The sequence below is a fragment of the Chenopodium album genome, chromosome 21, assembly GCF_948465745.1.
Source record: "Chenopodium album chromosome 21, dcCheAlbu1.1, whole genome shotgun sequence".
Classification (NCBI taxonomy): domain Eukaryota; kingdom Viridiplantae; phylum Streptophyta; class Magnoliopsida; order Caryophyllales; family Amaranthaceae; genus Chenopodium; species Chenopodium album.
In genome coordinates, this window is record NC_137854.1 from 3,509,067 (window position 1) to 3,619,405 (window position 110,339).

General features: G+C 35.7%; 11 protein-coding genes and 1 pseudogene across 12 annotated transcripts; 3 read left to right on the forward strand and 9 right to left on the reverse strand.

Moving 5' to 3' along the window:
- Positions 1 to 9,381: 9,381 nt before the first annotated feature.
- On the reverse strand, positions 9,382 to 13,312 carry LOC145600070 (inositol-3-phosphate synthase-like). Its single transcript, XM_081655922.1, has 9 exons — positions 12,905 to 13,312; positions 12,744 to 12,812; positions 12,426 to 12,561; positions 11,470 to 11,717; positions 10,820 to 11,162; positions 10,564 to 10,740; positions 10,278 to 10,466; positions 10,117 to 10,179; positions 9,382 to 9,864 (listed from the first exon to the last, which is right to left on the reverse strand). Exons 1-9 carry the CDS (start codon positions 13,093 to 13,095, stop codon positions 9,745 to 9,747), a joined length of 1,536 nt encoding a protein of 511 aa, XP_081512048.1. The 5' UTR covers positions 13,096 to 13,312; the 3' UTR covers positions 9,382 to 9,744.
- Positions 13,313 to 19,560: 6,248 nt separating this feature from the next.
- Positions 19,561 to 23,268, reverse strand: LOC145600872 (protein NEN4-like). The gene is made up of 5 exons (XM_081656729.1): positions 20,917 to 23,268; positions 20,723 to 20,769; positions 20,405 to 20,468; positions 20,078 to 20,284; positions 19,561 to 19,942 (listed from the first exon to the last, which is right to left on the reverse strand). Exons 1-5 carry the CDS (start codon positions 21,376 to 21,378, stop codon positions 19,850 to 19,852), a joined length of 873 nt encoding a protein of 290 aa, XP_081512855.1. The 5' UTR covers positions 21,379 to 23,268; the 3' UTR covers positions 19,561 to 19,849.
- Positions 23,269 to 27,757: 4,489 nt separating this feature from the next.
- Positions 27,758 to 28,994, reverse strand: LOC145600871 (uncharacterized). The gene has a single exon (XM_081656728.1). It carries the CDS (start codon positions 28,977 to 28,979, stop codon positions 27,906 to 27,908), a length of 1,074 nt encoding a protein of 357 aa, XP_081512854.1. The 5' UTR covers positions 28,980 to 28,994; the 3' UTR covers positions 27,758 to 27,905.
- Positions 28,995 to 35,038: 6,044 nt separating this feature from the next.
- Positions 35,039 to 37,343, forward strand: LOC145602623 (L-ascorbate oxidase-like). The gene is made up of 5 exons (XM_081658797.1): positions 35,039 to 35,326; positions 35,433 to 35,525; positions 35,636 to 35,848; positions 36,010 to 36,195; positions 36,319 to 37,343. Exons 1-5 carry the CDS (start codon positions 35,039 to 35,041, stop codon positions 37,288 to 37,290), a joined length of 1,752 nt encoding a protein of 583 aa, XP_081514923.1. The 3' UTR covers positions 37,291 to 37,343.
- Positions 37,344 to 39,201: 1,858 nt separating this feature from the next.
- Positions 39,202 to 41,805, reverse strand: LOC145602683 (agamous-like MADS-box protein AGL104). Its single transcript, XM_081658848.1, has 12 exons — positions 41,621 to 41,805; positions 41,466 to 41,519; positions 41,322 to 41,340; positions 41,010 to 41,071; positions 40,814 to 40,841; positions 40,666 to 40,727; positions 40,315 to 40,414; positions 40,154 to 40,204; positions 39,938 to 40,062; positions 39,714 to 39,829; positions 39,493 to 39,596; positions 39,202 to 39,405 (listed from the first exon to the last, which is right to left on the reverse strand). Exons 1-12 carry the CDS (start codon positions 41,803 to 41,805, stop codon positions 39,202 to 39,204), a joined length of 1,110 nt encoding a protein of 369 aa, XP_081514974.1.
- Positions 41,806 to 42,455: 650 nt separating this feature from the next.
- Positions 42,456 to 44,294, forward strand: LOC145601518 (photosynthetic NDH subunit of lumenal location 4, chloroplastic-like). Its single transcript, XM_081657550.1, has 5 exons — positions 42,456 to 42,942; positions 43,034 to 43,126; positions 43,486 to 43,546; positions 43,643 to 43,711; positions 43,868 to 44,294. The coding sequence occupies exons 1-5, from the start codon at positions 42,529 to 42,531 to the stop codon at positions 43,948 to 43,950; spliced, it is 720 nt and encodes a 239-aa protein (XP_081513676.1). The 5' UTR covers positions 42,456 to 42,528; the 3' UTR covers positions 43,951 to 44,294.
- Positions 44,295 to 44,788: 494 nt separating this feature from the next.
- Positions 44,789 to 45,584, reverse strand: LOC145602795 (heavy metal-associated isoprenylated plant protein 23-like; annotated as a pseudogene). Its single transcript, XR_014104619.1, has 2 exons — positions 45,363 to 45,584; positions 44,789 to 45,216 (listed from the first exon to the last, which is right to left on the reverse strand). The product of XR_014104619.1 is annotated as a heavy metal-associated isoprenylated plant protein 23-like (transcript).
- A 2,821-nt stretch (positions 45,585 to 48,405) lies between these two features.
- On the reverse strand, positions 48,406 to 55,043 carry LOC145601336 (aspartic proteinase-like protein 1). The gene is made up of 10 exons (XM_081657336.1): positions 54,242 to 55,043; positions 52,851 to 52,989; positions 51,905 to 52,140; positions 51,584 to 51,814; positions 51,325 to 51,466; positions 51,174 to 51,244; positions 50,987 to 51,083; positions 49,549 to 49,609; positions 49,377 to 49,448; positions 48,406 to 48,921 (listed from the first exon to the last, which is right to left on the reverse strand). The coding sequence occupies exons 1-10, from the start codon at positions 54,520 to 54,522 to the stop codon at positions 48,647 to 48,649; spliced, it is 1,605 nt and encodes a 534-aa protein (XP_081513462.1). The 5' UTR covers positions 54,523 to 55,043; the 3' UTR covers positions 48,406 to 48,646.
- Positions 55,044 to 55,469: 426 nt separating this feature from the next.
- Positions 55,470 to 65,526, reverse strand: LOC145600164 (protein CELLULOSE SYNTHASE INTERACTIVE 1-like). The gene is made up of 8 exons (XM_081656064.1): positions 65,322 to 65,526; positions 64,721 to 64,879; positions 63,790 to 63,863; positions 60,089 to 63,137; positions 57,369 to 59,913; positions 56,511 to 56,965; positions 56,055 to 56,171; positions 55,470 to 55,966 (listed from the first exon to the last, which is right to left on the reverse strand). Exons 3-8 carry the CDS (start codon positions 63,852 to 63,854, stop codon positions 55,826 to 55,828), a joined length of 6,372 nt encoding a protein of 2,123 aa, XP_081512190.1. The 5' UTR covers positions 63,855 to 63,863; positions 64,721 to 64,879; positions 65,322 to 65,526; the 3' UTR covers positions 55,470 to 55,825.
- A 1,543-nt stretch (positions 65,527 to 67,069) lies between these two features.
- LOC145601438 (MICOS complex subunit MIC60, mitochondrial-like) lies at positions 67,070 to 76,949 on the reverse strand. Its single transcript, XM_081657459.1, has 12 exons — positions 76,753 to 76,949; positions 76,412 to 76,481; positions 74,739 to 75,452; positions 70,885 to 71,001; positions 70,613 to 70,765; positions 70,363 to 70,440; positions 69,786 to 69,878; positions 69,581 to 69,700; positions 68,574 to 68,651; positions 68,230 to 68,409; positions 67,739 to 67,840; positions 67,070 to 67,575 (listed from the first exon to the last, which is right to left on the reverse strand). The coding sequence occupies exons 1-12, from the start codon at positions 76,761 to 76,763 to the stop codon at positions 67,342 to 67,344; spliced, it is 1,950 nt and encodes a 649-aa protein (XP_081513585.1). The 5' UTR covers positions 76,764 to 76,949; the 3' UTR covers positions 67,070 to 67,341.
- Positions 76,950 to 80,023: 3,074 nt separating this feature from the next.
- LOC145601176 (uncharacterized) lies at positions 80,024 to 85,212 on the forward strand. Its single transcript, XM_081657128.1, has 5 exons — positions 80,024 to 80,275; positions 80,788 to 82,065; positions 83,787 to 83,990; positions 84,087 to 84,238; positions 84,336 to 85,212. Exons 2-5 carry the CDS (start codon positions 80,817 to 80,819, stop codon positions 84,795 to 84,797), a joined length of 2,067 nt encoding a protein of 688 aa, XP_081513254.1. The 5' UTR covers positions 80,024 to 80,275; positions 80,788 to 80,816; the 3' UTR covers positions 84,798 to 85,212.
- Positions 85,213 to 97,956: 12,744 nt separating this feature from the next.
- Positions 97,957 to 100,908, reverse strand: LOC145602685 (uncharacterized). Its single transcript, XM_081658849.1, has 4 exons — positions 100,522 to 100,908; positions 99,952 to 100,082; positions 99,600 to 99,862; positions 97,957 to 99,398 (listed from the first exon to the last, which is right to left on the reverse strand). Exons 1-4 carry the CDS (start codon positions 100,906 to 100,908, stop codon positions 97,957 to 97,959), a joined length of 2,223 nt encoding a protein of 740 aa, XP_081514975.1.
- Between the last annotated feature and the right edge of the window lie 9,431 nt (positions 100,909 to 110,339).

Here is a 110,339-nt window from a genome sequence, read left to right on the forward strand (position 1 = left end):
GTTATTATCCAAAAATAAGAGATAAAGCCCAAAGGACCGGCATGCTGCTGAACATTTCAATTTTTTTTTCTCCCCCAATAGTTGGGCTGGCCCAAAGCATACAATTCAATTTTTTTTGTATTCCTTTTTTGCTCAACACAATACACATACAGAATGGAAAGTGTTCCTTTGCTAGTATAGCTGTCAAAAACTGACCCGACCCAAGAACTCGATCTGAATCGGCAATGATTTGAACCTAACCTATACCCGGACAATGGGGGGAAACTAGTGACTTGTAACCCGACCTGAAATTAACCATATAATAACTGACAATCGATTTGATCCAATACTTTTTGACTTGAACCCGAACCTGCTCCCGACCTGAAAGTAACCATCAACCGATTTAATCCGACCCAACAACAATCTGTACCCGAACTAGTACCTAACCCAATTAGAACTTGTACCCGAGTCATGAAAGATTTAATAAAATTTATATGCCGTTTGTTCAACTTATATACTAGTACAAATTTGTAAACTCACAATGCGATTCAGCTTGTATACCTTTTGTTCTTTATTACTCATATATAAGTTTAATAAAATCTTGATAAAGCTGATCAAATTATGGAAGGCGTAATTATATAGGTTCAACTTGAGTACATCGATATTTATTGGAATTGATCTTGAACCAACACTAACTCGAACCCGAATGTACCATCTATTAACCCACTCAAACCTGACTCGCATACAACCCGAACCTGAAATTGAATCCGATCTGAATTTGGCTAGAATTGAACCCGACATATATTCGAAAAGGTGAACGACCTAGAATAAACTCAACTGAAATTGACCCGACTCGAACTTGAACCTGATATGAGGCTAGATTGACCCGGCATAACCAGATCCTAATTTAACCCGAGATATGATTTGACCCAACCCAAATCTAACTTGAATACCCGATTCGACAACTCTACTATAATGCACGAAATCGGAGTGATTTAGGAGGTGTTGGGAGCTGGTGTTGGAATTTAATGGAACACTACGGGATGAATCCTGGGATCATATAATATTGTGTGGACCCATATATGACTATTATCCGGCAATGTAAACGCCCCGTGATAGCTTATAGCCAATACAAAAGACATGTACGAAAACGGGTAAAATGGCCATTTAAAGGCAAATTGGATGGTTCCACCCACCCAATTAAACTCTCGGAGGGTATTAGGACCATGGTAAACATCTCGGCAATTTTTATTTCCGGGCGAAAAAGGACAAAAAAATTACAAAATTGAAGGCTATATTAATCCACAGTTTTTGAGGAATTTTTAAAGTCTCGGGCCCCGGTGGCGAAAAAAATTGTGACTCTAAAGGTGTCAAAAACTGACTCGACCCGAGTACCCGACCTTAACCGACAACGATGTTAACCCAGCCTGTACACGAACAATGGGGTAGATTATAGCCTTCAATTTTGCCACTTTTTGCTACCGGGCCCCAAAATCTATAAATTTCCTTAAAAAGCGTGGATTATAGCCTTCAATTTTGTAATTTTTTTACCTTTTCTCGCCCGCAAATAAAAATTACCGAGATATTTACCATGGTCCCTAATACCCTCCAAGAGTCCAATTGGGTCGGTGGAACCATCTAATAGGCCCTTAAACGATCATTTTACCCGTTCACAACTTGAATTGATTTCGTAAAATCAAGCCTACCACAGACGTTTATGACAACATATAATGTTCATATGTGATTTCAAAAGGAATTATATGACCCCGAGATGTATCTCTTAGGGTTTCAAGGCTTTTCGCCACCGGCCCCAAAACCTCAAAATTTCCTCAAAAAGTGTGAATTATAGCCTTCAATTTAGTAATTTTTTGACCATCTTTCGCCCGGAACTAAAAATTGCCAAGATGTTTACAATGGTCCCTAATATCCTCCGGGAGTACAATTGGGTCAATGGAACCATCCAATATGCCCTTAAACGGTCAATTACCCGATCACAACTTGTAGTAATTTCGTAAACTCAAGCCTACCACGGACGTTTATGACAACATATAATGATCATATATGGTTTCAAACGGCATTATATGACCCCAAGATGTATCCCTTAGGGTTTCAAGGCTTTTCGCCACCGGACCCCGAAACCTGAAATTTTTCTCAAAAACTGTGGATTATAGCCTTTAATTTTGTAATTTTTTAACCTTTTTTCGCTTGGAAATCAAAATTGCCGTGATGTTTACCATGGTCCATTATTTCCTCCAGGAGTCAAATTGGGTCAGTGGAACCGTCCAATATGCCCTTAAACGGCCATTTTACCCGCTCACAACTTGTAGTGATTTCGTAAACTCAAGACTACCACGGACGTTTATGACATCAAACAATGATCATATATGGTTTCAAACGGCATTATATGACCTCGAGATGTATCCTTTAGGGTTTCAAGGCTTTTCGGCATCGGGGCCCTGATACCTCAAATTTTCCTCAAAAACCGTGGATTATTGCCTTCAATTTTTTAATTTTTTGACCTTTTTTCGCCCGAAAATAAAAATTGCCGAGATGTTTACCATGGTCCTTTATATCCTCCAGAAGTCAAATTGGATCGGTAAAACCGTCCAATATGCCCTTAAACGGTCATTTTACCCGTTCACAACTTGTAGTGATTTCGTAAATTAGGGAGTAGTATTAGAGTCATTTTCGTGTTTATTTTCCCTTATTTTTCCTTTTATTCTCTTGTTTTCTCTTTAATAAAGTTTCTAGTTTATTTTGGTAATTTTGGTGTGTTTTAGTTTATTTTCTTTATTTTATTAGTTTTAGTCTATTTTCCTTTTTTATTTTATTTTATTTGCTTGTAGTTTTAATTATTTTTAGTTTAGTTTTATATCTCTTATTTTCTATTTTATTTTATTTATTTTTATTTTATTTATTTCTATTTTATTTGTCTTGGTTTTGTTTTATTTCGTCCTTTATTTATTTTCATTTTATTTTATTCTTTTTCTTTGTCCCATTCCTTTCTCGGTTTTGTGTGTAGGAGTTCGGGTTTCGTGTCAAGTGAGTTCGCGTTTCGATTTGAGTCAAACGCCCAAGCCCATTTCATGAGCACGCTGCCAGCCCCACTGCCGCAACACACCAACCTGCTGCCCCTTATCCTTCACCACACCCTTCACTATCCTACACCACCCCAAGCAACATCACAATCTCCCCTGCTGCCTCCTTCCACCACAATCAGCCACGCACTTCTCAGCTCACCAACTTCAGCCACTCCGCAATTAAACACCAGCCATCACAACCACCAACAACACCAGCACCTCACCTCCCCTGCCCTCACACAACCTGCCAAACCCCAACATCGCAAACCACCAGCGCACCTCCATCAGCACCAACAGCAGCAACATTGCGCAACCAACCTACGCCATTCACCCACAGCACCACCTCGCAACACTAAACTCATCTAGCAGCCTTGACCCACCTTCAACTACCACCGCAATCAACCTCCCTCAACCAATTACAGCAGCCGCACACCTAGCAACCACCAAACAACACCAACACCTAGCAGCCCACCAAACAACCTCACACCTTACCACCACCGCGCAACAGAGCAGCCACCACCAGCATCAATTACAGCAGCAATTGCGCCACATCGTCACCAATTCGCACAGCAACAACCCCAAATCAGAGAGAAATGCAAGTTCATTTGGGTTCGAGCAAACCCATTGAGAATTTCGGTCGAATTAAAAGGGCGAAAACAAGCAGAATCATTCGATGTTTTCTGATTTTTAGAGGAGTGGTCGAACACACCCATGGTTCGATCGAGCCAACCCATAGTTCGGCCGCACCTACTTTCGGTTCGATCGAACCATTTCACGAGCTTCGCACGCGATTGTTAATGAAGACCAACGGCCTTGATTGATGCTCATAATAGGCGTTGATGATGCGATTGGTGGTGATAGCCGTTCATTTGGTGCTTGAGTGAAATCGGAGGGTGGTGATGCAATGAAGATAATTGATGGTGGAGCTTGGTGAAGTATGGTGCAGGGGATTATTTCCCCATTAGAGAGCTGGCATCGAATAGAAGAATAAATGGAGGGTCTGATGTTTTGGGGATTTTGGTTTTATTTTTCTTTTTCTTTTATTTTTTTTCTTTTCCTTTTCTTATTTCTTTCCTCTTTTGTTTCTTTTCTCTTTTATTTTCTTTTTATTTCCTTTTCTTACTTTATTTATTTCCTTCTTTTATTTTTCTATTTTTCCTAGTTTTATTAAGTTAGTATTAATACCCATTTTTGGGGCAATTAAAGAGAACTTTTTTTTAGTTTTAGGAGAGCTTCTCTCTCTAGGTTTAGCTTAGGATTAGGGTAGTTTAGAGAGAGAAAGTGAGGGTTTCACCATTGTTGAACTTGGATTTTGGAGAAGAAATTGATCATCTTTTCTATAAATTTATGTAGGGAATATTTCAAGCATTATGATCCCAAACTTGAACCCCACTGTGATCATACACTAAAGTATGGTGGCGTTCCAAAGGGAAAGAAAAGAGAGCAAAAGAGTCGCCAACAAGTTTTAGGAACTTGTAAACCCAAAAGACAATCCAAAAGACCATCAACTCCATAAGGTCTTGAACCAAACAGGGTTCGGGGATGAGGGTACGAATCCAATCTACAAAAGAAAGGACCCGCCCTATAAAATAGGCCTCTACTTTGTTCTGCTCGTATTCATGTGCGCTTTTCGAATAACATGCAAACATTATATTAAACCTACTCTGTTTATCTATGTTGGTTGAATATTAATGCACAAATAAAACTATTATTGGCGATCACTTGAATTAAAATCACATTAGCCTAAACCAAATTATTAATTATCTTATTAAGCGTGATTTCAAGTACAAATTCCCTTTAACAAGCATAAAATGTGTGATCAAGCAATAACAATAAATATAAATAATATCAAGCAACATAATAATAAACAATATTAAATAATAATAATCATAATAACAATAATTATAATCATGATAAGGCATAATAAAGCTTAATAATAATAGCAAGATCCTAGGCATGATACTAACAAGATTAATAACAAATCCTAGCATGTCACTAAGCATTAAAGATCAAAGCTTTAAACCTAACATGGCACTAACATGATATTAGAAATAATAAAAGGCAACCTAAACATGACACTAGAAAGCACTAAAAACATCCTAACATGATACTAGGAATTAAACAATAATAAACATGATTTCTACATTGAAAGAGAGTAATAAGATTACATACTTTGAAGCCTCGTACCTCTTTCTAATAACAAAATACACAAGTTAGTAAACTTCAATGAAAATAATAAATCAAATAATTAAATTAAATAATTGAAAGAAAGAGAGTTAAAAAGTTTAGACTGGATTTGGGACCAAACCCTCAGAAAATATTAAACCTTGCACGTCTAGGGCGAAGACAACTTCGAACTTGGCTAAGAGACTCTAAGTCTTGTGAATGCGGAATATCGTGTTTTGTAAAAAGGTAGTTTAGAAAGAGAGAGAGAGAAAATAAGCTATATTGCTTAGAGAGAGAATAGAGAGAATTGATAGTAAGAATTGATGATGAGAGTTGATGATTAAAAACAGAGGTTTGAGACCCTATTTATAAGGAAATAGTCCGGAAAAATCACAGAATTTGATAAGGAATAAAACTACACGCTGTCGCCAGGAATTGACTCTGTCGCGACGCGACAGGGTCTGTCGCGAGGCGACAGACTTGTCGTTTGGCGACAACCTGTATTAGCGCGTTTTTTCCACGCGGAATCCGATCTTTAATCAACTTGATCTACGGAATCCGTACAGAAGATAAAATACGTATTTTTAAGATAATAATAATAATAAAATAATGTTTTATTCCAAATAAAAGTCCGTTTTAAAATAAATAATTATTAAATCTAATAATATTAGAACTAAAAAGAACCTTCTAAAAACTTCTAGAAAAATTATAATTAATCCTAATAATTTTAGGAATAATAATTAACATTGGGCCCTCCTCTAGATCATTGGGCCGTATGTAAATAACTAACCGGGCCCAGTTTAGTATTTTGGCCATAACTTCCTCAATATTCATCGGAATTGGGCTTATAATATATCGTTGGAAAGGTCTTTTCGAGCCCCATCCAACTACACTATTATTGGACCTTAATTATGGACCAAATTAAACTGGTTTGGCTATTTTCAAATAAATAGAGTTATTTTCAAAAACAGAGAGAATAGAATTTTTTAAAACTAAACCGCAACACTTGACTTTCAACCACTTTCACCTCATTCGATTATGGTTCGACGTGACAGGTATTCATCACTGGGTTTGGTTTTAGGGAGACACAAATGGGTGTCTACAATTTACATCTTCAATCAATGAGAATCTCTAACTCTCTCTCCTCTATTTTTATTGTTTTATTTTGATTATTATTTTTGTTGTTGGTATTGCTTGTTGATCATGTTGATTCTTGATTATTTGTTGATTAATCTTGTTATTATCATGATTAGTGAGTAATTTCTCCATTGAGGGGATGGTTGTGGTGTAGTTGGATCTTGAGCATGTTCTAGGTTTAGAGTTGATTTATTTGTGATTAAAGTCTTTATATGCTTGATATTCTTTAATCTCCTTGCAAGTGCACATTGTTGGTTGATTGAAGGTGAATCTTTGCTAACAAGGAACGGAAGTTGACTTAGTTAAGGTTCATTAGTATCGATTGTTATTTAATAGTACCTCCTAGTATATGGTTCTAATGTGGAAACATAGAGGCTATGTTAGGAGAAGCCAATTGACCCGGAAGGCGGCTAGATTGGATCCTTTATTTCGATATTTGAGCATGTTTAGTTCATAATTAATTCAATTTCTATGCCTTTGTTTATGTTCAAGTGAATGTTATACCTAAACCATTTCCCTTAATGTTTTATTTTTTGTTTTAGCATTTTTAGACTTTAGTTTATTTATCTCCTATTCCGGACTAGCTTAATTGTCGATAACATTTGGTGGTGTTTATCCGTTCTCTGTGGTTCGACCCCTATGCTTGCCTTATACTCGTATTAGGTTTGTTTAGGTTGTATCAATTGTATTTGATCTAGGTGTAGTCGTTTGACGACACGATTATTACCTTGTCAAGCCTACCACGGACGTTTATGAAAACAAATAATGATCATATATGGTTTCAAACGACATTATATGACCCCGAGATGTATCCCTTAGGGTTTCAAGACTTTTCGCCACCGGTAACCGAAACCTCAAATTTTCCTCAAAAACCGTGGATTATAGCCTTCAATTTTGTAATTTTTTGACCTTTTTTTGTCCGGAAATAAAAATTTTCGAGGTATTTATCATGGTCCCATATATCCTTCGGGATTCAAATTGCGTCGGTGAAACCGTTCAATATGCCCTTAAACGGCCATTTTACTCGTTCACAACTTGTACTGATTTCGTAAACTCAAACCTACCACGGAAATAAAAATTTCCGAGATGTTTACTATCGTCCCTAATACCCTTCGAAAATCCAATTGGGTCTGTGGAACCATCTAATATGTCCTGAAACGGTCATTTTACCCGTTCGCAACTTGCACCAATTTCGTAACCCCAAGCCTACCATGGACGTTTATGACAACATATAATGATCATATATGGTTTCAAACGGCATTATATGGCCCTGAGATGATCCCGTAGGGTCTCAAAGCTTTTTGCTACCGGGTCCGTAAACTTCTAAATTTCCTCAAAAAGCTTGGATTGTAGCCTTCAATTTTGTATTTTTTTAAACTTTTTTTCTCCTAGACATAAAAATTGCCTACATGTTTACCATGGTCCCTAATACCTTCCGGGTGTCTAATTGGGTCGGTGGAACCATCCAATATGTCCTTAAACGGTCATTTTACCCGCTCACAACTTGCATTGATTTCGTAAACTCAAGCCTACCACGTACGTTTATGACAACATATAATGATCATATATGGTTTCAAACGGCATTATATGACCCCGATTTATATCCCCCAGGGTATCAACACTTTTTGCCATCGGACCCCGAAACCTTAAAATTTCCTCAAAAAGTGTGGATTATAGCTAGAGCTGTCAAAAACTGACCCGACCCGAGAACCCGACCTTAACGGACAAAGATCTGAACCTAGCCTGTACTCAAATAATGGGCTGAAACTAGTGACCTGTAACCTGACTTGATCTTAACCAAAAACCCATTTGATCCAATACTTTATGACCTGAACTCGAACCTGCCCCTGACTTGATAGTAACCGTCAACCGATTTAATCCGACCCAAAAACAATCTGAACCTGAACTAGTGTCCGACCCAATTAAAACATGAACCCGAGTTTTGGAAGGTTTAATAAAAGTTTATATACCTTTTATTCAGCTTATATACTTGTATAATTCTGTAAACCCTCAATTCGATTTAATAAAATCTTTTGTTCAGCTTATATAACTTTTGTTCTCTATTACTCATATATAGGTTTAATAAAATCTTGATGATGCTTGATCAAATTATGGAAGGCATAATTATATAGTTCAACTTGACCACATCGATAATTATTAGAATCGAACTTGAACCAAAAACCGATTCAACACTAACCCGAACCCAAATGTACCATCTTGTTAACCCATCCAAATCCGATTCAATACAACCCGAACCTGAAATTGAACCCGATCTGATATTAACTCAAATTGAACCCGACCTATAGTCCATAGTCCATACCAATGAACCACCCCCACCACTGGTCCACCACCAAAAAGTAAAGAAAGTACTCGTAGTAGAGGACCACAAGCTAGCGGGACCAAAAGGAAATACGTGGTAGGCTAATGGGTAAGCCATACTTAATCAGAGTGGTGTAGTGTAGCATCCATCAACTCTGGAAGTCTCATTCAATACTATGCTGCACATGTTGCTTACTCCTTTCCAATGGGCCTGCTTACCACTTTCTAGCTACTTCAGAGTCCAGACTTGTTCCGAAATTACCACTGTTTCAAATGTCCGGAAAAAAACTATTGTCACAATTTTATAGTAACATCACTCTTCCCTTAATTTCAAACATACCTTCACAAATATGAAAATTTATTTGGAACTGATTTATATTTTCACTCTTTTGTTTGGAAGGACCTTATATGTTCAAAGTGCTCTAAAAAGACCTTATAAGTATATTTTGTTGTCCAGAGGGACCTTAACGCCGGATTCCGATGTTTGACTTTTTTACTCCGGCGTTGACCAGTCACGTGACTTTAAAAAATCACCCTCCCTCTTATTTTTATACCTTTTTTACTCCGGCGTTGACCAGTCACGTGACTTTAATAGCGACCATACGAAAATATTAGAGCTGAGCACTTGAGGTTTACACAAGAGATCATACGAAAATATTAGAGTTGATCAGAGTGAGCACTTAAGGTTTACACAAGGCGCTTCAAATTCAGACAATTAATTACATAGATTAAAGCTAAGCAGGAAAAAACTGCTTGCCTTTGAATGTTGCTTACACCAGAAAATATACATTACAAAGACAGAAAGTGGTACCACTAATTAAAAAAAGAAAAAAAAGGTTATTGAACCTGAGAAACATTAAGAAACATAAATAATTTTTAAAAAGAAGGGGCTAACCACCACAAAAGCTAAAATTTGATTAATGGGTGCTGCCTTTCCAGACACTAATACAAAAACACAGCAGCATTACACAAAATAACTAATTTCATATCATCTTTTTTATTGGCATTGCCTTAAAAAGGTGGTGGCGGCGGCTGCTGCTGTGCTGCTTGTGCACATGCTATTCTACTTGTATTCAAGGATCATGTTGTTCTCCGGAGCCAAACCTACACACGCCCTCATTATGTTCTCGAGCATTGCCCTCTGCTTTGAGAGTGCGTTCACTACTGGAGTGCCTGGTGGAACCTGTCATATTGATTCAAATATACTAAGACGCGAAAATGACTACAAACTTATTGGTGGGACATGTTATATACAATGTGTAACATCAAAGACAAGCATAGTAGCACTAGAGACATCCCTATGTTTCATGTAATATGTACTAGTGTACATGTGGGCTTTTTCTAGCGCACCACGTCCAAATTTGCAATTAAACTGGTAACTGTCAACAGAAACTAACAACCAAAAGCAATTGGTAAGAAAGTAAATTGAACTTACAAGAGGTGCTTTAGTGAGGTAACTGAGTATGGTAGCAACTGGATGGAAGGAGTGAAACTTGTCCTGCAAAATCCATAAACCATCAATTAATATGACATATATACAATGGACAAATAAGATTATGATTGACACATCCGTCCATTATTAATATGACTAGTTACCTCTGCTTCACTCTTGAACTGGATACGAGTGCTAAGCTCAGCAAGGAGGACCAAGTCGAGGATGATTGGAGCAGCCAATAGCGAGTCCTCACAGGTGTTGTGCAAGACAATGGTGTTCTTGCCACCCATGAATATCTCGGATGTGTACTCATCCATGGCTCTCTTGCTGTCTCCCACATATGGAACATACTTCATTTACACAGGGCAAATGCCAAAAATGTTAGTCCAATTACCAATAGCAAAACACAGTGACACAAAAATCACATTCCTTGAGTAATATATATACCTTGATGACGACAACGTGATCAGGGTGTTCACCAGGCTCATACAGGATACCATTGCTAGCAACCATGTCGTCGACCACATTACTCTTTGATATCTCTTTAGACCTGAAGGTCTGAGGTGCCGACAAGTTCATCCCATCATTGTTTCCCAAGTGGTTGTAACTCACAATTGATGTTGGCTGTCATTCCAAATACTTAAATCAATACATGTTCACAACACTCATATTTTCAATTAAGGAATTACTATCAAAGATATACCTTAATACCAGCCCCAACAAGGAAGTCAACAAGCACGGATTTCATCTTAGTCTGACCACTCTTAAAGTCATCTCCTCCAATCAAAGAGTTGTTCTTAATGGCCAGATCAATGAGTCCAGGGACAAAGGTGTTCTGAGGACTACCATTGATGAAAGGCACATTTTCAAGGACACAGGCGATTGCATACAAAGTCGATGGTGAGATCTCGGACTCATTCCTATCAATAGCTGCCATCAAGTTCTCTGTGGTGTCATTGAGCCCCACCACGACATTGCTATACCTCTCTGTGTTTGCTGTCCAAAGCACCACAACCTTGTCCACTTTGTTCTTCTCCTTAAACTCCCTTCAGTTTCAGATGCAAATTGTCAATATAAAATTTTAACCCCGCATTATATTTGCTAATTCTACATTCCTACCGCCATTTTACTAAAAATAACTCGTGTTATTGCCTAAATTTAAACGCCCAAGTGATCATACCCGTGTTTTACGGGTACAAGTTGATATCGAATAAAGAGTCCATGTGTACATTCACAACAAACAACAAATATAACAATAAAAAGGCTAATGATCTGAAGTAATTAAAAAAAGAAAGTCATAGCAATACTTGTTTAACATAAGAAATATCGGCAATTAATTAAACAAGCATATACCTAATGTCCTTAATGACTTGCTCAAGTTGCTCCTTCTTAGTGCCCTTAATGATGTTGTTAGCACGAGAATCTTGGTTGGCAGCAATAAAATCCGGGTCGTAAATACCAGGAAGGGGAATCATGTGCTCCATGTAGGGCCTCAATTGCTTTTGCAAATCAATGTCCAAGACCTTAGCCCTGGTCATTGCATCTGCTAAGTTCATGTCACTAATGTCCCAGCCCCCAAACACAATGTCATCTGGGTTCACCTGTTTCATTCCACATATATATATTCACTTCATTAACATTTCCAAGATAAAAACACATCTTAATTAACCATACTAGTTCGATATATATCACATCAACACGACTATTAATTCTGAACAGACAAGATTACATTGATACAATCGCGACATAAGCTTTTTTAACCCTTTATAGTAATTTACACATATAAGATTAATGGATTACTTATTTTGTTAAGAGTTTGTACATAGTCATAATCAATTGACCCACAAATTACATACCCCATTTGAAACATTACCAAGGTGAGAATCAATTGTTCTAATAAGGCAATCCAATTTAAGTAGCAAATTTGTACCACAAGATCAAAGTTTTGACTAGTTGCACAAGTTGATGGAAAATAGAATAAAAATCCAATCATCGATGTTGACCCTCCTTTCACTTACGCCCCATTCAATTTCTCAAAAGTTTCTTTTTGGGAATAAAAATGAAGCACGCACAAAATGGCCACCACTCACTCACCAAGTGACCACATAAATTAATTATATTTTCCATTCCATATTATTTGAGCACTCAACTCGCTTTAATCAACTATAAAATATCAATGCATTATTACTCGAACAATTTAACATGATACAAAATGAGTAAATGACATCTTCTAAAAACTTGTGCATAACATTAAACGACACGAAAATTAAATGACATGCTCGATCGCACGAAGTCGAAAAAATACGCACCATAGGGAGGAGACTCTTAAAAGGAGCATAAATTTCTTCGCCATTGAAAGAGCCAACACGAATAGAGGATGCCTGAGTAAGGGATCCAAAGTAGTTGGCTTGTTGAACCTTGTCCTTTGTTGCCCATGAAATTCCCCTGTAAATCCAATCATCAATTACACATTCAATCATACAATTAGTTTTTTATTTTTATTATTTTTTAATTTTGATTCTCCAAATAAATAAATCGAAACAAACATGCAATATTGAATTAAATATTAGGAAGTACTTTTTAAATTAAATAAAAAGGGCGACAAAAGCAAGAAAGTCGAATCTTACTCGCGATTAGCGATGACACCACCGGTGAGGGTGCAGCCATTGTTGCCACCCCAACCCACCAACATCACCCTGAATTAAATCAACCATATGATATAAATTAAAATACGCATAAAAACATTATATTATATCAAAAAATGAAGAGATTAATTAAGAAAAAATACCCAAGTTTAGGGACATGGGTGTCAGTTTTAAATTCGTATTTGACAGATTTGGGTTTAACAATCCATTGATAACCAGAACCTTTGCGATTTTCATGAACCAACTCAGTAGTTTCATAGTTATAAGTCGAATGAATTTCGTTGTCACTGTATGTGACATTTGGGCTTTCAACCTTAAAATTTTCGATAAACATTTTTGTTATTTTAAAAATTTAGGATCTCTGTTTTCTTTTTTCTTAATCTGGGAAAATTAAAGGTTAAAAAAAGAGGAGAGAGAAAGAGATAAAGACTGAAATGAGGAAGAAGAAAATGAACAGCTGTGAAGAAAGACGAGAAGTATGTATTCGCTTTTTACTCTTTCTTTCTCTTTCTTTCTCTTTCTTTCTCTTTCTCTTCGTGTGAGTTTGAGAAGTTGGGAGTGAGTCGAATGCTCACCTCCTTCTTCCTATTTATAGACCACACGAGTTCATTTTCTGGCTTGTCCACTTGGCTACCTTTTACTGGCTCTCTTCATTTCCTTTTCACACTTACTTTCTCCCTCTATTCCGCGTAGACCTGGCAAACGGGCCATGGGGTTGGGTTCAAGTCGGGTCACTTTTGAATCAGCAAATGTTCGGGTCGAGTTGGATTAATTCGGGTTTTGGGTTGGATCAATTCGGGTCGAGTTAGTTCGGGAAGGATTCATTTTTAGGACCAAATTTTGGATAAATTCACTTAAAAAAAAAGTTGAAAATATAAATTAAAAAAATTAAAAAAAATTGTGAAAAGTACCTAATACTAAGGAACGAAAGAAATAAGCCATGAACTAACTAATTCACCATTTTCTCATATTCACTACAGGAATCGAGTCACTCCGGGTTAAAATCAGGTCAGGTCACTTCGGGTCGGGTCAAGTTCGGGTTTCGGGTCAATTTCGGGTCATCGGGTCGTATTCGGGTCAACTCCATTACGGGTCGCGTTTAGGTCGGATTAGTTCGAGTTCTGGTCATTTTTGGGTCAATGATTTCGGGTCGCAGGTCGGATCCTTCGAGTCGGGTCAGGATTGCCAGGTCATACCATCTAATCCCATGTGTCAATACACTAGTTTGACCTTAAATTTACTATGAAGTCTGGTTAAATATTATTTTTAGTTCATTACTACTGGTGACAATAAACTAAGGTCAAATTTAATATCTGAATTATGAAATAAAAGCTCAACGAGTTAATTATTTTGAAATAGATAGAGTATATTGTAATGTCTTTGTTCATTCAGCTTTACTTGCAACACGGTGGAGTATATAAACTAATGCTCATGGTTGAAATCAAAGATTGGTTTTTATACTAAGCTCATAGTAGAGAACCATGATTGGTTATATCTCTATCACAACATATTATACTCAAATTTCTATTTAACCCATACATAATAAATTCGCCCTTTGTATAATAATATAAAACTAAGTTAAAATAAATATGTTAAGAGTGTAAAGTCAAATGGATACACTTAGTTGGATACTTAGTCTTTCATATACTCTTTACATTTCTTTTAATTATGGCCGGAACTTTTCAACTTTGTATACCAATTGGCAAATTGCTCTCCATGTACATGTTGACATGGTATACATAAGGTAATCAACTTATGCCATTAGTGATTAGATGATTTCAAATAAATAAATGTAGATAGCTTATAAAAATGACTATAAATACTATATAAAAAATGCATAAGTTAGTCATTAGTAACACGATGGTCTAATGCCAAAGACCAAAGTAAGAGGAAGATCTAATGCCTCAATTTGCTAACCAACTTGAAAAAGATAATTCTTATATTTTAAGGAATCAGGAATGATTTACAACTATTTAACAAAGGAACATCTTTTGCATTCTCAAACATTTGAAGGAGGGTCTTACACTCTTACCTAATCTACCTCTACAATCAAGGTCTCAATTTTGATCCGTCAATATAACATTCTTTTCCAATAGAATTGAAACGAGGGTAGTATAAAAAAGTTACTCCATATAAGAAAATAGAAAGACAAATTCGATTGATTGATAATTAAGTGGTCCAAACTCCAAAGACACGAGAGGAAAGAAATTGATCCTACAAAGAAATGAAAATGAGTGGAAATAAAAGACATTGACATTGCCATTCGAAACATTGGAGGTTTATTTTATTTATTTTTTTTTTTTCTGAAAGAAATGGAGGTTTAATGTTTAACAATAGGGTCCCATGCATAATGTTAACATTAAGGATGTTAACCGCAGGCTGCTCTCTCCTCAGTGAGCAGTGACACCACTCAGTATAAAAACCATATGGGTTGCAACGTGGCAATACTTGGTGATCCATATTCACTTTTTCGAAAATTGGGTCCCTTGCCTTAGTCCAAGACAGAAGCTCCTCGAATTACTTGTCCGGTTGTCCCCACCTCCTTCCTCTTTTCTCTTTGACATTTACACTGTATTTGGAACTTAAGAGTCTGTTCACATTTACTGAACTGAACTAAATTAAACTGAACTGATTGAAGTCGAACTGAATTGAACTAAACTGAATAGAGCTGAAATGAATATTTTATGAGAGTAGGAAATTAGGAGCTGAACTGAACTAAACTAATTGGAGCTGAACTGAACTGATCTGAACTAATTGGAGCTGAACTGAAATTAAGCTAAAGTGAACAGGCCCTTACTCTCTCTGTTTCAAAATAAATTACTGTAAAATGATTTATATACTCTTTTCAGATTTTTTTTTTTTTTTGGTGTTTAAAGAATCATAAGGGTGAGTAATAAGAATCGATCTAAGGATCACTTTTTATTGGAAAAAAAGCTTTAACCACTTGAATTATCCTTCACTCTCACTCTCTTCAAATTTCTAAATATGGAATATTGGAGTATTACACTTTAAGTAAAAATTTATGGTAAATATTTGTTATATAAATTTACCCTAAAAATTAAATAATGACCCATTAACTTTTGTCACTCTCATATATCTCCTTTCATTATAATACTTCATATAAAATATATTCAGTAACTCATTTTACTATTCCCACTCTTCACTAAACACTATCTTAATCATACACAACATGTCAAGTAATCTAAAACAAAAGGAGCAAATCTCAGTACTACCATATATGAACTTATCCGAAATTATTATATTAATCTATATTTAAACATCTTAGCTTTTTTTTCCAAATTAAGAGTAGCAACAATGCATATCACGTTGAGGACACGTACTAGCATTATGAAGTATACGAAGCAAGCATTTGACAAGTAACACCAAAAACAAAAAAGGTAACGAGTCTAGTGATGACCGTCTCTTTACAACACTTCGTTCTCGTTCCTCCCTCGGAAGTAACGTTTGATTTAACTTTTTTTTGTTCAATTTTGTTTCTCAAGGCCATTCCCGATTTTGGAAGGTTGAAAGAACTACTCAAATCAAAACAATTGTATAGAAATTAAATTACTTCCCTTGTTACAAATTACATCATATATTCATTTTATTGCCATACTTGTTAATATGCAAGCAAGTTTGACTGGTTATGTATATTATGTTGAAAATACAAGTAAGTATACATTAAGATGAATTCAAAAACCTACTTTGTATGTTAAGTCCATTAAGATGAACTCAAAGAGCAAAGGGCGAACTGGAACAAAAAAGTTTAGAATCGTACTTAACTTATGGAATATACAAGAGAATGAAGGATAGTCAAGTGGTTAGAGTTTTTCTCCTAGTCTCAAGAGATCTTGAGATCGAATTTCATCATCTGTTCTTTTGTCTTTTTAAACAAAAAACTAGTAGAGGGAGTATACAAGTTATATATTATAGGCAACATTAGTAAAGTAGTGAAAAAAAAAAACAAAAAATAACAAGTGATAAATATGGAAGTCACGAAAGAACCAACACTCCAATATCAGCCAAGTGATAAAAAAATTAAACAATAAGTAAAGAGAAAGCTAGAAAATAATTAAGCTAAAAAATTGTCGTCAATTATGAGGAAGACCATGAAATGAAGTGTGTGGTGCATAGTATAGGGGGTCCATATTGGCTAGCAGTTGGTTAATGTACATCTCCCATTGATCCTAAACCATATACATTCACTTCATTTTTGTTCTAGTAACACCTTAGCTTCAATAATAACAGTTAAAAGTACTTATGTAGGTCCTCGAAGTTCTTACGTCGGGAGCTAAAGTATTCATTAACTTTTTCTATATCCATATTGAGTTGATGTCAAGTTTCACGTTTAAGTCATTAACCTCGAACTATCTCATGATCATGAACATTGTCTAATCTAAAACAGGCTCTTATAAATGAAATATGACATTTTAGTAATTTACTATACTGTTTACTTTTAAGAGTTTTATGTAATCAAAGTATGAATGATACTCAAATATGAGGTGAGATCTCGTTTACATCACCACATGATTGAGTTAGTGATTAAGAACAAGTGGAACTATTACATACATCATCACATACTTTAATTTGATACTCTGTAAGATTAACTTTGAAATTTAAGAGGGAAGAAAATCAATCTTCTGGCTAAAATTAAACAATTTATTGGTTTCCTATTGCATTAATTTGAAAAGAGTTACGGAGTATTAAACTAGTATCAATTTAATAAACAAGAAAAGTTGATCATGATTTTTATATGCTAAATATTGCTACTTTGAAAGGTACACATACTACTTTTCAATGATTTCATTAGTTTTTTTTTAATTGATGCTACAAAAAGAAACTCAACCTAAAGATCGAGATTCTCGAATGTGCCAATGCTATTGCAATTTTTGTAATTAAATAATTAATCAATAGTTACTTCAATGATTTACTTTATTATTAGTCGTAAATTAAGTTTGTGTATCATGATTAAGAGGAATTATATCGGAGTGGGGTCCATAATTTGAGACATAATTACAATTAGGTGACGAGAAGGATCCAGAATGATCGTTCACATGCATGCAATTTGTGTTTACTATATTCATTTTCACCTTTCTACGTACATGTGCCCACTGCCCACTCCTCTTTCCAAATTGCATTTATCAGTTATTTATTTATTTATAGTAATATGTATATTTCAATAAACCTAAAATGAAATACAGACACTATATTCAGAAACACCAAATTAAAATGTATACATTTAATTAATTTGAAACAAATAGAGCATTACATGCATTATCACGCATCGAGTATACATTACGGAGTAAGTACTCATAACTACGAGTAACTAATACTTCGTATGAAGTAACTTAAAAAAAAATTAAAAAAAAAAAAAAAAAACTAATACGAAGTAACTTGGAGTGATACATTACTACATACAGTACTACATTATATAAATTTTAAAGTACTTGGGTTTCAAAAAAAAAAAAAAAAAAAATTAAAGTACTTGTATTGGTGAAGTCAAGAAAGTTTTTTAATCACTTAAGTTTAATAATGGTATTTGAATCTATAGATAATGACGTTCCTTAATTTATGTATGCCCATTTGAATGTCAGATCAGAAATAAAAATGTCTGACAATATTTGCTATGTTCACATAATATAATTCGTGCAATATATACGCTGAAAACATCAATAATTGAAAAGTATGTACATAATTTTGTACTCGTACCTCTTTTCTATGACATAGATAGGTCCCCTCTCCACATCTTGTTTAATAATACTTGTATATACTACGTTCTTCTAGCATCTTCTACCTAGCTTAAATTTTGAGTTTGTTCCCTTCACCGAGTTGAGAGCCTGAGAGATCTATTAGATCTACATCCAAAGCTATGTGTTATATCGATCATGGATTCATGGTAGACCAAAGACCATGGTCTTGTTTAGTAATTAGTGGTCAGTTGATTGGTAAGAGTTAGTTGTATTAGCTGGTTTAACTAGCTGATTGGTAAGAGCTTTTTATGTACGTAAAAAGTAAAATTAACCTCTAACTTGGTCAAATAAACTCATTTTTGGTCAAAACTAAATCACCAAACATGGCCCATAAGCCCCATATGATCACCATCTTTAAGGAAGGGTGGGTGCTATTGTGGCTACATATCCCGATTCGTCGGGTTTAAGGAAGGGTATGTATGAATATTACAACGTGTTCCTCACTTCAATAGTATGTAATCCGTATTATTATGAAATTTTAGGCAAAATTTTTATGTAAAAAATTACAAACTTTCATTTGGTATACATTAAAAATGCTTCATTGTGAAAATTTACATTAATAACTCATCATATTAATGTAAAAAGTAAAATTAACCTTTAACTAGCTGATTGATTAGCTGTTTTGACTAGCTGATTGATAAGAGTTTTTTATGTACGTAGAAAGTAAAATTAACCTTTAACTTGGTCAAATAAACTCATTTTTGGTCAAAACTAAATTACCAAACATGGCCCATATGATCACCATTTTTCAGAGTTAATATTACTTTAATAGTATTGTAATATTATTTATCAAGTCTAAAATGACAAAATTTGATGAAATACACATTCTTTTTGTAAGGAAATCTCAAAAGTCTTACATAGGTTGTAGATCATCCTGCTCAATTGGGCCACATTGTGGGCCTATGGTATTGTTAACATTTGGGTTTTATTCTTTTAGTCATACAGGCTTGAAAAGCCCATTATTTATGTACTGTGCAATGTATTTTATTGTGATCTTTATAATTTAAGAGAATTTATGTACCAAGAGAAGAGTATTTATATATTTACAATTGAATATAAAGAATCAATATTTACAAATTAAGTAAAAAAGAAGTTCTAGTGCAATTGCTATGATTCTGTTGCAATTATGCACTTCAATTGCAGCTGCCTCTAAAATCAGGTGATCAATCATACATCCATTTCACCAAATTGTGCAGCCTTCATCTTAAAATTTTAACCGAATCCATTGAAATTTCAAAAGTAGCCTCAAATATGAAGAATAGCTTCGTGTTATAAAAATCCACGAACATACAAGGTCAGCCTTGATCGATCTTTCTTAGCAAAGTGTTGCTAATAAAACTATCGAAGAATTGATTGAGAATGCTTGATCAAGTTGTTGATAGATTGGCTGCTCGGGGCTTTGCACCATATACTCTTCACTCTTTCAGTCATCTGTATTTTATCAAAACAATATGTTAGTTCAGTTTGCAAAAATACAGAGTTTTTAATAACACAAAATGTAACAAAGAATAGTAAAAAAAAAAAAAAAAAAAAAAAAAAAAAAAAAAAAAAAAAAAAAAAAAAAACCTTTCTTAAACTCGCTCTTGTTGGATATGGTACAGATCTTATATACCCAATTGAAGCTGGAGGAGGAGATTTTCTGCTACTTGATTCTTCTTTATTATAGCTTGATATTGTTCTCTTGTTATCGACGTTGTTTTTACTTCGTGTTATAATCGTGGAAGAGCCATTATGCAACTTGTTATTACTCAACATATTTGGTAGGCTTGACTCCTGAAAAATGTAGTATAATTTCAAAAAGTAAGATCTCTGATCGAAGTACACAGAAATCATCCAACAATTCTGCATTGTATTAGATGAAAACAATACGGATTAGTTTTCTTTTAAGCTTACCAGGAAGAGGACTGTTGCACAATTCTTAAGGACCTCCAAGTTCATACGAACATCATCAAGGCTCCTACTTGCATAAAACAGTAAGAAAATAGATCAAATTAGCCCTTGTGGATTGCAGTTAGTTTACGAAAGTTGACTATAAACCTATGTTGCACGGAAATGGAACAATCTTCAAGAAACGGGGAAACACAAACTAAAACATTTAAAAAAAAAAAAAACAAAGTTAAAACTAAACGTGATCTCCATGAGAGTTTCCGTGCATCATAGATTAAAACGAACAAGCAAAGCAAAAGAAATACATACAATACACATACATACCTGTGCTTTTGCTGACCAAGTCCAAAGTAATTGGCCAATGATGCCATCTGAAACGATTAAAATGAAGAAACTCATCAATAAGTGTAACATACTAGAATCCTAATGCGCGATTATTGTTAATTAAAAATATTTGAATCATGTAATTGTATGTAATGCTCTTAAAGATAAGACATGATTGTTGAATGTAAAAATACCTTCATATCACCAGCTCTTCTTCCAAATTTATCAGAAAGAACACCCAAAGAATCAATCATGCCAATGGGTTGAGGAGCAGGACGACCAATCTCAGCGAAAGCTTCCTTAATCCGAAGGCAATCAAATCTCTGAATATTATGACCAGCCCATATTCTTCCATCTAACACTTCAAATATCTTGTCAGCAACTTCCTCAAAGGTTGGTGCTTTTATCACTGCCTCTCTTGTGATGCCATCACTTCGTGTAGACTTTAGCGCGACAACTGAGAGATCTCCCGGTTTAATGAGGGTGCAGTAGCTCTCAATCTCCACAAGCTTTGAAGGGCATATTACCATTGCACCAAATTCTAATATCCAGAATCTTCTTTCATGGCCTGGTCCTGCTCTATTTGGGACTGATGTTTCTATATCGAAGAAAACTATCTCTGGAACGCGTTCTTCATCTCTATAAGAAGCTGCCATGACCTCTGAATTTTCTAATGATCTGATGTTTGCTCTTTTAATATGTATGAACAATGCAAGTTGGTTCTGGTTTAGGTACTAGTTCTGGTTTATGTACGGTTTTAAAGCTTATTCTTTCAAAGGATGTATATATAGAATGATGGTATAAAATGATAACTGATAATCCATTGTATGTTCTGTATATATATAGGCATAAGAAGAGAATATTTCTTCCTAGGCAAGGCTAACTGTCTAAGGAGTATAAGTCAAGTCATCTTGAGATAAGGGGAATTGAAGAAGGTGGTTTATTAGGAAAAGACTGTTTGTCCAACAAGTTAGGCAACTAATAACGGACAATAAACCTATGATGATGTCTTTAATGAATCAAAATAGAGTTAGCTTTTGGTATAGAAAGGAGAGGGAACAGATAAAAGCGTAATATGCTTTACACCTTTATTAGTTGCAGAACTGTTAGACAATCTACCTAAGTAGTGCTCCAAATATAATATAATAATGTTGTTTGGGGCCGGGATGTGCTATGAAAGATGCAGTTAGCTGTTTTAGGAAGGCTTTTGGGTATGACAGCAGAGGAGAGAATATTTGTCCTTCTGGGTGAAGGTGAGATCTTTATGCAAGTAAAACACATGAACAAGGAAGACTTTTCTAAAGGGAAGAAAACAGAAGCAAAAGAAAGTCCAAAACATAAAACATTAGTTATGGTATGAAAGCAAGCTACTACTTGTATGCCGGAAGATTGGAAGCCAAGTTTACATAATCAAATGATCTGATGCACGAAATCTGAGTATTTGGATATACCAAAAACAGGCATATTTAAGAGGAAATACTATGTGACAAAGAAGACCTTTATCTACTTTGGAAGCTTTATATCAACATTTTTAATACGTCAGGCTATTGAGAATATACCAACAGGAAATCCACTGCAATTAAGGCACCTTTATTTGCACGTTTTTGAGACGTCATTTTGAGTTTTTGATTATTACGTTGATGAATTGATCCTTAATTTTTGAAATGTGACACCACCACAATTTACTACTCGTAATATGCGATGATTACTTTTTAGTTTTTACCCCTTCCTAATTGCCTAATTAACCCGATTTTTTTCATTAATTAAAATAATACAAAGTACTATGTAAATATAGCCTGATTCTTTATCTTAGAACTTTCTTATCAAATGATGTGCTTTACAATCAGTATTTCCTCCATTATATATTAGTTGCAACTTTAGGGTATTATTTGTGAGACATTATAAATTTCAAAATTGCAACCAATATGTAACGGAGGAACAAAGTAGTACGAGAAGTTCAAAAAAGATGGCACACCATGACTAGAACAAAGGGCAAAGACTGTATTAAAAACTCAAGATTTTTCCTTCCTACAGTTACATAATTCTTACATAATTCTTCATTTCTAATTTGATGTCTCTTCTTATTTATTTATTTATTTATTTATTTATTTATTTTTAACAGATTAAAACTTATTTTTAATAAATAATCATCAAAGTGAGCGGAATTGGGTCAATGTGGAAAAGATCAAAAGATGTGCCATAAAATGGGTACTGTAAAAGATTACAAAATCTGAAATGATGGGTGAAGATGGTGCTCATATGATATGGGAACTAGGGGAGTACAAAATTTCAGTTGAAGAGCACAAAAAAATTTAGTTACATTGTAAACTATAAATCAGAAGTACATACGAAGTACCTGGTATACAACGACAAAAGCTCTCTGATGTTCTCTGCGTAGTCTATAACAAATAGTTGAGCAAATAATAATTTTTCAAAAACAGTAAAAAGAAGAGAGTAAATTAAAACCATCAAACACCCTTACAGATTGTGACGCGATGACTTTCTCGAACATTCTAATAAAATACGATTCCTAACAATCCTAACAATCCTAACATTAGAATGTTCAATATTTCATTAGAATGTTCAATGTTAGATTGTTAGGATTGTTAGATTAAACTATTTAAGTAATTAAAAGATTAATTATTGAATGAAATAATGAATTTTAGCATGCTTTAAAAAAAATTAAAAAAATTCGATGTTGAGTCAATTAGTAGTACTGCAGTAGGTAGTAGCAATTAGCTTGCCTTGGACAGCCTTGGTTCACTACTTATACTCTTGTAATTTTTTGTTCACAGGGTTATTTTAGATGGCCAGATCGAAGGGTGACATAGTTCGAGAAAGTCATCGCGTTTTAAAAGCCTACAAAGAATCATATTTAGAGTCACATCCCAAGGCAAGTAAGGCAAAGTCGCCTAACATCAATTGTGACGTTCATGGATTTGGGGTGACGGTTGCCACATTGTTGGATTCAACAGTAAAGAGGAACTTTATAAGTGACATGGGAATGGAGTCCCTACTATATTTTGTAGGGAAGTTACTTGATCGGCAGTTTGCATACTACGTCCTTTCGAGGACGAAACATGCAGATATGTCTATCACTATCACTGACAATTATGGAAGAAAAGTTTTCGTTACTGCTGAAAAAATCAATTGGGTGCTGGGCATCCCAATATCAAAGAAAGAAGTAAAGAGACCAAAAATATGCCTCAAAAAGCTGCAAAAATCCAGACACTTGTATAAGAAATTTGAAACAACAAGAGGTACTAAAGAGGAAACTGCTGGTGTGTTTAAGGAAACACTGAAAACTGCTGTGTAGAATTCAAGTGATGAAAATGAATTCAAAGAAGCAAATTTGTTGTATGCAATCTGTACGGTGCTACGTATGATAGGGTACAGAGCAAGTACCTTCCTTTGATTTCTTTGGCACATGATGCCAAGTCTTATGATTGGTGTGAACTTGTGTTCGCTGACTTGAAAGCAAACGTTGGCAAGTTTGAAAAGGCTTTTGATGAAGATGGTGTTATTAAGGGTCTCAAAGGAGCTGTGTATGTGTTAATGGTGAGTTCACTGTTGCTTTTTTTCTTTTGCCTTTTGTTTTTGTGTTCAAAATTGAAAAGAAAAAAAACTGACCATATACAAAACTTGCAGATAATATACTTAGATCATTTAGACCAACAACCATTGAATTGGGATGTTTTTCCTAGAATTAATGCATGGACGGAAGGTGACATCCGTGATGTTAAGAAAGCCGATAAACACCCAAAGGGGGATTTTGGGAAAATCGGGGTAATTTTTTTATATTCCTTTCTTGACTCTTGTCTGCAAAAATCTCATAATTTTCCTGCTATTTGATTCAGTGTAGTTACCACACAAACTATTTTTTGACTTATAAATTTTTCTTTCAGTTTGTAGCTGATGTTTGGTATGGGCGAGCCCACCCAAAACAGACGTTCGACATCTTGCCTGGTGAGGAACATGCAGCCTCAAATTTTGAATTGCACCAGGTATGATAATTTAGAATATTTAGATATCTTAAATGATTTCAAATTATTCAAAGATAAAGGTAAACAATAACTTACCCTGAACTCTTTTTTTTTTTTTAGGCTTTGGCAAAGCCTGCCAGGAGGAAAAGAGATGGTCCGTGTCCAAATTTCTATTTGGAGCAAGCTAAGCGTAGAAGAAAGAGGCAAGGTAAGAGGGTGTTTGGCTGGGGTGCTTGAAAAAACAAATATCTACTAATTTTTTGAATGCCAAAGCAAAAAAGAGAACTATTTTTTTTGGTTTTACATATTTTGTTTTGGTTTATATGCCACCTTCGCTCGTTACTCCATATTATTTTAATCTGTTCCTCTCTTCGTCAGATGTTTCAGCATCAAGTCCATCTGCATCATCGGAGTCTTCCTCTTTATCTTGCTCTCGATAGCAGAGGTGCATTACCATCAGCATCACGAGTATGACAGCTTTTACGATCTGAGGCCACCTCAACCTCCATTTCCAAATCTCAAGAAGGTTTTCCCGGAGATTCCATTATCCCCCAAACCTCAAATCCTCAAGTAGGTTTTTTCAAAGATTCCATTATCTCCCCAACCTCAAATCCACCCTCAGCTTCCAGTAAACCCCCTATAACAAAAAAATTTAAACGTCGGCGTTGGAAAAACCTTCACCCAAATGCCAATCCACTCCCTCCCCAAAATTCAGTCCCTGTTGAAATTGGTAGCCGAATCCGAAGAGTTGCCAAACAACCTAAAGGGCCACACAGATGTGTCCGGCGATGCTTTGATGTATTGGAGGGCTCGGGATTGGGTAAAGAGGAAGAAAGTGTGCAGTTTTGTGCTTAACTGTTTGGATAGGTGATAATTCCTCTACTCTCCTCCTCTTCTGTTTTGAGACATGCGAGCCGAAAGTTGACTTATATACTGTTTTTTTTTGCTCATTTACAGGGAGCTCACATTCATAGACTGTGGTGATCATTATGCGACTCTTATTGATAGCGGTGTTCTTGTAAAAAATGGGGAAGTTTCAGTAAATGTAAGTGTAATTCTGTACAATTTTTGTATTAAAATTATTTTATTTCATTTAATCTTTGTCTTACTTTGGATTTGCTTTGCCTAGTATGTTCGTGTAGCATCGGTCTTATACACAAAGGTTTGGGAAAAGAGGTTTATGAAGCGCAATAAGTTTATGTTAGATCCAACTGTTGCGGTAATTTGTTGTTTTTTAGATATTGAATTTATTAATTTGTGGTAATTTTAGATATTGAACTTATAGTATTTGTGGTTTTGCTCAGATGTCGGTTCTAGAAGAAAAAGATCCTGAAGTGGAAAAATATATTCACCTAATTAATGTCACTAGTGTCAACGACATTAATACGGTATTTTTTTCCAGTCATGGAAAAGGAGCATTGGTGGTGTGCCGCCTTTTCCAATAATAGGAAGGAGGTCCTAGTGATTGACTCAATGAGGGGGAAAGATGCTCATATAGTACATGCTGATTCGTTGACAAAGCTCGTACGTGTTTCTATAATTGTTTTGGTTTTTGATATAAAACTTCAGGTCCTCTAATTATGTTAGCTAATCTTTTGTTTTTTTGGGTAATCATCAGTGCTCTACCATGAACCGTATTTGCAAATTAATTGACAAAAATTGCAACGTGGATACGTCTGACTGGGACAGAATGGGTCTTGAGATGCCCAAACAAAAAGATGGGTAATATTTCTATGACACCCGTCTTTATTTCTTGATATTTATTTTTTTAGAACTAATCATTTTTAAGACACCACATCAGGGTTAGTTGTGGTGTGCACATGCTAGCTGCCATGAAGCTAATTGCATTTCAGTTTGTGGGTTCTATCATTGTGGTAAGATACTTGTCTCATTAATATATGTGTTGTAAAGAACCCGCTTATTCAGAAGCTCTGATCATTTCGTGTCATTGCTCGCCGCCCTGCTTCTATTTGTCTAGACGTGATCCAAGCGGGTTCAATTACAGCAGTTTCATAGTCTTTTCCCCTTATTCTTTAAGGTAGAAAGAAGCCCATAGGAGAGAGAGGGGGAAGGAAGTTCCCAATTTACCTTAGTTCATTGTTCACTTTACTACTACCACGACAGCCATCTACAGCCTTAACTATCCAGATTCTTCTGTATAATTCAAAAATGTAACAAATAACCTGATAGAAGCAGAAATTCACCATATTATTCTCCCTAATGACCCATTAATCACCAATGCTACCAGCTCATCTTTGACTTCACCCACTTTGGGGTTAACTTCTACAAATGGTCTTCTCAGTTGACCCATTCACCAATGCTACCAGTTTTCTTTCACTTCACCCACTATTAACAAAAGTCACACTATAAAGTCTCCTCAGGGTACAGGACACGTCAGGAAGGACAAGCATTGCCAAACATTCAAAAAAAGGGAAAAAAATCTTGGTGCTAATGCGTGCATAACTCAGGCATAGACCAATCATGGCAGTAAACGTGTGGCACCAAGCAGTCTCCTAATCCATGTAAAAAAAAAGGCCAAAAGACCAAAGCGACTCATCTACAAGTATATAGAGCTTGTCCAAAAATTGTGAATAAGCAAGCCAGTCCACCCTATTAGGCAGTTAACATTGCAATACCACAACTCCACGAACACATAAGTTTCATCCCACCATGTCAAAGACGCTTTTGTCTTGCCACAAAGATCCCAATTCACACAGCTATGACTACAAAACTTTCTCTATAAGTTAACGTACTAGGCATTAACATTATGGTATAAGGAGATTACCAGTAAATACTTGGTCTTGATCACCCTTCTAATTAGGTTTGTTATAGAAAAATTTACAGCATAAGGAGTTCATAGTCACAGAACAATAACTTCGAGCAGTAAACAAATGAACTTCACAGTTCACACAGCATGGTTTCAAGAGCCAACATCATATCATCATCTAAAACATACAGCTTATAGAGTAACACAACATCAGCAGCTAAAATTCAAAAGAGACCCAGCTAATTTCATCTGCATTGACCTCATACATAAACATTGAAATCATGGATACCATCTCAAACTTAAAACCACAACCAGAACAACATTCAAAATCCACATCAAAAAAATCTAAATCAAACATCATAATTCAGAGCAACCCAATATCAAATGCAGCTTAATTCAACTAAATTAGAAGCAATGAGAATGATTCATTACCTCAAATTCGGGTACAAGAAGGATCAAAATCATCAGGAGCGAGCCGAGCAATCCAATTACTAAGAGTCTTCTTAATATCAGTGTGATTAACATAAGCCAATTCATACATAGAACAAAGATTAACAATCAAAGTTTCATTAAGCGCCACAGTAGGAACCCTCTCAAGCGAATTCTCCAAAACCTTAATCGAATCCGATAAATCCCTCAAATACATCAAACACAAAGCCTTATTATTAATCGCAACAACATCGGAACCATCTCTTTCAATACATTCATCATACTCCCTAACTGCCGAAACATAATCTTTCCCAACCATATAAATCAACGCCTTATTTCTCCCCACCAAATTCCGAACTTCAACACTCAAATTCTCTTCTTTCTCCTTCATCAAACCCTCAACTTTCTGAAACGACAATTTCGCACCTTCCAAATCCCCAAATTGCAACTGCACATAACCCAATTTCGAAATCAACGATAAATTACCCATATCTTTCTTCAACATCTCTTTAATCAAAGAAAAACAAACCCCAAATTCCTTTTGATTCGAATGTTGACTAATAATCGTCGACAAAACGAAACTCTCTCTCCTCCGCCAAACCTCCCCATTACAACCCTCATCAATGCGAGCTCGAACAAATTGCAGAAGAAGATACAAACGGTCCAGAGAATCGGACCGGCGGCCCAGAAAAGACGGGAGAAGAGCTTGAAGCCATCGAAGAGAAAAGGGTATCATCGACCCGGTTCGATTGGGGTAAACACTCGGGTATGATTCGTAACGGTAAGAAGAATTGTCGAGATTTTCGAGGGAAGATTCAATGTCATCTAAGGCGTCGGAATAGCGACGGATTTTGGAAAGTGCGACGGCGTTGAAGGCGAGGTAGACGAGGTGTTCGTGAGGGTAACGGAGTTGAGAGAATGATCTTGCTGCTGATACTTTTTCGAGGATTGTTTTCCATGATCCTCGAAGTGCGAGTTCGTGGAGTGAGTTGATTTCGTCGGTGAATAGATTGTCGGAGGTTTTAGTGTCGGCGCCGCCGTCGACGGCGGTGGTGGTTTGTGTGTCGGAGGTTTCCATTGTGAGGAGGTTATGGATGGTGTGATCTGAGTTGAATAATAGGGTGTTGGTTTTTTTTTTGTGTTTGGTGAAATGGGCTGTGTGTTGGCCCAATAATATTATTTTAGAATTATGTTGGCCCAATAATTGAATTTAGTGAGCTATGTTGGCATTCTTGGCAAGGCATGGCCAACAGGCTAAGGTTGAGAATTATGGAATGAAAGCATTAAAAAGTTATGGGACAATATATGAATTGGATAGTTCATCTAGCCGACAAATACGTATGGGAAGTAGCTCACTATGTTGAGAAGTAGCTCATGTTAGTAGATAAGCAAAATTAAACGAAAGTACTTATCTCAATATTGTGTAGACCAATTGACAATTGCCGCGTCGTGGTAAACCACTGACCTAAAAGACGATTCCGCGCTACCCCGGTGCAGTAGATATCAAGCGGTCGCCCTCCAGGATAAGTACGGCGCCGAAATTTGTGTGCACTCACAAACCCGACTGGAATTCAGAATACTTGCCCAAAAACCGAAGGGATGTATTTTAAGATAAGGTAAGAAGTTAAAGATGGATGGTTTTGTTGTCATGTTTTTCGGAGGTGAATAATGTTGATTTATAAGGCAATGGAGGGAGTAAAAACAACCAGCAATTAAGGGGAAATGGTCATCAATCAAGTGGTGTAACATCCACCCATTAATCCCCAATAAGAGCTAGCTTTAATCAACATTAAAAGGGTAACGACTAGTCTTTAAGTAACAGCATTAATCAGCATTAATGCCCATTAAATTAGCAATAAGAGGAAGCTAAAATTAAGGGATTCCAATAGCCATTAAATCCCAACAGTAAAAAAAATAAACACCGTAACTTTCTTGGTTTTACTTCAAGAACTTCCAACAACTCAATGTCTAACCTTGTCCAATTCAAAAGTGTTTTTTCTGAAGATTGTATTGAAGGCTATATACTTAAAATTGGACTATTGGAGGTTTTTGTAATTTGATGTTAAAAGCTCGAGTGATTGTAAGGGATGCCTTTTGGGGCCATGAAAGATTGGTTTGGTTTACATATGACTACAGCCTACTAGATGGTCACATAAAATATTAAGATGGTTTTGAGTTAATACGGGAAATGTGTCTGCAGACTACATTTGCTAGCTAATTGCAAGTTATGCGCCAAAATAAATGGTTCAACCAACAGGTGATCTCCTAAGAACTTACAGAGTCCACGGGAAGCACCTTGTTTTCTATCATTTTGAATTCGGTTGGAAAAGTCAAATATCTCTAAGTTTATTTGAAGGTTATAATACATGTTTTCGCATTCATCCTTTTTACACCCCTTTCTCTCCATTTCTTAATTTTCAAACTCGACCCTCTTGTTCAAACACATCAGAATAGTTACATTGATCACATAATCGCTGATGAAATAGTTACAAGTCTTATGACTAATAATAATAAAGAGGTCATTGCCATTTGTCATACTAGTATAATATTGATCATTGTAGTAGTTATCCACCAAATTTTATAAGTCTTTCTTTATAAACGAACTTTCTTTTATTATTCCAAAATTTTGGCTTTACTTGTTTAAATTCTCCCAATATTAAACTATTACTCTAAGTAAACAACACCAAACAATTAATGGAGGAATATTAATTATTATTATCATCATATTAACAAATCCATGCAATAGCTTAATAGCTTATATAGTCACATACTCACATCAATTCGTATTTATTATAGTTAGAGGTTGTTATCCCCAAGTTTATACACAATAAAAATACAATTATCTTATTATCTTATACTTCGTATGATCTCATTGATTATTTGTTTGACTAAAGAACAAATAGATTTATGCATGTTTCAAGCAACTATATTTTTATAGCAAGTAGCCAAGTAGCAACGAATCCAACTATTCCGTAGTTAATACTCCCTCCGTCCCTTTATTACATGTCTATTTCTCCTTTTGCACGGGAATTAAGAAAGCTAAAGATTCCTTAAAACTAAAAATTGGGAGTACAAATATGCATGTGGGGTTAGAGAGAGATAGAGAGAAAGAAAAAAGTTGTTGAGAATTAGGAGAGAAAAAGTATTGGGAATTGATGTAAAGTACAAAAAAGAAAAAGAAAAATGATGATAAATCATCAAAACAAAAATAATATTGGCAAAAGATACAACCTATAAATAGAAATAGACACTTAATTTTGGTCACCCCAAAAAAAAATACAGGCATGTAATTAAGCGACGGAGGGAGTTCAAAATACGCCATATACTTTATAATACGAATATTTGCTTACATATACTTACTGGCGATTATGATTGAAGGAGACAGATTTATATCTTAATCTTATGGCCCGTTTGGGCTTTCATGTGTTTGCATTCAATTATGTAGATCAATGTGTTTCGCCATCCATTTTTTTAAGTTTAAAATATGATGATAGTTGAAGAATTGCATGAAATCAACAAATTAAAGACCAAGCAAGAAGAATTGAGTAGACTTTAAAAGATATTGTAAGATAATGTTGATTTGAACATGATAGAATTAATTTTTTGCATAATAATGAAGCATATTCGATCGATAAAATTAATGTAAAGACTTTGACTATATTACAAAGTTAACTAAATTGTTGTAACTGTTTGATGTTACATACATCTACAAAAGTAACATTATTGAAATTAATTACTCAACTCGTATCCAATCAAAGATTAATATGACACAAGCTAAGTTAAGTGAAGTATCCACCATAGTGTATATAACTCAAACTATACCTAATATATAAGATCCATTTTCATTTTACCTTTATCATAAGTACGAAAAGTGAAAACTCTATTACCTTAGTTGCCACTTAATCATCAAGTAATTTAATAAGCAACTTATGCAATAATTTTCAAATATTTTAACGGTATATATATCACTTATCTACTACTCGTACTTTATAAGAGCGTACCCTTAATACAAAAAATGTCTATGTAAGAAAAGATGCCTGTTATGTATACCTTATTTTCACTTATTTTAGATGTAATAAGTTTAAATAAGTTAAGTTCAGTTTAGGAAATTAAGTTCTAATAAGAGTTACCCATGTACGAATTACAACTAAAATAAAATAAGTTTTCATAAGCTCTAACAAGGTCATATAAGTTTAGATAAGGAAAAATATGCCTATAAAGTGAAAATCAAGTGAATAAAACACATCCCAATCATTTATAAAATAAAAAAATATTCCATACAAAAGTTTGTAGGCAACTAGATCAAAGAGTAAACCCCCTAGTACCCATAAGTCTATAACAATAATGTGATACACATACACTTATACTTTGTATATTTAATTGTTAATTTAACGTATGAAATTACTTGTGACTATACATTTGGGATTGAATATCCATAAATGGCATAAATTAAATTGAAATAGAAGCAGATAAGATCAGAATACGCCCCATAAACCATAACCCCATTAGGAAAGATGTAGGAGACAAAATACAGAACTGTAGTAAAAACGAGTAACACCACAACATGTAACATGACTAACATCTATGTATCACGTTGTATAAATAAATTATAATTTTTATATGTTAGATGAATTATTGAATAACGCGTAAATCAGATCATCTTGTCTTGTATTTTAGTGTCAACTACCATGAGAGTGTGAGTAGCATGACAATATAAAAATAGAAAGTAGTAACTTATTTTATCGCCAATATAAAAGAATATACTAGTATAATGAGAAAGCTGATAAAAGTTTGTGAATTATTCGTCGGAACGAACATGTCAATTATTGAACCTTTTATTAAAAGAAATAATACACGCATGTTATTAATTGACCGAATAGAATAAATTGCGATTCAAAAAGATCTTACTTTAGTGGTTGAATCTGAAAACTTGTACACTGGTAATCTGGTACACATAGATTTTCTCCAACTGCGTTTTCAGTTTTTAAGAGTTGGTTCAAAGAAAGTAGGTGAGCAGAGCTTGTGTATCTGTTCTTTCCCTATCTTCTACTCTCTCTCTTTTCTCCACAGCCAAAATAGAAAACGGAACAAAGCTAGTGAGACGTAGAGATAACATTATTGAGTCGATTGGTCTATGGCACGATTCGATCTAACATGAAAAAAGTATGATATGACACGACACGTTATTTTATGATCAGCAAGACATGTATCATATTGCTTAGGAAAAACGCAATACAACACATAAGCGTATATGAATATACTCCATATTAAATACTAACTATATAGACACGTCATAGTGGTCTGATACGTGGACTTAAAAAATACTACGTGCATGAACCATTTTTGAAAAATTTCAACTTGACATGGCGACATGCATATACTACCTCCGTTTCGCATTATCTGCAACAAACTTGGGTTGCTAATGCTTGTTTAAGAAAAGAAAGACATGTAATTAAGGTCAGGAGAGAGAAAGTGAAGACAGCTAATAAAAACGGAGCTCCACCGAAGTAACCACCAGTTCACCACCAACATCCACCCTTTTCACGACACCACCCTAATACCACCAACATCCACCGCATGCAACCACCACCAATATCCACCCTCTGCCGGCGCCCTGAACTTAACGACGCTACCCTCGACACCACCTCCACCCTTACTGACCCCCGCCTCAACAATGTGAACCACCGTGAAACAACATTCAACCATCTAAAATCATATCAACCCTCCCCGAAAACCTCACCCACACTCTCAAAACTACTGTACATGCCCAGCCCAAAACCATCTCCCATCAAATCAGAAAAATCCACCACTATGAATCACACCCCTAATCCGACAAACAAACAACCAACAACCCCAAAAATATAAGCAAAAAACTAAAAACGACTGTATATAACCTTTTATACACCGTCTAAGGCTTTATTTGGCCAAATTTGACCATGAACACTCTAGATCTAGAGTTTTCATGGTCAAATTTGACCATAAAATCCTCAACCTTTAATGGTGGTCATACTTGCGGAGTTGCGGGTCGTCATATTATCACTCGATTGTGAAAGAAGAGAAAGAGAGGAGTTTGGTGGTGATGGTCGGGGGAATTCGGTAGTGATGGTCGGAGGTTAGAGGTGAGTGTTGGTGGTGGTGGTTGGTAAAGTTTGAGGGAGGAGTGAGAAATATGAACAAGGAGTCACGGTGGAAGTTTTAATTCTGGAAAAAGTTGGGTTGAATTGGTAATTGATTGGTGGTAGTGGTTGGGATTTGGAAGCTAAGGTTGATTTAATTTGATTTAGTTTAAGGCTAATTAATTTGTGTTAGTAACTTAACAAGTCTGATTTTAGTCTTTAATTTTGATTAGGAAATTTTTAGTAAGGGTAATATAGTAATTTGATACAAAAAATTTACTTTAAAAGGAAAGTTATAGTTTGTTGCACATAATGTGTAGCATCCGTTTTTGGAAATTGTTGCAGATAATGCGAAACGGAGGTAGTATATGAAGTTAATGAGTTTAGTCATGACTCATGAGCTAGGCTCGACCAGACCCACAATCATATTTAGTAAAACGGGGAGAATTTAAATGTATAGCTGTATGTATTTTTCAAATCCAACTTTCCTAGTCCCCGTCCGGTAGTCAAACATACGTATACAAAGTACAGACATACATCCAATTATAGGAGTATTATTCGGTAGTATGGGCACACAGTAGTTGCTTTTTGCTTCAAACTAACGGAGTACTATTACATTACCGTCCATCTTAAAAACCATAAAAAAATGGAAACACGGTTCAAGAATATAATAATAGTACGTAATCATCTTTTTGGATAAAAAAGTGCAAAGTGATAGTCAAGATATTTGACTATCAAGAAGGGCAGACATTAAGAAGTAACCCAGAAATATCAATATGTATTAACTACTACTGCGGACAGCTAGCTACAAGTGTATTGATATTTAATTACAAACTATATGTATATAAAAAGCTACACAAACTCTAGCATATCAAAAATATATGCACCCCTTTCTTTTAAAACCAAACCACCCTTAGAGTTTCCTTCTACTCCTTGTGCTAGCTCCCCTGCCTAGCCGGCCACCACGACCGCGCAACAATTACCGTGACTAACCAAAAAAAAAAAAACTAGTTTGTCAAAGATGGCGACCGATGCATGTAGGAGGACGGGTTTAAAGTGTCCTCTATATTATGTGTTATTTATGATAATATTGAGTACTTGTACCGTAGAAGCTAAAACAAGATATTACAAATGGGATGTAAAGTATGAGCTCAAGTCACCAGATTGTTACAAGAAATTAGTCATTACTATAAATGGCATGTTCCCTGGACCTACCATTACTGCTGAACAAGGTGATACTATTGTTGTTGAAGTTACCAATAACTTGGTTACTGAAAACACTGCCATTCATTGGCATGGTATTCGACAGGTTAGTTTAATTACTTAATAACTTGCTCATTTATTAGCTTGGTACTTTATCTTTAGTTAATATTTTACCTTAATATGCTCATTTTTTTTATGTACGTGCTCTATAGATTGGAACACCATGGGCTGATGGTACCGAAGGCGTTACTCAATGTCCAATTATCCCGGGAGATACTTTTGTATACAAATTTGTTGTCGACAGGGTAATTTTTTTTACGTACTACAACAAATTTGTTGCCCAATTTTAAGATTAGTATACATTATTTATCGTTATACTTATCAAATATACGTGTTTGTGTACAAATTTGAACAGGCGGGCACATACTTGTACCATGCTCATTACGGGATGCAAAGAGAAGAAGGATTGAACGGCATGATTGTTGTTTCGGTTCCTAAATGGCAACCCGAGCCATTCACTTACGACTTTGATCGTAGCATCTTGCTAACAGATTGGTACCACAAGAGTGCTCTTGATCATACCGTAGGCTTGAATTCCAATCCATTTGTTTGGGTTGGTGAACCTCAGGTATTAGTCAAACATGTTAATTAGTACTTTAATTTTATTATTAGTTCTCTTAATCAATAATTTATACATACTTTTATATCAAAATTCTACGTATTACTTTATTTAGCTAAATAATTCAATTGACTAATTCAATTCGTTACATGTTTGTTTAAATGGTATAGTCACTCCTAATACAAGGAAGAGGTCGTTTCAATTGCTCAGCCGTCAGCATTGCTTCCGAGCCAGATGTTTGTAACGCTACACGTCCCGAATGCTCCCCGTTTGCCTTGACTGTCGTCCCTGGAAAAACTTATCGCCTTCGTATTGCTAGCTTAACTTCTTTGTCTGCACTCAACTTTGAGATTGAGGTAACAATTTATACTACATATGAATTTACCTTATTTATTAATCATTTTGTAACATTTTTTAAAAAAATTGTACTACGTATTATTGATTATTATACTGATGTGCACACTTGTATATGTTACCAGGGGCATAACATGACGGTAGTCGAGGCAGATGGACATTTTGTTGAGCCATTTGTAGTTAAAAACTTGTTCATCTACTCAGGAGAAACCTATTCAGTTCTAGTAAAGGCTAACCAAGACCCATCCAGGAACTATTGGGCTACAACTAATGTTGTGAGCCGAAAGCCCGGAACCCCAACAGGTCTAGCCATCTTCAACTATTACTCAAATCGAATAGAACAAAACCCACCAACTACCCCTACCACGGGCCCCATGTGGAATGACTCCGAACCAAGAAGAGCCCAGAGTCTAGCAATTAAGGCGCGGAAGGGGTTTATTCAAACCCCACCAGCCACCTCAGACAAAGTGATCATTCTCCTTAATACTCAGAATAAGGTTAATGGGTACACAAAATGGGCCATCAATAACGTATCCTTCACCTTACCCACCACCCCGTACTTGGTGGCTCTCAAGGAGAACAGGTTGAGGAACAAACTCCACCACGTGTTTGACCAAACACCGCCTCCAACCGGCTACGATTGGCTAAACTATGACATCAATGTTAACCAATCCAATGTCAATGCGACCTCTAGTAACGGTATCTACCGTAACAAGTTTAACACGACTATTGACATTGTGTTACAAAATGCAAACATGATCAACCCTAACAACAGTGAAACTCACCCGTGGCATTTGCATGGGCATGATTTTTGGGTGTTAGGATACGGAAATGGCAAGTTTGACCCCTTCAACGACCCGAAAAAGTACAACTTGGTAAACCCGATTATGAAGAATACGGTTCCCCTTCATCCATACGGGTGGACTGCCATACGTTTTCGGGCCGATAACCCGGGTGTTTGGTTGTTCCATTGTCATATAGATGCCCATTTTGCCATGGGTATGGGCATTGTTTTTGAGGAAGGAATTGAAAGAGTTGGTCAATTGCCTAACAACATTATGGGTTGTGGACTTACCAAACGCCTAATCACTCCATAGTTCTTTAATTATTAGCCTAACTTCAGTGTTTCAGAATTCTTTTATTCTTACTTTAATTTATCCCTCTAAATTTAAGAGATAAATCATCTTTGTAAATATTTTAAATGAAAAAATGTCTTTCCTTATTTGTACGTACGTGTATTAGGGGTGCAAGTTATTTGGATAAAGACTATAAAGCATGGTTTAATTCGAAATATTTTGTATTTGATAATGGATCGGCAAATTATAATTGTACACACTATTTATTAAATGCCATTAATAAACGCGTATTTGTGCAATTAAATATTTTGAGTTTAGTCATAAGTTTTAGTTTGCTAAATCCCTTCACTCAATGAACAACAATTCCATCTCCAAATCATACATGTACAAATCACTATATTTGGTACAACCATGGGTGGTTTGTTTGTTTTTAGTTATGATATATCTATACAACCCTTAGGAATTAGGACTGTATTTGAAAATTTATGAAAAAATCATGCACCGATAAGTGTTATTTGTGTTTAATACGTAATCTTTTCTTTCGTGCTTAATACTTAATCTATTTAAATTACTCGTAATTTAAGTAAATAGTCCCATGGACATACAAAGATGGGGCAATTATGGGTGTTTGAATAACGTCGTGGTATTTCAAATAAACCAGCTTCCTCTCTTCCCAATTTTATTCCCATGTTCTAACCCTATAGTTGACATAATGCATTAATGTACATCGCTATATTGGTCAAATTGGACAATGACATATCTTTGGGCTGATTTAATTAAGATTGCAGATAATGACCGCAATTGAAATTGTGTACTCCGTATTAAGCTAAACAAACGTAGTAATCTATACAGGTGCTTTTTTTTTTTTCTTTCTTTCTTTTTTCTTTTTTTTTCACCTGAATTAATTTAAACTTGGGATTTTTTGAGAAAAAAAATACCTTATATACATCAAATTTTGTTTGAAACTACCTTATAAAAAATTGTTGTAAGAAACTACCTTATAAAAACTAAATGTTATAAGTTGTTACCATGTACTTAATTTAACGATATAAAGAAAGAGAAGGGGAATTAGGGGTTATAAGGGCGCTATGGAGAAATTGGGTGGGAAACGGAGAAAAAATGACTGAAAGTGGGTTATTAAACGTCCCTTATTCAATGCAATACTTGGGCAAAAGGTAGTTTCTTACAACATTTTTTTAATAAGGTAGCTATTTACAAAAACTAAGACCCTATAAGGTAGTTCTTCACAAAAAGTCCTTAAACTTAATTTATTAGACCTGATTAGCCCTAATTTTCATGTTATATTTTATACACTTGATCTGATCGGAGTTGATCTTATCTACTTCATCAAAATGAACAAATTTTCCAACACAATGCTTATCATTGTTGCAACCACAACTAACACGATGATCTAATTAATGCCCGTGATGATAAGGGTTGATTTGGGTTAGATTGATCATTATAGATGATTAGGACTAGTTACCTGTACTTTCAAACACTCAAACATTCGCGTGACATACCCACCAAGTAACAACGAACCGTGGTGTATGATCATACACAAGTACAACTCCTTTGAAATTAAAGTTCTGATAGGTACTTAGGTAACGTTCATAACTTCAAAAATGTAATATTATTTACGGTGTATATAATATAAGTTGCAAAATGCTAAATTCTGTATGTATATATCTATTAGTCCAGCACCATGCACATGTTGTTTAGAGATGCTACTGGTTGTGGTATGGGAGATGGAGGAGGGACCTTTAAATTTGTCTCGGATTTACAATTTGGAACGATATAGAGTAAACTAATGTAAAGAATCAGGAGCACATGTATGGCTGCAACGCCTTCAGACAGCCAGGAGCCAATAAGTTACAACATTAGTAATACATGGATAGGATCATGGGATTACAGAGACTTTTAGGAGTATTAGCTTCATTGCATATTGAGTTGTGGAATTTTATGGTCAAAATTTGATGCAGAGGTAGCAGAAGCATCTTCACTGCATTGGATATGTCCTCCTACTCCGATTTCTACTATACCGCATCCCATGGTTGCAGGAATCGCCTCTACTTGCTGTCCTGTAACCATCGCGGATGATGCTCCCCCTACACCAGCAGCCCCCCCTGCCAATTCTTGCTGCCAATGACCAATCAATTCAGTTTAGTACTTATTTGACCTTATGAAGAGTAAAAAAAAAAAAGATACTAAAGGATATCATTAAACCTTGATAAGGGAAGAATATGATGTGGTGTTAGACTGCATCAATGCATTGAGAAGCTCAGTTGAAGTGTAACCCTGATGCCATGTTTGAAGTCCTCCGATCCCACCTGTTTGATCATGAGGATGATGTTGCTGATGTTGATGTTGATGTTGATGTTGATGTTGCTGCTGCTGTTGCTGTTGTTGTTGCTGCTGTTGTTGATGATGATGAGCAGGTGTTGAGCCTCCCATCTGAGTGTTATGTTGATTCATGGCAGCATTTATGGCATTCCCCCCCTGCCCATGATTCAATGTTTCGTATATAGTTGTTGTTCCCGGTGCTGCTGAAGAATGGTTTGGCCTTCATTTTGTACCAATACAACATTGAGCCAGAGGATACTCATTCATTACAGGCTTCCACACACACAAAAACATAAGATTTTTAAAAAAACAGCAAAAAGTAATTTACCTCATGGCAATGGTATTAGAAGGGTCAGAGCTAGTGAAAATTTGGCCTTGATTATGACCATTTTCTGGCAACCAGCCTATGTCTTCAAACAATGTTGGCATCCCTTCACTCGTGTCCAAGAAAATCTTTCGATTTTACAATGATCAGCATATTAGCCAAGGAGTTATAAACACTTCAATGTTCAAAGACAAGGCAATATCAATAGCTAGTATTTACCTGGACACCTGAAGGGTCATAGCTTGACATATGATTACTCAACAAGTATTTCTGCAAAGGAAAACACAATATAATCAAGCAACTACAAAAACAGATTCCTTAATTTTAATAAAGATTTGATACTAACTCGATTTATAAGTCTGTCCATACGCAGTACATACCTTTCGTTGTGAGACGTGTGATAAAGCATCAATGAGATTCTTCTCACACGATTCTAGTTCTCCCATTGATGTGAAGGTCATTGGATCAGGCTCATAAATCCTACTCATCAAGTTTGAACAAAAAAATAAGTCAGGACATGTATTCATCAGCTCATAAAAATTATGCAGGGGGCTAATTCTTAGGAGAATAGTTACACACATACAATTTAATCATGCATTATTATCACAACTCTTACTCTAATCAACCGCGATATGGAGTAAAACAATGCAACATTGAGCAAATCAAGATTTAAAATTGACAATAACAGAATGTTAGACATTGTGTGTCATTAAACAAAGTTTAATTATAACCTTAATTGATCCTCAGCCATCTGAAGTTGGTGTTGCAAGTTATTCACTTCTTGTTGAAGATCCTGCTAAAAAACACAAACCCAAGCCAAATTAATATCTAAAGTAGTCCATTTACATTTATTTAGGAAGGAAGATAATAAATATATACCTCCAAGTTTGAGTTACATCCTCCAGGGCTGCAGTAAAATCAACTTAGATGTCAGGAAACATAAAATAAGATTAAAAAAAACAGAACGCAACATGTGAAAAACCTTTTTATTTATTGTTACATGATGAATTGTATGTACGCGTTTGTGTGTGCTTCTAAACGAGTTTAAATAAGAGAAAGGATGAGGAATACGAACTTGGCAAGTTGAAGAGCAATGTCATTCTCCGTCTTGAGCTTTTTAAGGGTGCCTATCAAGTACTGCAAGAACATAGAGATTGATACATGACCCTTTGCCAATTGCTAGCTTAGACATTAAATTGAATGGGATTCTTTCCAATAACTAGACGAGTCACTTATTGTAAAAATTAGGCAGGGGTTTGAGAATACAATGTTTCTCATTCGTTAAAAATTTCCCCATTTTCATTTCGTAAAGATGGTCTAGTAATCGGAGAGAATCCTCTTAATAATAAAAATATACGAGTATAACAAAAGATTTATAATATCGTACCTCTCGATTATGAACGAAGCTGTTCAATGGAATTGAAAGAAAGGAAAATCCACTAAAATGTCAGTAAATATTGCATATTAATCCATGCAAGGTAAAATCAAAAAATGAAGAACAAAACGAATAAAAATTGAAAAAAAATCTTACTTTCCCCTATCATGGTCGGGAAGATTAATGTAACGCGTTAATACATCTTCAATTCTACACAAAATCAAATAAAATTAATAACAAAAATCGTAAACAAATTAGCCAAAGTTACGCAAATATCACACATGGAAAAAGTTTCCTAGGAAAAAATTAACCTTTTACGGCCAGAAAAATGGCTAAGACGACCAGAAGGCGAAAACATAATAAGTGCAATATCAATGTCACATAAGATAGAGAGCTCGTACGCCTTCTTAATGAGTCCATTTCGTCGTTTCGAAAACGTAACTTGACGATTGGTGTTGTTCTCAATCCTTTTGATCTGAAGCTTAACCCGACCCATGATAAAATTATTGTACTTAGGTTATTTTATGTTCTGTACACAAAAAAAAGATAAAATAAAATTAAAATAAAATAAAAAGGAAAATGATGTAGGCGAAATAAAGATGATGAAAAGGAAAAAAGAAATGAAGGGACAAGAGAAAAGAGAGATGCGATGAAAAAGGAGAGGAGCATGGATTTACGCTGAGGAATTGAAGAGTTTGAGTCAAATTTTCATGATTTTCTTTGATTTGTTGTTAAATTAACTGTCATGGCGGGTGATGTGGAAACCATTTTTTAGGCTTGTATTTTTTTTTTTCAATGATTTTGGAACGAAACAATTTACGGAGTGTTTTTTTCAACTAAACACGCATATTAACATACAGACTAATGGTTAACATATTGAACATATCAATCACCTCCGATTTATAAAATAATCGCAATATTTGACTTTTGCCTTATTCATAAATTTACTTTGACTATTTTTTAAGCAATTTTTAAAAAAAAAAACATACGTAGTATATTGCTATGTACAATAGTACAAGTTTTACACTTCATATTCGTAACATTACTTTTTGGGAAGCCCTCAATGAAATACAGAATATGTCTATTTCAGAGAACATATAATTTTTATCTAAATATTACATGTATTTGTCATTTTGTGTATTACCATGTATTTGGGATAAGAAGAGTGTGTGAGTGAGCACATCTCCTCCAACCAGAAGAAGCACAAAAAAAATTAAAAATGGCGGTATGTGCAACTGCAGCAACAACAGCAGCACTGACAGCCATTGCCAATGCCAATTCAAGTACATCAAAAAAACTTTCAAAACTCCAATTCCGAACTCTGAATAGTCTGAAACCAACCTTGAACAAATCTAACACAATTAGTCCTACCAATTGGTTGGATGATGCTGATAAGAAAATTTCAGGAAGTGTTGCAGGAGCGCGAAAAGTACTAGAAATGGGACTTATTGGAGTTATGGCAGCTTCTACTATGGCTTTTGGGTTTCCATCAGAAGCAGATGCTTTAAGAGTAGAATACTATGCCACTACTGCAGAGCCTTCTTGTGAACTCAATGTAGTTCGTTCTGGCTTAGCTTACTGTGACCTTGTTGTTGGTTCCGGTCCTGCAGCTCCTTATAACACCCTTATCAATGTACCACATCTCATTGACAATCTTTTTCCATCCTACTTTTAATTCTTCCTACCTTAACTTGTTTAAATTTTGATTGGTTTATGGAATTTAGGTGCATTACACTGCAAGATTTGGTGATGAGACTGTCTTTGATAGCAGCTATAAACGCGGTAGGCCTCTCACTATGCGCATTGGTGTAGGAAAAGTATGTTCTGCTCTGCTCTTTCCCTTCCACTCTTAAGGAAATCAATCTTTCTTTCTTTTGGTGATTTTATTATGTGTTTCTTATACTTAGAGGAATAGTTGAAAATTAGGATACTTTTAAGCTAACTACCCAAGTAAGACTAGCCTAATTTATTGTTCATGTACTGTAAGCTTTTTCTTTTGCATATCACAGGTATATTATGGTTTGTTTGGGGCTGTAATTTGCAAATTGCATAATCAAATTGGAACTTCTCTTTCTCTAAACCAGTTTCGCAGCAGTAAATTGTTTAGGGAATACATATATATTTCTGATCAACCATATAATTGTGCTGAATATTTCAATTTCATTTCAAATTGCAGGTTATTAGGGGATTGGATCAAGGGATTTTTGGTGGTGATGGGGTACCCCCTATGCAAGTTGGTATGCCAGCTTGAAAGATTAAATTTTTGCATAATATGTTTTGCAATGCTTCTATATAGTCTTTCCTTGGAGCTAAATCTCTGGATTCATATGCAGGTGGGAAACGCAAGCTCCGTATTCCTCCAGAGTTAGCCTATGGACCAGAACCAGCTGGTTGTTTTTCAGGTATAATGCAAAAAACTGTGTTCATTGAAATACAGTCAGAAAAAGGTCTCAAATCAGAACATTTCTAAAAAATTACTATATCAGGTTGCCTAAAACCCCGGTTTGTGTTCTTTAGCTATGACAGTACTTTAACAATTGAACTAATTACTTCTGCAGGTGATTGCAACATACCAGCCAATGCAACTCTGCTTTATGACATTAACTTTGTGAATATATACTCGGGTAATAGGCCAAAGTGAACACAATCTTGCTCAATGCACACTTGATCATACTTGATTCGATGCACCAAGAGTTCAGTCCAAGTGAGCTCCTCTCCCTCACTCTAAATTTCTCTAGTAACTAGATACTGTACATTTGTACCAGTAATCTTAGCATGTGCTCAGGTAAGAAGCAGACTAGCTAGTCTGCTACTAGGCTAATCTTGAGTGCCTTACTAAAGCACATATGTATCTTTCGGCACAAGCCTGGAAATGACTACTTGCTGAGTTAAGTATATAGATAACAGCAATGTTTCAATCTCTTAAATGTCATCCATTTGGAGATATTTCTATCCAAGAGCAACCAAAAAGTTGCAGTTGTTTCATTGACTGTATTTAATAAAGTCAATCGAATTGAATATGTGTTCTGCTTTAACCACCCTACAGAAATCTTATTGCAATATAGACTAACAGGTAATTCAAACAGCAGCTTCCACTGCTCCAAGGGAAACACCATATCAGTTTCCCCAAGTCACAACAGATGCCTACCAAACATTGTTCGAAAATTGGAATGTTTTTTGTTATTTCAGATTATACTGATTAGTTTTGGTAAGAGACTGTCAGTTTATCACATTTTCGCTATACATATATGTATCCTATTGTAGAAGTTCCTCATCCTGTGCTATTGTTCTGCACATACTCCATACTTATTTTCATATATACTTGATGTACTTAGTCTTAGCTTAGGTGCCTGTATTGCAAGCTTGATTTCAGATAGTATTGTTCTTACTAATTGCCTTTTTAGCCTTAAGAGGGCCTTTTTAGCTACGATAACTAAAGAATTTCAAACAAGGATTATCCATTATCATGATTACTGGAGTAGGAAATAATATAAAAGTATATTAGTCATCAGAAGTTAGTATGGGAAATTTTACATAACATATCCAAGTGTAACACTAGGATCAAACTATCAAAATTGGAAGAAAAAAACAGAAGTGATCTACATGATAGAGCAAGCATTTGGGTTATCATCACTGAACATGGTCATAAGAGGGTCCTGATCATATCGCGAGACTGTAGCATTTTTTGGGTTTTCAACGAATTCCACCTTCCTGACATGTCCAGGAGGAGCTTTCTTATCATAAGCAACCGCGGCATAAGGCTAAGACACTAAATTGTAAGGCACATATGGCCATATTTCTGCCTTCTTCCCTGTTGATTTTGCCTTCTTCAGTACCTTATTTGCCTCCACATACCCTGTAACTGTCACCTTCTGCTGCTTCCTGTTGATCTCCACTGACTTCACCCCTGCAAAAAGAATAACATTTCGCAAACATCAGAATTTGGCAACAAACTAAGTCCAACAACAACGATAACAAAACCTTACACGAACCAAGAATACAAACTATTAACTGTAACAAAATTTAGCAAAAGGCCGGGAAGAAGAAATTTACCAGATAATGAAGATAAAGCTTTCTTGACTTTAAGCTCACATCCATCACAATCCATTCGAACTTTGAGCTCCACAGTTTGAAACTGCTTCCTCTTCTTCTTGTGCATATGTCCACCACCCATCATTTCTGAAAAATACTCCAATGTACCTCCAACTCCCATACTTCTTAATTTTCTTTTACGAGCTAATATAAAAAAACAAACTCGAAAACCCTTCTAACCAGAGTTTTATGGCTCTATCCACTCCCTGAAACTGTCGCCTTAGAGAAGTCTTTTTGCAACCAAGGATTTGCGAAATGAATGCACACAAAAAGTACTAATAATCTTGTATTGTAACTGAAATGTGTTCTCCAAGAAATATGATGTATTATGTTGTAAATGTTTGTAGGATGATCAAATCATATGTATAATGAGAGGGAGGCAGGTGAAGTTTTATAGCTAAAATGACATGGGAGAGACTTTGTAGGAAACTACTCTCCAACAAACTAGATTCCTTTCTTTGCCTCGTAGAAATCTCAGTTTCATAACAAATGCGAGTATGTAACAACTAAACTATACTATAAAATAAACTATAAATTGGACTGCTTTTAATTTTTAAAATAAAGAAACTGTGATCTTATTTCTTTCCCTTTTTGCTACAAATGTGTAATGTACAAGAAACTTTACCTTTTATCTCTGTTCTTTCTTCACTAGCTTTCTTCTAACGGCTTTTTTAGACAGGATTGTGGGCGGTTCGAAAGTTCAAACACATGAACTGTTTAAGAACAGCGTTAAGGAAAGCAAAAGGTGATCAAAGATCATTAATCAGTCATATTATTATAAGAGATACTTAATAATATAAGTACTCTACATGTTATTACTTTGTACCGAAGAAAAAGATACTTAAGAAAGTGTGGAAAATTTATGTATTCTCATCCCCAAACCTATCCCCATCGTTGGAAGGTACAAACTCTAACTACCATACTTGATCCGACTTGCATACAACCAAAAACCATACCCAATCCACTACTCATTGCAATACCTATCAATATTATTATTAAAACTCAAAGGCAAGGAGTGTCATATCGCCATGTGTCACTTTTTTCCTTCTTATTTAGCCACGTCATCAATCAAATTGCCACATAATCAATTACATGTACATGTTAAATATGTGTCAATAAATTGTATGATAAATTAATTAATCGTATTATAGTATTGATTGTATAATAATCAATTAATCAGTTGTTACAAAAAAACAATTAAATTGATTTTCACCACCCAAAATAAGTTTTGTAACCGGTGTATTTATTTTGAGCTCAATTAAAACGATGAATAATTACAATAATTACAATGTATTTAAATTGCTTTGACCCACTTAATTTGTAACGGTATGTATTAATGTGATTTATTTATTGAAAGTTTTCCTATCAAAGTTTAAATATTTTTCAGTTGCGAAAATGTATTATACCAACATAAAAAGAATAATTAAGTAATATCCACAATCTTCCATACCAAAAAAAAAAAAATAAAAAAAAAAGAGAAGAAAGAAACCCGGGGCATCGCCCGGGTCACTAACTAGTTATCCACTTAAATGATTATATCTACCTTGCCCCACTACTTACCTCTAATATCCACGTGTCACACGATCCTTCAACACCTACTTAGTTTAAATTTTTGACAAAGTTGTTTAACACTAGATTTTCACTTGATGTGTAATAATATAATTCTTAAATGCTTATAAAAAAACACCAAATCAAACATGTTATTTAAGAAATAAAAACTAATCATTGTATATTTATAGGTAAAATCTTGAATTCTCGATCAATACATACTATGTACACAATTCACCTTCATACCGGCTTTACTACTATCATAAATGGAAACTCCTATCCATACCCGATCTTATCGGGAATTCACCCGATCCCCCCACCCCCTATCTTCCCTAAGTAGTAAGTTCACTAAAAGTAGCATCCATTAGACCATTACCTTTCTTCACATTACACTTTGCATAAGACATTAGATCTTTGTCATAATTGTCAAAGTAGCTTACTACAAAATATAAATTTAAGACGAAAAGGACAAAAAATTTAGTACACATAATTAATTTGGAAAATAATTCAATCAAACAGGAAAACAAATCAATTAAAAAGGTGAAGCTGGTCAGCTGGTGGAAAATACAGATCACAAAGCAAATATAGAAATGTAGGTATAAATGAACCTAAAACATTGAGAAGGTGTCGCGAAAATAAGATGTTGTCACGTAGTCACGTTTTAAAACGCGGAGCATCGTTAAATACATACATTTTGACACGTGTTAAACATCCAACGGTTGAGATCACAAAGATCATCAGAAGCTGGCTACCTTCATCTTTAGGTTGTCTTCTGATTGGTTGATTCAACATGTCATAGGTGGGGTGTGATTATCATGTAAATATCCTAAGCAGGCCACCCTAATACTAGCTTTTTAGTAAATTGACAATAACATTAATATTTAATCTATAATTAATACATTAGATTATACTAATTAGCTTCTCTTATGTCGACATACACCAAATACTGTCTTTATGTAGCTGTGAAAAAATTATATACACCCAGGTGTAAGATGCATCCAAGGTTATTTTTTGTTCATTTGATGATTAAATGAGCAATAATCATCCTTTAAAGCTTTAATCATCAAAAAGAGCAAAAAATTCTCTTGGTGCACCACGCAGCCTGGTGTACATAACAAACCTTTCATGTAGCTGGGAAATACATCTTGTTTTATCGACAATTATAAGCAATCGATGTTAAAATTACCCCTAAACTCATACGAACAAGGAACTTATGAAATGTCAAAAAGATCAGTAATACAGTTCCTTCTACAATGAATGTGAGATTCTTTATTAAAAGTACACATGAAGCTTTTAAGGTATTAGCTTAATTTCACATCAGTTGATTTCACTAGTTAATGTCTAATTCCAACTTTCCAAGAAATTGAGCATGTAATACACCTTCACTCCTTCAGTATGCAGTAAATTTGACACATACCAGAAATTGATGTTCCACAACCCACAAAAAAAGGCTCATTATATACTTCATACGAAGTTTTGAATATCTATGAATAAGCAGTTGTATATAAGAGAACCGAGTAACAACATAGCTCCATCTAGAGAGAAAAAATACTAACTATATATACACGGCTTAAATCGAGAATTATAGAAGACCTAAGTGGGAGGCAGGGGGGATACAGGTATGCTACAGATCCAATGACTTATAGGGAAAAATGTAAAGGCATTGGATCGATATGATATAAATGCATGGATGGTATTTACATCAGGTCTAGAAAAAATACTGATTTGAAATACCATTGTGGATGAAAGGTCGTGAACGAGATAGCTAGTACGGAAAGCAGCATCCAAGATGAAAATGGTGGATGCATTGCTGACGCAGCAGAGGCTTTGGGAGAAGTCCTGCCAGCAATAGCAGGAGACACGGCCTGTGCACCAGGAATGCTCTGTTGTTCATTGCTAGGCAATGCATTAGGTGGTTTACCCCCTGCTGGTGGCATTGATGGCGCTCTGTTCTGATTGCTTAGATCTTGACCTACAGATATGCCACAGGCATAATTAGATTATCTTTTATTATTATGCATTTCCTGACTTCACTAGTAGTAGCAAAGAAATCTAGCCAGCCACATTGAAAGTAGATTAATTTGAGCACGTAATAATGATGCTTTTTGCCTTGACACGGCCTTCTTTCCCAAAAAAAGTTGTTCATGCATCACAAAAGCAAGTTTATATACAAACACAGGTTGGCAATTCGTAGCATTGTTAGCAAACACTTGTCAGGAAGAACAATAGCACCTATCAGCTTAAGAGCAATCAAATCAACCTTTGTTCAGCCAGACAGAACTTTACAGGAGACGCTGGAAACAATAAATATATGACTGAAGGTCCCTTTATAAACCATGGTAAAGAGACCAAATGCAAAACTCCATAGGGCCTCACCAAAGCAGATTGCAAATTGAAGCATTAGAACTTCAAACTTTAAATACTTACAATCGGAATGAGACCAGCCAAGTTTCATGTTTTCCCTATCAAACACCATGCGATATCCGGTCATGAAGTTCTCTGCAAAATAATATTTTTATTCCAGATAAGAAACATAACTGCTAATGCATGTTAAAGTAGTTATATACGAAATATAAAAAATAAACAGGCCCCCACTTACGGCCAATAATTGCAATATCTCCATCGGCAGGTCCTACAGCTAAACAATATCCCACAATTCCCTGCAGCATAGCATCCCAATAACTTAGCAAGGCCATCAGGTTCAGGAAAGTAGGAATATTAGATGCTTCAATTCATAGCTACGATATTGATACAATAACCTGAAAGATAATCATGGTTTCTACTGATTTAATATCTTAGCAAGATTTACAAATCACATAAATAATATCCATCAACATTAGATATAATAGGAGTTCGCATATAAAGAACACGCTTCAATGGACTCTAATATAGAGCGTCCAATCTTTAACAAGGAGATAACTCTGGATAATGGATTGGGTAATGATATGCTTATTTGAAAATAGCTATACTAAAGGACACAACCTAGAGCAGAGCAAAATAATAAATAACATAAAAAAAAAAACACAAGCATAGGGCAGGCTACTGAGAGTCTGAGACCAATCAGGCCCATGTGGTAAATAAAAAGGCTTTAATTTTGGATGAATTATGACAAGTTTGCTGGATTAACAATTCATCTTAGCTAACACAAAATTAGACAAGTTATTGTAAATCTACCAAACCAAACAATTTCATAAGCAATAAGCTTCTGAAACCAATCAAGCCTATTTTGTAAAATAAAAAAAATAAAAATAAAGGCTTTGATATGAATATTGATACACTTATTGGATTAGCGTTTCATCTCAGCCAATGCAAAATTTGACAAATTATTGAAAAACTTCCAAACCAAGCAAACTTAATAGCAATAAGCTAGCAAATCGTTTTAGCTAGCTTGAATACCTTGTCTCTTTGAATCGATTCACGGTGTACTTTTATTACTCCTCAGACAATCAATCAATCAATCAAAGCCTTAATCCCATAAGTGGGGTCGGCTACATGAACCAAAAGTGATTATTCCGTGTAGTCATCGACTTTTAATTAAAGATACCTTGACCTAAGCCCTCATTATGCCCAAAATGTAGGAGCTGAATGAGACTCTTCAAAAGAAACAACAATGGTAAAATTTGAATATAAATTCAAGTTCATACTGATAGCAATTTTTATTCACATGAACATGTTGCAGCATATTGAGAAAGAATCTTGGAAGACAGATAACAGATACCCAACAAAGGAAGCCAAAATCAACTCAACTTTGAAATTAGAAACTTGGGGAAACTATAACCAATCAGCGATTACTATATATTATATTAAAATATTACACTCTGGCTCATTCAGATATGAGACACTAATCCCAAATATAAAAAAATTCTGATTTGCACACCTTCACTCAGTATTAAACAACTGGCAGCAGCGTAATTTTATCAACTAGCTAGTAACTATAGAATGTAACTCAGCAGATATTATTCTGTTCTCCTTAATTTAAAGATCACAGATATTTTAGGGGAGCAGGGAAGAAGGTGGGGAGGTAATGAGATACCTACCTGATCCCCATTGACAGAGTACATAGGATATTGGACAACAAAACTCTGGTTAGATGGCAACATCAGCTCCAGAGAAGGAAAATTTTGCGGATCTCCACTGTTTCAACAAGAATATTTTAGACTAATCTGTACAAAGAATAAACACAGAGTCCAAGAAATAAATTATTAAGATGTCACAAAAAATAACCTTGACTTGTAACAATAATCCCATGGAGATCCATCATAATTTACTCTAGAAGCTTTAACTTCTTTGTCAAACTGTCAGATATAGCATTGCATCAGCACTGGATCATCTAAAACTAAACTAGAATTCAAATTTGAAAGACAAAAATAAGTACCTCCTGAGTAACTTTTTTATACACATCATCTGGTAAATAAGTGAAAGAAAACCCACTATCAACAACAGCATGGAAGCTTGTTTGTTTGAGACAAGTGCCCTTCCCAATACAGACAGAATCCACACCAACAACATAAGTTGAACTGAATAGAAGGGGGCAGAGAGAAAGAGAGCCAACATCAATGAACAAATGAGTATTAGTCCAACAAGATTCTGGTCTATAGAATGAGGGGACATGATATCAAGTATAAGAAACGTACTACTTTCCATCAAAAGGCAGAAATGAAGTCCATTGATGAGTAGTGAGTCCTTGGTCGCCAAAATATATTCTCCCAGAAAAATTTTCATTAAAACACAATGAGAAAGAGTTTCTAATTAATCCAGATTTTGCTAGAAGACTTGGCACAGAAATGTCCCCAGGACCTAGACCCATCAGACCATCAGGAGCAATTCCCTCTTCCAAATAAACACCACTTTGCTTCTTACCACACCTGTACAAGATCAAACAGCTCATAAAGAAGGCATCCAAATTTCCTGGACATAGCAGCAATTACCAAAGATATAGCAATATCAGAGCATACCCAAATATAACTGAAGCTTTTATATTTGATGGGCTGCTACTGCTAGATGAGAGATGTAATACATCCTCAACAAGCTGGCCTGAACTTGATGTATTTTCCGAAAAATATTGGACATTGTAAGGGCATGACTGAGTGGGACTTTTGCAGTTTTCCTGCTGTGCGCATAACCGATGGCTGCAGGCCAGAAGCTTACTGGTATTTGAGCTATCTGGATTGTACTCGTTGAGGTTCTTATCCTGCATAATAGATGCCCCCATAGACCAAGGAGCACCTGCCAATCAATCACTGGAAATAAGTGCTAACACTGTTCCAAGTATTAGCAGGTACTAATCGTACATTCGTACAAAGCACAGGTATAAATCATATTACAGTAGCAAAGTTTATAGAACAATAATTTTGCAAGTAAATAGAAGTGTTCGAATCAAGTCAGCAAGTCGCATATTTGCATGCTCTTAATCCTTATCAGCCTTTTCATTGGTTTGGTGTCAAATTCTTTCAGTTTCTCTTTCAAACACCGCCCTTCAGCTCTATTTACTCATTCTTCTCAATATTATTCAGTTTAATAATAGAATTTAAGCTCTTTGCACCTGATTCTCCCTTATCTCAACTTATTTGAACTTATTAGAACTCATTCGAACTTATTAGCCCTCATCTAAACTAATGAACTTATCACTAATTGCTTCTAGTGATAATATGAACTTGGTAGCCCACATATGAAGTTACTAGTCTTTATGAAAACATAATAATTCTTTTTTAAACTTATATTTTCTAATGTTGAAGAACATGAATTAAGATACAGGAGATTATCTTTCAACATCAATATACTCTGTATTATAATGGCTTAAAACTTATAAGATACTCTACATAAAACCATTCCTAGAACTTTTAATAACAAAATAAACAGAAAGAAAACAAAAGAATATGGACAGAAAGAAAAACAGCATACCAAACTGTTATAATGAGTAGCGGAGAGAGAAGCACATTGGACACAATCACATGGAACCCAAAGTAGATCACTACCAGCATCCAAGGCAACCATAAAAGATACATTTGGTGTTCCTATATCAATCCAAGTATAGTATAACCTGCAAATTTTACCGCTCATAATTACAATAGCAAACAGGAAGCAAAACCACATTAACTTCACTACTGCAAACTTATGCAGAAATGTCCACATCACTCCCCTCAATGTGCTAATTACTGAATAACTGTCATATATACTATTTACAACATCCTAAATTAATCATAAGCAATTTAATTTGGACTATAACACTACTTACACACTCCCCCCTTTAACCATCTATTGTAATTTGTCTCTGAGGAAAAGCATAATCATGTAGGATTTCATTAGATTTGTCTCGACATATACTTTTAAGATATCAATGGAAATTGTGCTTAGGGAAGCTTTATCCCCCAAAGTTGCACTACTAACAGAGGAGCTATAATGCTTCCTAGAATGGAAAAAATTTGGTAATATTTAAGGCTCTAAGCTTTCACTGCAGTAATTATAGTAAAATTATGTAATGCCCTAAATTTTGATTGGTTGGGAACTTAGAACAATAAGAAATATTCTAGGAAGAATACCAGATATTGCAAAAGGGCAGAAATCTCCAATTATTAAACTCTCACCACCCACACAAAATTATCACATACTGACAATAGCTATCACATTACTTAAAATAGAATGGTTAATGATCGTACGTTCTGAAATCGTGACAAAAATAGTGTGGTAATGACTCATTAAAGCTTTCTAGTGAACTATGTCATATCCTCACTAGTGTGAGGTTAAGCCAATGGGAAAATTACTTTCGGCCGGAGAGGTAGTACTCCGTATAATGTTGTACAGATTATAGAAGCTATCCAATCATAAACCACTGCTATATTCGATAAGGCAACACCTTTCTACAAAAACACTAAGATAGTATATGCGATTATGCCATTGTTAATTCCGGCAATTAGAATCCCCTCCATCACACTTTAATACGCCACAATCTTCCTACTGTATCTAGTCTCCTTCATACTGTATCTAATACTAATTCTATTAAGAATTCTCCCATATTACTCTTACTGAGTGCTATTTTAAGAATTTGATGCAAAGTATCATCATTAGATGCTTGTTCTCAGCAATTGTAAACATTAATCATATACTTAAACACGACGACTAATAATTAAATGTGGCGTATTAAAGCGGAACAGAGTGAGTACATATTACAGCATATAATATCATCAAGTAAACTAATACACAAATTCCTTAAAACAGAAATTTCCATCTAATTAACAATAAATCAGACAAAATTAAAGCAGAAATTCACAATTTAAGCATAAAAATTGACATACCAACCAAGTTCATTGCCAAAAGACTGAGCTTGACTACCCTGAGAAGGAAAAACCAACTGACGCTGATGACCGATTTTCATCTTCTGCCTTTGAAGATCACCGATCGACAAACTCTGATAATACTCTTTACTCTTAAATTCCGGCCACAATTTCTTACCGGAAAACCCTCGCAACTCGTCGGAAAATCGGTGCACTAATCTGGATGTATACATCATACTACTCTCTCGAATCATAACCAAAATCAACAACATCCATAACAATAGAGCTAATTTCTTCGGCATTTTCGGCGATTAATCGATGAACAAAGTTGTTAATCTAGGGTTTTGCAGAGATCTGGGAATAAATCGAAGGGAAGAAGAAGGAGAAATGAGCAGGGAGAAGAGAGTGAGAGAGTGAGAAAGAGTAGTGATAAAAAGTGTGTTTAAAAAAAGAGGAGAGAGAAAACAAAAAAGAGGGGTTTACGCTAATTACGCTCCGTCATCCATGTGTATCGTAATTCCCAAGTCCAAATCACCTTTTTCTAAATTTGCTTTATTGTTTTGTTGGACCTATTTAATTATGGAAAGGGTAAGCTAGGAATTGTCATTTTCCTTAGCATACATCAACATCATCTAGATTTTTTTACGAAGTATTTTTTTTTAGGAGCTATCATGTGATTGATACTATGGTAAACAAAAACTTTATTTCTTGAAATTAGATGCAATGTTGAACTAATTTCATTGATTGAACTAAGCTAAGTTGAACTGAACTTATTAGAGCTAAATTAAACTGAACTGAAATAAATATTTTATAAGAGAAGGAAATTGGAAGCTAAACTGAACTGAACTTATTAGAGCTGAACTAAACTGAAAATAATCGTAGGAGAACAGGCCCTAAGTCTGTAATACTTACTCTGTTTTTATTTATTTGCCCCATTTAATGTAGAGTAGTAAAATCAAATTTGGAATTAGTAGCAAAAATAATACTCAGACTATTCGAGCATGTTCAAACTATTTCAGAAAGATGGAGTATTCATTTTGAAACGATCCTACGAGTTCAGGTTAGGATTTACGTGAAACCAGACTTCAGTGGAGCTTGGAAAAGAAAAAAAACTTTTTCAAATCCGTGGTACAGCATGCAGTAGGAATGTATGATGAACCCTTGCTTTCCTTTAGCTATCTTTGTGGTCACCCTTTGTCTGTCTACCTCGAAAATCATGTGGCGCCACTAACATAGAAAAGTAGTCCACTAAACAAAAACTGTTACATTATTAACAGTGTCTTTCAACTCTCAGTTTACAAAAGAATGCACGAATCAATGATTATAATGTCAAGAAACATGTATACTACAAGCAAAACACAGGTATACTACAAATACAATCTCGACAACACTATGTACAAGACCGCGTCCACGACCAACACTATTTAAGGGCAAAAAGTTGATCGACAAAAGAATAAAAGTAGGAAGAAGGTATCTCACGCCTCACGGATGAGCTATTCGCAATATAGGTAAGTATTATATTCCCAGCCCTTACGCTGATGTAATGCCATCATCTTTGTAGCTCGAGCAAAAATATATTTAACGAGGGGAAATTGGAGGATCCTACTATTTGTTAGACCATTGGAATTCAATTTCCAAATTTCTCGAGGGACCGCTCTTGCTTTCGGGTAGTAGCGTATACTCCCCAGCTACTGCTCCCAGCATAACTACTCGATCAATCTGGATTGTCACCTTACCAAATGAACTCTGCAAAAGCACAGAAATATTAAGGTAAGAAATAATACAATCATGGTTCAAATGATGTTATTCAATCTCCTCTAAAATGCCTATTTACCTTTCCTACTTTACTCTTGTTTTTGCATGAAATGTGTAGTTTCTGGCCCTTAGGTGGACTCTCAAACGACCATACAAAGCTCTCATCCCATTCTGGGGCAGGACCAGTTGACACAACCTGTCAAAACAAGCAGGATTTAGCTGATAGAAGAAGGCAAAAACACTAGGTCTGATAAAATGTGATTTAACAAGCTACTCCCATACATCCCATAAAATGACAAAGATATGTTGAATTAATGCACAAAGTAATAGTACCAATGCTTCTTCTTCAAAAAAAAAAAAAAAAAGGTACCAATGCAAGATATGTGATAATTTTTGACCAATGTTGAGAGTGACCAGTCTCAAATGGACGTATGGAGTATTAAATAGCAAGCTGGTCATGTCTTTATTATCAAAACTATTGATTAAATATAGACAAAGAAGAGAAGGTTTAACAAATAATTAAGTTGAATCTTACCTTTGTCTGTCTGGGTGGAGTATTCCCTAATGTAAGCTTGCAAAATACACTAGGGTTTCCCACTGATTGCCTCATATTGTTTCCACGCTTGATTATGACAGTAAGAGTTCCAGGCAAACACTGCAGCAGAAATTCAGCCTTCTCTTGGAAACGAGGAGGGCCAGATTGGATCAAATACTGCAGCAAAGGAATTGCATCTGCAGCAGCTATAGATTGAGCACGAGATACTTCTGCAGGGCATGCTGACCACGCTTGTCTTAAAAGAAACAGAGCATCTAAGGCAGCTTCTTGAGTTGCCTCTGAGCCTGTTTTGAGTGAGGTCACTAGGTGTGGTATACTAAGGGTAGCAGGTTCAGTGGCTCTTAGACGTGGGAAGTTGCCAAAAAGTGCATTCAGGGCTTTCAAATACTCGTCATTTACATTTCCAGAGGCCCATAAATCCTTTTCAATAGCAGCTGCAAGAACAAGAACTAGTCAAAAACAGAACTTTATAAATGGATAACTATACAATGCTGATAATAGAATTTGCCAAGGAAAAGTTGACTTCAATCCTTTTTTCCCTCCACTCATTGCATCAGCAAAGTTTGGGACTACTAAATATATTCTAAATTTGAAGATTTCAAGGTGGACATCTTTAAAGCAAAGAAAGATCAAGCAAAATGCCACAATGTAGAGGAGAGCAAACAAAAGGGGACTGCAGCAAGTATTTGACAATGTGCAGACAACAAGGTGACTAGATTACCCAAGATTTTTCTCTGTTCGACTTTAATAACATGAGAATGATGGTCGAAGACTGAGGTAACTCAAACATTTTAACAAGAGTACTAGCAACTTTTACCATGAGTTCAGGAAATTTACCGGTTATAGCCCGGACAGTTTCACTGGAAGCATACTCCTGGATTGTATTGTTGGAAAAGAGAAGCTTAATAAACATAGCTGCCTGAATTGAAGTTTCTGGATCACTGGAACCAATTAGATCAAGTATAACTTGAACTCCACCGGCTTCTGCAACTGCTCTTTTATTTGCTCGGCTGTATGTCACGAGATTCTGAAGGGCGCAGATGGCTACCACTTTCATTTCCTCAGTGGGCTGATCTTCAAGTAGATTAACCAGGGCACGACAAGCTGAAACGGCATCAGCAGAACGGGCTAGAGTCTCATTCTGGAATAGATCACCCAAAGCCAGAGTGGCCAACAACCTTGCCTGCTGACCTTGTGTTTGAGGGTCTAAAAGATATTGAGACAAAGGCAAGATAGCAGATCGACCAGCTTTTGACTCCCTGATTTTTACATTATTCAGCAACACTTCAAGCAATCTTGCAGAAGTATCCTCGCATTGATGGCATCTAAGAAGCTCCAACAGAGCTTCAATTGCACCACTTTCAGCCATGGCCTCAGCGCTGGTTGAATCATCACTTTCCAAAACAAGAAGAGCATTCAATGCTCCAGTTACAGTACTTTCGGAACCAGAGTGAAGCAATCTTACAAGCACAGCAATGGGCACTTCCAAATAAAATTCTGAGCTGAATTGCAGAATACAAGACAAAACAGAGGCTGCAGATTCCCACAGAGCATGAGGAAGTGGTGGCTCAACTTGCAATATCACCTTGGATAGCTCAATAACACCGCCCTCCTTTGCGATTTCATTTGGCCAAATAAGTGCAATACCAACGAGAGCCTTAATTGCTCTCTGCTGCAAAATGTGTATCCCAGATCCAAGAGCTTTTACAAGTGGACCAATAACTTGTTGTGTCAAGGAGTCCTTCTGCAGGTTCTCCTCCAACAATAAGTGGGACAAAAGTTCAGCAGCCAACTGTTGTACAGCCGGAACATTTGAGTCTAGTAATGGGATAACAGGTTCAATAGCCTGGTGAGTGGTTAAGGTGTGGTCGGCACGACACTGCGGATGTTCTAAAATATTAACAAGAACCTGCAATGCACTGTGTTGCCCATCTGGGCCAAGGTCTAATCGTGACAGCAACATGAAAAGTGGCTCAACCACTTTAGCTGCCGACGGGCCTTTGGCAATTGTGGCATTATTTGTCAATATCCGGAGCAATTCAGCAAAAGCGGCAGAGAGAAAATTAGGTGCTTCATGGAGTATGTCAAGTATGCTTTCAATGACCCCAGCTTTCACCATTTCCGTCTTGCAAGAAGGTCTGTCTTTTCCCAACTTCACCAAAGCTCTTGAAACAGCCTCATGAAGCAAGTAATTCCTGCTGTATAGAAGGCCAACAAGAGGAATGACTGCACCATGAGCTGAAACTAGTTCAGCCAACTGCTCGTCATCCAAGAGCTTATCCAAAGCATGAACAACTGAATGCTGGGCAGGGGTAAATTCTGTAACTAGAAGAGAGACCAATGGCTCAACACAACGTGCTGCAGCTACAGTAGACCTGATTCTTGTATTTGTGAAGAGAACAGAGCACAGCTCAGCAGCATCACCCTTCAACTCCATTGAACAATTTGATGACAGGATTTTGCAAAGAACATCCACTGCACTCATTTCAACATCAGCCACTCCTAGGGCTCTAGAAGGATTTTCACTTAACAGCCTGATCAGTGCGGCAATTGCAGCATGCTGTTCTCTCTCCGAGCCAGTACTTAATACTTCCACCAATGGCTGCACAGCTTGTCTAGCTGTTTCTGCATTTCTTACATGGTCTGCAGAAAATAAGCTTTCCAGCGCTTTGGCTGCACTGAATCTAGCCGCCCTTCCACCCAAGCGCAAGACAGCTACAAGCTGGGTTACTGAGCCAAATGCAGATTCATGCCTGCATATTTCAGCACTACTAAAGAGAATCCCCAACAAATCAGTAGCAGCTTCTTCAGTTGCATCTTGAGGACCAAGTGAAAGATATTTGGTCACTGCCTCAAGTGCTCCTGACTCTACCATCACCATCTTATTTGATGGACAGTCAACCGCAAGCTGGGTGAGAAGCCCAAGAGCAAGGAATGGTGCCCCTGGACGATCAGGAATTGGTTTAAGGAGATCCACAAGGGCAGGTATTGCTTTCCGAGACATAGCTCCAACTCTAATGTCATCAACTCTAAACAATCTTTCAAGCGTCACTTGATCAGGATAACGAACCAAAGAAAACTCCTCCGACAATTTCAAGAGGTTGTATATATCTTCGTCAGCACAGCCAAGTAAAGCAATAAGCCCACCAGCTACACCAGAGTTTGCAACAGATAAGAGAGTTCCCCTGCTACCATTGCAGACGAGACTGGCCAATGCTTGTGCTGCAAAATATCTGTGAGCTGGCTCTTCCGACCTCAACAAATTCGCAAGAACTGGAATGGATTTCATAGTTGCATTTGCTCGTATGATATCTCTATCTTGAAACAGAATCGCCAGCAATAAAGCATAAGTCCATATGCTACTATCTTCAATATAGTCAGTCTGCAACATATATAACAAAGGCATATCAAGGAAAAATTTAAGCAAAATGCTCACCCAAAGAAAAGGAAAAAAATCAACATACAAATGAACATTAATGATATAAATATTCAGCCCAACAGAAAACCAAATCTACCAGCACATGAAATCCCACTATTAAACTGAGTAAAAGCATTACCTGAGTATACTGTGAAATTTTCTCTGTGACAGCCTCAATTCCTCCAGCTTCCATGATAGCAAGTTTACTTTTCTCGTCATGAGTAGCAAGTATAGACAGCAACCACACAGCAATATTGGTACCACACATGACCTTTGTGCCAGGAGTGGCTTCTGCATCCCTTCCCTCTTCTGTAACCCACTGAATGCAAATGCACACTGCCTCCTGCTCATTATCCTCCTGATCTTCCAGTGAACTTTGAGAGGTAGTAACCACTTCCACCAGAGCCTGTATGAGATAAGTAGATAATTTTGAGTCATTCAGATCCTCCACTACTCTCTGATGATTAACTCTTGCTGCACAAGAAAGGAGTGCAGCACCCCCAACTGTAACAATTGTGTCCCTAGAACTAATAACTCTTCTAGCAATAGATTCAATACAACCTGATGAACTACAAATTATCTCCCCTAGTGCAACTAATTGATCACGGCAAAGCCTAGATAATATCTCAATTGCTTTATCCTGTAATGCTGGAGCAGCATCAGCTATGCATGAAACTATTGGAGTGATCCGGCTTGGAGACTCTGCTAGAATTGCCCATGCTGGTCGGACTTTTCCACCTGGAACTCCAGCTCTCGACAGATATGCAAGGGCATCCAAGGCTTCTGATGTAGCAACGGAGCCATCCTTGGCCAACTCCAAGAAAGAAACTAAAGACAGAACAGTACCAACACGATTCACGCAGTCACATAGAGCATCATCAATCAGACGTTTATGCAGAAGACGAGCAACAGCAGCTGCTGCATGAGTTTTGCCAGAAAGTGTACCCTCACGCAAAACCCTTGTAGCAGGTAAAATAATTTCTTCAGGTACCACTCTTTCTGAAAGTTCATCATCCAATAGGAGACTTGCAAGTGCACATGTTGCCTGCTCTGCAACTTCAAGAACAGAAGAACTTGCAAGAACAAGTAGCCGAGGCAAAACATCTCTAGCAACAGAACCAATTTCAGGGTTTTCCCTTACTGATAGAAATATAGCAGCAAGACAACAAGAGGTTGCAACTATAATCTTCTCTGATTCTGAATTCAGGAGCTTCGTTACTGACCAGAGAGTCTTAACTGCAATACTGCTCTCACGTAAATCTTTCCTAAGATGAAATATTCCAGCAAGAGTGGAGGCGGATTTTGCCTGGGTTTCTTCTTTAGTAGAACCCAATATTTTAACCATAGTCTCAATAGCATCATTGGCAGCACCACCATCGCGTAGAATATCATTAAGGGGTACCACAGACAGCATACTTTTCAGAGCATCCAGAACATAGATTTTAGATTCAGGAAGATCGCTGGTTAAAAGTGCAGTGAGTTGGCTGATGGTAGAAGTATCAGATTTGTGGATTAGATGATGCAATGTTTTGGCTGCAATCTCCTTCCCATTTGAGCTGCCATTCTTCAATAACCACAGGAGAGCAGGAACCGCATCAGCACTTTCAACACATGCTCGTATATCTTCACTATGATTACACAGGTTTCCCAATATAGTTGCAGAGTCTTCTTTGGCTTTTGCAGAACCAGTCTCCAGAATCTGAACCAGCGGAGGTATTCCACCAGCTGCAGTAATAGCCCATTTGCTCTCATCATTCTCATTTGAAAGAAGGGAAAGCAATGCAACAGCACATTCTTGTTGCTGCTCTGACGACAATCCAAGAAGGGATATTAATAGCTGGACACCATCACGCCCTTGAAGTGCATGCCAGAGACTACCTTCATTATCACAAATTTTCAACAGCGATTTTACCAGCTCATCCTGAGCCTCATTTGAAGCCATTGTGATCAAACCAACCAACAACCGCTTAGCATCTGCATTTGCAAGTTTTCTTGAAAGTACAGAATTCCCATACAAACTGGCAAGTGCCTCGATGGTTCGCTCTTGGATGAGAAATGGTAAGTTAGGTTTAAACTGCTTAATCAATGTCTGTTCAACAGTTTGAGGGTCTGAAACTTTTGTAGATTCAGCTTCCTGATCATATATCATAAGAGCCGAAGCCAGAGCTCCTAAAGTATCAGCAACCTGTGCTGGTGAAGTACAAGATTCAAGGCTTTTTCCAAGGCTGGATATGACAGAAGACAACCCACCTGATATGTTCGCCAGAGCACACATTGCATTTTCCTGCAATGCTTGGGCATGCTCTCCTTGCATAAATTCTTTTGAAGGAGCAATGGTAGCATTTATGAGAGCTGGTATGCCATTATTGTTAGCAATCTCTTTCCTTGCCTCTTTACTCTGAGCAGAAAGAGATTTTAGAGCACCCGCAGCTTCTGCTCTGACAGCTGCTTCATTACCAGATTTTAACAACTTCAGGAGTTGTTTGACTGCCTCGCCAGCCAAGACAGTAGAGCAGATAGATGCATCCTCCATCATCATACAAGCAAGAAGAAAGCACACATTTGCTTGAGTACCAGGCTGTCCAGTTGTCAGCAATTTCACAAGTATATCCACTCCTCCAGCTCGGACTGTTGCTGGCCAGAATCCCTCTGTGCTTCCACAAAGATTTTTCAAAGCTCCAGTCAGTAATTCTTCAACCAATTTCCCAGCTTCCAGCCCTCGCTCTAGCTGTCCCCATAGCACTGGTACAACCCCTTCGGTGGAGAAAATTTTCGAACCAACATGATCCCTCGCATCACCCTGAGAGACTGCATATAAGGTCTTTGCAGCAGCAACCTGACCATCAGAGGAGCTGGACCTAAGAAGCCCAAGCAAAGGAGGTATGCAACCACCTAACAAAACTTTCACCCTCAGTTCATTCTCCTTGCAGAGAGACCCTAATACACGAGCAGCTTGTATTTTGACCACTAATGACCCTGACCTCAAAAGCGAAACAAGCACTGGGACTGCCTGTGAGTGAGATCCAACAGCACTTAGTGCATTTTCCCGTGTTTCAATGAGTTCCAGCAACTGCCTTAAAGAAAACTCTTTCTCTTGAAATGAGGAAGAATTCTGCCTCAACTGCTCAATGCATTGGGCAACACTTGCTAGTGTCCCATCTGGATCTTCCATACTGGTTGTACGGTCTCTACACGTTGAAATTAAAGGACAAAATATCAAAATCACAGTTATTAGTGCCATCAAATGCAAGAACTAGAAATATTTTACTTGTTCAATTTTTTTTCAATCACTAAACGCTTCTCTGATAGTTCAAGAGATACTCCTGATACATAAACCAACGAGACGGGATGATAACAGGCTAATGTCAGCAGTTCTAACCCAAATTAAACATTTGAGAGCAAACCATCAAAACTACAGAAAAAGAAAAGTGATACTCTCAGACAAAAGATCACTACTTAAACTTCTCTAGTCAGTTCAACTACTAGAAACAGGACTTTAGCCAATTTTTCCTCTGTACATCTCATAAGACACTAATTGAATAATATACATTGTTTTGTTCACCAGTTCACCACAGTATACTTGTATCTATGGTAGTGAAAGATTTATTATTTCACTTCATCACAAAATCTTGCTTACAAATTCCATTTACAATGAGATAATATGACATTTAGGTATTTCACTCAAGCAAGTGAAGTTTAGTTTATAACATGAACATAAGGCAAGACTCAAGATCTTATATGTCTAAAAAAATGCATGTTTTAAAGTGGAAAAATCTTTCCCTGATCCCTTCCAATAAAATAAACAAGTCCAACATAATAAACAAAATTGAAGCTACTAACCTCAATCCCATTTTTGTTACCGATCGTGGGGATGAAGGTTCTGAATTTTGGATTTTTCCATCCATAGGTCTTTCCTGCTTAAATCAAAAGATTTAGTAGCAACGGACGTTAGAAACAATAAAAGGGGTACTTTCTCTGTAAAGAAAAACAACAGAGTTGATGACATAACTAGACAATATTAACTAACTTAAAATGTTGTACAAGTTTAGAAAGATAGACACAGGGAAACAATGAATAGGTTTAAAGTTATCAACGCCTATGAATTCAAGATCACATATCCCACTATGTCATCTCTCATGAGTTCATATTATGTCAAACTGTCATAGCTTGAAGTAGTAACTTTCAAAAATACAATTACTACTACACTCAACTATTTCTACATCATCAATGTCGGCAACAACTGTATTTTATACTCAAATCATTCTTCCAAATTTACACTCCTATACAGATGTACCCAAATCATAAGGCCAACCATCCTGTCCAAAACTCCATTTAAAGAGCCAGGATCACTTATGTCAGAAACAAAATTGTGTCAAACAGAAATCTAGCCTGCCTCAAAAATAAAAGGTATGTGCAGGCAAGATCAATAATTAACTTGATGTAGTATAACAACCGCCAGCACATCAAAGCATAATTGTTAATGTTACCCAAGAACAAATTTGCTCCAATCAAATTAAAGATAGTGTGAGTTTTATAGCACCGTATCGAAGCATAATCCTTGCTGCTAGAAATTAAATAATGCAAACCAGTAATGTAGCCACAAAAACAGCCGCGAAAAGTGAGAGTTCACAACACTGACAAGTGCCACAATGAACTCAATAATGCACCCATGCATAACAAACTAGAAGTCATAACAGATCTGCAAACAAACTTCTTAATTTCACTGACATCGGCAATTTAGTTCAAAATACAAATATAGTTGGAGCATTACCAGATCATTAGCAGCATGGCCATTGCCATTGCTGCCAGCAAACCTCCACGCAGTCACGGCCGCCAGCTTGACAGGCTTTATAATAAATTACAGAGATGCAGATATTAGCTTCAGCTGTCTCTCTCCAGATGCAGAATCTGCTTTTAATCTAGAAGCATCCTGCAAAGTCCAGCAACATAGAATAATTCAGTAAGTAAACTCCAGTAACATCATCATCACTGAAACAGTATCAATTCCAGATCCTTTTCATTCACACTCATTTTTAGGTATTTCCACTACTTCGCCAATCAAATTAAACGAAAAAATCACAAATCAAACCAAAATCAATAAAAGCGAAGCAAAATTCAATAGAAAATCAAACGAACTAATGCAAATCTGATTCCAAAGCAAGTAGATCGAGTAAAACGAGCCGCATTTCGCACCAAAATTATGCAAATCAATCACTAAAATCGAACTTAATCATTGAATTATGCAAAAATGCAGCAACAAAATCAAAATCAATACTAACACAAAATCAACAACACAATCAAATAAACGAACAAATTAAGTAAAAATAAAGCAGATCAGAAGAAATTACAGGGAATGCAGAAGAGTAAAAAACCTGGAGAGAGAGTGAGAAAATGAGGAAGTAGCAAAATGAAGCATTCACTAGTAATAATGAAAGCTTTGTTGCGTAACAAACAAGGGAAACCAAATTAGTAGAGGTTTTAGAGAGAGAAAGTGTAGGCTGGGAAAAAGATGAGAGAGAAAGAGAGATTAATTAAATGGAAATGATAATGATTTTTCCGGAGTTAAAATAAAAAGTTTTTAAGGGGGGGTGTAGTTGAAGAAACACACATGCATACGAGTGGGAGAAAAGACTGCTGACAGAGAAGCTTGAGCTTTCAGTTTTACAGAAACGCCACCGACACCCCCATCCGAATGTCTGCAATTATTTTTTTTCTATGATTATTTGTTTTTTGTTTTCTTAAATTTTATATCGAATCACTTACGGAGTTATTACTTATCATTCTCATTCAAATATAAATCGTTTCAGCATTTTAGAGTAGATTTTGTTTTTTGTTTTCTTAAATTTTATATCGAATCACTTACGGAGTAATTACTTGTCGTTCTCATTTAAATATGAATCGTTTTAGCATTCTAGAGTAGATTATAGAGTTTTAGATGTGTGATTATTATGTGGGGATTTGTGGATCAAAGATTTCTTGTCTAAATCTTACAAAAGGTTGTTGGACACACACAAAAGAAGATTTGATATGATTGTTTATTGTCTTGTGAATTACAAAAGATCATCTAGTGGCTTAATGAGATTTGCATAAAGGTGAGCTATATTGTACTGTATTTTTGTATGTCATGAGACAATAATAAGTGATAGTTGTAAAAGGAGTGTTATTGGTCATTATTTAGTTTAACTCTGTATTTTAATGCAAGTGTTAACTTAATTCCGAAAATTAGAGTTTAGTGTATAGATGTCCATTTTTCAATACTCTAGTTATCATACTGTATAAATTTGATCATGGCTTGAATGTTACGGATACCTCATATTCCCTCCGTCTCAAAATGAGCCATTGTTATCAAAATTTAAAGTTCAATTATAAGTCTTTTGAAGTATTAGTATTTTGCTTTGTGGATAATCAGTAGTCATTATTGTAGGACAAGTTGCAATATTCCAATTGCAAACCAAATTATTTAATTTAATTACTTCATGAATTAAAAATAAAATAACAAAGCAAAAGAAGCAGTACACATAACTTTCTAGTAAGCAAATGAAGTTGATTTGCCACCATTCATGTTTAGCAAATGAACAAACAAAATCAATACGGTTTTTAACAATTTTGTCCGCTAAGCCGCTACCACAATTGACATAATAGTGCTCCAGCCAACTTAAAGTTGTCAACTGCACTACTTCACGTGCTAATCATGCTTCTTCAGCTTAATCATTGATACAATACCTTTGTTTAATAATCAACCACGTTATACAATTTCATTAATCTATGTATTACGTACAACATTTTAAATTCGCAATATAAACGATTTCCAGCTTAATCATTTTTGCTCCATGGTAAGTACAAACCCTCTTAAATATAGTAAATTACAGTCAGAAAAAATCATGAAAAGTTATGTAAGCATTCAACTAATACTCATGGACTGAGTCGCCTGTCAATGTCACTCACCAGAACAAAGAAAACAATACTTCACCATACAAGTTATCCCATCTCATCATGTCACAGTCTCAGTAGCCTCTGTGATAATGCTATAGTTGACTTAAAGAATAAAACTACATGAAATATTGTTCTTTCATACTTGACAAAATAAACAGAACTAACAAACAAAAGGAGGATATAATACTGATAGTAATCAAAATTTCATTCTTTTCCCTTTTCTTGAATCGCAACCAGCAGCACTGATTACATGTTGGTTATACTGTCATGATACAGGAGAATTTCAGTGAGTCTACACAAAACTCTTTGCAGCCTTATACAGTACCTGTGTAAAGTATTATTGTTTTATTTTGTTCTTTTCTCATAAAAATGAAAGAAACCATGATCAAACACTCTGTCTTCTACAAATGACTCAATATTTCAGTGAGTCTTCAGGGTTGGTCAGGAGTGAGAACAGCTTTACGTAAGGCTGATAGAAGCAGCGTAAGACTGAATGAGAACCAATGCTTGGTCAGCAATAGCTCTGTTTCTAGCTCTTCTCAACCAGTCACCTACAACTTCAGAGGCTTTGCTGCCTTTGACACCATCTTCAAGCACATCAGCTGCCTCTGCGAGCTTCCCTTGGGCTAGTAGGCTCTCAGCTTTATTTAAAACAGACTCAATACCATCCCCAGATTGATCAGCTTCCTTGACCTGAAAATTTAATGATAAAATTAAAATAGTGTGAGGTACACTAGTGAAAAAGAGTAATGTCATAGCAAGATTCTTCTGCTCATAATTTTTTCTTTTCTATTTATTATCATCCCTTCTTGTGGGAAGTTTCGGCCAGCTTAATGTTTAATGTTAGGATTGACACCTTCAAAAAGGATGCTACATGAGCCAATGAGTGTGCCAAGATACCGCCACCATCTGGTGGAATTAAGCTGAAGTGCCGCAATGTCCCTTTCAAGTCATCAAACTGCACAAATAAACAAATGAAAATAAATGTTAAGAGAAATGCACACGCTAACATCCCAAGAAAAATGGGGAGGGAAGCACACGGCATTAAAACTCTCCCCAGACCTCGGTGATATGCGAACAGATCCAAAAGTTAAGTCTACTGTTTAAAAAAGATATTGTAGAGAGGATCAGAGGGAGAGTAGGAATATCCATTTTACATTGTTTTTAGAGAAAAAAAAAAAAAAAAAAAAAGTGAAGAGGAACAAAGGGAGCTATTTTCCTTCTGCATTCAATAAACCAAATCCTTCTAATGTTGAAATAAAAATATGGGAGAAAAGCACTCTTTCAGTCAATCTATCCCCCTCCCTGCCCTCCCTATTTATTAAACAAATACACAATGAAACTTACCTTCCGATTTAATTGTAGAATAGTATCTGTGCCATGAAGGCGAACATCTTCAGGAATAGATGATAGGGCCAACTGCAATAATGGGTCCTTATCAACATTATCTACACACACATGCAATGCATCTAATTCTGACTGAACAGGTAGCCCATTTGATAGTGCATCTTCCAATGCAAGTGCACCCTGAAAACATGACAGAGTACATAGGTCAAGGGCCAGTAGAGCATATAATTTTCTTATCAGACAGCACATGAACAATATATATGCTGAATTCTTTTCTCAACTACCAGGAGAAGGAAACAATAGTAGGAAAGACCGAAAGAAAACAGAGGGATCAAGCACATTACCAAAGCAAGCTTGTGCATGGAATGAGTTTGACGAGCCTCTTCAGATCCTGCATAGAATGCCATGCACAGGGCATTTATCTGCAAAAGTAAGGTTTCTAGTTACAAAACCTTGTCTTAAGAAGTTATAATCCATTGCAAGAATTGCAACACCAAGAAGATATTAGCAAGAGAACGTAGACATTTGAGAAATGCTTCCAATTAATTCAGTAACTACTGCATACACAAAATACATCAAGTCATCAACATGTTCATTAGTAACAAGGAGCTTCATACACAAAATACATCAACATGTTCATTGGTAACAAGGAGTTTCCAAAGCCTGTTTTACCATTTTAAACTGTCAACATAGGACTTTCTTGGAATCTCCAATACATTAATATGGAATCAAACACCATTACTTAGATGTCCAGGACAACTTTGTCTTCTAAAGGTTCAGATCTAAAACTTAAAAAAACATACAGATAAATATAGTAGATCTTCCCTTCACCCGAGCAAGAAGGGATCTGGGTCAAAAAGTTATAGGATTCAAGAAGCACTTCCATTCTTTCAGGAGTAATTAAATTGTATATGAGTTTAATTATTATGTTGATATCAAAATTCATATTAGTTGGTTTAGATCCACATGAAGTACTGTTAGGACTGCACACAACAGTTAGTTAAATCAAAAGCATAATTATAGTAAATTAAATCCCAGAGCAACTATCTTAAAATATACTCTGTATTAGCTATATATATATAAAAAATAAAAAAATAAAAAAATAAAAAAAAAACGCATCTGACAGACTTTTTGTGCATATCTATCAGCATCATTGAATTAGAACCTTAAAACATCTTCAATTTTCAATAAATTTGCAGACCCTACAAGATGCTTTACTCTAAAAAAAGACAGATAAAAAAAATAAAAATTAAAAAAAAAATCCTTCATATTGATTAGTCAAAAGCTGGATACTTGAAAAATTAAAAAATAATAAATAAAAACATATAGTAGCAAAAAGCCGATTACATACATTTAAATTTGCTTCAGCCATCTTCTCAATCTGAGCTGCCTTTTCTCGTGCAATCGATGCAGCTAGTTCTGCTTTGGCAAGATCCTTGATTTCTTTCTGTTTTAACTCTGCTTCTCTTTCCTGCAATGAACAAGATAAGTATCTGGATATTGAAATTGACAATTGCTTCATTGCAATGAAATGCAGTAGAAGATCAAATATGCACCTTTTCTTCAAGTTCCATCTTTAACCTCTCTTCAGCCCTTTCCTGAAGTGACTTTAGGGCTGCAGCAGCTTTTGCTTTTTCTTTATTTACCTCCTACAAATCAAAATCACATCAAGGGTAAGACCGTAAGACAGAGAGCTGAAAGATAAAAATCCAATTTATTATTTAAACAAGCAGAAATTCAATAAGAAAATAGCAAAACAGAAATCTCAGATTAGTGTGAAGTTTGGCCATAATGCCTATAATGTGTGAGCCTTGGTCCTTAAACAGCATTACAAGCAGTAGTACCAAAGTGGACATAATTAAGAGGCCAAGCGGAACACACAACTAAAATCCTAATTATTACTTTTCAGGCAATGTTCATCACCAACCCATCAATAAATACAGTGGTTGTACTTACCTTTTCTCGAATAAAAACAGAAGGCCATAAGGCTACAGCACGCAGCAGTAACACATTTATTAATTAACAGTAACAGTTGAGCATAAAATAGAAACATGCTCTGTCTATTGCAAAGCAAATGCAAAATAAGAACAGAACAGCCATATAATACAAGCTTATAATAGAAATCAAAATAACCTTTTCTAACATAGCTGCTTCTTCAGCATACATGAGTTCCCTCGCCCTTGCATCCTTCAGCTCTTTTTCATATTTGTCCTACATTTTCCATGAAAATAATAAAAACCATAATCAGGACATATAATAGTTAACAGAATTATCTATTTATCTTGCCAAAATTACCAGCACTTGACTGAACAAGTGATCAGCACTATTTACATCTTAATCCAGATATAAGGCTCTGTTATACTAATTTTATGAGAGATATCACCTTCATTGCCCTCTTTTCTTCTGCAAAGACACGTGCATCCAGCTCAGCTTGCCTTTGTTCAGCTGCATGGATGGCTTGCAGGAAATCCAAAATCAACTTTCCGTCCTTAGATATGTAAGCATCTTCTGAATCTCCTAATGCACTGGATGAAGTCTTGAATCAAAAGATCCCAATAAATTAGAAACAGAACAAGCATTGAAACAACATAAATGTTCACATAAATCATACACAATAGATAAAGAGTTATATTAAGATGCATCCAATATGTATACCTCTTCCCCAGGAGACAAATTATTACTGGTATGCACACTTGAGATTGAAGCTCTATCATCAACCTTGTCTTCCAAATGATATGTATCTAAAAGGGATGCTGATGACTCCTCTTTAACCTGGAAAGGGATAGTTTCAACTTCCAGGAATAAATATTAAAAAATAAAAATTAAAAAAAAAAGGCTAGAGACTTTTCCTTCATATACATGAATATATTTCCAGGATACATTTCTTTACAAGTAACTAAATTTTGAGAAAAATCTCTCAATCAATCAATCAATCAATCAATCAATCAAAGCCTTAATCCCAAAAGTGGGGTCGGCTAACATGAACCAAATTTGATTATTCCGTGTAGTCATCAACATAAATCTTTCTCCTCCATCCCTTACGATCCAAAACTTCATCCTCACGTAAATCCATGCACTTCATATCCTTCCTCACTCCTTCCAACCAAGTCATCTTTGGTCTCCCTCTTCCTCGTTTAATCCCTCCATGGTCCCACTCTTCCACTCTTCGCACCGGTGCACCCTCGGGTCTCCGTCTTACATGTCCAAACCAACGCAGACGATTTTCCCTTAATTTATCTACAATGCCCGCCACACCTACTTTCTTGCGAATAACCTCATTTCTGATTCTATCTCTTAAAGTGTTTCCACACATCCACCTTAACATGCGCATTTCCGTAACCTCCATCTTTTTAATATGCTCTTTCTTAGAAGCCCAACATTCTGTACCATAGAGCAACACTGGTCTTATGGCAGTCCTGTAGAATTTTCCCTTCAACTTTAAGGGAATGCTGCGGTCGCATAACACTCCCGTGGCCGCTCTCCATTTAAGCCACCCTGACTTAATCCTGTGGGTCACGTCTTGATCAATGTCACCATTCTTCTGGATGATCGACCCTAGGTACTTAAAACATTCACTCATGGTCAAATCCTTTCCATCCAAACTCACCACTTCATTGCTTGTCCCCCTCTGAGTGCCAAAACGACATACCAAATATTCAGTCTTACTCCGACTTAGCTTAAACCCTCTAGATTCCAACCTTTGCCTCCATTGCTCCAACTTGACATTAACCCCATCCTTAGTCTCATCCACCAAAACGATATCATCTGCGAACAGCATACACCATGGAACCTCATCTTGAATTGGTCTAGTTAATTCATCTAGAACCGTTGCAAAAAGAAAAGGGCTTAATGCAGACCCTTGATGCAATCCGATTGTAATAGGGAAATCTTTTGTCAACCCTCCGCATGTCCTCACATTTGTTGACACATCCCGATACATATCCTTAACTAGGTCTACATACCTTCGTGGGATACCTTTCTTCAACATTGCCCACCAAAGTATCTCTCTTGGCACCTTGTCATATGCCTTCTCTAAATCAATAAAGACCATATGAAGATCTTTCTTCTTTACCCTATAAAACTCCATCATTTGTCTTATCAAATGGATTGCCTCCATAGTAGATCTCCCAGGCATAAAACCAAATTGGTTATCTGAAATGCTTGTGCATGCCCTCAACCTTTGTTCAATCACCCTTTCCCACAACTTCATAGTATGGCTCATAAGCTTAATTCCTCGATAGTTAGAACAATCTTGAGCGTCTCCTTTGTTTTTATAAACCGGGACCAAGGTGCTCTTCCTCCAATCTTGTGGGATCCTTGTAGCCGTCCATATCTTGTTGAAAAGGTTTGTTAACCAATCAATACCAATCTTACCCAAACACCTCCACACCTCTATCGGTACCCCATCAGGGCCAACCGCCTTCTTAGGTTTCATCTTCCTCAGTGCAATCTCCACCTCTACTCTCCTAATCCTTCGCACATACTCCATGTTGATTTCTTCATCACTCATAGAGGTATCTCCTATCACAACTCCATTACTTCCATTAAATAATTCATCGAAGTACCCCTTCCACCTGTCCTTGATGCCCTCCTCTTGCACTAGGACCATTTGGTTCTTATCTTTGACACACTTCACCATGCCAATATCCTTCCTTGCCTCTTGTCTTCTCTTTGCCATCTTATAAATGATCCTTTCTCCCTCCTTGGAATCAAGCTTTTCATAAACCTCCTGATATGCCTTTTCTTTTGCTTGGCGAACAGCTGCCTTTGCCTTACTCTTAGCCTCCTTATACGCTGCAAAGGTTTCATCACTCCTACATTTTCCTAAGGCTTGATAGCATTCCCTTTTTTGCTTAATTACTGCTTTCACCTCTTCATTCCACCACGAAGTATCTCTCTGTACCGAAGTTCTTCCCCTTACTTCCCCTAAGACCTCTTTGGCCACTCTTAGGAAACAGTTCTTCATTCGTAACCAAGTCATGTCCGGATCCACCTCTCCATCCCAATCCGCTTCTTCAATTACCTTTTCTGTAAAAACCTTAGCTTTTGCATCCCTTAGGGTCCACCATCTTATCCTTGGTTCTTCTTGTCTAACTTTTTTCTTCGCCTTCTCTTTCAGACGAATAGTCATTACCAATAGCCGGTGTTGGGTGACCACACTCTCCCCTGGGATAACCTTACAGTTTATGCAACTTTGTCTATCTATGCTCCTTGTGAGCAGGAAGTCTATTTGAGTTGCATTTGCTCCATTCCGAAAAGTTATCAAGTGTGAATCCCTCTTCTTAAACCAAGTATTAGCCAAAATTAAATCATATGATTGGGCAAAATCCATAATAGCTTCACCACCGGCGTCCCTCTGCCCATACCCAAAGCCTCCATGGACACTCTCATAGCCATCTCGGCTCGCCCCAACGTGCCCATTTAGATCCCCTCCAATATATAACTTCTCTGAGTGGTGGACACCCTGCACCACCTCGTCTAGGTCCTCCCAAAATTGTCGTTTCTCTTCTGCATCTAAACCCACTTGGGGAGCATAAGCACTGATAACATTCACAATCTCCTTGCCACATAGCAACTTCAGCCTTATCAACCTATCGTTCTTCCGATAGACCTCGATCACCTCTTTTGCCAACCTCTCATCGAGAACCACACCAACTCCGTTCCTAGCTCCACCATTCCTTGTTCTGTGGCTCGTTTCTTGCCCAACATACCATACCTTATACCCCAAAACCAAGCCTCGAGCTCCTTCTCCTGTCCATCTTGTCTCTTGGAGGCACATGATGTTCACGCGTCGTCTTTTCATTACTTCTACCAATTCTGCTGATTTTCCCGTAAGAGACCCCACATTCCAAGAACCAATCCGCAAACTAAATTCTTTTCTCCCACGCTCCCTCCTGATCCCAACTCCAAGCCCTTGATTATTTGACACCACAATTGGGCAATATGGCGCGTCGCTTCTGGGCGACGACCTAGCAACCCTTACATACTTATCACTGCACCCGGGTCTGGGAAGTGCAGCGCGTCGCTCAGTAGGGAACGCCCCAATGGCACGCCCTTGCTCATTTGACACCACACTCGGGCAATGTGGCGCGTCGCTTCTGGGCGACGACCTAGCAACCCTTGCATACTTATCACTACACCCGGGTCTAGGAAGTGCAGCGCGTCGCTGAGTAGGGAACGCCCCCACGAAAATATCTGTTTGGCTCATGTCATGGGATGTGACGAAGTTTTATACTGGCTGTCACTGGCCTACCGTAACCCTCCTCCTTTATCCAGGCTTGGGACTGGCAGCGGGAAATCTCTCGTCCTATAAAATCTTAACAGGGAAGGAATGATGAATAAGAACAGCATAAGGATGAATGAGTACATACACATAAGTACATAACAAATTTTCAACACATTTAATCGTAACAAGATACATCATCAACAACCTACCTGGACTGCTGGAGTCCTACAAAGCATGGATTCAAGCACAAGAGTGTTAAGACTATTATGAAACAAGAACATACCTTAGGTTCATTTTGTGGTTTGAGCTCCGTTATGTCATCTTTATCTGTATTGTTTCCTTGGAGAACAGCACCAGCATCAGTAATCGCCGGCTGGTCTACATCGGTCTCATGCTGCTCAATGTGAGATTTCTCCCCTGAAGAATTCACGTCTGCACTATCTGCAAAAGGTTTTTGAGAGCTTGAATATTCATCCTTTGCTGTTTCCTCCAGAGAAGATTTTGACAATTGTTCTCCTTTTGCAATTACATCACCAGAATGTTTTGGCAAGTCTTCCTCCTTAGCATGAGTAAATGCTTCATTAGTCAATTCTGATGAATCTTTGTCAATTGAATTATTTTCACCTTCATATTTGCCAGAATCTCCAACAGGGTCCATGGCGGACTGTCTTTCTGTCTCATCATTCACATGATGATTGAGAGTTTCAGAGTCTTTGCTGGTATGTACAGGTGTAGGATCCTTATTGTTTGGGAAATCAAGGCCTTCATCAACTTTTGGTGACTTCCCATTGCCAACCTTCAATGGATCAGAATTCTGCTCCTTCTGGCCTAATAAAACATTAATATATCCTCTGGAATAAGCTGCATAGAAGCACGCACCAAAGGCAACACTTCCAATAAAAAGTCCAATTGGCTTGGTTTTTGAGCTAGGACCCGGAGATGCATTCTGCTGAGGAATAGAGGAAAATTCCCTCCTAGGGTATACAGATGAATATATCTGCTCAAAGTCAGAAAATTCAAAGAGTTCAGTCACTATGTTTCACTATTTAACAGGTATGACCAAGCTAACATTCAAATAATACAAGCCCATTACATCAAAAGCAATACAAGCCAACATGGTACAGCCATGGCATACCCATATTGATACAAATTATATTTTATAAGAGGCATATAATGCCTTTTGATTTACAGCGTAGGATATTTTGACGAGTATACCATTTATCTATGTTAGAGCAATGTATAAATAGAAATCTATACCAAATATATAATAACACAAACCACAAATGTCACGAGTCCCCCTTCCCTTTCCCCCTTTACACCCCAAACAATGCACAAATCAAATGAATAACAAATTATCTTCCATCCTTTAGCTAATTAATCATCACCATCATCAATTGCAAACAAAAACTTCTCTACCACCCACCCTTCTCCACCCACACCCATCATCTCTTATACTTTTACCTTTGCCATTAAAAGGAACACATCAGATATACCTACATTGGACATCCAATACTTTCAACCAATCCAGGGCGCCCATGGCCAAAATGACTTGTAATAACAAGATAATAGCAATTTGAACAAAACAAATACCCTTCTATCAATTCCCCATTTCCCTCTATTCCATTATATAAACCCATATAAGAAAACCTAAGGTTTGATCCTTTCCAATTGCTAACACCCCTTAATTCCTGGTTCCCACCCTTATATTCCCCTATTACCATCGAATAACCCGAGTGCATCGATTCAAAGCAGCTGTTCCAATCAATATGATTTGTCATTTCATTAATATTAAATCCATAATTAACAGCTACTCATCACAGAGTACATTGTAATTCCAGCCTTAAATACTCTACATTACAGAACAAAGGAAGTAACACCTATCTATTCTGCACTAATCCAAGATATTCAACATTGCTAACCCAAATACAAACAGCTTGGCAAAAATTATAGACTTGCCTGAGGAGTTGAAGACTGCCTTGATGCTCTCCCAATGAGCGATCGACGACGCGAAAGAGCCAAAGCAGACCTGCAAACATACAATCATCAACTAAATTCGACAATGGCAATCAAAATCATATGCAGCAACTAGAAATTGCTTTAAAATGCACAAAATAGACCCTTCAACACAATTCCACTAAGAAATCACATCAAAAACAGCACAAAACTCGATGATAGTGAAATAAAATTGGGCGAATTTAAGTTAATAGAGCCTTACTTAATGAAAGGAAAGCTAATTGATACCAAATACTTAGATTGAAATACAAAAGAGGAGAAAAACACCAAAATTTCAATCGTACCTCCGCAACATTATCAAATGTAACAAGTTAACACATAAAAACCCTAGATTTTGGGGATTTGAATAATTCAATTCAAAGAGCAATCTTCACAGATTATATTTGGGGACTCAAATTGGAAGAACCTTGTACGCGAGAAGACTCGAAACTGGAAAGCTCTTTAGCTTGCTGATGGAAGGGTAGCCCTTCCAGTTTTACCCTTTTTTTTTTTTTTTTTTTTTTGGAATGTAACAAAAAAAATGGCAGAAAATGATATAATTCAATTCAATCAATTCATCTTTGTTTTTTTTTTAAAAAACTAAAATGTAAAAATTACTCCGTTCGTATTTAAATAAGTAAATACAACTTTTCCTTCAAAAAAGTAAATACAACCTCATAGATACTTGTTGAAATTTCTTTTAGATACTTGTTGAAATCGACTCAATGAATAGTTTATTACCAATATTTAATTGTTACAATCTTTTACTTATTAATAATTAAAGATATTATTTGTCAAATTTTTACCTTGACATGTGTAAAAAAGAACATTTCACTTATTTAAATATTAAAGGAGTACAACGAAATATTATGGGACAGTTTGACGTTGGTATTTGAGGTAGTGGTTGACGTTTTGACTTAAATAAAATTACAATAAAGTTATATTTCATATATTTTTTTTCTTTTATAAATAAAAATAGCTATGTTTATATACTCCATATTTTTAAAAAATAGGAATGGTTGGGAAGTTCGAATCAAGCATTGCTTTAGGGAAGCAAATAGAAGTGCGGATTGGCTTGCAAATTATGGCGTTTCCTTGGAGCAAAAGTTGATCATATTTGAGGCGATCCCGGCGGATCTTGATGTTGTTTTATTGGAGGATTTAGGGGGAATGGCATTGCCTAGACAAGTGTCGAAGAATAAAGCTTAAGCTAGCTTGTTTTAGCTTGTAGTGTAGCTGTTTTATTTTCTGTTTCGTTTGGTTTTCTTTATTTTCTAGTTTGTAGCTTTCTCCTTCTTTTTGGGGCTTGCCCCTCGTGCTCGCCAAAAAAATATATACTCCATAATTTTGAGATCCTAGTCTACCAAAGAAATATGCTTTGAGGGAAAGGACCTATACGAACAAACTTAAAGTTACCAACTTACCACCAATACCCCACATTATTACTAAGTGAGTAATTGTATTACATGATCTTTTGATATGAGTGAAAGTTCATACATAAAAAATATGCTATCATTTCTAATACATAACTAAGTTAATAAGAGTCATTGCACTGTCCACGGTCTTCACAACATGAACAACATTTAGCAAACTGCTCTCCACTTCGATTCAATAAAACTCGAGCCTTCTCGTCACTTTCAAAGAACATTTGATCACCATTACTTCAGCCACTTTTGGAGCTGAACAATGAGCCACCTTAACCACAGGCCAGATCTGCCACTAACTAGCCTTCATCATCCCTTATATCCAACCACGACTTTGCTTTACACCCCCCAGAACATGAGTGTATTTTAGTTAATTGATGTAATTAAGGGTTCGTTTGGCATCACTGTGGTTTTCTATTTTTTGGTTTTTTGTTTTTTAAAAGTATATTATATATGTCACATAATGAATCAAAAATTATTTAGACTTATTAAAATCATGATAATTTTGAAAACTGACAACAGAAAAGTGGAAACACCTTTTTCTTGTTTCCTATTTTTGGTTTTTAGTTTTCAAAAAAACAGGAAACTGAAAATAAAAAATGATGTCAAACAAGCCTTAAACTTTTTTTTTTTTTTTTTTTTTTTTTGTAAGATGATACAATTAAACTTTACACAAATGCTAATACACTCTCGTTTAACCTTAAACATATACTCTATTTGTCCCGAATTACTTGCAACGTTTTGATCTTTTGTACTATTCACACATCTCACTTTGACGTCTTTTTAAGCTATTATATGAAAGTTGATACAACCATGTAAGATATTGTTGGGGTTTTTTTTTTTTTTTTTGAACAATTGTTGTTGGGGCTAATTTAATGTATAGTTTCTTAAAATAAACTTTTTATAACTTGTATATATATAATTAAAGATATCGACGATCAAACACGTGCATCAGCAAATGTGTCCAATTAAAACGTTGTAAGTAATGTGGGACAAAGGGAGTATAAAGTTTAGATTAATTATAAAAAATAAAAAAAATAAAAAAATACTCCCTCTGTTTTTAAATACTTGCTCTACTTTCTATTTCCGCCCGTTTTTAAATATTTGCTTTATTTTCTTATTTGAAAAGCTTTTATAATATTTAATTAATTTATCTCACCTAGTGGACCCAAAATAGATAATTTTTTTATTAATTTGTATATTCTCATGCCTCCAATTCTCTTTATTACCCTTGCATTGCTTTATACAATTTTTTATTTTTCCACCCACACCATTACCTCCATATTTTATTACCTTTCTTCGATTTCTCTTAAAACTCCGCACACGGAAAAATGGAGCAAATATTTAAAAATGAAGGGAGTAATAAAGAAAATTGAACTATATATCTGTTATGTACTCGTAATTTACTTATTTTTTTTAATGGAATATGGAGGGGTGATTTTATTGAATAATTATAGCCATTCGGCAATTACAATCATCCCTTACGGCGAGATCTAAATTCTCAATACAAGAATTTAACACCCATAAACTAATTGCATTGCTTCTGAACTGTTCCTGGATAATTTTAGATGTCTCTGCATCGTTCTTGACGGAGCTCCATTGATGTATAGTCACAAAAGTGATAAAACTTGATTGGTCATCAAGATATGCAAATTTGCAAGACGAATCTACTAAATCTGCACCCCTATACCAATAGACACGCAATTCCACAAATTTGCAAAACGAATCTTCCAAATTTGTATCCCTACACACTAAAAACAAATAAACAAACAATATTAAACCCTACATGGAGGGACTGACTATGATCACCATACTGATGGTGATCTTTATTGGCTAAAAACATTAAATTAAAGAAGAATTTGAGCTTACCATCGATTTTTAAAATCGATGGCAGCCCCTAATTTTTAATATGGTTGCTAGGTTTGAAGAGATAGAACAGAGAGAATTTAGGGTTTATTTACGTAGTTTATTTATTTTTTCTTAAGGAATGGTAAATTGCAATATCCGTATCAGTAAAAAAAAAAAAGAAAAAGAAAAAGAAAAGCAATATCCATAAACCAAGGGAAAAAAAAAAAAAGAAAAAAACGAATTATAAAATTCCGTAATATTCGCAAAAATCTGAAAACCCTATTTTGCCTATCCTTTGCCCCTTTCCCCATTTCTGATTTATTTTCCAACACAAGTAAAGACCAAATAGAGTGTGAAATTCACGGTCACGATCTCTCGGATCTTGATAGCCTTCACACCACCCTCCTCTTTTCTCCCATTTTCTCTCTCTACAATCTCTCTCCTCTCTTCACCATTTCTCTCTCCGCCGCCGTCGTCGTTTATCTCCGACCGAACAACAACCGCCGTCACCGTCGCCGCCGCATCGGTGCTCTTCCTTTATCCCATCTTTTCTCTGGTACGTTTTTCCAATTCTCCATTCCTTTAGATTCTTTTCTTTTCCTCTTAATACTTCTATTTCATTTTTTTTTTTATTTTTCCAGAAAACCTAAATTTTCGTATTTCATTTCCTTACATTTTTGTTATGAATTGGTTCACTAAAACCCAAATTCCGTCAATTGATTATGAATTTTGGTTTTTTTTTTTTTTTTTTTTTTTTTGGTATTTAATTTTCGGGAAGGAATCGCATTTTGCTCTCCGTTATCTAATTTCGATTGAATGAAAATAAATTGTGCTGGAATTTTGATTTGTTATACAGACGATTTTTTTGGGTTTTGATTTAGGGTTTTAATGTCGGTTAATTGTTATTTGGTTTCGAGTTTGTGGAATTAGGGTTTTGCATGTGGGAACTTGTCACTGGTAATATTGTTTTGTACTGATTATTTTTTGATCTTGTTAGGGGTAGTTAATATTGTGGATAAGTTATTGGTTTTGTTTTTCATCAGTGTTTTCTTGCTGTTGTTCTGAAAGATAGTCTATCTTTAAAGGTAGGCTTGAAGATGAAGGCTTCGTCGGGGTTCCCGGTTTTGGATAACCGACCGATTGATCAATGGAAAGTTACGGAATTGAAGGAGGAACTCAAGAGGCGAAAGCTGACCACCAGGGGTTTGAAGGAAGAGCTAGTGAGAAGGTTGGATGAATCTCTGCGTAATGAAATGGAAGCTGAGAAACAAGAGGCTGACAATGGTGTTCAAGATATACAGCCTAATTACATACCTCAAGTCGCCGTAACTGAACAAACTGGTAGTGGAATTGGTGGATTAGGATTAGGCATTCCTGTAAATGCTGAGGTTAATGTGGGTGTTGCTGATGTTGGAATCACAAAGTTTGATAATGTGTCACTTCAGGGTAATAGCCAGGTTAGTATTGAACAACCAGTTGAGGGCCAGTTTAGTATTGAACAACCAGTTGAGGGCAAGGTTAGTATCAAAGAGCAGGAATCTGTGGTAGTTCTAGGGAATGATCAACCTTCAGAGGTGGGTGCATTAGCTGCAAATGATGTACCTTCTGTTGGTTTAGGCAATGAGATTAGTGAGAGTTTGTCGTCTGATATAGCAGTGGATGGGAAGGATTCACAAGATGGTAATATCGAGAGGGTTGATGAGGGTTCAAGAGCGCAGGAGCATACGGAGGATATAAAGCCACTACATCATGATGAGAAGCTGCACTCTTCTGATGCAAACAACCAGGTATCTGAGGTCAGCTCTAGTTTAGGGTTTCCCGTAAAATCTTATTCTATTTCTACTGATTCTGTGTCTTTTAATGAAAAGAATGACCTAAAGGATAACATAATTGCTGATAATGTTAAATTAGAATCTGATGTTAAGCCTGAGATGGTGCAACCATCATCAAGCGATTTATTCCCCGACGGTGGCAATTCACATCCAAGTGATGTTGAGGAGCCACACGAAAACAAGGTTTCTGTTCAAGAGACAGATAACAGTGTAACAAATGCGGATGTGAGCCAGAAAAATTATAGTGCAGATTTGGGTTCTTCTGAAAAGTTAAACTTAGATCGAAGTTCAGGTGATGATTCCATGGAAGAAGATGCCTTGGAAAGTAAGCATATTGAATCAAATTATAAATTTGAAGAAGTTGTAGAAAAGAATGAGAAAAGTGAGGTCACTACTATTGAGGAAGAAAGGCCTATTGCAACCATGGATATTGATGTGCCTATTATAGAAAAAGGTAGTGATCATGAAAATAATGTTGTTGCTGCTGCTTCAACTGACAAGAGAAAGCTTGCAGGTGAGAATTTGGTCATGGTATCCTTTGTTTTTTATCAACCATGCTCTCATTTCTCTTGCTTTATTTAAAATTTGATTTCAATTGTTCACTATGAACAAGATATATTGCTGCCTTTGATCTGTATTCTCTTTACCATCCATAAAGTATTGCTATAATGGTCATTACTGCATTCAAATTCAGATTTGTTTATTTTCAAAATATCTCAAGATTTTCATTTATTCAACCGTCATCAATCTTTAATTTTTTATAGTTTAGTTTTTTCCAATGGTTGGAGCTATGATAGGAACTGAGTTTCCTGTATTTGTACTTTTGGGTGCTGGCATTAAGTTGGGTGGATTAAGCTATAATAGTGAGGAGAGATGGAGGTCTGTATTTCTGTAATACTATGCAGCTGCTTTTGTTATTCAGAAAATTGAATTGCGTAGCAACAAGTGGTGCAGATATCTTTTTACGATGTGTGAATTAACAGGAGCAAGAATCGTTCAGGTCCCTCTGCATCACCTCCCCTGGTGCTCTTATAGATAATACTGAACCCATTGGCTGATCACAGTGATCAGCATTATATAGATAACAAATTGTTATGCCTTTTGTTCTCAGTTCTTTTTTAGTTGACTTGTTTGGTTTTGGCACACAAAATAAGGGGAAGTGAGGTGAGAGAAAAAGAGATTACAAAAATCCCCCTTCTATTTTGCCCACCCCACACTAACCTATCAAATCACACTAACCTTCACCTGCCTACCCTTTTCAACTACCCTTCCCCACGATTGAAGAATCAGCCACTAGCCCCCCCCCCCTACTCCCTTCAATTAGCAACCACTAGACCCCACCTTCTTCGGCCCTTTTCCCATCAACAACCTTCTGCAAAGAAGTGAACCAAACCACATCAAAACCCAATTATAGATTAAACCCTAGATTAATCTCTCTTTTTGACACCAACATATTACAATATGTAGATCTCTTTATCGAGATGCGGCATTAACATTTGCTTCGCTCGGCCAATGGAAGAGGAATACAGTGATTAGGTTATGAGAGGAGAGGGAGGAGAGAAGAAAGGTGGCGATAGAGGGGAGACAAGTTGGCGGCGGGAATGAGAGGAGAGAACATTGATGGCAAAGGATGTGTGAGGAAATGGAATGGTGGTGGTTGTGAGGGAGGAGAGATAAACTAAGGTGTTGTGTTACTTGTGTATGGTGATGACTGTGAGAGGAGAGAGGCTTGGGTCTGTTGTGGGGAGGAGAGAGAAAAGAGAAGTAAGGGCACATTTGACATTTAAAATTACAAAGCTTACCTAAAATAGAACGTGTCAACTAAAAAGGAATCCCCAAAATAGCATACGTGTTAATTAAAAACGAACGGAGGAAGTATATTAACTGGGGGCTACTTTTTTTTTTTTTTTTTTTTTTTTTTTTCCTTTTTTATCGGATAGAGGTAAGTCAGATAGATCCCACATTCCCACCCCAGTGTTGGGAGACCACAGGTAGGAGCTCCTTCAATATCTAAAGATTGAATGTAGCTTCTTTAGTGTTAAATCGTCTGTATTTTAAATTGAAAGTATTTTCTTGAAGTTTGGAACAGCTTGAAGAGGTGAAGTAGGTCGTCATCTTTGAAATCAAGAACATGTTTTGTGAGTTGTGATAATTGATTAGGGATTCACTTGTATTGCTCTGTTACACCCGTCTTTATATTTGTGTGGTACCTCAACGTGGTTCTCTGTTATACAGATCAAGAAGCAGTTTTGAATAATGAGCCCACAAAGAGGCAGCGTAGATGGAAAACTGAAAGCAATGAGGTTAAGGAGCCTCAAATCTCAAACATTTCACCCCGAGCTGCAGTTAAGGATGTGGCTCAACCTGCTGTTTTGAAACGTAATCTCTCTGGATCTAAATCAGTTAGTGGTGCTGAAGAGCCCCCTAAAGAGCGTGAAGGTTGGTCAAATATGTTTTTGTTGTAAATAGTTCTGTCATCATTCACCCGCACACCCTGATATTTGTTTTCTAACATAATGGTTTAATTATTTACAGTTCCACCCTCGTCAAAACCTGCTACTAATTCTCTCAGGATTGATCGTTTTCTGCGTCCTTTTACCCTGAAAGCTGTCCAAGAACTTTTGGCCAAAACAGGGACTGTCACTAGTTTCTGGATGGACCACATTAAAACACATTGCTATGTCACAGTAAGTTCTTATCCTGTGTGCTGTACTTGGACGTACCTTGGTGCAGTTGACTGTTATCAGTGATATAATTGTTGCTCTTGTTGTTCATTTTTTGCAGTATTCATCAGTTGAAGAGGCAATTGAAACAAGGAACGCTGTGTACAACTTACAGTGGCCTCCAAATGGTGGACGCCAACTCTTGGCTGAGTTTGTCGATCCGGAGGAGGTTAAAGCTCGTTCAGAGAAGCCAGCTCCAGCAGCTCCTGTGAGTTCTGGCCCAGCCGTTACTGAAGTATCTCCAACAGTGACTCAGCCTTCACCCCGCCAACAAAGCCTTAGACAGCAGATGGCACAACAACCTACTCTACCACCGCCACCTCCTTTAACAAACCCGCCTCAGGCTAGGGAATGGGCTGTTCCACCTCCACCCCCACCAATGGAAAAAGTAGAGGCTCCTATAGTGACCTTGGATGATTTATTTAGGAAAACAAAGGCAACACCTCGGATCTACTACTTGCCTTTGTCTGATGAGCAAGTGGCTGCTGTACTTGAAGCTCGGAGTAGAAACTCTAAGCAGTAGGACCCAGGTTGGTAACTGGTTGCTCGTGTTAGGATGTAAATGTTGAGGAAGAAATGATGTATTTGCAGCTTTCTTGGTCAACACAATAGTTAGTATTAGGATGAAACTTGTCCAGTTGAGGAGATCCTGATGGATGTTTGCTTATTATCTGGGGTCTCCCTTAAGTTTTTTTGTTCGAGTTGAGAAATTTGTCTGAGCGAACCCCATATGAATGAACCTTCATCCTTTGGGCTGGATTGTGGCTTTAGCCTGTCTCCCTTTTTTTTTCTTTTATTGAACAGATTACTCTGTTTTTCTTGAAACCTTCTGTAGGACATAATTTGATTTTACTTGTGTTAAGATGTTTAAGAATTTGAGTTTTTATATACAGTAACATGTTCATACTCAAGTAGTATGTCAGAATCTATCTGTCCAACATGTATTTCCTGTTTGATGCTACAGTCAGATCAACTTGGGAAGTTTAATTACTGTTACAAAGTTTACGACAAGGCTGAACTGTTTGTTTGCTGGTTGATGTGGTCTTTTGCGGGAGTGATAAACTTGTAATCCCAAACATGATAGTAATCAAACATAATCCCCGTATCTGTTTGGATGTCATCCTTTCCCGCTGTTGTTGAGTTCGATGTACATATGGCACTATGGGTGGTAGATCGGAGCCTTTGAACCTCCCTAACCAGTTAATTCTCTTATAAGAGCTCTGAAAATCAAATGTAAAGTAGATTCATCTAACATATAGTTAATCAAATTTATGATTTCATCGGGAGTTCCTCGTGGCTCGTAAATCGTAATCATAACATTTTGCATCTGTACTGAAGTTAGATCTATGGTACTTTAAACACAATCTAGTCATAGCATCAAGATATCTATATTCTAGGCAAGGAACTAAAAGGAGTTTGATAAGCTAAACCCGTACAAGTAGGAGAGCTAGTGATGAGCCCATACGAGTACTAGAGTAATTTTTTTGGCACATTTTCGTTAAAATCACCAATTAATCTTTTGTATGGGACTAATAATTTGACCAAAGATTCAAATTAAAATTAGTGATCCCAATACAAAATTGGATATTAGAAGTCATTAATGCAATATACTACATACATACAATATAACACAAAAATAAAAGAAAGAATTTAATTAATGAGAATTATTGAATACTGATATTGAATACTAATATAGTACTCCCTCCGTCCCAAAAAGAACGACCCATTTGGGTTGATTACGCGAGTATTAAGTAAGTTAAGTAAAAAGAAGTAAAAGTATATTGGAAAGATAAATTTACATGGGGTTTGTAAAAAAATAGAGAGATAAAGTAATAAAATAACATGGAAAATCAAATTTTTATATGGAGAAGCTAATTTTGCACAAATATTGTAGCAAATTAGTGGGTGTTTTAATGCAAATGGGTCATTCTTTTTGGGACAAAGTTTTGGCCAAATGGGTCATTCTAATATAAAATATATTTTATTCCAATAAAAGGGTGTGTCTAGTGCTATGCATATACGAGTACTAGTATAATGTGTGACTATTGATTTATGTATTTATTTCATATTATTTATCTAAGCGATTAGTTTTTTAATTTTTGTGGACTAATGAAATCGACAAAGTTTCGTTTGAGGTAGATCTACTATTTATATTGTCAAAATCGTGTAACTTGATTGTAACCCCATTATTGTTTGGTGATGATATAAAATGCTAATATCACAAATTTGTTTGATTAATAAAATGTTCCAAACAGTCATAACTTAAAAAGTTCACCACAACAAACGCTCTTAAAATATTCATTTTTACATGATTCACACGATGAATCAAACAACTGCATTAGTTAAAAGTTAGCAAGATGCATTTGTTTGAAACGAAAGTCAACTAAAATACTTGTTTCGTTTTCTATAAGATCAAAAACTCACTCGTGTAAACCGTAATATTACACTTTTGTACAACTAGTTGTGGCAAGCGCGCGGTCCCCCAATGGCGGCGATTATTATTGTTAAGTAATTATCCGGTGGTTTTGTTACACGTAATTATGTTTGCGTAGTGTTTAAATGTCGTAAGTATCCGAAATATAAGAGGCAATTTAAAAGAAAGTTATTGCATTTTAGGTTAGTATATGAGAAAGTTGTAAGTTAAATTATATCATTAGATAAATGTAATTTAAACTAATATGATTATGTCAAATATAAACCGAAGTTTTGAGCTTCATTGCAATTGCATAATTATACTTAGATGTTTGTAGGATTTAGGATCTCTTGTGCTGCAAAAATTTGTTTTTGACAACTCATGGGCTGCAATTTTGAAGGAGGTCTGATGGTTGTAATGAGAAGCTTTTTTTTGTATTGCTGAAAATGGATGATAAACAGGGTTTGTATTTTGTAAGATATTACATTAACATTAACAGAAGTTGTAACTAATTTTTTTTTTGATAAGGAATTAGCAAAGTAGTTTGAATAATATAGAATACTAACATTTGATTTACCATAGAATATATACAATAAAGCAACTTTGACTTACCATAATTCATAGATCTTATATATATCATGATTTATAAATAAATATTACATCAGTGCAAGGTTTTTTTGAATAACATAGAATACTAACCTTCATAGTGTTTTCCAGGAACATGAACTATCATTGTTCATGTTCCTAAAAAACTCTTCAAAAGATTTAACTCAACAGCATTGCAACCTGTAGGGAATATTTCAAGCATTATGATCCCAAACTTGAACCCCACTGTGATCATACACTAAACTACGGTGGCGTTCCAAAGGGAAAGAAAAAGAGCAAAAAGAGTCGCCAACAAGTTTTAGGAACTTGTAAACCCAAAAGACAATCCAAAAGGACCATCAACTACTCCATAAGGTCTTGAACCAAACAGGGTCCGGGGATGAAGGTACGAATCCAATCTACAAAAGAAAGGACCCGCCCTATAAAATAGGCCTCTACTTTGTTCTGCTCGTATTCATGCGCGCTTTTCGAATAACATACAAACATTATATTGAACCTACCCTGTTTAATCTATGTTGGTTGAATATTAATGCACAAATAATACTATTATTGGCGATCACTTGAGTTAAAATCACATTAGCCTAAACCAAATTAATAATTATCTTATTAAGCGTGATTTCAAGTACAAATTCCCTTTAACAATCATAAAAGGTGTGATCAAGCAATAACAATAAAATAAAACAAGCAACATAATAAATCAATAACCAATAAACAATAACAGCATGATAAGGCATAATAAAGCTCAATAATAATAGCAAGATCCTAGGCATGATACTAACAAGATTAATAACAAACCCTAGCATGTCACTAAGCAATAAAGATCAAAGCTTTAAACCTAACATGGTACTAACATGATATTATGATATTAGAAAAGAGCAAAGACATCCTAAACATGATACTAGAAAGCAATAATAACATCCTAACATGATACTAGGAATATTAAACATCCTAACATGATACTAGGAATCATAAAACAATAATAAGCATGCTTTCTACATTGTGAAAGAAATAGGAAGTAAGCTAATCTACTTACTTTGAAGCCTCGTACCTCTTTCTAATAACAAAATACACAAGTTAGTAACTTCAATGAAAATAATAAAGAACAATTAAAGAATTAAATTAAAATCAAATTAAACAAAGTTTAGACTAGTTTTGGACCAAACCCTCAGAAATTATCAACCTTGCACGTCTAGGGCGAAGGCAACTTCGAACTTGGCTAAGTGATTCAAGATCTTGTGAATGCGGAATATTGTATGTAAAAAGGTAGTTTAGAAAGAGAGGGAGAAAGAAAAGAATTAAGTAATTCTTGATGAGAGTTGATAGAGAGAATTGATGATGAGAGTTGATAGAGAGAATTGATGATGAGAGTTGATGAAAGTTGATGAATTGATTGTTGATTGGGAGAATTGATGATTGTGAATGATTGTTGATAATAGTTGATGAATTGATTGTTGATTGGGAGAATTGATGATTGTGAATGATTGTGAATTATTTTTGAAAACAGGGATTCGGACGCTATTTATAATGAAAATAGTCAGGAAAAATCATAGAATTTGATAAGGAATAAAACTCCACGCCGTCGCCAGGAATTAACTCTGTCGCGACGCGACAATGTCTGTCGCGCGGCGACAGGGTCTGTCGCGCGGCGACAGACTTGTCGTTTGGCGACAACCTGTATTAGCGCGTTTTTCTTCACGCGGAATCCGATCTTTAATCAACTTGACCTAAGGAATCCGTACAGAAGATAAAATATATTTTCAAGATAACAAAACGATATTTTATTCCAAATAAAAATCTATTAAAAATAATTAAGTATTAAATCTAATAATATTAGAATTAAAAGGAACCTTCTAGAAACTTCTAGAAAACTATAATTAATCCTAATAGTTTTAGGAATAATAATTAACATTGGGCCCTCCTCTAGATCATTGGGCCGCATTTAAAATAATTAACCAAGCCCAGTTTAGTATTTTGGCCATAACTTCCTCAATATTCATCGGAATCGATCTTATAATATATCGTTGGAAAGATCTTTTCAAGCCCCATCCAACTACACTATTATTGGACCTTTATCATGGACCAAACGTAAACTGGTTCGGCTATTTTCAAATAAAATCATTTTCAAAAACAGAGAGAAAAGAATTTTATTAAAACTAAACCGCATCACTCGACTTTCAAACCACTTTCACCTAATTCGATAATAACACAACGTGAAAGGCATTCATCACTGGATTTGGTTTTGGGGAGACACAAATGGGTGTCTACACAACCCTATTTGCATTAGATTTCCTACCTTCATCTAAACTTACTTAACGCAATACTGGAGCAGTACTAAAGAAACAAAGGGGATTTGAACGAAATGCGTAGTCTGACCACGCTCGTTCAATATATACATCAAAATATTATGTTTTGTGATTATTCCCATGCTTAGTAGATGTCACTGATGTAATTAGCATGCAAGCAAAAGATTTTTAAATAGAGGAGGTGACTATAGCACTCCTTATAAGTGATTTATAGTAATTGGTTCACTTAGCTATATTATGTGCATTGTTGAAAGACATACTGCTAGTTTCCTTTGGCGAGAGAGTCAGTTGAGGCCTCTGTGACATGATCATCCATTTCTGGTGCATCTGTGTTTGCAGCATTGGTTGGTGTATCAGATTTCTCAATAGTGGATGTTGCTACAGTCGTTGGTTCTGTATTGGCGGAGTCATGATCTGCTATTTCATCAGAAGGTGATGTTGTGAAACGGAGCTTCTTTCGAGCAACAGTTTTTACACGAATCGAGTCAGTTAGCTTATCCTCTTTTTGTGCTGGAGTGTTTGGAGATTGTTTGTTTCCACTCATGCGTGTGCGACATAATTGGGCCCATTCATCAGGTGAAATCTTTTGAGATTTCACAGTAGCAGGTGTAGTAGCAGGTGTTTCAGCATTCTGGGGTTTGACTATCAAGTTGTTGTCAGCTGCAGAACTGAAGTCTTTGGGAGCTGCATTTTTGGGTCTCTGAGTGAATTTTTCATGGCCTTCATCAGCTATAACAATTCCTGAAAATTGGCATATAGGTATATTAATGTTCACGAATACACTATTCATTATTTAGAAGGTTTATTTGTTATAAATATGCGCTAGAATTCTTACCCTTCTGGGACAATGGGAATTTAAGGGTAGTTATTTCAGAAAGTTTCCCTTTCCCTTTGTCTTTGGCTTTTGAATCAGGTGTACCTTCACCTGTAGCTGTAGCATCTTGATCCATACCAACTGAAGCACTTCCACGAGATTTGTTTGATGTATAATCCACATTCATATTTAAATCTGAGAATTCAATTTCATCGTCTCTTGCAACAGTTGACTTTGCTAGATCCTTTTTAGATGCGTCTTCAGCAGTCTCAATTGTTTTGAGCGACCATTCTAAAACACTGCTTGAACCTAGTGAATTAGATGGACCAAGTTTGAAAAAAGTGGTCTTCTTCCTAAGTCTTTCTTCAATTGCTTGGAAGGCAACCACATCGCCCTACACAATATATTTGTAATTAGCATATGTATTAATAGTTTTAATGGAAATAGAGCAATAACAAGGATATATATATATATATATATATATATATATATATATATATTATTAACAATATTCATTATAAATACAATGTTTGCAATTTCTTTTAAGTTAAGTGTTTATTTAAAAAATTATTATGCAAAGGAGTCATACAAGATCTTTCATAGTTTTAATTTCAGCTGCGGTCTTGTCAAACAATTTCTCTGTGTCATTGTTGAATGATGTCAATGTTATTGAACCTGTCACATCAGCTGCCTCGAATTTAAAAGCAACCCTATACAAAAAAAAGCGAAAAATATAATTAACGGTAGGCTAATTGCATTTTTCACCTTATAGATTAATAAGTTAATCTTTTTGTAGATCAAATAAAAAGGTAAAATCATGGTGTGCAGCTAATTTATATCCCCATCTCTAATAATTATAATGAATAAAGTTAAACACAAACTACTGAGTAATAAGATTCAGAGAAGCACAAGACATCTAAATTTGGAGTTTAGTACCTATCTGCCCAACAAAGGTGTGCAGCTGAAATAAAATCATGGTGCAAGGTTCGTTATTATTGTATGTTAATCACATAAACTGTTGAAGATAAATGTAGCTATAAGTCCCACTAAGTATAATATATATTTTTTTTTAAGTTGGACAAATTGAGCAAGGCTGGCTCAGAGGATCTATTATCAACTACTGTATATATTATCATTTATTCATGGAATATAAATTTGGGTTTTGAATCTTTTGATTCAAGGCATTATGTATTGAACCTTTTTACTTGCTATTGAAATGAAGGGTAGTTGTTGGTTATTCTCCACAATTGCTGCTATGGAGGGAATTAACCAGATCGTTACTGAGGATCTGTTATTGTCTGAGCCGGAACTTGTACATTGTGATGCAATTTACAATTTTGGATGTGATGGTGGACTTATGGGCTACACATTTGAATTCATCAATAACAATGGTGGCATTGATACTGATGAAAACTATTACTATAAAGGAACAAACAACAAAGTATGATCAGATGCATAATAAAATAAGTTAAGTGATCAAAACTTATTTTTTTCAAATCACAACAACAGATTCAAGCATCCCAGGTTTGCTACTTGAGACCATAAACAAAGTATGATCAGATGCATAATAAAATAAGTTAAGTGATCAAAACTTGAACATCAACAAATATAGATTGGCGTTACATTAACCACGAGATGCAAAGCAAATTGAGTATAGGCAAGAAATTTAGAAGGATTAAGTAATAAGTATCTCATCACTCATAGGGTTACTTTTTCAGAGGGAATAAAAGAGGCATTCAAGACGGCAAGAGTAAAAATGCAAACAGTTCTTGGAATCACAATTTTGAGTCATATCAAAATATCAAATATATAAGAGAGCAACATAGAGAGTGAAAATTGCACAAAATTGACGAACAAACAAGAAAGCAAGAACAAGAAAAGGTTAATATATCAGATTCAAAATACCGAGAACTTTTTTTTTTTGAAGACGAAATCAATGTTACAATCATAGTAGAATCTTTTTAAAATGTTTATAACAAGAATGAAACGGGATTTTAAAAACCTAAATGTATATATTACATTATTTTTCAAACCAAAAGTAAATTTAAGAGGAAACTATTGTTGTAGAAAAAGTACAATTTAAGAAAAAAAGGGTTCACTTAATATTTTTGCTTTTGAATTTTTTTGTATAGTGCAGTCATAAAATAAGGGGATAAAAAGGAATAGCTTTATTATTAATTGAGCTGCCACATTTACCTTCAACTAATATCCTAATCAGAATTATCCTAGAGAGATCACAATAAAATGACCAACTATAAGATGATCCCAACTTGTAAATTAAAAAGTTATATTTCAACTATTCTAGAATCAAAGCTAGAATTCAACTACTTATGAAATCTGAATAAGTAAATAAGATGTGGTGTGGTGGATATGTTTTGCACAAACAATAATTTACTACATAAACCCATTACTCAACAGAAAATCCATCAAAACTTTCATCACTGGTTCACTATTTTAAGACCTACAGCAGAGTACAAATTTGTGGTGAAAATTGGATTGAAATAAACCTTGGAGTTGAGATGCAGTCCTTGTTATCACAGACGATGCATGTGAATTGCCTTCCTTCAGGAACACTGCATCTTTTTCCACAACCAGAACAACCTATGTAAACAAATACATCATCCAAAGTAGCGTTTGGTATGATAGCCTGGATCCAGTGACGTTCTTCCATCAGGGCATTTGAAGCCTGCATGATTCTATGAAACTAATATTAATACTGTATTATCATAATTCTTAACATAGGTATTAATTATAATTGTTATACCTTCTTGTCATTCAGTTCTTCAATTGTTTTCATAGATTGTTCTTGTGTAGGATCTCGAATCTGTAAAACTCTTGCTTGCCTATCTTGTAGTAGCTGTTTGCGTGCAACCGCCCTATATACATATATATATAATAATTTTGTTTTTCTGAATGAGAATTTAATAAGCTAGAGTTATAATTTGCTATCAATGAGTAGCTGTAATGAGCTTTATTACCATTCACGTAAGACATTTTCCCTATCTCCTTTTGGGTTATGAATAATCCTTGTGGACATGCTAGTTGATAAGGCAAATGCTGTACAATAGATGACATGTTAGCCTTTTCATTTGTGCAATATGTAAGATTTCTTATACATTAGTTATATTTTGTGATTTAACCTCTGCGAGGATTGTGTTTAAGTGCTGTAAAGCCAACTACGTCAAATCTTTCAGCCCAGAAATTGAGAGCATCACTTGCTGTTCCTGAAAGGTCATTCCAGGAAGAGATGGTCAAAGTTTGGTTATGGCTGCAGGAAATATAGAACCAGTTAGTTAAGTAGTTGTCCAGGTAATAGAATAATGTTCAGAATTAGGTAAGCTTTAATTTTTTTACGTTTGATCTGTGATGACGATCTCTCTGACATAGCTTTGGTTGTTATATTTGGAGTTGACTTGTCGTGCTTCTTCTTCTACAAATAGCACCACTCCTAATACATCTGTATAATGTGAATAAATTTTGAGATCAATAAGTTATAAAGTAATTAGAAACAAGCTACGTGCATAAAAATATACATAGTAATATATTGTGTATACCATATTCACCATCCTCGTCAAATTCATAGAAAATTGTATCAATTGGCTGAAAATCTGTGTTATTAACAAATTTTTAATGACCGATACATACATATGAAGTTAGATATAAGTAATAGTGTAAGATAGGATATTACCATATCTTTCATCAGCAACTTGTACTCTTGGAATTGAAGCTATTGACTGATATTGTGGAACCACACAGCCTGTATCAGGGCAAACTGGCTGCACTACTGTCCTGTGACTGAAATGTAGCTGGAATGGTAACTGATCATGGATAGTACGATATTGATCATCAAGTGGCTTCACAGTTGCATTAGAAATTTCATACTCTCCATTGTATGCAATAGCTTCGTCATATGCTTTAATTTGATCTCCAAATAGAGTAACACGCATTTTGTTATTCTGAAATAAATTTGAGTATAATTAGAAAAAATAATGACGAGAATCGATCATAAACCTATGAATGCACAGTTACTGATTGGTGAAGTATTTATTAATGCCTCAAAATAATGCCACAAACGGGTTTGTCAAAATTACACCTACATTATTTCCATTAAAGGAAAGATTCCTAAGCTGTACGTTCTTTTCCCTTTTCTCAAGTCATACGGAGTTCACCATTTTATAATACTGTACAATTTTTTTTTCTTTTTCTCTGTTTTTTGCGAGTTTATTTTTCTATAGAGAAGTTTGACCAATGTAGACAAAATAATACGATTAATTTGAAATCATACATGAAACTATATAATCTGATCTTTACATAGAGTAACTTAATTGTTTAATCCATATTATGTATATGTAGGATTAAATATCACATTACAAAATAAGATTATTAAATATCAGATTACAAATTTTTAGCATGATATAGATAGATCTATACTGAGATAGTCTGAACAATGGTATTACTAATTAAATTTAAATAAACAACAATTTTATTAGAGGATTCTCTCAATAGTAATTATCATTAAGGTATGATCTAAATAATTTTGACAGGTAAATTTCATATACTAAGAATTGCATGTAAATTTTTCTATGAAATCATAGTTGTTTGTTTTTAGGCAGTTAAATATCAAGTCAAGCCATAAAATCCATGCAAAAATCATTTCCTTTTTTTTTTTTGAAAACTAAAAGCGTATGTAAGTATGTAATAAATAAATGCAACTGGCTTGAAAAAAAAGGAAAAAAAACATCTAAATAAATGCATCTAAAAAAGCCAACTTATAATATATTAATACAATCCAAAAAGACAAAAAATACCTTTTCATCAAGAAGATATAAGGTTTGAAAGATTGTTGCTCTAGAATTGGAAGATATCTTTTGTCTTGCTTTTTCAACAACTTTCACTTTAACTGTGAAATTCATAGAGCTAGGATTAAGCTCATCAAGATACATGCGTTATGTTTTCATTCTGAACAGGAAAACAAGAATTATGATTAGATAAAAATAACTTGTATTTGTATTCTAGAACAATATTAAAAGCTATTAAAACAAAGAAGCTAAGTTTTATCTTTTCGTTGAAGTGTAGTGTGTTGATTAGGATGAAAATCAATTATTATCTAATCAATAATTATACTAAGCACGAATATTTAAAAAGTTCTGTTACATTATTATTTATATGAACCTATTTTAACCTATGTAAATATAAGATTATTTTTGTTCTTTTAATTGTTTTTTTATCTGTTATTTCAAGAACTAAATTTTAATTTTCTGAGATGCATATGTATTTTATAAAGAAAACAACTACTTAAATGTACATATCTGAAATAGATCAACAAGAACAAATAAAGAATATTTAGATTTCTTACCTTGTGATTTTTTATCAAGACAATAAGTTTTTGCTTAGATTTGTTTGAGAAACTTTGAATGAGTACTTGTTGTTATAGTAGGGTTTTGTTGAGTAAAAGAGTGTAAGTAAGTGGTAAAGGATTTGATTTCCTTATATAGTGTACAAAATTATATAGGTCCATGAAAAAAAGGAAGTCTTAGCTTTATGAATAGTAGTAAATTATTTTAATAATTATTACATGGTAAAGATTGAATTGAGGATGAAATTATTAAATTAAATTATTATGTGGTAAAGATTGTTTTGAAAAGAACGTTCATGAAACTAATGAAATCATATCTTTTTTACATTTTATTTTATTTTAAGAATAGTAAAGATTGGAGAGTACTTGATTATGAATTGGTGTTGTATTGAAATTTGTTATAACATGTCAAAAAAACCAAAAACCAAAAAAAAAAAAAAAAAAAGGAAAAAAAAAAGAAATTGTGGTTACATTTTTTTTTTAAATAAAAGAATAATATAAATATTGGATTAAGTATATTATCATTAACTTTTCTATACTTTTGAATAAATTGGTGGTTTGTTAAAAATAAATTTATCGTTGATGTAGTTGTTTTTTTAACTTGTTATTATGATATTAAGTTTTCTGTTGAAAAGAGATAACAATGATATGAGATTTTTAAGTAATATGTTAACCAATAGTGTTTCCATAATAGTACAAGAGGCCATACTTTTTGTGCTTTAAGTTTTTCTAGTTTGACAAGCAAAGTATGATATATGTCCACTAATGTTTGCTACTCAATTTCCTTAACTCTACACACTTCTACAATGAGATTACTTCTAAAGTGTCAGTTTGTATTTACGTATTTTGAGTAGGGGAAAATAGTCAAAAATAGATGTCTTGCTACAGAAGGAAAGAAAGATAAATATTTATCTTTTTCTTGTAAAAAAAAAAAACAGTATTTTATATCTTTCCAACCTTTTTTTTTTGTTGTTTTTAAAAATAAAGAAATAATTCTTTTATTCTGTACAATAATAACCGAAGAAGATTGATGTTTTTTTTATATTCTAATTTTGTTGCAATGTTTTACTACGTAGAATTCAGTGGTAGCAATTTTTTCTATTTACTTTTTTTTTTTTAAAAAAAAAGGTATACAGTAATATTTTCGGTTGACTAAAAAAATAAGAGATAAATGACATATTCCTTCTTTTTCTCCGAAAATATTGTAACATTTAAGTATATGCAAATTATATATTTTTTTTTTGTTCACATGTAACAATAACAAAATTTTTGAAGGAAACAAATGAAAATATACATATTAATAAGAAATATCCATTGAACTAAATTGTTACTAACCTTATTGTACATGTCAATGTTAAATTTGCAAACCGTATATATAAAAAATGAAGCCCAAATTACTTATTGTTTACTATAGCATGAAACTAATATTTTATAATTGATATCAAACAATAATTTTAATTATACTTATTGTAAAAGTAACAAATGTAGATGGAGATAGTACCTATTAAAGTGAGACTTTATCCTTGTTGCTCTATTTTTTATCTACTTAATTGGAAAACCTGTAGAAAGAAATCCATAAATCTTTTAATCAGTTCAACTTATATTATAAAGTTCATTGTTTAAATTTTAGACGTCAAATTTTAATGTGAAAAAGATAACTTTAAAAGACTTAAGAAGATATACTTACAAAATTGGAGGCAATGATGTCTATATAAGATTATCAGCTTACTGTGATTATAAAAAATTATGTAATAATACGATATTTATTGCAAATTATTTTCTTTAACGTTGATCACTTATATAACAAAGTTCAAAAGCTAATATTGTACCTATAACATAAAACAAAATGTTAAATGTTATGTGCTAAATTATTTCAGAGTACTTTAGAATATCGTAAGATACTACATTTTTAACTGAATTCAGATGATACCCTTCCGGTGGTTTCGTGGTATATACCACAACATTTTCAGCCCTTTTAGCTCGAGATAGTGCCACGTACAACTGACCATGTGAAAAGCATGGCCGGGGAAGATATATTGATACTCGATTCAATGTTTGCCCTTGTGACTTATTAATTGTCATGGCAAAACATAGTTTAATTGGAAATTGCTTTCTTTCAAAAGCAAAAGGGTAGCTGCTATTTGCCGGAGGTCGCAAATTTGCTCGATGCACAAAAACAGGTGTACCCTTTTATTGTCCAACAGAAATCTCACAGACAATAACGTTGGGTAGAAAGGTCTTACAGATTAATCTTGTACCATTACAGAGTCTTTCAGAAGGCAGTATATTTCGTAGCAAAATTACTGGACAATTCTTCTTAAGGACGAGCTCATGGGGACTCATTCCTCCTGGACAAAGTTTATTTATAAACTCTGTCGTATAGATGTTGCATGTATCATTGAGCATTACATCAAAACTTTTGTAAGTTACTGATTCTCCCGGAAATTGGTCTAGTAAGACTGTATTCACCAAATCAACATCGTCATTCATAGGTGTTAAGATTGCCCTATCTGCAAAGATTTCTAATGTTATTGTTCCCTTCTTAACTTCTGGAAATGTTGCATTTATAATCTTCGAAACGGGATCTTCTTCCATATCCAAGTGTTGAACCATTCCATCGGGAAGTCTGACATAATCGCTCTCATTTTTTTGTAATTCACCATTTCCAAGAGACAACAAGAATGAACTAAATGCTGGATCTTCACGAGCTCTCTGATTTTCTGTTAGTTTAAATCTTGTCAGAGCCGTCCAGATGTATGAAGTCACTATGCTTGCTTCAACAGCTTGCCTCTGTGATTTGTGAGGTACAACTGGTAGAACTTGTCTAAAATCTCCGCCAAGAATAACAAGCTTGTCACCAAAAATCGTTGTATTTTCACATAAATCTTGGAGTAGCAAATCAAGAGCATGTAAATTTGCCTTGTTGGCCATAGAAGCTTCATCCCAGATAATCAGAGTTGTCTCTCTTATCAAATATGCCAAACTGCCTTGTTTAGGCACATCACATGTCAAAGAGTTCTCATGGTCAACCGGTATTTTGAATCTTGAATGAGCTGTTCTCCCTGAAGGAAGATTTGATGCTGCTATTCCGGATGTTGCAGTTGGAAGTACAATTTTATTCATCATTCGAACTTCTGCATATAGGCAATTGTATAAAAAGGTCTTCCCAGTTCCACCTGGTCCATCAATAAAAAAAGCACCTCCTTTCCCTTCATGTATGTGTTTCATTATACACTGGAACGCTTCGAACTGAGCTGTGTTCAAACGTTCTTTTGAATTTATGAATTCTTCAGGAATGGTTGTATCTAGAGCATCTGCTATATCTCTTGTTTTTCTGAATTCATCAGCAACGGTATAGCTTAGATGATCTAGGCCAAAACTTTTGAGTGATTTACCCATTGATTCGAGATGTTGTTCTAGCACACTAACAGTTAGCTGCTTGATTTTATCAATGTCACCCTTAAATTTGTGACTGAAATCTTCTGACAGTGCTGTGTAATACTTATTCCATAAAGCAGATGGGTCACTTGGTTGACAGAAGATCAGAACTGTTGCAAAAAGTCTGCGGAAAGCATTTGGTAATTGCACTTCAGATGCTTCGGCTAAGCATATAGATGCAGCATCATCATCCTCTAAAAGACCAAGCGTTGAGCAGTTTCTTGGAATGTGGCACAGGCATAATTTCTAACTGTGCGTAGGTCTAAAAAAGACCCTGCATTTCTAACATTGAGCAGCAAAAGTCGAAGGAAAAAACGTTCACCTTCAGCAGGTAGGACAAACGCCATTCGCCCAACAACAATGAGTTTTTTTCCTCCGAATCCATGTTTTTGTACGTGCATCCCATCTATAGTGCTCTGGGAATTCACCGTATAAAAGGCCAGTGCCACCCCTTTTTTTTGCATTCATTGCAAAATACTCCGTTAACGGAGTTTGTGAAAGTTTACGATCTCTCACGACTGAATTAAGATTTTCATGCGGTCTTATAGCAATGGACTGCATATTTGGTAAGTGTACAGGCAGTGGCATGACAGGAGGATAGATTTCATATAAATCAAACCCAAAAATCCGCCATGCTGCTTCACATGGGGATACCCACCTGCAAAATTTTAAGATTTCAATTTCATTGATATTTTTGAAATTATGAAGATAGAACAAAATTATGTAAATTGAATAGTTAGTACCAACCTGCCAGATTGAAATTGTTCAATTTCATCGACTTTGTTATCAGTCGTGGCAGATATCTTGTATGAGATTCGATCATGCCCTTTATAAACGTACTTGTACAGATATTTCACTGCTTTGATAGTCGAGCATACCTCAACATTTATGTTACAGTCAAACATGAGTAGTAAATACGGATTGTAAGGTACCACCCATCTATTGTCTAACTCAGCAGTTCTAATTTTCACCTTTTCACCTGTTTGTCTTCTCCTATATATAGGATATCCATCTTTGTTGTTTGATGTCTCTGCCACATATTCTTTGGGTACCCATTTTTACATGCTAGTTTGTTCCCCTTCATTTGCATGCATAGGCATTTTGGATTTAGCTTGCCACGCGGTCCATGCATCATATGAGTCAAGACAAGTTTACGAAGCAAAGGATTGTCAAATGAGGGTATTTCAGCTGAAAAAAATTTATCATAGTCTGCCGGACCTCTTATCTTGAAATTACATTTCAGTATAATCAAGAAATGTGCATGTGGAAAACCTCTTTTTTGGAATTCAACAACATAAATCATTGCTGCCACCTCACCAACACTTTTTTCTTCATAATTTGCTTCTTAAGCGCTAATAGTTTAGCACGGAATATCCGAGCTACTATATCTGGTCTATCTTGCGCTTTTTCTCCAAGTTGTAGTTCAGCCTTTATTTCTGGCCAATTTGCATTGCATGTCATGGTAATGAAAAGATCAGGCTTCCCATATCTCTGAACTAATGCCATAGCATTCAAATATCGGCGTCTAAGATCTCTAGGACAACCGGTGAACGATGGAGGTAAAATAACAAGATGTCCAATCTTTGAAGCATTTGTTTCTCCACTTGTTACACTATCAAGAATACCTTGATAAAGATCAGCTCTTATTGTATCTTGATTGTTTCTGAGGAAATCAAGCCTTGTGTTTTCTATCTTGACATACATGTCCACAATAAATTGTTGGAAGCATCTACCTGCTCTTAGAAGCATATTGTGTGGTCGAATTTGCAATTTGTAGGCATAATATTCTCGTGGAGAGATATACCTATCAGCTCTTGTTCTGCGTCAAGTAGCACCTACATTTTTGAAAAAGAAATAGCAATTAATTAAGATGCACAACTCACTTTCTTTTTTTTTTAAACAAAAAAAAGCGTTGAAAGTGTGTATAGCATGAACTTACGTGATGCTTCTTCATCCAAAAAATCTTGTATGGTATGAAATGCACAAGAATTTATAGGATCTGTAACCTGATGTGTTTGACGGGTCCCAAGAACAACTTGCTTCTTAAGATTTTGTGTCCAACCACATTCACCATGGGGGAATAACAGTGGATATTGTAGTGGGTCATAGCACCCATAATAATGATATATACGATGAGGTTATGCGGACTTTCCATACACAACAATATGTGGAGTGGTGATCTGGTTAGAGGAGATATTATCTGGCCACACCACAACAACTTCATCTGACAACGGTGCATTATATACACGTTGATCTAGAACTATCGATTGATTTAAAACAATTTGTGTATTTTCATCTATCTTTAGTTCCCTCAACGATCTAAAAAATCTTGCATAAGGATTCTTCTCACTAACTTTCATTAGTATACGAACAATATCTTCTCGTACTTGTGGAAAACATTTAACTCAATTTTGAACTTCGTGATGTCCGTCATAAAAATAAAGCTGTAGGAATTTAGGTTGATTATCATTAGGGAGTAGATCTGGAACAGAGTGATATACTTGCCCGTGCATTTTGAACACATATATTCCTTTATATGTTGATGATTCAGTCTTGCCGCCTATTGAACTATAAGCAAAGAGGTTGTTGTACATTCGGCTATATTTTTTGAAATGCCTAGCATCTTCTTCTTGTGATGTAAATAAGCGGCATAACTCATCAGGGAATTCATTTGTTGCAATCTTAACCTCTCCATTGCAACAGCAAAAGTGTAAAGTTTCATACTTGAACTTTTTTGCATTACAATGCAAACAATAGTGCACATTCCCGAGCTTGAGAGGACCTTCTGGTAAAGGTTCCCCAATGACAGCATCTGGTAAAACTGTGGATTGTAAAGAGAAAACAAAGTATATTTAATAATAACATGTGCATATAATTAGCTTCATTATTTAGTTAGAAATGCTTAATTTACTGATTTTTAAAATCATAACTTACGAGAATTATACCTACCTTCTCGACGGGTTTTTTTACGTCGTTCTCGATTGACCCTACACGAGAAATGATAATTAGTTCAAGTAAACTTGTTGTATTGTTAATGCGTTACAAATCTCATTAACCTAGTGAATACTTTGGCATATTCATGCTCGAGGAACCTTCAAAAAATCGTTTACGCTTTGTTGAACGTCGTTGACGTGTACGTGAAGAACCTTCGATTTCATCTGATATGGTATAACAATTAATATCAATAACAATATATTGATCTCATAAGTAATTTTGATGTAGCTGTATAAGAGAAATGATAGCTAATGATGGTTAAAAGAAAGAAGGAAAAGAGGAAGACGTAATCAACTTTAAATTTTAACAGCCTAAGTAGTATCAAGAATTCACTGTTATCATCCCATGTGTGAAGGATTATCTTTAATATCTTTTTCTCTCACGGGATTAAGGTGTTCAAGCAGAAGATCTTTTTCCCTTCCTTAATTTTCTTTGTGTGCTTGAGGTTAAAGGAGGCATGTGTGATCTTTAATAATGGATGTTATGTAAGAGTTGAAAAAAAAAAATTTAAACTTTGATGAACCAATTATAAGTTCATAATTTTATAAGTTGATGCTTGTATAATTAATTTTGTGATTTAAATTTTGATGTAATGTTATCATTTACAATTAGTATCTAATCATGGAGATTCATAGTTCCTAATTGCTGGTTGACGTATGGTGTTTTAAACAGGATGATAATACACTTTACTTATATTTGGATATTCAAGGATTAGGCAAAGAAAATGTGAAGGTCTATGTGGTAGGCAACTCTCATATGGTTAAGGAAGAGTGAATCAGAAAAATGGATAGTGAGTTTGGGCATGCTGCTTAGATTGGACTTGGATTTTTTGTTAATGAGGTCAAATTAATGTCACTCAATGTAGATTTTATAATAATTAGCATTTTAAGAGCTATGGCTCAGCAAAAGGTGGTGGCTAGGCAAATTACGAGTGAAAGCAAGATTTGTCCAAGCAGGAAGATTCACCAAGAACAGGTTGTTGGGAATCTTCAAAGTCTTAGGCTGGGTCTAAACCGAAACAATCTTCATCTGCATGGGGTGCAGTTAAAGAGGCTAATGAAAATGTAGGGCGGAAGGAAAATGATTCCAAAAAAGATCTTGTTTCCGGCTCTGGAGAAGTTGGTTGGCCAACTTGGGGACCAAAGAAGGATCTTCTGCAGCTTGTAAGTTCATCAAAGGAAAATGGTTGGGATGCATCAAAGTCTTGGAGTAATTTTAATTCAAAACAACCTTGTAAAGCCTTTGATAAACCAGCAAAAGAAATTCATGGTGCTGGCTGGAAGAAAAATGATCTTCAAGTAGAAAAATCTGGGAGGAAGAAGCAGCTATAATGATAAATTGCTCAAAGGTAACAAATCAAATTCAGAACAGTATCAGCGTACAAGTTCTAAAGGCTGGGATTCTACTGGAAGAAAAGATGTTGGGTTCGAAAGAAGCAATAACTTGGCTGTAAGGGTAAGAAGAAAGAGGATTCAAATGGCCTGGATTCTCGAGTAGAAAAAGACAATGAACAGTTTTGGGATATTGCTAGTAATGTTGTGAAGGAATTGTGTCTTCGATAAGTGCAATTACTAGATATATCAAGGATCACTATTATGGAGATAATAAGTTCATTCTATTGGGGCGTCATCCTCTGTTGCTAGACTATGAGAGATGATCTTTGGGCTAGTCAAATAGCCCAAAGCCCTTTAGAATGGATCCTATATTGGTCACACACAAGGGTAATGGGTTAAGCAAGTTAGAGGCCCATTAATGGGCCTCATGAGCAATTAATTAGCCATAAGTATGATTGGGCTAAGTGTAGTTTGAGTGGGATTAGGAATTGGACTTGGATTTGGACTTGGACTATTATTTAGAGATACGATCTATAAATAATAGTCTTGCCTAGGGTTGATTAATTAAGTCACAATTAACACACAGTGAATTGTGAATCTAAGCAACCAACATCCAAAAGCCCTCACCCTCTCTCTCTCACACGCACGCCCCTCACTCTCCCCTCTCACCCACGGCCGGCCACCCCTAGTGGCCACGTGGTGTTGCGCGGTGTTTCTTGGCTAGTTGATCGTTCGTTCATCTCCGTAGAAGGTCGATAGAAGGGTTCTTTCGCGACTAACTAGCATTAGTGGAGGTCTTAATCTGTGTCCGTGGACCAAGTAGAGGAATCACGTTTGAGGTTCTTTATCTCCCCATTGTTCTTGCTCGATCACCGTGGAATCACGCTTCAAAGGTATAATTCTTACTTCTTTATGTGTTATGCATGAGATCCTTGGTTTGGTGCTATGTGAATATGATTCATGTTGTTTCCGCATTTAGTACTTATAATCTCCTACAGTGGTATCAGTTAGCCTCTTGCATTTACATATATTGAGTAATAATTCTTTGATAATCCACAATTTTAATTCAATTAGGAGGGAGAATAATTTAATTATGGGTCAATTGTTATTTTAAATGTGATTCAACAATATAGAATCATTAAAGGTGTTTAATTTGCTCCATTTTAGCCATAATTTGATCCGTTTTTTTGCCCCAAATTAATCAAAAAAAAAAAATTTCGAACCCCTAAACTCTAATTTTCGAAAATTTCGAATCTTAGCCCTAATTTGTGAAATTTTGTGTTTAATTTTTGATTTATTTCGATGGTAATATGTTTAAGGAATTTAATCTATTTGATTACATGTTAAAATTATGAATTTGCATGATCAAATTATTTAATTTAAGTGTTAAATTAAATTGGGGATTAATTTCATCAAGAACCCTAATTTCAAAATTGAATATGATTTAGTTTTGGAATTAATTGGACCACATAAAGTTTAATTTATTTTAAAAATAAAAAAGGGTGAAATTACAGCAGCAGCACCGCGGCTGGGTGGCGCTGCCACGGTGGTGCCGCTGCTGGTGGTCCAGGAGGGAGGGGCGGGGCTGGGATCAGGCAGCAAAGGGGCAGCGCAGCAGTGCACCACCCCGTTGCGTGTGCTGCTGCTGCTGTTCCTGCGTCACTGCAGGGGCAGCGCACACCGCAAGGTGTGCGGCCACCGTGGCTGGCTTCGGCTGGCCACACCACGGTGGCTGACGCGACTTTTTTCAAAAAAAAAAAAATTATTTTATTTTATTTTAGATAAAATCAGATTTCAAATTTTAAAAAGGATAAGTTTAAATTTTGAAAAGATAATTAACAAAATTAAAGTTGTTATTTTGTTAAGTTTGGATAATTATGGAGCAAAAGATTCTATTTGGATAATAATTGATTAAATAATGTGATTATCTCATAATTATTTATGGATAATAATTGATTTAAAATATGTGATTGGTTAGTAATTAGGATAGAATTTCCTAAATTAGTTAGGATAATCATGGAAAATAAATATGATTTATCTTCCATAATTCAAATAAGATTTGATTCTATCTCATACCTAAATTAAAATATATGATATTTTATAATTGGTCATGAATAATATATGATATTATCTAATTACAGTAATTAATTAAAATATGAGATATTTATAGCCATGTTTCCTTTATTGTGAACATTCGATGTTGTAGTTTAGGAAAGCATGATGAGTGATTTATTATATGACACTTTATAATATATGATATTGTTTATTGCTATATATATAGACAAGTATGGCCCATAGATTCTAAATACGATCTGCGCATCGTGATGTATTTTTGTAATCTAAATACGGTCTGCGTACCGTTAAGTATTTTTGTAATTTATTTTATTTTATTTAAGTAGTAGATAGAGTAGAATAAAATTACAGGTTGCAGTTGATCCAAAAGCCAATGAAGTGAAGGCCCAATGGAGCAAAATGGATGAGATCCATGAAGGTTCAAGTGGGAGCATTTTGCTTTATTAGTTTTCTTAGGATTAAGGGGCCATACTATGTCATGTTTTATTGCATTAGTAGATTATGCATGTTTAGGTTTATTTATGTTGCTTGATGATGCGCTAGAGTTCACTATTTAATCACAACATAATAAATCTAGATCCCAGTAATATTGATGCAGCTTTTCCAATTAAAAACCCGACGAAAACCTTGATCGTTTGTGATGGGTCAGCCCTCAGCAGAGCATCATAATATATCTTGGGGAAGTGGGGGTAGGACCGCATATCTACACTTTTAATTGGTTATATTCAACAAAGTTACCTAAACCATTTAGAACCTTGAAGCTAAGAGTAATAATTAAACATGCGATGGTTAATTATTCAACCAAGAATTACAAGAGTTGTAATCAGTAAAGAGTTTACTCACCTTGAAAATGTAATGGTTGATTGCAGGGCCTCACTCTGGTTAATTATTGCACAAATAAAGGATCTTGGAATCATTTTATTCGATAGGGGTCAATTTAAAATTGAATAAAATGCTTTAAAGTTACCAATAAATTCTAAAATTACTTATGGTACTTTAAATTTATGAAACATAATTATTGAATTTTGCCTCGTTTTGTTTTTATTTGTAGATGAATAACTTATATGACAACACAAATTTACCAATGAAACTCAATTTAAGGCTAAATCTCAGAAACTACAGGCAATGGGAGGGCGAATTGAGAAATGTTCTCACAAGCCACAAGCTTGAAGCTCGTCTATATGTACCCATTGAGAACAAGTGTGCTCTTGGTCGGGATCCTGAAATGCATGCGAAATTAGTTTTGGATGCACAAAGGGTCAAGTTCCTAATACTGGAATCTATTCCAAACTGTTGGTATAATAGGTTCAGACGGTATGAGGTGACCAACTTGTATCAATGTCTTCGTGCTATCTGTAGAGGTGGCATGGGGGCATTGGGTAGTGGAGGTGTCAACGATCCAAATGTAAGAGAGATCGTTAACTCGATCCCTCAGATTTACTATTCCTGGGCTGACAGTTTAAGGTATGAGACTTACAGGATTCATGGTAAGATAATGGCAAAGAAACTCTTACCTGGTCAGTCAGTGAGGAACCATGTCAATGAATTGGTTGATATGATCAATCAAATGGATATCCTTGGGAAACCGATTGATGATGATTCTGCGCGTGACATTATCTTGTTCTCGCTCCATGCTGGTTTTGACATTGTAAGACTCTCTCATAATGATGAGGGATCATCAGCAAATTTGATCAACATCTTACTTAACCATGCTGAGGAGTACCTGATAAGGAGAGATTGCCAGTGCTTCTTTTGTGGTGGATGGCAAGCCCATACACCAGGGTGTCCCCATTACACACCAGTGAAAACAGAAGGTAAGGAGTTACTTGATGTTTTTGTTGTAGAGATTAATCTTACTTCATCTTCCACTTGGGTTTTTGATACCGGTTGTGGTGCTCATATCGTCAATGACGTGCAGGGCTTGAAAGGAAGTAGGAAGCTAGATCCAGGGGAAGTAACACTTCGAGTAGGAAATGGAGCAAAAGTTGCTGCACTTGCTATTGGGAGTTATCATTTGAGACTTCCTTCTGGACTCATTTTAGTACTTAATAACTGTTATTTCGTTCCCAGCATTACTAAAAACATTATTTCAGTTCCAGTTTTAGATACTGAAGGTTTTTCATTTGAAATAAGAGACAAACGTTGTTTTATTTCGAAAGGAAATATGTTATATGCTAATGCTAAGTTAATCAATGGCTTGTATGTTTTAGAATATGCAACTCATGTCTACAACATAGATCATAAAAAGCAGAAAACAGATGGTTCAAACCCAACTTACCTATGGCATTGTAGGCTTGGACATATTAACCAAAAGCGCGTCTAGAAATTACATAAGGATGGACTCCTTTCTTCTTTTGATTATGAATCATTAGAAAACTGTGAGTCATGCTTGCTTGGGAAAATGACTAAGTCACCCTTTACGGGTATAGGTGAAAGAGCTAGTGACCTTTTGGGACTCATACATACAGATGTGTGTGGACCAATGAGTGCAAAAGCTAGAGGTGGGTTTAGTTACTTCATTACTTTTACTGATGATTTAAGTAGATATGGTTACATTTACTTAATGAAGAACAAGTCGGAAGCCTTTGAAAAGTTCAAAGAATTCCAGAATGAAGTACAAAACCAGCTTGGGAAAACAATTAAGGCATTACGATCTGATCGTGGTGGCGAATACTTAACCCAAGAATTTGATGAACATCTGATTAATTGTGGAATACTTTCACAATTAACCCCTCCAGGGACACCTCAATTAAATGGAGTGTCAGAAAGGAGGAATAGGACTCTACTAGACATGGTTCGGTCTATGATGAGCTTTACTGATCTTCACATATCTTTTTGGGGATATGCATTAGAAGCAGCTTCCAGAGTACTAAACAGAAGCCCATCCAAAGCAGTTGAGAAGACACCATATGAATTATGGAAAGGAAGAGTTCCAAATTTGTCTTATCTCAAGATTTGGGGATGTGAAGCCTATGTAAAACGTTTACAAAGCGATAAACTACACCCTAAATCAGACAAGTGTTTCTTTGTGGGCTATCCTAAAGAAACAAAAGGGTATTACTTCTACAATCGCGAAGATAACAAAGTGTTTGTTGCTCGCAATGGTGTCTTTTTAGAAAAGGAATTTCTATCTAGAAAGCCAAGTGGGAGTAAAGTGGTTCTCAAAGAAATTCGAGACGAGCAACAAATGGATGTGGATAATACCACGTCAGAGGCGAGGGCGCATGAAACGATTAATCATGCGTCGGAGCAAGCTAATTCCACCAGCGAGACTTCTATCGTCCCACTTGAATCTAATTCATGCGAAAATCTTCAAGGAGTTGGAGAGAAAATTTCTACTGTTGCTCCTACCCCACGTAGGTCTACCAGAATCAGAAACAAACAGTTTGTCGAGGTTCTGTTAACCGAGGATTCTGAAATCTTCTTATTGGAGAATGAGGAACCCACAACCTACAAGCAAGCTTTGGTGAGCCCCAACTCAGATAAATGGCTTGAAGCCATGAAATCCGAAATGGAGTCGATGTCTGAAAATAAAGTGTGGACCCTAGTAGACTTGCCTAATGGGGTAAAACCCATTGATTGCAAATGGGTCTACAAGATTAAAACAGACAAGGATGGAAATGCCTACATCCATAAAGCAAGACTGGTTGCAAAAGGGTACAGACAGATTCATGGTATTGACTATGATGAAACTTTTTCCCCAGTAGCAATGCTTAAGTCCATTCGGATTCTTCTAGCGATCGCCGCATTTTTCGATTACGAAATTTGGCAGATGGATGTCAAAACCGCCTTCTTGAATGGGTTCTTGACGGAGGAAGTGTATATGACACAACCTGAGGGTTTTGAAGATCCAGAAAATCCTAGAAAGGTATGCAAGCTTGAGAAATCCATTTATGGACTGAAGCAGGCATCCAGGAGTTGGAATCTTCGTTTTGATGAAGCAATCAAAAGGTTTGATTTTGTCAAAAGCGAAGAGGGACCTTGTGTATACAAGAAGTCTAGTGGGAGCAGCGTAGTTTTCTTAGTCTTGTATGTGGATGACATACTTCTCATGGGAAATGACATACCAATGCTTGAGTCAGTCAAGCAATGGTTGAAGAGTTTTTTTTCCATGAAAGACTTAGGTGAAGCCGAGTACATTTTGGGAATCAAGATCCATAAAGACAGGTCTCGAAGGATGATTGGACTAAGTCAAGAGACTTATATTGATAAGGTTCTTGACAGGTTTGAGATGACAAACTCCAAGAGAGGTTTTCTCCCCATGTCCCATGGCATTACGCTCAGTAAATCTCAATGCCCGGTTATGCCAGATGAAATGAGACGTATGGCTATCATTCCTTATGCTTCTGCAATAGGATCGATTATGTATGCCATGATTTGTACAAGGCCGGATGTTGCATATGCTCTAAGCATGTGCAGCAGGTTTCAGGCAAATCCAGGTGAAGCACACTGGACAGCTGCCAAGAACATCCTTAAGTACTTGAGAAGGATGAAAGGAATGTTTCTAGTGTATGGTGGCGAAGATGAGTTGGTTGTCAAAGGTTATACGGATGCGAGTTTCCAAACAGACAGGGATGACTTCAGATCTCAATCTGGATACATTTTCTGTCTGAATGGAGGAGCAGTGAGCTGGAAGAGTTCGAAGCAAAGCACTGTCGCAGACTCTACGATAGAATCAGAGTATTTGACTGCTGTTGAAGCAGCTAAGGAAGCTGTTTGGATAAAGAAGTTCCT

What these genes read in the sequence shown, in the direction of transcription:
- LOC145600070 (XM_081655922.1), bottom strand. Translation starts at nt 13,095, where the DNA reads ATGTTTATCGAAAATTTTAAGGTTGAAAGCCCAAATGTCACATACAGT. An exon ending in ACCCATGTCCCTAAACTTGG is followed by an intron (nt 12,813 to 12,904) that starts GTATTTTTTCTT and finishes GATTTAATTCAG; the next exon opens with GGTGATGTTGGTGGGTTGGG. An exon ending in AGTTCAAGAGTGAAGCAGAG is followed by an intron (nt 10,180 to 10,277) that starts GTAACTAGTCAT and finishes TGGATTTTGCAG; the next exon opens with GACAAGTTTCACTCCTTCCA.
- LOC145600872 (XM_081656729.1), bottom strand. Translation starts at nt 21,378, where the DNA reads ATGGCAGCTTCTTATAGAGATGAAGAACGCGTTCCAGAGATAGTTTTC. An exon ending in GAAGAGCTGGTGATATGAAG is followed by an intron (nt 20,770 to 20,916) that starts GTATTTTTACAT and finishes TAATCGTTTCAG; the next exon opens with ATGGCATCATTGGCCAATTA. An exon ending in GTGCAACAGTCCTCTTCCTG is followed by an intron (nt 20,285 to 20,404) that starts GTAAGCTTAAAA and finishes TACATTTTTCAG; the next exon opens with GAGTCAAGCCTACCAAATAT.
- LOC145600871 (XM_081656728.1), bottom strand. Translation starts at nt 28,979, where the DNA reads ATGGAAACCTCCGACACACAAACCACCACCGCCGTCGACGGCGGCGCC.
- LOC145602623 (XM_081658797.1), top strand. Translation starts at nt 35,039, where the DNA reads ATGGCGACCGATGCATGTAGGAGGACGGGTTTAAAGTGTCCTCTATAT. An exon ending in ACAAATTTGTTGTCGACAGG is followed by an intron (nt 35,526 to 35,635) that starts GTAATTTTTTTT and finishes AAATTTGAACAG; the next exon opens with GCGGGCACATACTTGTACCA. An exon ending in TTTGGGTTGGTGAACCTCAG is followed by an intron (nt 35,849 to 36,009) that starts GTATTAGTCAAA and finishes TAAATGGTATAG; the next exon opens with TCACTCCTAATACAAGGAAG.
- LOC145602683 (XM_081658848.1), bottom strand. Translation starts at nt 41,805, where the DNA reads ATGGGTCGGGTTAAGCTTCAGATCAAAAGGATTGAGAACAACACCAAT. An exon ending in CATTTTTCTGGCCGTAAAAG is followed by an intron (nt 41,520 to 41,620) that starts GTTAATTTTTTC and finishes GATTTTGTGTAG; the next exon opens with AATTGAAGATGTATTAACGC. An exon ending in TCTAATACCATTGCCATGAG is followed by an intron (nt 39,830 to 39,937) that starts GTAAATTACTTT and finishes TACAAAATGAAG; the next exon opens with GCCAAACCATTCTTCAGCAG.
- LOC145601518 (XM_081657550.1), top strand. Translation starts at nt 42,529, where the DNA reads ATGGCGGTATGTGCAACTGCAGCAACAACAGCAGCACTGACAGCCATT. An exon ending in TGCGCATTGGTGTAGGAAAA is followed by an intron (nt 43,127 to 43,485) that starts GTATGTTCTGCT and finishes TTCAAATTGCAG; the next exon opens with GTTATTAGGGGATTGGATCA. An exon ending in ACCAGCTGGTTGTTTTTCAG is followed by an intron (nt 43,712 to 43,867) that starts GTATAATGCAAA and finishes TTACTTCTGCAG; the next exon opens with GTGATTGCAACATACCAGCC.
- LOC145601336 (XM_081657336.1), bottom strand. Translation starts at nt 54,522, where the DNA reads ATGCCGAAGAAATTAGCTCTATTGTTATGGATGTTGTTGATTTTGGTT. An exon ending in GATTATTGTTACAAGTCAAG is followed by an intron (nt 51,084 to 51,173) that starts GTTATTTTTTGT and finishes TTGTTGAAACAG; the next exon opens with TGGAGATCCGCAAAATTTTC. An exon ending in ACTCTGTCAATGGGGATCAG is followed by an intron (nt 49,610 to 50,986) that starts GTAGGTATCTCA and finishes GCTATGCTGCAG; the next exon opens with GGAATTGTGGGATATTGTTT.
- LOC145600164 (XM_081656064.1), bottom strand. Translation starts at nt 63,854, where the DNA reads ATGGATGGAAAAATCCAAAATTCAGAACCTTCATCCCCACGATCGGTA. An exon ending in GTAACAAAAATGGGATTGAG is followed by an intron (nt 63,138 to 63,789) that starts GTTAGTAGCTTC and finishes TTCAACGTGTAG; the next exon opens with AGACCGTACAACCAGTATGG. An exon ending in AACTGTCCGGGCTATAACCG is followed by an intron (nt 56,966 to 57,368) that starts GTAAATTTCCTG and finishes TTGTTCTTGCAG; the next exon opens with CTGCTATTGAAAAGGATTTA.
- LOC145601438 (XM_081657459.1), bottom strand. An exon ending in AACCACAAAATGAACCTAAG is followed by an intron (nt 71,002 to 74,738) that starts GTATGTTCTTGT and finishes ATCCCTTTCCAG; the next exon opens with GTTAAAGAGGAGTCATCAGC. An exon ending in AGATGGAACTTGAAGAAAAG is followed by an intron (nt 69,701 to 69,785) that starts GTGCATATTTGA and finishes TGTTCATTGCAG; the next exon opens with GAAAGAGAAGCAGAGTTAAA.
- LOC145601176 (XM_081657128.1), top strand. Translation starts at nt 80,817, where the DNA reads ATGAAGGCTTCGTCGGGGTTCCCGGTTTTGGATAACCGACCGATTGAT. An exon ending in TGACAAGAGAAAGCTTGCAG is followed by an intron (nt 82,066 to 83,786) that starts GTGAGAATTTGG and finishes TCTGTTATACAG; the next exon opens with ATCAAGAAGCAGTTTTGAAT. An exon ending in AAACACATTGCTATGTCACA is followed by an intron (nt 84,239 to 84,335) that starts GTAAGTTCTTAT and finishes CATTTTTTGCAG; the next exon opens with TATTCATCAGTTGAAGAGGC.
- LOC145602685 (XM_081658849.1), bottom strand. Translation starts at nt 100,908, where the DNA reads ATGTATGTCAAGATAGAAAACACAAGGCTTGATTTCCTCAGAAACAAT. An exon ending in GAACAATTTCAATCTGGCAG is followed by an intron (nt 99,863 to 99,951) that starts GTTGGTACTAAC and finishes AAAATTTTGCAG; the next exon opens with GTGGGTATCCCCATGTGAAG. An exon ending in GCACTATAGATGGGATGCAC is followed by an intron (nt 99,399 to 99,599) that starts GTACAAAAACAT and finishes TTGGTCTTTTAG; the next exon opens with AGGATGATGATGCTGCATCT.